Source organism: Eulemur rufifrons, chromosome 15 (assembly GCF_041146395.1).
Source record: "Eulemur rufifrons isolate Redbay chromosome 15, OSU_ERuf_1, whole genome shotgun sequence".
Lineage (NCBI taxonomy): Eukaryota > Metazoa > Chordata > Mammalia > Primates > Lemuridae > Eulemur > Eulemur rufifrons.
In genome coordinates, this window is record NC_090997.1 from 3,954,230 (window position 1) to 4,076,125 (window position 121,896).

Consider the following 121,896-nt stretch of genomic DNA (forward strand, 5'->3'; position numbering starts at 1 on the left):
CTCCTAGTTAGCTCATTGTTCGGGCCACCCAGAATGAAATTCCAAAGTCGCGTTAAGGCAATCTTGCCCATCATGCTGGGCATCACAGCCAGGGGAATCCCCCACCCCCTTACTAGGATAGCACCTGGCTTTAACCTGCCCACAGCCATTCTCACACGCAGCCTGGGAGTAGTGTTGCTTAGGTTTCTGGAAATCTCACTCTTTTTCAGCAGACACAGTAACTGATGTCTCTAAGCTCAGCCCAATGTTTCCTTGCATGTCCAAAATTCAGAAATGCTGGACATGCTAAATGCACCCTGCTTTTCCTCCATGTGGCCCACCTGAGACTTTAGTAAGAAAATATTCCCACTCTTGAGGAAGCCTAACCACCTGCTGGGAATGGGAGAAGTTGCCCTCAGTGGGGTCAGAGGTCAGATCACAGCAGGTCAGGTCGGAACATGAAAAGGGTGGTGAGCCCAGCTTCTATGCAGCCAATTATCCATCACAAAAGACTGCCAAGAACTTTACAGAGTTGGTTCATCTTACAATTTGATGGAGCAGACAGCTTTGGAAAACTGTCTTCATGTTGCATCCTTAGCCAAAGCTGTTTGGAAAAAAATCGAGTCACTGGGCACCAGGAATGATTCCAAGATTGCAAAGAAAGAGTTGAGATAAATAGGTAAGAGGTATATTGATTCATACTTCGATTCCAACAATCGATGCCCACTCAAATGTTACTCACCAGATGCCATACACACACTTAGCCACATGTACATTCAAACCCTCACAAGCATCCATTTGGTGCCTGCCCACATCCCTTGCCACATCCTATACTGCAGATGAAGGGCAATTCTGCGGTCTGAATCACTTCAGCTATGAAGTGACTTTTCTTCTAAAAGTCCAATTTTTGCCTGTGTTAGTCCATCACCTGATCTTGTTCATGTGAGGCTGCCCTTTTACTGGATCATTCATACAATTTGCCAGGGATCTGCTTCTAGTTATATAACGTGCTTAATGGGCCAGATTGCTACTCTGTGTTCTTTCTGGTGGGCTGAATCCCCTCTCCCCTACATCTTACTTTTATAACCCAGGAGTCTGGTGTTCACCTTTAACATGTCCAGCAACTAGTGAACACACCCCAGGAGAAGCTGGGTTTTTCTGATTCTGGTCCCTGACTTTTGGACACCTACAGCAATCTTTGGTAACTCTGTTCTCTCTCTCTCTCTCAACACACACACACACACACACACACACGAGATTATAACTATCTATTCTACTCAGATTGAATTAAATCCACATTTTACAAGTGTTTTAAATCAGGGGCCTCTGTATCTGTGTATACAACTGGAGCAGGATATGGTGGTTTCATTAATTTTAATTAATGAATTAATTTAAATTTATTTTAATGCTATTCAGATGACTAGGTCATAAAAACTTGTTCAAACAACTTATTGAGTAGTTTTAGGCAAAGAAACGATTTTTTCGAATCAAAGGGTTTGGATGGGCACCCAGTGACCTAAAACATACTTTCTGCAGAGGAGGTAAAACGACGACACGAAGGTAAAACTGAGGCGGGGAGGGGAAATGGGAGGCTGCTGCGCACAAGCAACGGCAGGTGTTTGCACGGCAACTGCAGAACCCAGCAGGTGACACCTGAACACTGCTCCTTCCCCACGGCTGGACTGACTGCGCCCAGTGGCACCAAGACTGTGAGGAATCCAGACGTATTTGGTGGAAACGAAGCCACAATTTCAGAAGAATCACAAATTTAGAGTAGAAATACGTTCTTTTTATTTAACTTCCTTTAATCCCTGCAGAGCCCATCTGGTCCCCACAGTCCCTGGCTTATTTTGTCCAGCCTGGCTTATTTTCTCACCCCCTGGTTTTAGCAACTCCAGAACGCACTTGGTTTTAGAAACTTCATCTTGGCAGTAGAATAGGGGCGTGGAGGGGGTCAGGCTGGCACGGGCGGAGACCTTTTGCGGCTCCCCATGCCTTTCCGGATAGCGTTCCAACTCCTTAGCGGGGAAGAGAAACCACAGCGCCTGCCACTGCCCACTCGCCCTTCTTCCAGCCATGGAATCATCCGCTCTTCGCGCAGCGCCCCACGCCGTTAGCCTCAAAACCCAGGGCGCGGAGGAGCGACGCGACAGGCGGTGCGCCGAGGCCCCGCCCACGAAAGGGCACGCTTGCGTGTGCGCCACGGCGGCGGCCATCTTGGACTCGGGCAGCCCGCCCACCTCCGGCTGTCGCTGTGGGGGCGGAGAGGCAACCCTGCACCCTCTGTCCCTAGTCAAGCCTATGTCTGGCCTGTGCTCGCGAGACCAACAGCCCCACACTCCCCTCCGGCCTCCACGTAAAACCCCGAGCCAGTATCCTGGTGGCAAATTATAGCTTCCTCGGCGACTCTGGGAAGGCACCTGTTTCTTTACCTGTAAAGTGGGAGTTTGAGCACCATCCCCGCATCACAGTCACCGTCCAATTGTTTGGGCCTTGATGATAAACGCAGCATAAAGCCTGGTACATAATATGTGTTCTATAAATGTTGTCTGAGTTTTTCCTGCACGTTGCGTGGTGCACTGTAGCAGCCACCTTCCAGCCACCACAGCCTGCAGCGCCGCCTTCTCCCTTTTCCATGATTGCTTCTGTGCGGGACTCCGAAGACCACGTGGAGGGGTGAGGGGCTTGGCAAGCCCACCCCAGCGGAGTGAAAGTGAAGCTGGAGTCCTCTTGGAGTTGAATGTGACCATTTTGGAAGAGTGTCAGAAACACAGACCGGGGTGCCCGGGATTGGAAAGACTTTGTGGATTTTGGAACATTGCAACGCCCCCATGCTTGTTATTTTTATCACCCCTGACTGCATCCCGGTAGGGACTCCCATGCAGCATAAAACTCCTAGAATGAAAGCCCTGTGTGTGTGTGCTGGCTGTGGGGACATCGTGTCCCAGGCAGAGCTAAGTGTGGGGGAGAAGGGCCTTTTGGCTCAGCGTGGGTGCTGGCTCCAAGGAGGAAGAGGAATTCAGGCCAGGCCTGAGGTGGCCTGTGCAGGTCCTCTGACATGTGCAGCTGCTCCACCAGCCCTGTAGCCGAGGCCCAGCAGTTCAGGGGCCCCAATTTCCTTCTGTCCTCTGTCCTCTAGAGGAGTCTGGAGGCCCCGTGTGAGATCTTATTCAGCACTAAGCCGCACTTCCCCCCGCCCGCCCCGCCCAGCCAGGTTCCCGCAGTCCAGCCTGAGGGAAAGAGAGGTAGCAGAGGACACGGAAATTACTAAGTGGGGGTGAGGGGATTACACAGTTTATTTCCAAACACACTCAGAGGATGGGGGGTGGCCAGGAGGCTCCATCTGCATCCCCTCCCTGCATTTGGCTTAATCAGGAATTCTCTCCCCTTACCCCCAACCGCCTAGGGCTGTGCAAGATAGAGAAGGCACTCTCACCCCCACCCTGAGGGAGGATCTAGGCAGGTGAGGAGCATGGGATAGAGTTCAAGTATTCACAGTTCCCCCATCCGCAGCCCTGGATTACACTGTGCCCGGGGCATGGGGGAGGAGTGGTGGTGAAAGCCCTTCTCCCACTCAGAACCCCCCAGGTGAACTCCCTGATAACCAAGTCCTAAACCCTGTAGTCTGGATAAGGAGGGGCCTAAACATGCCCTCACCCAAGGCCTCTGGGGATGGGGACGAGGGTCTTCACCTACAGTGAAGTGGTTATAAGGGAGAGGAAGGGAGAGAAATGAGAGGACCCGGGGAGACAGGCTGTTGACCTGACTGATAAGTTCAGAGGGCACCGGCCTGCATCCCCACTCCCCACATGCCGGGCCCAGAATCCCTGAGAGTCCAACTGCAAAGGCAATATGGGGTGGGGGGAGTGGGAACAGGGAGAACTAAGCAGGACCTTGCCCCCCTACTCCCAGCCAGTCCTGCTCCTGGGAGACATGATGCTTAGGGAGGGCCAGGACCATGCTAGAGTCCCAGCTTTCAGGCTCTGAACTTCTGAAAGAAATGCTGAATCCTGGGGAACATAGGGTAGACCCACTCGTCCCCATATCCCAGATGTCCTGACCTTGGGCAGAGTGGTGGGCTTGGAGAGGAGGGGCTCTCCCAAGGGTATTATAAAAAGCTAAAACCATTAAAAACTTCCTGGGAGGCAGTAGCTCCCAGTCTCGTCCCACCCCCCCCAAGTTATCAATCTCCCCAGTGCCCAGCACACAGGGCTAAGGGGGGGGGGGAGTTCCAGAGAGCTGAGGGAGGCTATGGGCCCCCTCTGACAGGATAGGTCCCAGGGGCCCATTAGCACCATGCAATGTTGGGGCACCCCATGACTGACCCATGGGCAGGGGCTCTCCAAAGCTGGAGTGTCCCCTTGCTAAAGCTTCTGTACTCTTGAGGGGGGACCCCTGCAGGGGATGGGGAAGGGAGAAAGCTTGGCTTATGTCCAGGCAGGGTCTCAGCTGGGACCCCAAAGGGCCCCCTCAGGAGTCATGAGTTGAAGAATCTTCGTACCACAAACTGGCCCAACAGAACCACGGCCAGAACCAGCAGCACGTTCCGGATGGGGCCATTGCCCAAGTCCAGGGCTGCCACCTGCCGGGAGAAACAGGGCGGTCATAAAGAGGCAGGATATACAGGCACCCCAGGGACGGGGTAGGGCTGGAAGAGGGGCAGGCAGCCCAGCAGCAGGAAGGCTGTTGCTACCCTTGGGCACTCACCCAGCCGCCCCTCTGCGCGATCCACCGGGCGATGTAGTGATGCAGCATGAAGTCAGCCACGAAGCGGGTCACCTGGCCCAGGAAGCCAGTCAGGCCGCGCTGGTAGACGTGCAGAGCCAGGCGGTAGCCAAAGCCCAGGAGAGCCACCACACGACCCCAGTTTATGCCACTCTCAAACAGGCTGCGGGCAGAGTGTCCATACTGTCAGTGGAGAGCCCCCAGGAGGCCCTTCGGCCTGCCCCCTCGCCCTCTCCGAGCTGGAATGCTAGGTGGCTGAGCTGTGCATCAGGGCTGCGGAGGCTGCCCCAGCCTGGCCTCGATTTGGGAAGAACCTGGGTCTCTGTGAAAGGAGAAAGCTCAGGGCGTATGAGCCGCTGAGCAGGGGTGTGGCCCCGAGGCTGCAGGCGCAAAGGGGCACAGACGGGGCAGAAGGCAGAACGAGTGGATGGAGGCAGCAGGGAGATTACCTGTGGGCGTTGCTGCTGGCCTGGCAGCCCGAGGGACAGCAGAGAGAAAAGGACAGAAGAGGAGATTAGGGCAGGTCCTGGAATCACAGTGGTGTGGGGGCTGGCCTCTAAGGATGGAGACTGGACATTTCAGTTCTGGGCACTAATCTATCACCTATTCCTACCTTTACCTCCGGCTTCACATCTACCCCAGCACTGACCTCTCTAACTTTGGCGGTGACAACACTAACATTTTGTAAGTGTGGACACTGTTCTAAGCATATTTTCCCTATTTTACAAGCAAGGAGACAGAAGGCTAAGAAGTTTTACAAAGGCAGTAAGTGGCAAAGCTGGGATCTGAACCCAGGTATTTGGCATCTTTAACCACTACACCAGATTGCCTCTTGGATGCCAGATTATAGCGACTGGAAGCCACTTCCAGGAGCTGGCAGAGGTTTGCAACCTTGCTATCTCTGGCGTGATATGTGGTTCCAAGTTGGATCTACAAAGGACAGCTGTGCTCCGTCTGGGCTAGGGAGCTCTGGGGGACATCCCCACCGAGGGGCCCCTCTCGAGTCCTGACCTAACACGTCCAGTCCTCGGTATCAGAGGTCAAAAGAGCTGCGAGCTTACGCGCAAGATGAGGAATCTGGGACCCTGGGAGAGAAAGATAGGGGCCCGAGACCACATGTGAGTTAACAGCAGATGTCTCTGACGCTGACAGAGAAACGTGTCTCCCCACACTGGGCAGCTCCCTGTCCCAGCAGGGCATGGCATGGTGGTGACAGGACATCAGAGTGATCAGAGCCCACTGGGGAGATGGCCGAGGTACCTCGTGGCGATCTTGGTGAAATACTGGTAGGCGTTCTCTGCTGTGGGCTGCAGGTGCTGCAGCATGGCCTGGAACTCCGAGTCATAGCGCCGGTTGATGTCGTCCCCGATGATGGCGAGCTGTCGACCCACCTGCCCCGTGGTGCTGTAGGAGCAGGAGGGAGATGGGTGAGCAGACAGCTGGGCAGCCGGGGCTGGGGCCGGGCTCAGAGCAGAGGGGTTCTACCGAGCTGCCCCCGGCCTTGTGCACCCCTCCTTGGAGGTCCCCGACAGTGTGCTCAGACATGAGGGTTGGGCTCAGGAACACGGAGCAGGCGTGTGTTAAAAAGGGTACAGGGTCCTGGACAGGTGTGGCGGCCCAAGATGACAAAGGAGCAACAGTGAGAGAAGCACAAGACCCCCCAGGCCGCCCCAGCTCCCAGGACCTGCAGAGACCCCATGTGAGCCTCTACCTCCCTGAAGATGTCCCTGGGGGCCCAGGGGCTGTAGCTCACCTGCTAGGTTCTAGAGGCAAGGTGTCCATCTCTGGGTCAGCGGGGGCAGCTGCCCCCTCGGCCTCCTGCTCCTGCTGATGGCGGTAAAAAACGTAGCTGCGGAAAACCTCCTCTGTGTCCCGGGCCACCTGCTCCTCTGAGGATCAAAGCTGGGAGTCAGGGAGGGAGGCTGGACCCCGGCAGTCCCATCCTTTTAAGTGGTTTGTTCTGCCTCAAGGGCCACATCAGTCCTTGTTAATGGACAGAAAGGTTCCTACTCCAGCTCCTCAGTTGACACCTAGTGCTTACTCTGTGCAGCGTGACTCCTGGCACTTTGCACTTGGCACTCACAATGGGCCTGTGAAGTGGGTGGTCCCCAGCAGAAGAAACTTCGGCACAGGGTGTCTAAGTGACGTGCACAAGCCAGGAGGTAGTCCCAGGGACTTGGGCTCCGGAGTCTATTTTAGTGTGTCCAAGGTACCCAGCCCTTAGGGTTTAGGGAATGTGGGAACAAAATTCGAAATTGTAGCCTCAGGCCCAGAAGAGTCACGCGGGGAGATAGGGACAGACCTGGGACCTGAACCCCACGTCTAGGGAACAGCCTGTAGCAGGCTGTGCGCTCCAGCTTCCCTGGCGGTCCCCCTGGAGAAGGGGAGGAGGGCAGCCATCTTACTTCCTCCCTGTTCGGCAGACCTGACTGGGTGACAAGCCAGTTTGCTTCCTTATTTCTCCTGCCGCAGGGATACAACAGCCACGCCCACTCTCCTCCCCTCCTCCCTCACCTCTGACCCCGCCCCCCCCGGGGTGGCACGGTGCCACCTCCCGCCCCAGGCCCCTCCCAACCTCCAAGGACCCTCCCCAGCTCAGACTCTGCCCCGTCCCCCTTAACCTTGACCAGAAAGATACTTTTCTCCTTTATCCCAAGGGGCGAACGGAGGCAGGAGAGCCTGCCCCTAGGTCCTGCTTGGCCCTGTGCACTTCTGCTCTCTCCACAGACAGCCCTCCAGGGTAGGGAATGGTGAGGGGCGGGAAGACCCTTACCAGAAGTGGGAGGCGGGGCAGGCTCCCCGCACCCCTGCCCCTGCCCGGGAGGACCTGGGCCTTGCCCGGATGCCATTTTTCAGATCTCAGTGGTGGGCAGCGTCAGCCTGTGGGGATGGGTGGGAAAAAGCAGAGATGGGGACGAGCAGGGGCCCCCGAGAGGTTGCCATGGCCACATAGGACGGGTCCCCCACTCCCAGAAAGACCCGACAGTCCTCTGGGACTTTTTTTCTTACTCTGCCACCTTGGGTCCCTGTGGAGTCTGCTGGGAGGAAGCAGACCTTGAGCATTGCATTGGCAATCCTTCAAGGGAGACGCGTAAGAAAGGCGAGGCCGCCGACAGACTGAGGCATCTGTACCCGTGTCCTCAACAGCAGCCAGGGCCTCCAGCAGGGTGTGGCTGCAGCAGTGCCCTGGTGGCTCTCAAGTGCCGTTTCATGTCACTCCTGGGCAAGTGAGGCTAGTTTCAGAGGCTGGGGGTTCTTTCAGCTGCTCTGGGGGCCTCCTGCACCGCACCCAGCACACGCTTACCGAAAGCTTGTCACCTCCAATGACCCACGAAGGCCCCACTTCCCCTTGGCCGGCCAGAACACACCTGTTTTCCAACTCAGGCCTGTCAGCCACAAACACTTCCTGAGAGCCGGTGGTATATACTATACTCCTACCACTTTTGAGTACTCTCCAGGTGATGAGCACCAAAAACTCAAATTTACTCATACCCATTTCACAGGTGGGAAAAGTGAGGCACAAAGAGGCCAGTGCCTGAGGCCACATAGCTAGTCAGGGAAAGTTAAGTTGTTTGTTTGAATCTTCATGAGTCCACATAGTCAACACTCATTTAAGATTTGTTTTCCAGTGTGTGGACCTCAGAGAGTGTAGTTTTCCAAAGCAACTTTCCCCATTTCCCTCCTGCCTGTGCCCTCCCGACTCCTGCCTTGCAGTGAGCTGAGGGAGCCCTCAGGAGTCAGGGCCTTCTTCCCAGCCCCCCAGCCTGCCTCAGGCCTCAGCCCCTCACCACACATCTGCTCTCCTGTCCTAGCCCCCGCTTTCCTCTGCCCCCTCCTGGCCGCAGCCCCGATCTGCTGTGAATCCTTGACAGAGGGACGGTTTCTTTCCTGGATGTAAGCTGTTTCACTTTCAGTTTGCACGCCTTCCAGAGCCCCATTTCCCCCAAAGCTGCCTCCATCACCCTGGGGGGAAGCGTGCCTGCTCCTATCCCTGGGAAGGGTACAGCCCCCCCCCAGGCCCCCTCCCCCCCCTCCGGGCCCGGGTACCCTCGCCTATGCTCCTCCCACTTAGGCTTGGGGCTACTTTTGAAAGTGCCCCAAGAGCTCTCTAAGAATGGGTGGGGAAGGGGTGGACCACCTGTGTAGTCAGCTCTCCACCCTTCCACCCTCTTAGGGACAGGGACAGAGTGAAGGCAGATCTTCCTCTCCACCTCTGGGAGCCAGGCCTTGTTCAAAGGCAGACCTTGCCCAGCACCCCGGCAGCTCCTTCCTAAATAAGATGCCCTTCCTTCTCCTCCAGTCTGCAAAACCCAGCACTCCTAGAGAGCAGGGCCAGGGGATGCTGACTGCATCCCCAACTCCCTCTACCACCACCCAAGGCTCCCCAGGGGAGCAGGTAGGGACTCAGAACAGCCCCCAACACCAGCGGCCTATGCCGACCTGGGCCTACCCCCTCCCACCCCCACCCCCCCATTCAAGTGGCCTAACTTCCAGTAAGGGGAATCCACTCCATCCCTACCTCCTGGGCCCGTTCCCGAGAGAAACTTGCCTGGCTGGGCTTTAGACCCAGTCTAGGGATCCTGGGGCAGCAGGAAGAGGTGTAAAAGTTCTGTCCCTGCCCTTGACCTTGGCTCTGACCTCCACTCCCATCCCACAGACTGCTAAAGAACCCAGTTATGGTTCTCTGGCATCCAAGGCCAGAGCGAGAGGGGAAGCTGTCCGGGGAACAGCCAGAGAGAGATCAAGCCCCCAGCAGGGGATGGCGGACCTGCCCGGACAAGCCTTGAGGCTGCCCCCTCCCCCCAGCTGCCGGCGGGCTCCCTGGCGCACCTGGGGCTGGGGCTGCTCTGCGAGGATGGGCAGGACGCTCCCAGCTTACCTGCCGGGATCCTGGCGCAACCTGGGATGGCTCAGCAGGGCCGAGGCCGGAGATCCCGAGGGGCTGGGTCTGCTCCCAGGGCCAGGGTACGAGCCCAGCTTCTGGAAATGGGCGTCAGTGCATTCCTGGTGTCTGGATACAGCCTCTGCTGGTCCCAGCTCGGCCTGGGGGACCCGCGAGGCTCCAGCGATCATAGAGGTGCCGGCGGCACCCAGCTCCAATCAGCTCCCTCTAGAGGAAGTCGCGCTGCGGCGGCCGGATGCGGATGCACAGGCCCGCAGCCTGGAGGGGCGGTCTGGGCAGGGCAGGCCCAGGGAGCAGCTCCCGCCCCTTCCCCCGCCCCACTCCCAGCCAGGCGGAGGGCTCTCCGCCGCCCACCGCTTTTCCCATCCCTGATTCCCAGTCCTCATCTTTGTTCTTTCTTCCCTTCCATCAATCAATGCCAGTACAACCTTAGGGTAAGGAAGTTTCTCGCAGGATGCCATGCCCTTTAGCAGTCTCACCAGATCTTCTCAACAACCCCTGGAAGGAGGGGCTGTTAAACTATCCCTATTTTACAGATGAGCAAACTGAAGCTCCAGTGGTTTAAAATACTGTCCTGTGGTCACTGACCTGGGTTCATAATCAGTTCTGTAGGCGCCTTGGGGAATAATACTAATAAACTGAGATTCAACCTGCATCCCAGACCTGTGTGATTCAAAATCCTGAAGGTGATTGGCCCGTAAACATTATATAAGCCGGGCGGTGGCTCACGCCTGTAATCCCAGCACTCTGGGAGGCCGAGGCGGGAGGATACCTTGAGCTCAGTAGTCCAAGGCCCCTTTTGTTACGAAGGGGTCTGTTCGTCATTCTGTGGTGAACATATCGTGCTCTTGCTCTGTAAACCTATCTTGTCCTTCCTCAATAAACTTCCCTTACGCTTGCCTTGCTTTTCGTGTGTCTGGTCACTCTTCCGCCAAGAGCACACCAAGAACCAAGAACAGACAAGATTACCAGCGCCAGGCCAGGCGCGGTGGCTCACACCTGTAATCCTAGCACTCTGGGAACCCTAGGTGGGTGGATCGTTTGAGCTCAGGAGTTGGAGACCAGCCTGAGGAAGATCGAGACCCCCATCTCTACTAAAAAAATAGAAAGAAATTAGCTGGACAACTACAAATATACATATATAAAAAAAAAATTAGCCGGGCATGGTGGCACATGCCTGTAGTCCCAGCTACTCGGGAGGTTGAGGCAGGAGGATTGCTTGAGTCCAGGAGTTTGAGGTTTTTGTGAGCTAGGCTGACGCCACGGCACTCTAGCCCGGGCAACAGAGTGAGACTCTGACTCAAAAAAAAAAAAAAAAAAAAGACTACTGGCCCCAAACCTGACAAGGGAGCTAAGGAACAGGAAGACAAGATAGACTTTTTTTTTTTGAGACAAAGTCTCACTCTGTTGCCTGGGCTAGAATGCTGTGGCATCAGCCTAGCTCACTGCAACTTCAGACTCCTGGGCTCAAGCGATCCTCCTGCCTCAGCCTCCCGAGTAGCTGGGACTACAGGCGTGCACCACTACACCCAGCTAATTTTTTCTATTTTTTGTAGAGACAGGTCTTGCTCTTGCTCAGGCTGGTCTCAAACTCCTGAGCTCAAGGGATCCTTCCGCCTCAGCCTCCCAGAGTGCTAGGATTACAGGTGTGAGCCACTGCGCCCAGCGACTTTTTTGAATATAATCTGGAACACTGTACATATATTACATAATTTGAAACGAAATTAATAAATGAATTAATAAAACAATTCCTAATATCCAAAAGTCAAATTAAACTTCTGGGCTGGGTGCCGTGGCGCACACCAGTAATCCTAGCACCCTGGGAGGCCGAGGTGGAAGGATCGCTTGAGGCCAGGAATTCAAGACTAGCCTGAGCAAGAGCGAGACCTGTCTCTACAAAAAATAGAAAAAATTAGCCGGGCGTAGTGGTGCACACCTGTAGTCCCAGCTACTTGGGAGACTGAGGCAGAAGGATTGCTTGAGCCCAGAAGTTTGAGGTTGCAGTGAGCTAGGCTGACATCACAGCACTCCAGGCCAGGTAACAGAGTGAGATGCATTCTCAAAACAAAAACAAAATCAGTGGGTGCTGTTTTACTTCATGAGTTTTAAAAAAAGGACAAAAAAAAAACCAGAAAAAAAAAATAACTCAGTGGGGTCTGGCTACCCCCTAGACTCGTGCACGCCCTGCAAGCCGGAGGCTAACAGGGGGGACGAGGGGGGACAGAGACTTGTGTCAGGCTGGGAATGTGCTAGAGGACAGAACAGCGCCCTCAACAGCCCCGGCCATTCTCAGGGTCCAGTTCCCTCCCAGCCTCCCCTTGCCCATCCCTGTCAGGCCTCTTGGGGCTCTCACAACCTCTCCTCCTCCTAGGCGCCCCCTGCCCCCAGCTGCCCCCAGGACCCTCCCTCCCCTGCTTCACCACCTCTGGCCTCTCTGCCTCCAACCAACTCCCCTCCCACCCCCATCTTTGCTTTCTAGAACTCCTGGAAGTTTCCAACTGCAGGTTTCAATTTGAAAACTCTTCCTGTTCTTAAGCAGTTGGTCCTGAGGTAGCTGCTATGGGATCCGAGTCAGGTCCCTCTCAGGATGGAGGCCCCAGCTCCAACCCCTCAGTCACGAATTTGGGGCCGCTCCTCCATGTTCCGCGTTTTGCGTTTTCTGTGGCCTGGTGGGGAGCAAGGGCAGCCGGAAGAGCTCTGACAAGCCCCTGGCGGGGGGTTTTGCACGGCCCTGGCAAGACCAGGATGCCCTCTCCCTGGTGAGGAGCCACCAGGCAGGCGTGGGGAGTGGGGAGCTGGGGCCATCTGCCAAGCTGCCCTGTGCCACCTCCGTGGCCATGCCCAGAGCTCCTTCCCCCGGCCATGGCACCATCCCTTGGGGCTGGGCGTGGGAGACATGGGGGCCTCTACCCCCAGCCCCGAGGTCTTGAGCATCCTGGTCCAGCGTGTACAGGTGAAGCCGGTCCTGCCCATAGGAAGCCAGGAGGTGCTGGGCACCCTGTCTGAGAAAGAAGAGGAGGAGACAGTAGGGGAGGTTACATGGGTTACAGGTGCCCCAGACAGGTGAGGGGCTGGGCTGTGGATGGGGGCCTGGGTGGGGCAGAGGCCTGGGAAAAGGTCTGGACCTAAGATGGGGGGATGCAAGTTGAAGGGCCTGGGAAAGGGAGAGCTTGGATTGGTGAAGGGCTGGAACAGGGCCTGGGTGGGGAGGGGCAGGGATGCAGGTGGGGAGGAGTCTGGAGATGGGGTGGGGGTGGGGAAGTTGAGGGGTGGGGGAGTTGAGGGGTGGGGCAGCGGACACAGGGGAGTCCTCCCACATGTCAGGGGCTGTAGATGGAGGCAGGAAAGCTGAGAAGGGGTGGGGCTGGGGGTGGAGAGGGAATGTGCGGGCGTGGGCGGGGCTCCTACTGCTCCCAGCTCCTTCTGCAGGCCCACAGCCCTGCCTTCCCCGCCTCTCCCTCCTCGGTCCCCTCCCATTTGGGCCTGGCGGCCACCCCCTGTGAGAAAGGCAGACACAGCCCTCTATCTGCTCCCCAGCCCTCTCATCACCCTATTTGAGGGGAGGGCTAGCCCCCCTCTTTGATGAAGACCCCAGGGGGCATCTTTGATGTTGGGAGAGGAAGGCTGGAGGGGACCCAGCAGGCCCGTGGGAAAGCCTTGGGGAGGTTTTGGGGGTCTCTGGCACATCTCTGGGCCCCACCTGCCTGTCCCACCTGACCGTGCTTCGGGATTAGGGGCCAGTTTACCCAGGCCCTGGAGGTGGAGCAAGAATACCAGCAGAGGGCCCGAGGCCAGAGGTCTGCCCGAGGCCTGCCACGGGGAGGAGGAGGAGTGTCTGCTGGATGGTGAGTGGTGGCCACAGGCATAGGGGAGGCATCAGAAATGGACCCTCTTCTTCTAGGACTTCTCAGGGGTGGAGGGCCTGGCAGGACACAGGACACAGTCAGAGGGACTGCTAGAGTCAGACTGCCTGGGTTCAAATCCCGACTCCACCATGCCAAGCTGTGCGCCTGTGGTAAGTAGCTCAACCTCCCTGAGTCTCAGTTTGCTCATCTATAAAATCGGAATATAATAGTACCTATCTTTGGGTAGTTGCATAGATTAGCCGAGATGCTCTTTGTAAGAGCCTAGAACTGTGCCTGGCACACAGTAGGCGTTTGCTGAAGAAAACAAGGCAACCCCACCCTCAGCTCAGCACCCGTGTCCCTGCCCTCCGAGGCCTGGCCCGTCCCCTTTGCCGCCAGTCTGTCCGTGACCACCACCCCTCCCCAGGAGACCTCTGGTCGGCCTCTTCCAAGGTGGGGGCAACTCCCTGGAACCGCCCCCTCAATCTGCACAAGCAGCTTCAGGAGTCGGCCATGGCCAAGGTCTGTGGGTGTGGGAGGGTGAGGCCTGGGGGGCCCTTCCCACATCTGGCTGTGCCCCAGGCTACCTGGTCTGGGCCCAGGGACAGCAGTCCCCTTTCTTAACCTTTCAGCAGCTGTTGTCCTCTTCCTGTCTTATCTGGGGTGGCAGTGGGCTGCAGGCTGGTGTCCGGCCCTCCTCACCTGCTCAGCGGCCGTGCGCCCTCAGCTTCCTCTCAGGGAGGGCTTGCCCACGAGGAGGAGAAAGGGAGGGATGAGGAAATGGAGGAAGCTCTGTGTCCCAGGCATTGTCACCCTCCAGTCACCGCTGCATAAGACTTTTGGGTCCACAGATGCAGTGGGTAAGTGCTGCCACCTCCCCTCCCCTCCCAAGCGGCCCCCAGGGCCAGGAAGCCCCCCAAATAACTTGTCTAAGGTCGCGCAGGTAGTAATGGCAAGTGGCCGAGGGTGCAATACCAGCACTCACCACCAGGTGGTACCAGAGGACCTAAGATGACCACCCGAGCTGGGGGACCAGCGTGTGGCTGAGCTGGAGGCCATGCTAGGTCTAGGTAGGGCCTTCCTCCCTCAGGGTTTGGGAAGCAGCAGGGTGCGGGTTGTGCTACTCAAGCACCACCCTTTTCCCAGACCTGAAGCTTCTAACTCCTTGGGTGGCCACCTCCATCCCTGCTTTTCCCATCATGCACTGCTTTGGCAGTGCCCCTGAGGGTCCCCTCTCTAAGAGGAGCCTTCGTGCAGCCCCAGATGTGGACACCAGTTGGTGCAGTGATAGTAACATAATGCGATAAAAATCACTGCCGATATTTACATAGCCATTACTGTGGGCCAGACCCTCTTCTATGGACCTTTTATAAGATAGCTCATTGTGACACTGAGGTAGGTCCTATTATTATCCCCACTTCACAGTGAGAAAACTGAGGCACAGAGAGGTTAAATAACTTGTCTAAGGTCACACAGCTAGTAATGATCAGAGGTGGGACTTGAATGGAGGCAGTTTGGGTTCCAGATCCAGGCTCTAGGCTCTTGGGTTGATGGCTGGAGGCAGGGCATCTGCTTGCCCCTTGCATGCTCTCCCCTGAAGGTGAAGACGCGCTTTGCAGGAGAGAGCCTGTGGAAAGTGAGTTTCCTCGGAAAGGCAGGGCGATGGAGAGACGGTGCCTGGCTGGCTCCAGGTAATCAAACAAGAAAGGGCGATGGCTGGGGGTGACCTGGGTCACAAGTTGCACAGAGCTCGGATGAGGTTTGCAGAGGTGGCCGCCCCCTCTTCCTTGGGTCCGCAGCAGTTTGCTCCACCCTACTCCCGCCTGGCCCCTTCTCATCCCTCTGGCTCTCAGGTTTCATGGAGTCAGAATTGAAGAAGCTTCTGGCAGTACAAGGAGAGTCGTGCTTCTGGAGGACGGGCAGCCGAGAGGGCCGAGAGCTGCTGACCCAGCCAGAGATCACCCTGGAGGGGGCGAGCCTTGCGGACGGCCAGGTGCACCTGCCCCAGGGCCTGCAGGAAGTGGGGCCCTGGCCCCTGGCTCCAGCCCCACTGCCTGGGTAGGGAAGGCACAGTCCCCTCCTGGTCGTCACATTTGTGAGTTCAGGCCCCTGGCCACCTGTGTGTGCGCACACGCACTCACACACGCACTCTTCACCCTTCACCATCAGTTTCTGTTTCTCACTTGACTCAGAGTCACAACGTCCATTTTTAAGTCTTAACTCTGCCATTCACTTGCTGTGTGGCTTTGGGCGAGTCCCTCTCCTTCTCTGGGCCTCAGTTTCCTCATCTAGAAAATGAGGGGCTTTGTCTAGACGGGCTGTAAGGCTTTCTTGTGCATCTGCAATTCACACCATGTTGCCGTTTTCTACCCTCTCACCCACCACCCACCACCACGAACACACAGGTTCAGGGCAGTGACCCTGCTTGGTGGGACTAGGGACCACCGCCCTGCTCCTCCTCCTTGACATCAGCCTTTAAAGGCTAGGCCTGTATCAGCTTCTGGTGCATTGTGATGGATCTGTTGTTGAAAAATGTGTCAATGCCGTTTTTGCGTTAATTTCCATTCATTCATCCCATTCTCGTATTCAGTGGCCGTCTGCCCTGACAGTCTAGTTTACAGAAGGGAAAAGCGTAGGGTTCGGAGGCCAGGGGCTTTAGTCAAAGTCCCTATTCCAGCATGAACTTGCTCAGTGACTGGACTAGAAGCCTCAGTTTACCCACACAAGGGGACTGTGGTAGGATCTAGTGCCGTGAAGCAGGTGTCGCCGGGAACGGTGAAGCGCTGCAGTGTCGGGGAGTGTGGCACTATGACTCAGCTTTGGCGTAGTGACGACCAGAGAGATGTGCCTGCTGGCGCTGAGGGGCTTCTTCCTCGTTGCCCCGGGCTGCCTGCACACCCGTGTCACAGGGAGCCGCTCTGTGTCACTCAGCCACATCCACGCAGGTTGTCAGCACCTGGCAGAGCCCCTCGCTTTGCTTTTTCACGCTGAAGGGTTCTAATCTTCGGATCTGCCCTAATCTGTCCCTCCCTCTTCAACCCTTCTGGTCCCCTCCCCACCAAGCCACCCACCGAGCCAGGCTGCCCCATCCCAGGGCTCACGGTCCTGGGGCAGCCCGAGCAGCACTGTGGGCCCTAGGGACTTTCTGGGTGGTGGCAGGTGGGGGCTCAGCCCAGTCCTCACTTTGAGGACAGAGCTGCCCTCAGGAATCTTTCGCCTGTGGGTGCTCCAAAGGCCCTGTCCTCATCACTCCCCCATTTCTCCTTATCTGCCCTCAGGGACACCAAGCCGAGGGGGAAGGAAGCTGCCCCCCAGCATGTGGGGAATGCTGGAGACCTGGGGGGGGGTGCAGAGGCCCTTCAGTGTGGTGTCCAGGACGGAGGTGAGGGAGGGGAGGCGTTGGCTGGGGTGCCCGACTCCTCGGGCTTCCAAAGAACCCCGAGTTGGAGGGAGAAGGGAGCTTCCAGAGTGTGGGAGGGAGGAGGCCCAGGGTTGGTGGGGCCATGCCAGCTGTAGGGGGGAGCTCATCTTGTGGGGGTAGGTGGAAGGTTCTGGGGTGCAGAGCAGGGGGCCTGAAGATGCCTAGGCTCCACCCGATAGCTGCCTGCCGGCACCTGCTTCTTGAGCAGATGGACGAGATGGGAAAATGGCTGCCAGAGTGAAGTTGGTGCTGGCCCGAGCTGCCCTGGAGCCCATAGACAGGGACCTATCTCTGTCTTCTTAGGGCACATCCAAGGAGCCCCTAGGGCCGGGGGTCTTGAGACGACCCGTGCCCACGTGTCAGTAGGGTTGGCCTGCCCAGCATACTGTTCCCACCCATCAGACTCAGGCCTGTGATGTCATCAGTAAAAACCTGCTTTGACTTTGACCTCCATTCTGGCTGTCTTGGACCCGGCCCCTCATTCTCAACCCCAGGGCAAGCCCAGTTTATCAGAGTGGGGGGTGTTTTCAATCTAGTCCCCAGTCTGTGCCGATGGGGCCACTGGGGCTGCCCCGGCTGCAGAGTGGAGGGGCCGCAGCGGGGCACCTGGGCAGGAGGACAGGCAGTTTGGTGAGCTTGACCTGGGGGTGCAGAAGGACCCACGGGCCAGAGTGCCAGGGGAGCCCCTGCGGCCCACAAGCCCTGCCCCTATTAGGAGGAGCGTCCCTGACTTCCCTCCCTCCCCACGTTCCCAGGCCATGCTGCAGCCTCCCGAGGAGGATCCGGGAATTCTCCAGCAGGAAGTTCCTGCCCAGCCAGCCCAGGGATAAAGCCAGGAAAGAGGCCCTGGGACTGGGGACCTGCCTCAGGAAGGCTGGGCTGGGGGCGGGGGAAAGTGAGGGGTCCCTGGGGTTGATGCAGGAGTGGGGGCTCCCCAGGCTGGGACACCATCTTCTGTGGGCCTGTGCTACAGAGGTGGGGGGCAAGGCCCCTCACATGCTTAGGGCTGGGCACTTTTGGGATCCTGGGCAGGGGACGTTAAAGGGCTGCTATGTGGCCTCAGGAGGCATCCAGACATCTGGAGGGCCCAGTGCTGCCTAATCTCAGAAGTAGGGCGGGCTTGGGATGGGGACACGCAATGAGGTGCCCTCACGGGCCATGGGAGGTACCCACACGCCTGGCTCCCAGGGATCAGATGGGCAGAAGGGCCAGGCTTATGTGGACACCAGAGGTGCTGTTTGCCGGGAGGTCCTGTTGGCTTCCCTGTGGGGTCCCCCATTCTTTCCAGGCTCTGAGCCCCCCAGCAGCACATGGATGAGAAAAAGAGCTCACACTGTCCTCAGCTTTTCTCCATATGACTGCTATCTATGGACACTCGTCTGATGTTCCCCATGGGGTCCCCACTGTGTCCAGCCTGAGGCCTGTTGCAGGCCGGGCGCAGTGGCTCACGCTTGTAATCCTAGCACTCTGGGAGGCCGAGGCGGGAGGATCACTTGAGCTCAGGAGTTTGAGACCAGCCTGAGCAAGAGTGAGCCCGCATCTCTACTAAAAATAGAAAGAAATCAGCTGGACAACTAAAATAGAAAAATTAGCCGGGCATGGTGGCGCATGCCTGTAGTCCTAGCTACTTGGGAGGCTGAGGCAGTAGGATTGCTTGAGCCCAGGAGTTTGAGGTTGCTGTGAGCTAGGCTGACGCCACAGCACTCCCCCGGGTGACAGAGCAAGATTCTGTCTCAATAAAAAAGAAAAAAAAAAGGCCTGTTGCAGAGTTGAAGTTCAATATCAGAACATGGTGGCTGTTAATAATCACTGTCTTTTTTTTTTTTTTTTTTTTGAGACAGAGTCTCACTCTGTTGCCCGGGCTAGAGTGAGTGCCGTGGCGTCAGCCTAGCTCACAGCAACCTCAGACTCCTGGGCTCAAGGGATCCTACTGCCTCAGCCTCCCGAGTAGCTGGGACTACAGGCATGCGCCACCATGCCCGGCTAATTTTTTGTATATATATATATTTTAGTTGTCCATATAATTTCTTTCTATTTTTAGTAGAGACGGGGTCTCACTCTTGCTCAGGCTGGTCTCGAACTCCTGACCTCGAGCGATCCACCCGCCTCAGCCTCCCAGAGTGCTAGGATTACAGGCGTGAGCCACCGCGCCCGGCCTTTTTTTTTTTTTTTTTTTTTTTGAGACAGAGTCTCACTCTGTTACCCTGAGTGCCATAGCATCTGTCTAGCTCACAGCAACCTCTGATTCCTGGGTTCAAGCGATCCTCCTGCCTCAGCCTCCCGAGTACCTGGGACTACAGGCATGCGCCACCATGCCCAGCTAATTTTTTTCTATTTTTAGTAGAGACGTGTTCTCGCTCTTGCTCAGGCTGGTCTCAGACTCCTGACCTCAAGTGATCCTCCCGCCTCTGCACTCCTAGGGTGCTAGGATTACAGGCGTGAGCCACCGTGACCAGCCTAATCACTGTGATTGGCAACAACTATTTGCTGGATGGCTGGCCCTGCGACCACATGCCAGGAATGGAGAAGGGAAATGGCAGCAGCCTGCTACCTGCCCCAGCCCAGCCCAGCTCAGTGAAGGTGGACGTCCCCACCTCCCATCGCCCAGCCCGCAGGGTGCAGGAAGCTTGGAGAGGGTTGGTGGTTCTGGGCTGGGCTACAGGCTTTCTGCTGGGCTTCCCGGCCAGGGCCCGTGCCGTCTTTGACTCAGACCCCAAGCTGGGGCTGGTGGAAGGGCCCATCTGGACTGTCTCCCTGAGTCAGCCAGGAGGCTGCCTTGTGACCATATGACTCACCTGTGCCCTAATTGCCCTGTTAATCATTTCCTCCCAGAGTGCTGGCTGTTGGGAAGGGTGTGGGCATTGGAGGGCAGCCCGTGGGCTCCCTGGGAGCACCTGGGCCCGGGGGCAGAAACCTTGGTTCAGCGTGTGGGACCCTAGGTTGGTGACTTTCTCCCTCTGCTTATTTTCCCTGTCTGTGCAGTGAGGCTCGTGGCATCTCCTCGGGCACTCCCGGGATTGCTATGAACTGCTGAAGTCTGTGAGGCTGGGAAGGGTGGTGTGCTGGTGCTGTCCCTGCAGCAGGAAGAGATCTGTCTGCTGGCACAGGCCTGGGGTCCTCTTCCCGGCCTGGCAGGGTCCTGGGCTGGTTTCTGTCTATGTGCCTGGCTTGACGCTCATGGCCAAGGACCCGCTGTGGGGGGAGGCCTGTGGGTGTGTGCAGAGGGCCGGGCTCTGGTTAAGGCCAACATGGAAAGGGCCTGGGCATTTCTGAAAGGCCTCGAAGGGATGCTGCAGGCATGCCTACGGGTCAGACCTGAGCATGGGGCGGCATTTCAAAGTTGCCTTTTCTTCCTGAGCGTGAGACCTCTGGGGGATGCAGGCCAGAGGGTCTGAAACCCAGTGCACGAGCTCAGCTCGCCAAGCTGTGCTCCTTGCCACAGGGTAGTGTCCACCCCACCCCACCCGCCCAAGGGGTGCCTGTTCTAATTTGCTCAAAACAGCCAATTGGGCTGGCAGGGGCCCTGGTCATGCCCACGGGGGTTGGGCCATTATGACAGGGATTGCCAAGTCTCTGTCACTCTCCTGGTTTCTCTCTTCTCCCCCATCTTCCTCTGTCTCTCTCTGTTGGTATCTACATGTGTCTCTGTGTGTGTCTCTGTCTCTTCCTTGCTGTTTCTCAGGTGGGATGAAGGCAAAAAAGCAGCCCCCAGGTCCATTCTGAGGGTATTTTAGGGACTCATTGGTGGCTGAAAGGAAGATAATAGATTAGGTCATTTGGGATTTGAGGGACAGGGTGGGTGGTCCTAGGAAAATAGGACCACCTGGGAGGCTGTATGTTCCTCTTCCTGAGGAACAGAAAGGCAGGGAGGGGAGTTAGCAGGGTTGGAACTCGGCTCTGATTGCGACAACCTCATGTGATCGCAGACAAGTCTCATACTTCTCTGACTCTGTTTTCACATCTGTGAAATGGGTGAATTACAGGTGTCTCACATGGGCTGAATGAAGAACTGCTTGGCTCATAGACAGTTCTCAAAGAATCCATGGAACGAATATTTATTAAGCATCTACAACATCCCAGTCCTGTTCTAGGCCCTGGGGAATGAGCAGTGAACAAGACACAAAACCTCCACGTTTGGGGGCTTGCATTATCGCTAGGGAGACACAGGGGTGACAAGTGCTATGAAGAAAGATGAGGCTAGGTAATGGGATAGGGACCTCGGAGATGCTGTTTCAGACAGAGTGCTGGGACAGGAAGGCTCTGAGGAGGTGTGTAGGCAGGGCCTGCAGGAAGTGAGGGAGGGAGCCGGGGGAGCATCTGGGGGAAGGGCAGCACAGGCCCGGGCCAGGGAACAGCCAGTGCAGATGCCCAGAGGCGCAGCAGCCAGGTGTGCTGGGGAACCTGAAGGCGACCTGTGTGGCGGTGGCTGGAAGGGAGTGAGTGGAGGGAATCGGGGTGAGGTCAGAAAGGAAGTGTGGAGATGACCTCCATCAAGGGTTTTGGAGTTTCTTTTATCACAGTGCGGAGTGATGTGGTTTACATTTTTTAAGGCTGCTTTGGGTATCTTTGGGACTCAGTGGTGGCATTCAGCGGGGACGACGGTAGGGGGCGGGGCCTGGAGCGCGGGGGGCGGGGCCTGGAGCGCGGAGGCCGGTGAGGAGGTCGCCTCACCGTGGCCGCTATTGCTGCGAAGAGGCATGGGGCGTCATTACCACTGGGGTGCCCCCCTTGGCCTGCGCCTCGGAGCAGCGGTGCCCGGTGCCCCAGTGGGACCTCCCACCCCCGCTCCAGAGGGCGGAGTCCCGGCAGTGGCGAAGGCCTGGGTCACGCGTGGGCGCCCGCGGCGGGAGGGTGGGACCAGCCAGTGGCACTGGCCGGGCGTGTGCGCACCCAGGCGCAGCCGGTGAGTCCTGGCCGCGCCAGCCGCGCCATCCGACGCTTCCGCGGGGCGCGCCAGAGCGAGAGCGCGCGGCTGGGGACCCAACCCGGCGATGTTTCCGCTCCCGGCTTCACCTGGCGGCTCGGGGCCTCCTCTGCTGAAGGCAGTTTAAGTTAATCTGTCAGTAGACCGAGGATAAAAGGCACCTCTCTGTCCTCCTGAAACTCAGTGGTGGGAGGGCCCGGACAGACCCCTGCGATAAGAACCAGACGGTGCTGTTGCCATGGCGTGGGTTTGGAGAGCCAGAGGAGGGAGCAAGTCCAGCAGGGGAATCCAGGAGGCTTCCAGGAGGAGGCGCCATTTGTGATTTGGCCTTGCAGGAGGAGGAGGAGGAAGTTGACAGGTGAAGGAAGGGGAGGGAGGGATGTGCCTGCCAGGGAACAGTATGTGATGGTGAAGTGTCCAGTCTGCATCGTGACCTGACTTCCACCTTCCTGACCCAGGCAGAACCATCCTGGACTCCTCTCTTGTCCTGGCCTCCTTGTTTAGCCCACCTGTTAATGTTTAGCCCCTGGCTCCCACCATCCATCCCCCTCCGCACTCCCATGCTCAAAGCCTTTGCTGGGACCCTAAATCACCTCACAGACCCCCCCATCCTCTCAAAGTATCTGTCCCGTGAGCGCCTGGATGCTGCTTGCCCCTCTGTAACCCCTACCCATCCTGTGCCGCTCGGCTCCGGTGCCCACTGCACCCCTGGTGTCCTCACAGCTCCCTGGGTATGGGGCTGATGGCGCGTGTTCACTCCCTCTGCCAGCGTGGGCACACAGCATGAAGGCAGGCCCCAGGGGTGGGCGCAGAGGGGAGCTCAAGGATAGGGTCGGGTGGGAGCCGAAAGGTAGTCAGGCCTGGCGTGGTGGCTCAGGCCTGTAATCCTAGCACTCTGGGGGGCCGAGGCGGGAGGATTGTTTGAGCTCAGGAGGTCGAGACCAGCCTGAGCAAGAGCGAGACCCCCGTCTCTACTAAAAATAGAAAAATTAGCCGGGCATGGTGGCGCATGCCTGTAGTCCCAGCTACTTGGGAGGCTGAGGCAGGAGGATCGCTTGAGCCCAGGAGTTTGAGGTTGCTGTGAGCTGAGCTGATGCCACAGCACTCTAGCCTGGGAAACAGAATGAGACTCTGTCAAGAAAGAAAGAAGAAAGGAAAGGAAGAGGAAGGGAAAGGGAAAGGGAAAGGAAAGGAAAAAGGGAGGAAGGAAGGAAAGGAAAGAAAAGAAGACAGGTAGGCCAGGCGCGGTGGCTCACGCCTGTAATCCTAGCACTCTGGGAGGCCGAGGTGGGCGGATCGTTTGAGCTCAGGAGTTCGAGACCAGCCTGAGCAAGAGCGAGACCCCATCTCTACTAAAAATAGAAAGAAATTATATGGACAGCTAAAAATATATATAGAAAAAATTAGCCGGGCATGGTGGTGCATGCCTGTAGTCCCAGCTACTCGGGAGGCTGAGACTGGAGGATCGCTTGAGCCCAGGAGTTTGAGGTTGCTGTGAGCTAGGCTGACGCCACGGCACTCACTCTAGCCTGGGCAACAGAGTGAGACTCTGTCTCAAAAAAAAAAAAAAAAAAAAACATAAATCCTCTGTTCAAAGCCCTGCACTGACTCCCCATCACCAACGTCCTTCAAGGGCCAACAAGGCCCCAGGATGTCTGGCTCTTCCCGTGTCTTTGGCCCCATCTCCTGTTGCTCTCCTTGCCCTGCGTGTTCTGACCACGCTGGGTCCGCTGCTGTTGTGCAGGCACTTGGCCGCCTGCCACAGGGCCTTTGCCCTTGCTGTTCCCTCTGCCGGGAGGCTCTGCCTCTAGGAATCTATGGGACTCACTACCTCACCTCCTGAGGTTTCTGCTCAGCTGCCACCTTCTCGGGGAGTATTTTTTAACCACCCTATATTAAAAAAAAAAAAAAGCATCTGTTACCCCTGTTTCATTTTTATTTTTATATCTTTTTCCCTTTTTTTTTTTATATTTTTTTGAGACAGAGTCTCCCTTTGTTGCCCAGGCTAGAGTGAGTGCTGTGGTGTCAGCCTAGCTCACAGCAACCTCAAACTCCTGGGCTCCAACGAGCCTTCTGCCTCAGCCTCCCAAGTAGCTGGGACTACAGGCACGAGCCACCATGCCTGGCTAATTTTTCTATTTTTTGTAGAGATGGGGTCTCGCTCTTGCTCAGGCTGGTCTCGAACTCCTGACTTCAAGCGATCCTCCTGCCTCGGCCTCCCAGAGTGCTAGGATTACAGGCGTGAGCCACCGTGCCCGGCCTATATATTTTTCATTCTTAAAAAATTTCATTAAATTTTTTACTTCATTCTTGTTATTTATTTATTTTTGAGACAAGAGTCTCACTCTCTTGCCTGGGCTAGAGTGCCGTGACATCAGCTTAGCTTACAGCAACCTCAAACTCCTGGGCTCAAGTGATCCTCCTGCCTCAGCCTCCCGGGTAGCTGGGACTACAGGCACTCGCCACCATGCCCAGCTAATTTTTTCTATTTTTAGTTGTTTGGCTAATTTCTTTCCATTTTTAGTAGAGCCGGGATCTTGCTCTTGCTCAGGCTGGTCTCAAACTCCTGACCTTGAGCAATCCTCCTGCCTTGGCCTCCCAGAGTGCTAGGATGACAGGCGTGAGCCACGGCACCCGGCCTTGTTTGTTATTTTTTTATTGTATTTTTTACATAGGCAATGTTCAATGACCTATTTTTATATTTTGTTTTGCCCTGATTTACTTTGTCTCAGATCCCTTTCATCATCTAACATATCGTATATTTCATTCATTATGTGCTCATTGTCCGTCTTTCTCAACCAGAACATAAGTTCCATGAGGGCAGGCATTGTGGCCTGTTTTGTTTGCTGTGGGGAGCCCAGAGCCGAGAACCTTGCCTGGCACACACAAAGTATTCCTTAAATATTGCTTGAATGAATGAATGGAGTCAGTGAAAAACTCCACCAGGAGTTAGAGCGGTAGGAAGGGAATGGAGAGAAGGTGGAATTGTGGAAAGGAGAGGAGGGCGTGAGTTGAGCCCTGGGAGAGGCCTGGGTCCGGACATGGCCTGGGGCACAGAGCCTGGCTCATCTGCCCTCCCCAGACCCTTCCCCTCCATCTGCTCCCTGGAACCTCCTGCAGGCGGGGCTCTGCTCTGCTCACGAGAGCCTGGACATGGTGCCTCCAGCCCAGGTGGAAGGCCAGGCCTGTACAAAGTGTCCCTTCCCTTCTGATAAGCTGCTCCTTTCGGGGGCATCAAGGGCAGGATGTGTTCTGCTGCTCCGGAAGTGCCCAAGGGCCTGGGCGGGCCCCCCGAGTAGGCAGGGGGCTGGCATCTGCCAACCCTGCCTGGAGGCCAAGCAGAGAGGGGTGAGGGGCAGGAGCCGGGGCTGATCCCCACCGACCCCCTCCCCAACACGCCCCATGCCTCATTCAGTCAGCCAGTCTGTTGAGAGCCTGCTGGGAGCACACCTGTGGACAAGTCCCTGCCCTTGTTCCCATTCCAGCAGGCACTGATGCTTGAGGAAGGGATGAGGGAGACTGGCTGCCACACCCTGGGACACCGGCCTGCCTTGGGTTACATTGCCCTGGGCTACTGTAGTATGAGGCTGGGCTGGAGGGCTAGGGCAGCTTCAGAGGTGCTGTGAAGGGGCACGTCAGATGCCGTGGAGCCTTGAGGAGGGGACTGAGGACCATGGGCTTACCAGGCTTTCCTTATCCCCCAGGTCCCCACCTTCCTCTCTCTGAAGGTGTTTCCGTGGTTGACCACTGCTGGGAAGCTGTCAATGGTTTCTCATGATCGGCTGCAGCTCAGCCTCTCTTGGACCTGAGACCCCAGGAGCAGAGTTAGCCTCTCCCACCCTGACAGGCCCCCCACTTGTTCAGCACACACTCTTATCTCGGCCCCTCCCTCCGGAAGCTCTTTCCTCTTTGCGGCCTTCACTGTCACTGACAGGCTGAGTGGGCCTGGCTGTGTGCTCTCTGGTCCCATCTTTGAATCTGCACCAGGGGTGCTGGCCCAGGGTATCTTGGTGCCCTCCAGGGCCTGTAACCTGTGACCTCCCAGTTAGCACAAAAAGAGAGACCTGTTCTGAGATGTCACCTGAGATGGTTTTAAAGCATGGCCCCAACATTCTTTGGTATTCTTTCCATTAGGAAATGAGATCTATGTCCCTCTCCCTATGAATCTGGGAGAGTCATGACTGCTTCCGTCAATAAAGTTTGGTGGAAGTGATGCTATGTGAGGCTAAGTCATGAAAGTCCATGCAGTTTCCACCTGCTTCTCTTAGGACACCTGCCAGCCCCCACGACTGCAAGCTGGAGAGGCCAGGTGGAGTTGCTGGGGTCCACAGGCCCCGCCGAGCTCCCAGGTGACAGCCAGCACCACCTGGCAACCGTGGGAGGGAGCCGCCTTGCATGTCCTGCCCCTGAGCCTTTCGGATGAGCCCAGGCCCAGTGGACATCTGACTACAACCACATGGGAGACCCCAAGTGAGAACTGCCTAGCCAGCCCCCCCAAACTCCTGACCCACAAAACTTTGAGCAAAATAAAATGGTTGTCATGTCACATCACTAACTTTGTATAATTTCTTATGTACCAGTACAGTCACTCGTGGGGACCTGGGGGAATTGGTTCCAGGAACCCCCTCAGATCCTTGGAGGATCCCCTCCGAGGATACCCAAGTTCCTTATATAAAATGCTGTAGTATTAGTGTATTACCTACACACATCCTCTCATGTACTTTTTTTTTTAATTTTTAGAGACAGGGTCTTGCTGTGTCATCCAGGCTGGAGTGCAGTGGCGTCATCATAGCTCACTGCAGCCTCGAACTCAAGGGACCCTCCCGAGTAGCCAAGCACCTGACAGATGAGTGGCCGGGCAGCACCTCTATCCCAGTGTCTACTGTTTGGCCAGGACCAAGGTGTCCCTGGTGTCTGCCTCTGTGCCCATGCTGGCCCTCAGCCAGGCCTTGCCCTCAGTCCCTGGGGTCCCAGGTCTCCAAGGCCTGAACTCCTGTCCCCAGTTTACTGGCTGAGCAGGGCTGGACCTGGAGGAGGACAGGGTGAGCCATCACCAGGGCCCTGGAGCCTCAGGAGCTGAGGCCTTGGACATGCTGGGGTAGGAGTAGGTCGGTAATAGAGAGACGGAGCAGTCCAGCAGAGGGAGGCTGGTAACGGGCGTGGCTCGGGCTGCTGGAGGGAGATGTCTCCCTGTCTGCCTTTTGTATCACTTGAGTGTGTTCTGTGACTGTGCAACCGGTTCCAAATACATGCACGTGTGCTTACATTAACACACGGGTGGACAGCGGCGAAAACAGTGTTCTCTGTGTGAGGGCACTGCCTCGTCCCAGCACTGGCCCGTGGCAGGGAAGGCTGCGGGGATGGGAGGCAGGGGCAGCAGGCGCCCTGGGCGCAGGGCCTCCAGGCCCACGGCTCTCCTCCCCACCCCTGAAGGCTGTTTACGGAGGTCTTTGGCCTGAAGGCCTTTCTCCTGACTGTGGGAAGGTAGCTGGCCGTGGCCACGGGGCAGGCTGGAGGAGCCAGCGAGTTAAAGGCCCAGAAGCACAGCAGCCCTCACGCAACGGCAGGCCGATCCGGCGTTGATGAAGAAACACCTGGCTGCCCTCCGGCTCACTTGGGTCAACACTGAGGCTCTTCCAACTGCTGGCTGAGGGACAGGGCTCTAACGGCCCTCAGTGGTAACTGGTTAGACGACACCTCCGTGCCTCGCGTCTTCCCCTCCTCCTGTGCTCTACTGGTGTTTGGCTGGCCACCTCCATTAGCGTACGTGTCCTCTAACCTTCGCCTCGGGGGCTGCATCCTGGGGACCCCAAACCAAGACACAGGCACCAACAAGAGTCTTCAACAAACTCCTAATCCGGCCGGGAAGTGGAACCAACAGTTTCTACGATGAAGTATGAACAGGAGGGTGTGTGTAATAAACTTAGCAACGATAAGCTGCCTCTACTAAGCACCGGCTCCGTGCCAGGCAGTGGCCGTGGGGCTCATGTCTGCTGCCTTGCTGAGTACTCACCGTGGTCCTGTACGGATGCGACTTCATTATCCCCATTCGATGGATGAGAAAGCTGAGGTTTAGGGAAGTCTTTCATTCAAGGTTAAGACCCAGGAAGTGGCGGGTTGGCTTGGAGAGCCAGGGCTCCAAACAGGGGTGGTCCCTGGGGGCTGACTGCCCTGTGGGGAGCAGGGCAGAGGGAGGCCAGAGGTCCTTGTGTGACCTCTCAGGAAGGGGGACATTTAAGCTGAGCCTTGAAGGCTGAACGGACCTTGGGGAAATGGACAGTCCTGGGGAGGGCCTCGGGCCTCGGTTTCTCATTGCCAAGTGGGCATAGTAGTGGTGTCCCTCCCGTCAGCTGATACAGATGTGAAGAGCTGCGTAAGTGTTCGATGCATGCTAATTATGGGCCATGAATAGGAACAGTGTGAGCTGTCAGGTGTGGTCCTGGCTGGAGGCCCGAACAGGTTCCAGAGGCAACCTTCCAGCTCCCACTCCCAGCGCCCAGGCCCTGAAGGGAGAGAGCTGGAACAGCAAAAAAAAAAAAAAAAAAAAAGTTAATTAGTCTTGAGCCCCTGCATTTGGGATTTCAATCAGCCAGCCTGGCATATTCCTCTTTTCAATAACCCCACAACCTCTGTCACCCAATCTCCACATCCATCCTCCACAATCTGGAAGTCCTCCCTGCTGTCTAACCTCTTTTCCTCCTGCTGTGCATTCTGTCTGTGGGGACAAAGGGAGAGCTAGTGAATCCCACTGACTGGCGCTGGAGTCTGCTGGAATCAGGGTAGGTGGAGCCTGCCTGTGGCCCACAGACTGTGGTGCCCAGAGAGAACCCACCCTGGACGCAGAGGCCTGCCTGGCTCCGGGTGGAGGGAGTGGGCCAGGGGCCCCTGCCTGAAGGTGGAGTCAGAGGGGCTCAAGGTGGCAGCTGTAGGTAGAGGCTGAAGACACGGGCCTTGGTGAGGTCCCTGTCCTTACTTCGGGGCTTCTCCCAGCCCCTGCCAAGGAAGTGTTGGGGGCAGGGTCTGTGAGGGCACAGGAAGCTGCTGGGCTGTCCCGCCTCTGTCTGGGCACGACTGCTGAGTGAACGGATTCTCCCAGATTCCCTGTCTGTGACCCTTTTGCAGCGTGGAGGTGATGCCTACAGGCCCCGGGGTCAGGCAGACCTGATGTCAAGCCCCACTTACTGCCTGTGACATTGGGCAAGGCCCTTCACCTCCCTGAGCTTTCCTTACATGAAAGAGGAGGATGACTTACTGGCTGGACGACCCTCACCAATCTGTTAAATAGCTGAGTTTCCGTTCCCCATCTGCAGCATGGGAATGACCCATTCGCTGTTTGATTGCTGGCAAGCCCCAGCAGCTCTGCAAGCCTCGGTTTTCTCATCTGTAAAATGGGGATGGGGATGCGTTAGGACTGTGCACCAATCCAGCCACAGCGCCACCTAGGTGTGGGCGATGGTTAACTATTATCAGTTCCCTTTCTGAATCCTCCAAGTGCCTTGGGCAGCCTTCCTCCCTGCACCCCTAGCCAACACAGAGGGCTGACCAAGGTGCCAGGGCCAACCCTGGGAGTGGCTATGCTTAGAAATAAAGTGTAGGATGGCAGCAATGCCAGCCAAAGGAAGGCGCTGAGGACGTTCAGCTTGGCCCTGCCCATGTTCGTCTGCAGGGGACAGGAGCTGGGTCACAACTGGGGCCATGGCAGCCAGAGCGCTTAGACCCTTGGGGAGTCCTTGCCCTCGTGCCCCTGCTTTAGCTTGGAGGGGGAGGGGATACCGTTGGCAAGACGGTCCCAGTGTTCTTTGGGATTTGTTCATTCTTGGACTCAGGCTGAGTAGGAACAGTACTTGGCAGGAATCCACCTCTGTCCTCCTGTAGCACACCCTTTGGGTCTCGAAGAGACTGACCACAGGGCCCTCCATCCCCAGGGACCCCTTCCAGGGACCCCGAGATTCTACATTCTACTGTTTCCTGCAGCAAAGTGACAGGGACCCAATGTTACCTGTGAAACGGGCCCAGCATAGGGCTGGCACATAGCAGGTGCCCACTGAGGGTTTGTGGGATGAACGAGAGTGATCAGAGTCACCTAGAGTTGGCCCTCAGCCCGCCCCCAAGTCCCTCCTCAGGACCCTCAGGAACCCTCCCCTGCCTTAGGGCTCCTCTGCGTGCACAGGGAGATGGAAATGCTGGGATTAAAGTCCCAGGACTACCCTCGGCCTCGGAGGGCAGGAGTGGGCGCATGAAGACCCTGCCCCCACGGGGCCGCCCTGCCCCTTGGTGGGACAACCTGAAGCTGTAGTGTGCACCCCTGAGAATGCTGCCTGCGGGCTGGGGCCCAGCTGCCGGCTGGGCTTGTGCTTCCTGGGATCTTCTCCCACACAAACTGCTATCCCAAAGCCAGGGCTGCTTTACGGGAACTCAAATGAAGCCAGGGGCCCTGCCTTGCTACTAACCCGCATGTGACCGTGAGCGAGTTAAATAGTTAACCTTCCAGAACCTTGATTTCCTCACCCATCCAGGGTCTCCACGGTGGCTGCTCTCCATTGGTGGTGAGGGAGGATTCCCCCAAATTCCCCCCAAACTCTCCACTGGAGGGCGGGAAGCAGTGTGTGGGCTGGAAAGCACCTGGCTGGAACTTCCTTTGGAGTTGCTCTGCCAGGTTGGTGACGCTATTCTGTATGATACTGTGATGGTGGGTACATGACGTCATGCATTTGTCAAAACCCATGGAGCTATATGACACACAAAGAGTGAGCCCTAATGTAAACTGCGGCCTTAGTTAATAATCACGCATCCATACGGTTCATCGGGTACAGCAAGCAGCGCACCCATGCAACATGGTGATAATGGGAACTGAGACGCCGCGAGGGGGTATATGGCAACCCTATGTTAGCTGCTCAATTCTTCTGCAAACCCGAAACTATTCTACAAAAATCGAGTCTATTAATCAAAAAGAAAAAGAGCAATCTGTGGGCTGGACAGCATCGTGCTGGAGCTTTCCTTGGAATTGCACCCCCCCCCCACTATTGGACGAGGGTCAGAACCAAGAGGATATTAGCCTGCCTGCCACACTCGTCAGCCAAGCAGCCGGACAACGATCGAGCCACTGGACTCCCTCCCTGGCCCAGGATTCCAGAAGGAACTAGTCCAGTCACAACGGGACCCAGGAGGTTGGACACGCTGCACGGTCCCAGCCCTGGGAGGCTGGAGAGGGGAGGCAGAGGCAACAGAGGATGAAAGCCACCTCCCCAGTCTTGACAGCCTGTCTGGTTCTGTCAGCTCGGACATTGTGATGTGTCACAATGTCCTATCACCCCCTCAGGCGTGTTCCTTCCTGCCATGGGGTCTTTGTACATCGCATTCCCTCTGCCTGGAGTGTCAGTGCAAGTGGCACTTCCCCAGGGAAGCCCTTTGCCTCCCGACACCCACCCCCCACTGCCCCAGCCTGGGCGGGGGCTCCAGTCTCGTATCACCACACCCCATTCTTGCACAGCACGTGGCAAAGTGGCAATATAATTTAGGCAGGTGATTCAGATCTGCACCTGAACTTGAATTCCGAGAGGGCAGGGGTGTGTTAACTTTGGATCACTACTGTACCCTAGCTTTACAGTGGCCGGCACACAGCACAGACTCAATAAATATTTGTCAGGTGGTTGAATGCAGCCTTCCCACCAGACTGCTTGCTCAAAAGACCAGAGCTGAGTTTGGTCATCACAGACTGGAGTGCCCCTTCCAGAGAAAACCTGCCCAACTTTGAAGGCCCAGACCCTAGGATTTTTGTAGCAGCTGGGCCGTCGGAAGGCAGCACTCACTCAGTGTGCTGGGATGCTTCTGAGCATGCTGGTTGCCTGGGCGGTCCTGGTATCTGGTTGGGGATGGGGGCTCTGCTTCACCAGGCCCCAGTAAGGCCTCCTGTGTTCCAGGAGCCGGTGGGGGTGTGGTAGGAAGAGGCCAATTGCACAGTCCAGGCCGGCTGCTCTCCATCTGGCCAGCAGCCTCCCCCGCTGCACCAGGACAAGGGCCCCAGTGTCTGCTGGCTCCTGGGCAAACAGCAGGCCTTTCTGTCCCTCCCCACTCCCGAGAGCCTCAGCTGTGACCCCTCCCTGCCCCTCAGAAGGCACACCCCTCGATGCATGACCCTTCCTTCTGAATGATCCAGAAACAGAGGCTGACAAACCCTGTGCGGGAGCACGTCCTGTTTGGTGGGTGAACCCCTTTATTTCAGCCATTCCCAGGTTTGGCCGGGCAGCCTGGGCAAGGACTGGCTGGAGGGGCCTCAGTCCTGCCAAGGTGGGTGAGGGGCATGGCTGGAGGCCAGGACCCAGCCCAGGTGGACTTGACGTCATGCTCTTCATCTCCGACTCCTGTCAGACAAAGCCTGCTCCTGCCTGGCCCTGCCCCCAGGGAAGATTTCCACGCTGTTCTCTTTCCCAACAGGATCACGGGGTTGTCGCTCCCTGCTTCTAACCTTTATTGTTGGCAGGTGAGGTGCCAAGGCCTGGGCACACTCACAGAGGCCTGTGTCACTTCCCCTCAGGGTGCAGGGCCCTCCAGGGTCGAGAGAGAAAGAATGGCCAGGGGCGCTCTTTGGGGGCGGCCGCCAAGACACCAGGCATCAGCATGGGGTGACCTCAGAGGGCAATTGGGAGCTGTAATCACCCTCCACTGTGATCCCCACCCCCCACCCAGATTCAGAACTGGGGGCAGGTTGGCAGCTCAGCCCAGCCCCCCGAACTTCCTCCTCCTCACCAGTGGGTGTGACAGGCACTTATGATTGTTCAGCTGAGGCGGGACTTGGAGGCCTGACTTGCAGAGACCTTGATAAAATCTCCTGCCTTATGCACGTCAGGTCCTTGGCCGTCCATCTAAAAACAAAATTCCCCCAAAACAACAAACAAACAAACACCCAAAATTCCACCATTAGATTGTCATTTCTTTAAATCTACAGTATAAGAATTTCCCTTTTTGATAATCCTGAGAACAAGGCAAATAATGATGATTGCAGAGAACACTTGCCGACTAAGTGCTTTACCAAGTATTACTAGTTATTCATGGGGGTGTCTCCTGCACCCCTCCAGGTCTACCGCCCCCTCTTCTGCACTTGCTCTGTGCCCCAGGAGGCTGATCTTTATGGCCTGAATCGCCCAGCGTCCTTACCCTCTGGTTTCCCGTTAGGTTGTGCCAATGGGAGGCACCAGTAAGAGACTAGAGGGCAGAGGGGAGGGAGGGGCGTGTTTGTTCCATCAGCTCCCCACTGGCGAGCCCTGGCTGGGCCTTGCGCCCCCGTGGGCTGCACTCCCCTCCGCGGCATTTGCAGGCCCGAATGGTAACAGCTCCCGCAGTTGCTGGCTCCAGGCACTGCACACCCTTGGTGGTTCCTTAACACTGCCCACACCTCTGTAAGTCCGTCCATTTATTAACCACTCTTTAGTCACCCGCTGTGGATGTGTTGCCAGTTACCTGCCAGGACCTTACTGACGAGGCTCTACATTCTCGTGTCACATGCTAGGGTCTGCAAGGACACTGAGGCCCAGAGACAGTGGGAGCCTCTCTACCCAGTTAGTGAGCAGCTGGCGCTGGGATTCCAGTGGTCTTGCTCCAGGGCTTGCTTTTCACTTTGCCTGGGAAGGTGCCCTGGGCGACGTCATAGATTACCTGCCCCAGCACCTCGGGGGAGGGGGGCACCTGGTGATGGGGCATCAGCCTAGGGAAGACTGGGGTGGAGGCCCCTTGGTTTCAGGCTCCAGAGCCAGGGGCTTCTTTCCCAGAAGGCTGAACTTAGAAGGGGCGGGCATCAGGCTTGCTTCTGTGACCAGCGGGAGTCCTTGGAGCAGACTGCTGCCATCTCCTGCTTCGCCAGACCAGGGCCACATGCTAGAGTCAGCTGGCTGCATCCCCCAGTCGTTTCCTCTTCAGTCCTTGCACTAGTAGGTGGTCAGCAAACGTCTGAACTGCATCGCTATGGCTGATGACTGGGGCGCGGGGTGGAGGTGGAGGAAAACTTGTTCTGTCTCCTTCCCAACCTTCCCAAGAAGCTGAGTGTGTGTGACTGAGTGTGTGGGCGAGAGTACATGAGTGAAAGTGTTGGTGTGAGTGTGAGAGTGTGTGTGTGTGAAGACTCCCGGGGCAGGCAGCCCTGCACACTCTCCCTGGCTGTGGCTAAGCGGTTGTTGTGGGCTGAGGTGCCCGCCCAGGGCAGCTTATGGCATGGGGAAGGAATTCTCTGGGAACCCCAGCAGGGCTGGGCTGGCACCCCACCCACGGCGGGTGACCCAGCTGGGTGGCTGCTCACTGAGTCAGCCCTCCTGGCCCGCCTTTGCCCCACCCCTCTTGGCCCTGCTGCCATACCAGGAGTGGGGGGCAGAGGAAGCCCTTGACAATGCCCTGTTATCTGCCCCAAACCACGAGACTGCCCATCTGCGTGGGGGTTCCTGCCCCTCCCGATCACAGTTAGGGAGGGCCCGTAAGAGCTTAAAGAACACTCAGAGCCAATGGCGAAATCTGGGAAGGTGATGTGAACCCTATTTACAAGGAGGACCCTGAGACCCAGCGATGTCTGTGTCTTGTGCAAAGTCACACAGCAGAGCTGGGAGCGTCTCCAGAAGGTGGTTGCCGCAGTGGGGGAAGAGGGGACACTGGTGGAGGAAGCCTAGGGCTCAGAGCTGGCAGCCTCTCCCCACTGCCCCCCAATTAGGGGGAAGGTCTGAGTGCAGCCCCCTTTCCGCCCTTGCCTCCTCAGGATGGAGAGTGCAGGAGGTGGGTTTCCTGGAGGTCTTCCTGCTGGCACTTGGAGCTTGGGGATGATGCTTTGAACATCTTTATTTTTATTTATTTTTGGTCATAGGCTATACGTCCACATAGTCTGAAATGCCAATGTTTAAAAAAGAGATATGGTGAAAAATAATTTCCCCACCCAGCCCCTGCCCCTCAGTTCCTCCCTAGAGGCCCTGCAATCACTGGCTTCCTGGGAATCCTGAGTTTGGGATTTCTTCCCATCCTCTCTGTTTTCCCTCTGGGAGAGGCTCCCTTGGGAGGTGGGGCTGGTGGGTGCCGGGAGACACCCAGCCATTGAGGTTGGGGCCTGGGCCAGGCAGACCAGTTGTCAGGGCGATGGTGGTGAACTCCTTCCTGATCCTGAACTTGGCCCCAGCTTAACAGTGTCCCACTCAAGCCACTCAGGAGAGGTAGGGCTCATCAGTTCTCCTTCCCAACTCCTTGGAGCACCCCTGGGAGCTCCCCACCCTCCCACCCAGGGGACCCAGGTCCCTGACCCTGACCTGGGCTCCCACAGTCTCCCTGTGTATTTATCTCCTGGTGTAATTTATATACTTTCCACACCCTCTTTCTCTTTGACAATTCAGTTCTGCACAGATTTATTAAGCACTTACTATGTGCTTGGCTTGGCCTGGCCTGGAGACATAAAGTGAAGTGCACACAGTTTCCTCCATCCGGTTTCTCACAGTCTGCTGGGGGAGGCCAATGAGGAGACTGAGAGTTTCAATATAAGACGGCCCATGATATGTTCTCTGATAGTGGGGAATAAAAAAATTGCATGTTAAAAAAGTCTGACTGTACTCGGTGTTGGTGAGGACATCGTTCAGTGGGCACACTGCCATGCGGCTGGCAAGAGGGTAACGTTAGAACAGCCAAATTGGTGAACAATTCAGAAACTTCTGGGAAGTTGAATGCACCTTATGTGCACTCCAGTAATTCTACTTTCTAAGTTTCTACTCTAGGGTAGGGGTTTTCAAACTTTTTGACAGGCATCCTCAACAAGAAATACACTGTGGGCTGGGCCCAGTGGCTCACGCCTGTTATCTCAGCACTTTGGGAGGCCAAAGAGGGAGGATCACTTGAGGCCAGGAGTTTGAGACCAGCCTGGGCAATATAATGAGACCTGTCTTTAAAAAAAATTTAAAAATTAGGCCGGGCGCAGTGGCTCACGCCTGTAATCCTAGCACTCTGGGAAGCCGAGGCGAGAGGATTGCTTGAGGTCAGGAGTTTGAGACCAGCCTGAGCAAGAGCGAGACCCCATCTCTACTAAAAATAGAAAGAAATTAGCTGGACAACTAAAAATATATATAGCAAAAATTAGCCGGGCATGGTGGCGCATGCCTGTAGTCCCAGCTACTTGAGAGGCTGAGGCAGGAGGATTGCTTAAGCCCAGGAGTTTGAGGTTGCTGTGAGCTAGGCCGATGCCATGGCACTCTAGCCTGGGCAACAGAGTGAGACTCTATCTCAAAAAAAAAAGAAAAAAAAAAAAATTAGCTGTGTGTGGTCGCCCACCTGTAGTCTTAACAACTCAAGAGGCTGAGGTGGGAAGATTGTTTAAGCCCAGGAGTTCACTGCATTCCAGCCTGAGTGACAGAGTGATACTCTATCACTAAAAAAAAAAAAAAAAAGAAAGAAAGAAAGAAAAGAAAAAAAAAGAAAAAGAAAAAAGAAAAAAAAGAAAAAGAAAAAAAGTAAGAAAGCAAGAATGAAAAAAAACGCACCACAACCCAGAACACGCACATCACACACCCACCACAAACTTTCACCCTGGTAGTTGCCCTGACGATGTATAACACATTGATATTTTCTAATCAGTTTTGAATTTTAAAAATGCTGATCTTCACCCACTAAGTTGATTTCTAACCCATTAATGGGCCTCAATGCATAGTTTGAACAATACTGCCCTCAATACATTGATGCATGTGCACAAAGAGACAAGAATATTTGCCGTAACATTGTTGTAATAGCAAAACTTCGGTCTTTATCTAAGCCCTATCACCAACAAAATGGATAAACAAATTGTGAGTGGTCAGGAAGTGGACTATCACACAGCAGCTGTATGTATCAAAGGGTGCACACAGGGTGATACCATTTATGCAAAATGTAAGACCCTGCAAAGTGGTATCATAGGTTGTTTATGGAGACATCGGTAGGTGTTACAAGCATAAAAACCTGCATGAAATGATACCCACCCAAATCAGGACAGTGGCTGTCTGTGGAGGGAGAGGAAGGGGAATATAGTCGGGGAAGTGTGCATAAGGAACTCTAACTGAACTTTTAAGTTTCCTTCTTAAAAAATTAGAACAAAATTTTGCAAAATACATAGATTTGACAAAGCTGGAAGAAGAGTATAGGGCATTCACTATATTTTTATCTATTATTTCTTAAAATATTTTATAACTATATTTAAAAGATTGAGCCCCAGTACTTTAGGGAGGGAGACTTTATTCTGACCATAGGAAATGGAAAAGGGGAAGCTGTAGAGGGAGCCACAGGAGCCGGGCACAGGGGTGGGAGCAGATGGGGTCCTGGGAAATGAGAATGACATTCATTCTCCTGCCTGGGGATGCTGTGCTGAGGGCTTACACTCTTGCACACGGACACTCTCCCCATTTAACAGATGAGGAAACAGAGGTTGGGAGAACTGCCACGGGAGAGCGCAAGGCTGGGACTCAAACCCAGGCCTAAGGGCCAGAGCCTGAGCTCCTGACCCATCCATAGCACGGTTCCTGCTTGAGGAGCAATCCTGGTGTCCACAGAGGGTGCAGGGGTTGGGAGAAGAGGGCACAGCCAGGCAGGCTGTGAGGGTCTGGTGCGCTGCATTAGGGCATGCAGATCTGTTCTGTGGGCAATGAGGGGTGCAGGAAGTGAACTCACTGGAGCCATACCATCTGTTTCTTAAACTTTTTTTTTTTTTTTTTTTTTGTTGACACAGAGTCTCACTTTGTTGCCCAGGCTAGGGTGAGTGCCGTGGCGTCAGCTTAGCTCACAGCAACCTCAGACTCCTCGGCTTAAGCGATCCTACTGCCTCAGCCTCCCGAGTAGCTGGGACTACAGGCATGCGCCACTATGCCCGGCTAATTTTTTCTATATAGATTTTTAGTTGTTCATATAATGTTTCTATTTTTAGTAGAGACGGGGTCTCGCTCTTGCTCAGGCTGGTCTCGAACTCCTGACCTCGAGCGATCCACCCGCCTCGGCCTCCCAGAGTGCTAGGATTACAGGCGTGAGCCACCGCGCCCGGCCAGTTTCTTAAACTTTTTTTTAATCAGCTGAACCTTTCTTTAACAATCTCTTAACTCAGAAGCCAGACCTTACGGTGGAGCCGACTTGGCAGAAGCAGGTGATGGGAGACTGGAACCCAGGGGTAGCTCCTGTGGAAACAGCACGGACTTCATGTTCCACAAAAATTCCTAGAAGCAGTGTGTGTGGCAGGAGGCTGGGAACAGCCTCCCCGGCAGGACTTCAGTCAGGTATAGAGGCATGCTCCCCGCCTCTGCACCTCCTGCCTGGTGGACAGAGAGGCTCAGAGCTCCCCCAGGCTGGGGGAGGGGTGGGCAAGCCCAGGGCATGTGCTTTGGGTCAGACAGGCCCGAAGTGGAGTGACCTCCCCTGCTGGCTGTGAGACATGGGCTGAGTTATGGAACCTTCGATTTGCATCTCAGCAGAGGAAGGAGATGGACCCCTGGCTGCGGCTGGGGCAAGGAAGGCACAAGTCTTGAAGGTGCTTCCAGTTCATCCTTCTCCATCCGCCCTGTCCGGAGGAGAAAAGGCAACTGGGCCCAGGCTGGCAGCCTGACCAGAGCCTGGTGCCCAGCAGAGGCTGGACACATTGTAGGCCTTCAATGGAATGAATGCTGTTTTTCCCTCCTGACTCCTGGGAGCAAGTGAAACTGTCTGGGGAGCTGGTCCTTCTTAGCCAGGCTCCAGGGATGGGCAGCTGCAGCCCAGTCAGCGTGGGGGAGTAGGGGGTGCTGGGCTAAACTTCTGCCTCCAGTTGCCAGGAACCTGCTGTGTGGCCTTGATGTTGGCCACTTCTTCTCTGGGTTTTGGTCATCTCTTTTAGGCACAATGGCCTGGATGAAATTTTTTCTTTTTCTTTCTTTTTTTTTTTTTTTTGAGACAGTCTCACTCTGTTACCCGGGCTAGAGTGCCGTGGCGTCAGCCTAGCTCACAGCAACCTCAAACTCCTGGGCTCAAGCGATCCTCCTGCCTCAGCCTCCCGAGTAGCTGGGACTATAGCCCTGCGCCACCATGCCCGGCTAATTTTTTCTATATGTTTTTAGTTGTCCAGCTAATTTCTTTCTATTTTTAGTAGAGATGGGGTCTCGCTCTTGCTCAGGCTGGTATCGAGCTCCTGAACTCAAACGATCCGCCCGCCTCAGCCTCCCAAGTGCTAGGATTACAGGTGTGAGCCACCGCGCCCGGCCAGGATGAAATTTTTTGAAGTGAAGTTTGCAACCCATTTGGTTCACTTTTAAAGCAATTTAGTGGGTTACAACCAGTATTAAAGCAGCAACAACACAACTGAAACAGAATAGAAAATATCAGGCTGGGTGCCGTGGCTCACGCCTGTAATCCTAGAGCTCTGGGAGGCCGAGGCGGGAGGATCCCTTGAGCTCAGGAGTTCAAGACCAGCCTGAGCAAGAGCGAGACCCTTCTCTACTAAAAACAGGAAAATTAGCTGGGCTTGGTGGCACTGGCCTGTAGTCCCAGCAGGATGGCTTGAACCCAGGAGTTTGAAGTTGCTATAAGCTAGGTTCACGTCACAGCACTCTTGAGACTCTGTCTCAAAAAATAAACAAAATAAAATAAAGAATAGAAAATATCAGAATGCATCACAGGTCAAAAGGGTAAGTATTGTTTTGTGAAACTATTGTTTCACTTATATACAGATGAAGATGTGGACTAGGCTGATGTAAAACTTATTTTTTTACAGTGGGCTCTGGTGAAAAACTGTAGAACACGCAACTCAGCGATCCCAGAGCTGTCCTCCCCTCCCAGGTTCTGGGGGTCTTTGTACAAACAGGCACAGCCAGGGGCTCTCCTGCCCTCCGGGGTTGGCAGCTCTTTGCTCTGAACTGTCTCCACCCCTCCCCGGGTCTCTCTTCCTGCTTCAGTCACCGAGTCCCCTCCTCCCTTTCTCCCAGGAACAAACGCCCCCCGCCCCCACCCCTCAGGAAGTAGAGGGTGGGGGGTCGGAAGGGAGCAAATGTGATCGAATGGGGGTGGCAGCGGGTACCCCATCCAGGAGTTCAAATAAAAGGACTAGGAAGCAAGCACCCAAGCGCCCGGGGAACAGAACAGAAAGTAAGCGAGCCTGGGATGTGAGTTTGAGGGCAGGACTTTGGGAGCCGCAGCCCGCCGGCGGCGCCGCAGCGGGTCACTCCCAGAGGGTCGGCACCCGGACTTGTCATTGTTGGCGCTTGGGTGCGCTACTAACTAGCGAAGGTAACTCCTCCTCACCCCCACTTTTTTTTTTTTTTTTTAAAGGAAAGAAGGAGCCAAGTTTTGCAGCCAACTCCTGGAGAGGGAGCGGCTGAATTGATTCGGAAGTTGGATCTCTTTGTACACAGGAATGCGGACAGAAAAAAACAAAACCCACCCATTGCTTCATTTCCCCTCCAAGACCCAGCACTTTCTATTGTGCAATGAAAAGGCTTTTCACGTTGAGAAAAATGAATCCTGAGCAAAGGGATGAGCGCGCCTTTGGGCGCCAGACGGCTCTCAGCTGGGTGCGGAGACCGCGCGGTGGCCGCAGGGCGGCGGTGACCAGGACGCTCTGGGGCGCGTCCTCAGCGCGCGGCTCACCGCAGTGCCTGCGGGGCGCTGGACTCCCCCATCTGCGGGCGCCCGCGCTGGTTTTCAGCGACCCGAGGGCGGGAAAGTGAACAGTCCGGGGAACCCCGAGGGCGGAGAGCCCCCGGCTACCGCCGGGCCTCCCAGGGATGGCAGTTCCGCGAGCCTGCGGGAGCCCCGGGACTGTCCGGACGCAGGGTGTCCGGGGAGTCAGGAGGGCTGGCGGCGCGCTGGGTGTCCGGGAGGCCGGACCCCGGACGTGCTAGGCGCGCTGGGAGGCGGGCCGGTGCACATGGGTGCCGGCGGGCGGGCCTCGGCGGCGAGCGGCGGGGTTGGGGTGTGGCCTCCCCGCCTCCCGGGCGGAATTTGCATGTGTCTGGCGGCCCCAGACTTCCTGCTCCTTCTACGCTGCAGGTACGCGCGGGCCGGGCCGGGCTGGCGGGCGGCGGGTGCGCCAAGACGTGGGCACCGCCTCACCCAGACCCCGCGCCGCGCCGCGCCGCGCCGCCTCCTGCTCGGTGGCCGCCAGCCCGCCCGGGCCACACCGAGCGCCGGGCTCCGACGTGGGGGCGCGCCCCTCCCCGCCCCCCGGAACCCCAGTCCTCCGCACTGAGCCTGGCCACGCGCCCCTGGGCGCCCCTGCCACCCTGAGCCCCGGAGGGACGCAGCCATGAGCGAAATGTCCAGCTTTCTCCACATCGGGGACATCGTTTCCCTGTACGCCGAGGGCTCCGTCAATGGCTTCATCAGCACTTTGGGGTGAGTGAAACGAGCTGGAGGGGGACACGGGCGGGGAGGGGGTGCCGTGGGCCCTGGTGCCAGCTGCGTGCGTCCTGCCACCGCGGCTCCCCGACAGAGGACCTGGACGTCCCCAGCCCCAAGGAGCTGGGGGACGGCTCTCCTTCTTCTTTCAGAGAAAGGAAGTGAAGTGTTTGCTCAGGTAGGAGTCAGGCGCCCGGCCGGAGCTGGCAGGAGGCGCCCCCGTCGGCGAAGCCTCCACTCTCCCGCGCGCGCCTTTCTTCAGAGGGGGCGGAGGGGACAAGACTTCCTCTGCAGGTGGTCGCGGGGGCGGGCCGGTGGGTGGCTGGAGCTTGAGCTGGGGAAGGGCATCCGGGCCTGGACGTGCTCGGCTCTGGGGGTGGGGCGGAGCTGTGGGGGTGGCAGGCTCAGCTCCGAGCCCGAATCCTCTGTTACCGACGCTGTGGCGCTTTTGAGGGTCGCCTCTTCTCCTCCCAGCTGTCTCCCTGTACCGCCCCCTTCAGTAGGAGTGTCTTCTCAGTCCTCTCCTTCCAGGCGTCCCGGGTCCTGGCCAGCTGCCTCCCTTCTCCCCGCTCTCGCCGTCAATTTCCTGCGCAGGTCATCTGGCGCCCCTGGGTACCTGGTCCCAAGTTGTCTCCAGCACTTTACAAACATTAATTAATTCTGGCCGCCACCCCCCAGGGTCTGGGCTGGATAAACAGGGGATCAATTCATGTCTCTTGCCTGTAGCAAGAATGGGCAGGGGACAAATTCTGCGAGAGAATGGGTTTATCTTCAGAAAAGCAGTTGGGTGAGTCGCTGAGGATGGGGAGTAGAGTGGGCTGTCATCTGGTTCTCCTGGTCTCTTGCGGGGTTGTTGACAGTTAAGCTTTAGTCTTGCCGGATAGGGACTGGGTTGTGGGTTTGGACGGCTGGCTCTGCCAGAAGGGGGTTCCCACTGGGAATCCCAGCGTGCCCTGCTTGCCATATTGCAGCACCCTCCAGGGCTCTTTTATTCCCTTCCCCATTCAGATGTGGAGTCTCTGGCCACTGATCTGTCCACTCCCACTAGATCTAACTTCTGGCTAGTTCCCCGAGAGGATGGGGATGGAGCCGCATCTGGGCCAGCATCTGTGCAGGCCTCTTGCAGAGAGCAATGACCAGGCCCTGGCTGCCCTGAGGCCAAGACCTGCACACAGTAGGCACATAGTGAACACTTACGATGCTGAGAGAAGGAGGAGAGGGTATGGCGGTCGTGAGAGACATGGGGGCCAATGGTGGCAGTCCCTTCCTAGTATCTGAACAGCACTGGGGACTTTTGGGAAATGACCGTCTCCTCTGTTGCTTAGTGCCTGGCTCAGGGCTGAACACATAGTGTGCGGTTTTGAAGCACCTGCGAGATTGAACAGAACCAGGCAAAACATCTCGTTCTTCCTTCCCCTGCCCTCACACAGGCCTCATTCCCTCACAAGGGATTCCCTCTGTTGCCCCCTAAGATAACTTGCACCTTGGCCCTTCCTGCCCCAGGAACTGCTTGATCCAGTCCTTGTTGATCCTGGGGCAGGTCCTAGTGACCTCTGAGAGCCCCTCTACCCCAGGGTGCACCTTCCCTGGGCAAACACCTCCAACATCTCCTGACTTTCCACCCACCCTTCCAGCCCGACATGTGCAGGCCCCATCTTAATTTTCTGGGTTTTTCTCACCACCTTCTTCATACACTGAAGCTCCAGGTGCGCCACACTACTCTGTTCCCGGCCCAGCCCAGGCTCTGTCTCTTTACCTTTGTTCCTGTGTTGCTCCTGCCCTTTAGTCAGTCTCCACCTGCGTAAATCTGTCCCACCCTCTAAGACCTAGTGCAAAGTGGCCTCTTTTGAGAGATACAACTTCCCCCACGCCCTGGGGCAGAATTAACTCTTTCTCCTCTGTGCTTTCAGACTGCTTTGGACAGACTGCTCTCTGGTGTCAATCGGGTCGTTGGAGGTTTCCCTGTAGGCCTGTCTGATGCTGGCCACTTTACCAGGATTAACTAATTAATTACACCATTCATATATTCGGCACAAACACAGGCACTGCACTGGGTGCTGGGGACTGGGTGGTGAGGGGGCTGTGCTTCTCGCCTCTTAGAGTCAGGGAAAGAAGGATTTGTAAGTGATGTACGTTATTGATACTCAAAGTATAGTCATCAGTCCAGCAGTTTCAGCGTCACTTAGAAGCTTGTTAGAAGTACAGACTCTTAGACCCCACGCCCAGTTCTACTGAATCAGAATCTGCATTTCAATTAGACCCCCAGGGCATTGGTGTACTAAGGTGTGTAGGTGCTCTAAGTGATTCTCTGTCTGTCCCATCCTCCTTAGAATCTTTCTGCCTCCATTCTCAACTCTGGGTCTCCGCAGCCTTTCTGGAGGCTGTTGGTGCCCACATCTGAACCCGGAGGCTGATTTGACTGAGTTCCCCGGGCTAGGTCAGTGCACGGTGCCCAGCAAGGGCTGGTGAATGAATTTGTGGCCTTGGTGGGCAGGTGGGCCAGGTCAGCGAGGGAGATGGGAAGGGGGCAGTGGCGGGGGAGGGAGGCTGGGGCAGCCTTCTGATTGTGGCCAGAGCTCTGCAGGTTGAAGTAGAGGAGGCCAATTAGAGCCTCCTGGATAATTAGAGCTCCCGGTGAAGATTGTACATTAACTCTGGCTTGGGAGGACGGGAGGGGTCTGGGGAGTGGATCCTGGAGTGGTTGAGACTGCTGGCCGGCACGGGAAAGCAGGCCCATGCCTGTTCTTGGCAGGAAAGCTTGGCCAGTGCCACTGCCTTGCCCCTCACCCCAGGTGGGAACAACAGAGGCCAGGGCTGGAGCTGCTGATCAGGGCCAGCAAAAGGTGGCGGATTTAATGTGGCTTCAGGCCACAGTTCTGGGAAGAACTGGCCTCAAGAACACAAGGCGGACCCTTCAAGATCTTCCAGTTCCATGAAGATCTCTTTTGAGTGCCCAGAGGGGTAGCCCACACCCACAGGGAGTAAGCTCGGGAAGAGCAGGTGAACCAGGTCTTGAAGTTGAGCTCCTAACATTTATCAAAGTGTTTCTGCCCACCATGGCTGGGCCACGGAACACCATTTGGGGGCTCTCAGGGCCTCTGTATCTGGATCACCCCGGGGTTGGTGATCGCAGTGAGTAGGGTCAGAAGGGACCCCTGCCTCTTCCTCATGGAGTTCCCTGTCCACCTTCCAGCCTGACCTGCTTCCCTTGGAGGCCCAGGAAGTGTGGGGAGAAATGTAGAGGAAGGCCCAGGAGCCCAGGGTAGGGAGCCTTAGGAGCATGGCTCTCAGGAAGGGTGTCTGTCTTACCACTGACCTACAGGTGTTTTTGACAAGGGAGTGTGTTCCTGTCAGCCTGCATGGATCTGAGGTGCTCTGGCTGTACCTGAGAATCTCCCGGGGGTCTTTAAAAAAATCCCAGCTCCCAAGTCCCAGGCCAGGCCAGCTATATCAATGCCTCCAGCAGGAGATCTGGATGTGGGATTTTTAGAAGCTGCCTGGGTGATTTTAATGTGTACCCAGGGTCTGGACTGAGGGCCCGCCCAAGCTGGTGGGCTGTGGGGAAGCCTGTCTGCTGCGTCTGCATGTCCCTCAGCCTGGAGATCCTATCTTTTTGCCCTCATCAGACTTCATTAAATCATTCAACAAACATTTATGTGCCTACTATGTGCCAGGCACTGTTTTAGGCCCTGGGCAATCAGTAATCAAGACTGTTCCAGCTTGTTCCATTCTGTGCAGTGGGGAGTTGGTAGAGATGGTCTGCAAGGGCCCTTTGAACGTTAAGTCTTCAAGACACATGTAATTCCAGGAGGGGGACTGCCCCTCCCATGCCGACCGCATTCCCTGGGCAGATTTCAGACCTGCCTTGGCCTTCACTTAATTGTGATTTCACCGGAATGAGATGTTACACTTCTGTTCTGTACCCCAAGGCAGGGTCTCAGCCTCAGCTAGCCTGATCCATGCAACTCATTTTTTTAAAATATATTTTTTTCTGATAAAATGTGAAAAACTCAAATAAAAATGTTATCTGTAATACCACTGCAACTTATATAAACATTCTGTATTGACTTTTTAGCCTTTTGTATGGAAATGAACATTTACAGATGATATCAAACTGTACATATGGCTTTACATCCTGTCTTTTTTCAGATACAGTAAGCTGTATTTTCTCATGCCAGCACACTATTGTTATGGCTGCGCAGCATCCCGTAATATGCTGTGCCTTAATTTATTTAAGCATTAAATAAGCATTAATTCTAGTATTCAGCATTCAGGCTGCTTCTGAATTTTTGCTGTTACAAACCATTTGCCCTGAACATCCTAGTCCATACATGCCTGAACTCTTGTCCGGTTATCCTCTCGGATAAATTCCCAGAATGGAGATCAAAGAGAACGTACATCTTTCACCTCATAGGCTCTCTCTAACTTTGCGTGTCTCTCTGGTTGTGGAGGGGGGTGGAAACGAAACTCTCTGCCACAGAAGGTCTGACCCGTGTCACATCTGTGAGTGTGGCCTGGGGGCTGGGGAGCAAGAGCAGCCTCTGCCCTGGAGGTTGGCCAGGTCCCAGGCAGCACCAGGATGTGATGGGTGGGGGAGAAGTGGAGAGAGGGGAGGCGAGGGGGTTGGCTGAGGATAGAGCCCCAGCGTCTGCCTTGGGACTCCAGGGTCTCGGGCTGCTTCCAGCTCCGTGGCCTGAAAGAATCCTGCTGTAGTCACTTGCTCACACTCTGCCCTGCCCTACATTCCTGACCCCATGTCCCCTCCCTGGCTTGGCTCAGTGGGGCGGTGGCTTGGGTTGGGGGTGGGGAGATTTGCTGAATTTTAGGGTGGGGCCACATCAGCTTTCTGCTCTCAGCTTGGGGGGAGGTTTCTGGGTTTTTCTGCACACATGTCTAGAGTCCCTGCGTGTTCACCTCCAGCCTTGCTCTCTAGACTTCACCCGTGTGAGCTGGGGGACCACAGTGAGGGCTGCTTGAGTGGAGGGGAGGAAACCTGAGCGGGAAGGGAGGAGAGCAGAGCGCACATCTCCACCAAGTTCATCACAGGCCTCTGAACGTGAGCTCTGAGCCCCCTGGGTATTTCAGGCCGGTCACACCAGGGTGCAAGTGGTACCCAGCATTCGAACCTGTAGTCACAAGTCCCTACAGTCAGCACCCTGGGCTAGAGAGCCTGGATCACATAGCAGGGGAGAGAAGGTCACAGAGCCTTTCAGACCAGGGACTGAGAGAGAGATCGTGGGGGCAGAAATGAGGCTGGGCGTTCACAACACAGTGAGCCAGAGTGTGGGCTGGGGATGGAGCCGGGTGGGGCCACATTAACAGAGGGATTTCCACTTGGGGAGACAGGCAGGAGGGACTCATTGCAGGGGCTTCGGTGGGCAGTAAATCATCACAGTGGTGTGTTTTTTGGCGGCAGGTGGGCAGAGCCAGAAAGGGCAACAAACACAAATCTCAGCCCAGGGGCAGCTGCAGGTGCTTGAGGCAGACACCTGCGCAGATTTGGTTAGCAAATGCCTCTCCCATCTCTCATTCAGGCAGCCATGGCTCCTCCCCGCAGCCTGCTGGAGAGCCTGCTTGGCTCGGGTCTGAGTTAGAAACTGATGACTGCGGGGGTGGGGGTGATACAGGTCACGGGAGGGAGAATTAAGCCTGAGAGATGATGATGATGATGATGGCAACAGGTAGACTTTACACATCATTTACAGTGGGAGACTCTGGCCTTCATCTGTGCTGTCACTTTGACCCTCTACCACCAATCTGACGTATAAATATAATTCAAGAAAAGTAAAGAGAACCATTTAGAACACCAGTCTGCCCGCCATCTAGACTGAATAATTGCCCACATTTTGTCATATTTGCTACATCTATTTTTTGCTGAAGCATTTTATGGCAAATCACATACATTGCATCTTTTCACCTCTAAATACTTCATTCTATGTCCCTAAGGAATAAGGGTGTGCTCCTATGTAACTACAGTGCTGTGATCACATCAACTAATAATTCCCTAATAGCATCCAATGTCCAATCCATGGTCAGATATGCCCATCGTCCTCAGTCTTTGACCACTGGTTTCTTTAAATCAGGAGGCTGTCAGGGCCACATGTTACATTGGTTCTTATGCCTCTTAAGTCTCCTTTAAGCTAAAACAGCGCCCTGCTGCCACCTCCTTTCCCACGGGGACAGTGGTTCCTGACAAGGTGGGGTTATGCTGTACATGGCCTCACTTTCTGGGCTGATTTGGCCGGGCTGCTTTTCTTTGGCAGTGGGCAGGCCTGGCCTGCCGGTCTGCCCTGCTGAGGCTCCTACAGCCCCGCTGACTGTCTAGCAGTGGGACAGCCTGACAGTCCAGTTGGGGTTATGGGGAGCGGGAGAGGCCTGGGCAGGCTGGGGCCCTGGTTGCGCCTCTTGTCTGTCTCTTCTCAGCTTTCCCTCTTGTCTCCTGCTGCTCTTTGGCCTTACAGACGTGTCTTCCCCGGTACCCAGCAGCGATGGAGACAGACCCCAGGACTTGTCAGCCCACTCATTCCTGAGAGCTAGAAACCCAGGCCAGAGGCAGACAGAAGCAGGTGCCCGGAAGGCTGGCACACTAGGAGGGAACTTTATTTCTGTTGGGCCAAGTTCAGCTGTTTTTGCTATCTCCATTGCTCCTGGAGAGACCCTTGGGGCTCTCTGAGTGTGTGGCTTACTGCACTTTCTAGACTTCAAGTTCTCTGAAGGCTTTAGCAGTGCTCATTTTTAAATTCTGTGTATTCCATATACTGCCTGGTCCCTTGAGTGGCACAGGCTGGATCCTTGGTAAAGATATGTAGAGGTAAAGGAAATGGATGCTTTTGCAGGGACGTGAAAATTAATTTCTTTTTTCCAATGAGCCAGGGACCCGAGCCAGTGAATCTGGGTTCTTCTCCCACATTCCTACCTCACTCCCACCTACTGGGTGTGACTTTGGGTTTCTGGAGTAGAGGGTCCCCCGGTGCCCTCATCCACCACCAGTCCATCCCACTGTTCTGACAGTGCCTGCTGTTGGGAGTGGACTCTGGACTCCTAGGACTGGCCTGGATCTGTGGAGTGGTGGCCAGTGCCCAGGGCTGGAAGTCAGGGGACCTGGGGTCTGGAACTTGCTGCTCTATTAACTGTGTGACCTGGATTGGTTCATTCCCGCCCCCCCCCCCCCCCCACATAACCGAGTTTCCACAGGTGGTGGTGGGGGGGGGTGTTTGGGGTCCCAGGGAATTCCGCTAGTCTGTGATTCCCCCTCCCATGGCTGCTCTGAGGGTGGTGCTGGTTTTGATTCAGGCACCTTGACAGTCACCTGCCCCACTTCTATCTAGCTCCCTTCCTCCTCCTCCTTATCTAATCTTTCCAGACTGCACTGACCCGCCCTGCTGCCTTTCCCATGGCCCCCACCTGGATCTCAAAGTCCACCTTGGGCTGAATGGGGCCACCCAGGTCCTGGGATGCAGCTATCTTTCCTTGCTCCCTCAGACCAAAGTCTTGGGGTGCAGACCCCATGGGCATTTCACAGACAGCACCCTGTTCTGTATCCTTCTAGAGTAAACTGTAAGCCAGCTCCTCTCTGGAGTGTCCGGGACGGCCCTGCCCACAGGCCTCCCGCCAGGACCCTTTTCCCCTGAGCCCCATCCTCCCTGCCCCTCTGCTGTTCACATTGGTCTTGTGCCTCCCGTGGATGGAAGGCTCACAGAAGGGACTGTCCTCAGGACTCCTGAGCCTCTGCTGGGCTGGCCCTGAATGGGGGGAGGGGATGTGTGATGCACAGGTATAGACTTGGCTCCTGTCCTCAGGGCCCTCAGGATGGTGGGCATGAGATTCTGGAGGCTGGGGACCACACCCAGCACACAGTAGGCCGGCAGTAGGGTCTTGTGGAATAGACATGGGTTGTGTGCGTGCCCTCATCTGACCTGCTGTGGCTCAGGGCGTTCCTTCCACTCTGTGGGCCTCATGGTGTATTGGGGTGAGAATGAAAGGAGATATTGGATGTAAAACGATTTGTACACCTTAAAGGGTTCTCACATTGGAGGGAGGTTTTTCTAATGTGATCTTGGCCGGGGTCCCAGCCCTTAGATGGGGGCGACGCCCGTGCTGGGAATGGGCAGGAGCCCTGCAGGAACCCGAGCAGGGCCTGGAGGACGGCAGCAGAGATGGGGCTCCGTGGTGTGAAGGCTCGGAGGCGGGACGGTGACATCAGTGGGCTGCCTGCGGGGCAGGAGTAGGCCCTTTCCAGACCGTGGGCTGAGGAGACCTGCGGAGCCAGGGTGTGTGAAGCGCGCAGCCACTTTCCCCTGGAGAGCTCGGCTCTGGGTCCAGCCCCAGGTGTGCACCCAGGTGGGCACCTGCGGCTGCGCTAGTTTAATAAACACAGTTGCCCCCCATGAGGGAGAGTTGGGGGTGACTAAGACCAGGCAGGCTGATGCTGCCAGGTGGGAGGGGTGCCCCGGGGTCGCCCTCTGCGGACAGCCGAGCCGGGACAGGAGGAACGGGCGGGCGCAGGCGGGTCACCTCCCGCCCCGCCCCGGGCGGCCCGGCGTCCTGGAAGCCGCTGGCAGTCGGGGACAGGCCGGGGCTGGCCTCGCCCTCCCTAGGCGACGGCTGCACGTGGGGCGGCGAGTTTCGCTTCGCCGCGGGGGCGGGCCGGGCGGGCTCACGGGGCGCTGGGCGACCTCTGGACCCTACTGTCCGGGCCGCGGGGCTCAGAACCACTGCGACCACACAGCGGCTGGGGGATCCCCGCCTCGCCTGGGCGCCTCCTCCATCAAAACTTACCTGTCTGGCGCCCTGGCTCTTGGGCCTCCCTCTGGCCCCAGGCCTCCCCGCGGCCCATCTGAGAAGGGCTTTCTGCTTATCTGTAAATGCTTCTACCGACTCCCCTCCCGCCAGCACCTTCTTGGGACGCCTGAGGCCTTATGAGTATGCACAGAGGAATGGAGGGAAGGGCTTGGGGGCACCATGGGACCCTGCAAACAGGCTTGGGGGCACCATGGGACTCTGCAAACATCCTGCCGGAGGCCACCCTCTTTGCCTACACACACCAGATGGGGGCTGTGCTGAACACCAGGGGGAGAACAGAAAGAGGAAGGCAACGTGTCACCCCTTGGAGGGGGGTACAGAATGGAGCCCAGTTCCCAGGCGACGCAGGCTCCCTGTTATGCTGGTCTGGGACCCAGGAGGACACTAGGAAGGTCCCATCTGCTGCCTCTCAAGTCCTCACTGCTGACCGACCTCCCTGCCTCGCGGAGCCCTGCCCTGGGTGTTTGGCCCTCCTACAGGGCTTGCTTCTCTGCTGGGCCCCTCATGCCCACCATTCCCAGCCCCCTGCCACTGAAGATCTGGGATGTTTTCCTTCCCAGCCTTGTTTAGGATTCTTCTCCTGGACGCCATGCTCCCCTCCTGACCTGTCCTTTCTAGAACTGAGTGGCTTCAGTTTGCACTCCCACTTTGTAGGCCACTGGGCCTGGGGATGGGCTGAGTTGGAGACCGCAGGGCTTCGGGAGCTGTGCAGGCGTGGGCAGGGACAGATGGACATCTGCCTAATGACCAGGTGGGTTTGTGCCAGGGTGACTAGGAAATGCACTTTGGCATCCAAACTTGCATGTCTTCCTGGCATGTGTGACCCAGACCAGGAGTTCCCAGGTCTGGGATGAGGATGGGTGTTTCCTCAGACCCAGTCTCTGAGGAAGGGGACTCTGTAGCCTCTTCCTCCTTCCTCTGACACAGGCCTTGTGCACTGGCCAAGATGGGGAAGGGGGGTTCCCCCATCCTCTCTTCAGCCTTACAACCTCCCTGCTGCCCTGTGCTCCAGCACCCCTGGCAGTGCCAGGTCCCAGGCCCTGCCCAATGCTTTCTCCCCACCCTGCCCCCAATCAACATGCAGGCATCCTGGGTCTCCTCCCCTCAGGGTTTAACTAAGAGACCGCCAGCTAATCTGATTCACTGTCTCACAGGACATCCTAGGAATTATTCAGGGCTCTGAGCAGCTCCTCCTGCTGCTTTCACACCTCCTCTGATTGGCCAAGCTCTGCTCCCTCCCTTCTCTGAATTTGGACAAAACCCACAGCTGGTACCACCGCTTGGCACCGATGCACGTTCTTTATATTACTACTCTTCTGAGTATGTGATTTGTCTTCCCAACGAGATTTTAAACTCCCTGGGCCAGGGACCTTATCTTTTGCTTCTTGTGTACTTCACTCCACAGATAGTAAAGTGAATTAATTCACTTGATGTGTATTTTCTGTGTCCCTGCTCTCCGCCAGGCAGTGGTCTGGTGCTGGGGACAAAGCAGGGACACAAACAGACACATCCCTGTCCTGTGGAACTTACATGGTGCAGGGATGAGGGATAGTAAACAAAATGAGTGAAATATATAGCCAGACGGGGTGATAAGTGCTAGGAGAACAGTCAGAGGGGGCGTCAGAGGGGGCGCAAGGAGTTCGGGAGGAAGCAGTTTACAATTTCAAAAGTACTGGGGAGGGAGGGTCTCCATGGGAATGCCTCACTTGAGCTGAGATCTGAAGGAGATGAGGGTGTCTGGAGGTGGAGGGTTCCAGGCAGGGGAAAGAGCCAGTGCCCAGTCACCTGGGGGGCAGGAGCCGACTGGGCAAGGGGTGGGGGTGGATCACGGGGGTCTTTCAGGCCATGTGAGTTCTTCTTTGCTTTCACTCTGAGATGGGTGGTTCTAGAGGGTTCTAAGCAGAGTGCTGGCCTGATTTGACTTACCTTTTAAAGGGATCCCTCTGCTGCTGTGTGGGGAACAGGCCATAAGGGGGCGAGGGGGGAACCTGGGAGACCAATGAGAGGAGGCAGTTACTGAAATCCGGGTGAGAACAGGTGGGGACAGGGTGCGGTGGAAGTGACTGACAAGATGTCAGATTTGCATCTGTTTTGAAGATAGAGCCCACGGGATCTCCTGACAGGGTAGGTGTGAGGTGTGAGGCGTGAGCAAGAGAGGAGCTGAGGATTGGTCAAGTTTCGGCTGGTGCTGCTGTTGGAGGGGAGGAGTTGCCATCGCTGGGGACGGAGGGCTCTGAGAGGAGCACATTCCAGTGGAGCCCCCAGCTCAGTTTGCACCTGCTGAGTCTGAGATGCCCGTGGACATCCCAGTGCAGAGCAGGCAGTGGGGTCTCTGAGCCTGGGGTTTGGCAGGAAGAGTGGGAGGTAGGAGTTCTCAGGGAGCGTCCGAGTGCTGCCTTTGCGCCCATGGGTGTGGCCGCGACCCCCAGGGTTGGGAGTGCAGGCGGAGAAGGTGGGGGGGGGCCAGGACTGAGCAATGGGGAGGCTGAGAGAGGAGGACAGACTGAGGCCCTCTCCCCTGCTGTCGCCATGACTGAGGCCCTCTCCCCTGCTGTCGCCATGAGGTGCTGCCAGCTCCCGCTGTGACGCCGGTGCAGCATCCGGCTCTGCAGATTGTTAACCTCCCACACTCTGGTTTCCCTGCCTGCAAGATGGAAATAATAACGAAGTAGAATTAGAAAATCAAATAACAGTACAGGAAAGCATGAAGCAGTTAGTTGTCCAGTTCTCTGTGGACACCAACTGGCTGTCCCACAGTTTGCTTCAGTGCTGACACTATCTGCCTGGAGCTAGCGTCAGAGCCCACAGGTTGAGGGCTCAGTCCCCAAGGCTGCCGCCGCTTCAGACACCAGCCGCAAGTCTGGGCCTATGGTGCTTCCGCCCGACCAGCTATAAATTAGGGGTTCCCACAGCCCCCTCTTCATGTTGATAATTTTCTGGAATGGCTCACAGAACTCAGAAAAACATCTGAGGAAAACATTTACTTACTAAATTACCGGTTTATTGTAAAAGCTCCAGCTCAGGAACAGGCAGACAGAAGGAGTGAGTAGGGTGAGGTATGTGGGAAGGGGCTGGGGGCTTCCAGGCCCCCTTCGGGTGCACCCCTGGCCCAGCACCTCCGCATGTTCACCAGCCCAGAAACTCTCCCAGCCCGGCCCTTCTGGTTTTTATGGAGGCCTCGTCACGTAGGCGGGATTGATTAAACCATTGGCCACTGGTGACCAACTTAACCTTCAGCGGCTCTCCCCTCTGCTGCTGAGGGGAAGTCGTGATGGGGGTGTTGGGGCTGACGATTTCAACCCCCCAACCACATGGTGAGGTCCCAGCCTCCCTCCCCATCCTTAGGGACTTTCCAATTGTTACCCCATTAACATAAATGCAGGTGTGGTTGAAGGGTGCTTGGTATGAACAAACTCATACCTTTTAATCTTTATTATTCCTGAGCTATTTCAGAACTTGGAAACAAAAATCCAAATACTATAACAAAAGATACTCTTATCACTCTTATCCTTATCGCTTAGGAAGTTACAAGGGCTTAGGAACTCTGGCCAGCAGCCAGGACAAAGGAAGACCAAATATGTATTTCTTATTATATCTTAATACTTTGCATTGTGCAGAGTGCTGGTGATTCCAAAGAAAAAAACACAGGGGTCCCATCCCCAGGGGACTCACAGTGTGGACACAGCAGGTGTAGAAGTAGAAAGAGACACAGCTACAGGAGAGGCCAAGACCAGGAGCTGTAACATGGGGGAGGGAGGCCCACAGAGAGGGACGTGCTGGCCGAGGATGGCCTTGCAGAGTAGGAGAGAGGCGCCTCTGGAGAGATGAGAGCTCTGTGGACCTTGGGGGTCAACTGGAGGCTTCATACAGTTGGGGGAAGGAAATTGTGCTAGGGAGTGGGTAGAGGTCAGACCACAGAAGACCTTGTTAGCCAAGGAGGGGGCGTGCAGAAGGATCACGGGCTTTGAAATCAGCTCTGTGACTTCAGGCAAGTTATTTAATCTTCAGACTCAGTTTTCTGCTATGTAAAATGGCACTAACGACTATCCCCTTGTTGGGAAGTTGGCGAGAATTCAGAGGCAACAGAGGTGAGGGTGCTGAAATAGAGTTGGCCTTTGAAATGTGGGTGATCGTCACCACTTTATCCTAGAGGCTGGGGGGCACTGAAAAGTTTTAGATGCAGGGATGGGTGGTGGCTGGGTGGCTGGGTGGCTGGAGAGTACGGCAGGGGGCCTGGCTGAGAGTGAGAAGGCATGAGACTCACTGTCATGCCATTGAGACCTGAAGACTCAGGCCCCTACTTTAGCATCTCATAAGCTTGTCTCATCTGTCTCTCTCTAATCTCTTGCTGTGTCTGTTTCTCTTCCTTGTTATCTTTTATTCCTCTCTGTGTCTCCCCCTCCTCTCTCGGCCTTTGTCTCTGGGTCCCTTTCCCTTTCCCTCCCCGATCTGCCCACTGGCCTTTTGGTGGGGGCAGCAGGTCTCAGGGCTGTGACAGGAGTTACATCTGCAGTGCGCAACAGCCCCGACTGCGGCAGAGTCCCCAGGGGGTCGGGGTGGGTGTCTCTGTGTTCTTCCTGGGGTCCTCCCATCCCCACCCAAGAGAGCTTGCCTGGTGAAAAGAGATGCACTTGATGGTGGGGGCTTGTCCTGATGGAGGCAGTCTCTTAGGGGGCTTGGGGAAGTGTCACTGGTGCCCTGGAATCCCCTCCTCCAAGGGAGGGATGCTGTGGGGACATGGGTCTCTTCTGTCCCACTGATCGAGCTGCCTTGTCCCCCAGGCTGGTGGATGACCGCTGTGTGGTGGAGCCGGCGGCTGGGGACCTGGACAACCCCCCTAAGAAGTTCCGAGGTAAGGGCCCCCCACCCCAGGCTGCCTGTCCCGGGCCTGGGACTGAATTTCCCCAACCGCCTTCAGCCCCAGTGGCCGGGTGGGTGAGGCGCTGCCTGCAGCCTCGCTCTGCTGGCAGCGCGAGCCCCCTTGGCTCGCACTGCCAGCACCTTGGCACAGACACACCTCTCCCTTCATGTTCTGGGGCCACACCCCACTTCTCAGGGGCGGAGCCACTCCTGGCGGGGAAGTTCTCCCCCAACTCCGCCCAGCCACAGGGCTGTCTGTATCTGCAGGACTGGGCGTTTTCTGAGGGAACAGGGGTGGGAAATAGAATCGCCTCCTCGGGCTTTAGGAGGCCAAGGTGAGAGCCCCTCTCTGTGCCTCAGTCTCTCATCTGGGCGGAAGGGGATTGGACTCATGGTTTCCAGGACTGTGTGACTCTGGTTGTGGGGCCTCTGGAGCCCAGCCCTGGCTCTACTTGTGACATTGGGCCAGTGGTCCCTGGGCTCCTCAGCCCCGGCCAACACCCCTGAGGGCCTCTGTGAGGGTTGAGTGATACCCTGGCTGTCACGGTGCCAAGCCAGGGTAAGGTGCTATTGTTGTGATTACCTGCGCGGGAGAGGGACTGACAGTCAGGCAGACAGGTCCTGGGTGTGGCGGGCAGGGCGGGGCAGGCAGGAACACGCCAAGCCTGCCCCCACCACATCTGTCTGTCGTGCGGCTGCTCAGCTCAGGAGGGATTAGCTGAGATCGTCCTTGAGAGGGATGCTGGAAGGCGGGGGGATCTAAGACAACCTTGAAGCTCTTACTCCTAACGTCCATGGGACTCGCGCTCGGCAGCCTCAGGCTTCAGGGAGGCCTTTCCTGACCATGCAGTATGACATTGCGCCGCCGCGCCGTGTCCCTGTCTCCCTTCCTGCTTTACTTTTCCCCATGGCATGAATCTGACGTGCTCCACGTATTTTAATTATTTTTCTTTGTCACTTGCCTCCCTCACCGGAACGTCAGCTCCTCCAGGGCAGGGCAGGCAGGGATTTCTGTTGGTTTTTCTTGCTTACTGTCCTACCTGCAGTGTCTGCCACATAGTGGGTGCCGGCACACAGGTGAGGGATAAACGCATGCACTGGGCCCCTCCCGCTCCCTCCTGCCCCTGCCCCGCTCTCAGGCCTGGCCACGTCCCACTGATGTGACCCACCCACAAGTCCCCTGGCTGAGCTCAGCCTCGAAGCCTCCGGGCCCAGGCTCTGTGGGTTTTAGGGTGCTCGTGTGGGGCCCCTGCTTGGAGGCGCAGGTCTGATCGCACCTGCCCTGGCTCCCTGAAGGCGGAGGGCGGGTAGGGACCGGTGGCCTGGCCTCTCCCGCAGCCAGAAGGAGGACAGCTTTGACGAAGCTGTTAGCGGGGCGGATTGCGCTCCAGAGGAGGGTTTAGGCGAGTTCCTGGGAGGAACTTAGTGAGAGAGAGACTGGTGAGGGGCTGAAGGGTGGGCTCTGCCAGGGCAGGGAGGGGCTAGGGCTGGAAGGGGAAGGCTTGTGTGGAGGTGTGTGCACGCAGCTTTGTGGTGTGACAGGCTGGTGACAGGGAGGTGGGTGTGGCTGAGGAACACTCTGTCTAAGCTGCCAGTGGGCAGAATTTGGGGCCAATTTTTGACAACAAAAAAGCCACTTAGCAGAACAAATGCTCCTTTGACTTCCTGCCCTCCTCCCCCCTCACTCCTTCCCACTCCCCCTTCTCTTCCTCTCCATTTCCCCAAAGCCTGTGGGCTGGGCCCACCCCAGGATTCCTGGGCCACCCTGGGGTCCCCATGGCCTCCCTGGGCCCAGCAGCAGAGTGAGGTGGAAGAGAGGGATTCCGACTCCATCCTCCCACCCCTCCTCTGCCCCAGGGCCCTTTCTCTTTCTCTTCCTCCTCCTGCTGGGCACGGGGAGACCGAAATGTAGGACTGGTCTCCACGTCTCCCTCTGGGAAGCTCAGAGCTCGCACCCCCCAGCCACGGTGACCCCAGGACAAGTGTGTGGCAGTCACTTAGGGGCTCAGACCGGTGGGGACAGGTGCCAGGGAGTGCTGAGTAGCCTCCCTCTGTGGGCCCCCAGCCGATACCCCCTCTCTGCCCCTCCATGCTCCAAGCCCAGTTTATTGCCCTTGTTATTAAGACATATTTCAACTCTACACAGAAGTAAAGAAAAAATAACACACCCCCACGTACCCGCTGCTGAGCTTTGTCAGATCCTTTTTGCCATGTTTATTTTAGAGCTTTTTGCTTTTAAAGAAATAACATAGCTGTAACCAAAGCCCCTGCATATTCCTCCCTTCTCCTCTCCAGAGGTAAGCGCTGATCAGAAATGGGTGTGTTGGCCGGGCACGGTGGCTCACACCTGTAATCCTAGCACTCTGGGAGGCCGAGGCGGGTGGATTGCTCAAGGTCAGGAGTTCGAGACCAGCCTGAGCAAGCGTGAGACCCCCGTCTCTACTAAAAAATAGAAAGAAATTATCTAGACAACTAAAAATATATAGAAAAATTTAGCCGGGCATGGTGGTGCATGCCTGTAGTCCCAGCTACTTGGGAGGCTGAGACAGGAGGATCGCTTGAGCTCAGGAGTCTGAGGTTGCTGTGAGCTAGGCTGACGCCACGGCACTCTAGCCTGGGCAACAGAGTGAGACTCTGTCTCAAAAAAAAAAAAAAAAAAAAGAAATGGGTGTGTCATTCAGGGTCTGTTTGAATGCTTTCACTGTTAGTCCATAAAGATATATCCACGGATATAGTATATTTCCTAGTTTTTGAACCCCACATATTAAAGATGGCCTTCTGTACAAATCTTTCTGCACTTTTCTTCATTCTAAACTGTTTTTGAGATTTATTTGTGGCTCTAGTTCATCTGTTTAATTGCTACGTAACATTCCACTGGGTGATAAACGGTGAACCATTCATCGGTGTTCTCGATGGTGGACATTTAGTCCGTTTCCAGTTTTGGCCATTGCCCCCGATGCTGCGCTGGGCCTCCTTGGCTCCGGGGCATGGGATCCTTTGGTAGGTGCCGAGGAGGGGATGGCTGGGTGGGACGGAAGCTGTTGCCTTCCACAGGGGCTGTCACCTTGACACGCCCAGGCCGGGGGCAGCTCCCCTGGCTCTGCCACATCCTTGCCAGGCCGGGGTTTGTGCCCTGCACATTTCCTCCAGCCTGCTGGGTGGGAAATGGCGTCTTGCTGTGCTCTCCGCTTGCATTTCTCTGCCTGCTGGTGATGCTGGGCCTCTTTTCGTGTTTAGTGTCCACTTGAAATTCTGTTATTCTTGTTTTTTCTTTTTATAAAAGTAACATAAATACATGCTCTAGGACCTAGAGGAAAGCCTGGCTCCTCCACCCCACCCTCACTCACCTCCTGTCCCCCTCCCCAGGGGTAACCCTATTAGAAAATCTGACCAGGTAATTTATCATTAAAGCATGGAAATTTTGTACAAATACACACTGAGAGTCTGCCCCGGGCTGTCCCCACCCCGCCTCCCCTCCTCCACGGCTGCCCCTTCAGGTGATCACTGTCCTTAGTCTCTGTGTCCCCTCCAGTGTTCCTCTGGGCTGATACAAACATATATTCAGATTTCCCCCTTTTCTTACACAAACATAGCATTCTACATACACTGTTCTGTTCTTTGCTGGTTTTGCTCTATAAATCTGAGTATGGGCAGCTCCTACTGGAGATCTTTCTATATTAACATATAGAAGTTCGAACTCTCTTTTGTTAAATATATTCATTTTAATTCCATATCCTGGACAACCATGTGAAAATAGCATTCCTACAAATTACATAGTTTTATGCATTTAATAAAAGTTATTTATTTTTAATTGTGGTAAAATATACATAATGAAGTTTACCATCTTAACCATTTTAACTCTATTTTTTTTTTTTTTTTTTTGAGACAGAGTCTCACTCTGTTGCCCTGGCTAGAGTGAGTGCCATGGCGTCAGCCTAGCTCACAGCAACCTCAAACTCCTGGGCTCAAGCGATCCTCCTGCCGCAGCCTCCCGAGTAGTTGGGACTACAGGCATGCGCCACCATGTCCAGCTAATTTTTTTTTCTATTTTTAGTACAGATGGGGTCTCACTCTTGCTCAGGCTGGTCTCGAACTCCTGAGCTCAAGCGATCCTCCTGCCTCGGCCTCCCAGCGTGCTAGGGTTACAGGCGTGAGCCACCACGCCCCGCTCATTTTCATTGCTGTGCAGCCATCACCACCGTCCATCCACAGAACTCTTGTCAACTTGCAAAACTAAAACCCTGTACCCATGAAGCACTAACTCCCCATTCATGCCTCTTCCCCGCTGGCCCCTGACAACCATTCTGCTTTCTGTCTCTGGGAATTTGACTGCTTTAGGGACCTCATATAGTAGGATCATGTAGCCTCTGTCTTTCTGTGGCTGGCTTATTTCACTAGCATCATGTCCTCAAGGTTCACACGTGTCGTAGCATGTGTTAGAATTTCTCTTTCTTATGGCTACACAGAATTGCATTATGAGGCTCCACTGTAATTTGTTTCACCAGTCCCCTCCAGATGGACTCTCGGGCTGTTCCCCGTCTTTATTATTCCTGACAGTGCTGTGGTGAAGACCCTGGTCCAGGGTCATTTTGCGTAAGTGCAGGCGTGTTCCTCGAGCGCATGCCGGGCAGTGAGGCTGCCGAGGCAGGGGCGAGGCATCTGCCATTCTGCTCAGCACAGCCACTTGCCCCCATTGCACTTGTACCGTCTTGCACCCCCACCAGCAATGTAGTAAGAGAAAGCAATGCCTTTTAACTCTTTTCTTAGTTTCTTCTCCAAATGTTATGCTTATTCCACCGTTCCTTGACTAACCGATTTTAAATAGCAGCTATTTGTGCCTTCTAAGGTAGATAAGAATTTAGCTCCGCGGCCCATTCCTGCACTCCACCCCATCCTCCCAACAGTCTCCTGTTGCAGCTGGAGAGTCTCCAAGGTCACCTTTATAAAGCCCGGTATCCCGGTTACCCCTTTTCCTTGTTCTGCCTACGCCTCCGGTGCCCGGCCTGCGTCTCCCTCCCGTGCCGCTGCCACGCCCACGTCTGTTCTCACGTCCTCGAGCTGAGTGACCGCTCCATCCTCTCCTCTTCATGATGTCTTTGGTGTTTTGTTCTATTGGTTCAGTCTAAACATTGACTACAACTGGAAACAGATTATGACATTGTTTCATACAGAGCTCGTAAGATCCTCTGCACTGCTGCTTGGTTGAGCAGCAGAACCATCTGGGTAAAGATGGTGGGGGAAGTGCCTTTAGAAATGCCCGTTCCTAGGCCCACACCAGGCCTGCCAAGATCTGTGGGAGGCCTGGGAATTTGGATCTTTTGAAGCTCCCCCTACCCCGACATGATTCAATGCAATGTCAGTGGGCATTTGTTTGTTTGTTTATTTTTTGAGATGGAGTCTCCTCCATTGCCCAGGCTGGACTGCGTGAGGGTCTCACTCTTGCTCAGGCTGGTCTCAAACGCCTGGCCTCAAGCAGTCCTCCTGCTTCGGCCTCCCAGAGTGCTAGGATTACAGGCATGAGCCACTGCACCCAGCTGGCAGTGGGCTTTTGGAGTGTTAGACACCTTAGTCAGTTTCAGGTGAATGTCCATTGACTTTTTTTTTTTTTTTTTTAGAGACAAGGTCTTATTCTTGCTCAGGCTGGTCTCAAACTCCTGAGCTCAAGTGATCCTCCTGCCTGGGCCTCCCAGAGTGAGGGATTATAGGCATGAGCCACTGCACCTGGCCTGACATTTTCTTTTTTTAAAGAGATGGGTCTTGCTCTGTCTCCCAGGCTGGAGTGCAGTGGTGGAGTCGTAGCTCACTGCAGCCTCAAACTCTTAGTGTCCAGCAGTCTTCCCATTTCAGCCTCCCAAGTAGCTAGGACTACAGGCGCATGCCGCCACACCTGGCTAATTTAAAATTTTTTCTGTAGAGACAGGGTCTTGATATGTTGTCCAGGCTGGTCTTGAACTCTTGGCCTCAAGCGATTCTGTCACCTCGGCTTCCCAAAGTTCTGGGATTACAGCTATGAGCCATCATGTCTGGCCCCACTGACTTTATTTAGTTAATGAATAGCCTTTTGTCTGCAGCCTCACCAGCCCTGTGCCCCCTCGCCCACAGGCACACGCCCCCGGGACACACAGCCCTTACTGGGGGAAACCTGGACCCTCCGCCTTTCCTCTATGCCTTTGATGCTGCTGCTCCTGCGTGGGCCCGTCTCCCAGCATCCCACCCACCTTTCCTCCTCTCTGTCCTTCTCCTGTGGTTTGGTGAGAGGAAGGCTCTGGGCCCTTCTGGAGTCCCGACGCGGCTGCCTCTGGGCAAAGAGCACAGCACAGCACAAGCATAGAGATGTGCATGGGGCCGGGGCCCGGGTCATGCACTCATTTGCTTATGTGTTCAAGTAAGCACCTTCTGACGTGTGTCATGTGTCGTGTGGGGTGAGGCTCTAAGGGGGGATCTGTGTGAGAGAGAAAGATGAATCTGACAAGTTCCAGGCAGCGTTTCCAAGAAAGACACAGAGGCGTCAGGAGCAGGGAGGGCTCATGTCCGGCTTCCCTGCTCTCCTGTGGATGCTCCGGGGCGGCGGCGTCAGCAAACACAGGCTCCGACCCGGCCGTGGGTGGCAGTCACGCAGACGGGCGCAAGCATCATTTGAAGGATCAGAAGGAATAGAATTAGAATGCCTCAACCATAGGAAGGGGGTCGCTGTTTCATTTTCTTCCGCTCTGGCCATTCTCCTGTTAAATTTGTCCAGTGAGTTTTAAATTTTGGTTATTGAAGCTTTTTTATTTCTAGAAATTCCATTTGGTTCTTTTTCAGTCTGCTCTGTTACTTTTTATAGTTTCCTGTTCTCTGCAGGGATCATCAGGCTTTTCTTTTATTTACTGAAGCAGAGAAGGCGTGTCTGTTTTATAGGTGATGTCTGTGTCTGAAGTCTCCGCACGTCTGTTTCTAGCGTCTGTTTTGTGGGCTTGTTCTCCCTCGTGGTGTCTGGTTCCCAAGGGTCCCTGTCAGCTTTGACTATATACTGGTTACTGCATTTGAAAAATTCAGAATGAGTCTACGATGAAGGTACCTTCCTCCAGAGGGGGCCTGCCTCTTCCACTGCCAGAGTCTTGGGGGCATCACCAAGTCAAGACCACCTAAAGCCCAGCTTGAGTTTGGGGGTTCTCCAGTTGCCGGTAGGAGTGTTCTACTCTGGGCTCGGCCCTTGCCTGAGTATGTCCCTTCAGGGTCCAGGGCTCCTGACCCGCCACCTTCTGTGGGTCTGGGCTTGGGTCTCTGACCCTTCCACCGGGCAAAGCTGTCAAAATAAAAGTTCATGTTTTCTGGAATCAGCAAATAGCCTCAGGGCAAAAGCAGCTTGAGTGTTTCAGTAATATACTACCTCCTTTCCCCTTTGACCTTCTCTTCCAGCAGGGTGATTCCTCAGTATCTTGTCAGTTCTTTAAGATGTCTGAAAATAACATATCTTAAAAATCCAGTTGTTTTAGTTGTTTTATGGTTTGGTTAGTCCAGAATAGATTCTAACCTATTAGTTCTCAGGCCTTTTGGACCCAGAGCCTGCCCGCCATGCTCGTGGACGGGAGTCCCCATGTCGTTTCGTGAAATGGTGATCTAAGATGTATTTCTTAGGTGGCCAAGGTCAGGTGAGATCCCTGCTCTAGGGCAACCTGGGGCAGCACCTGTCCCTCTCGTCCTTTTCTCCTTTCTGGATTAGGGGTGGGGTCTTGGGCCACATGGAGACCAAGTAGCTCCCGGTCCTACCGCCCTCAGTGCCCTGTCCAGGCCGCTCAGCCAGGGCCTGGGCCTCTCACGCCCGCCAGTCCCAGCTCCCCAGGCCCCTGCCTGGCCCCTCTTCCCATACGCGCTCCCTGTCCCTGCCAGGGGGGCCTCGGCCTGTCCCCAGACTTGCCGTATCCTTTCCCCGCTCCTGCCTTCCCCCCAGCTGCGGGGCCTCGCCCCTGTTCCTCCGCTCAGCGCTAAGTCAGACCCCTCCTCATACGTGAAGGAGTCCTTTCTGGATCTGTGCGCTCATCTGGCGGACATTCAGCAGACATTCGCGGAGCCCCAGGTCAGGGCGGGGAAGCAGTGGCCAGTGCCACCGGGCTGGGCCACCTGCCTGCCCCGGGTCTGGGGAGGGCAGCGAAAAACACGAAGTAGAATTCATAAATAAAACAGTTTATCCACATCCATATTTATATAATACAAAATGGTGGCGGTCCAGAGCCAGGGGCTGAGCGGGCCTGGAGCCAGGGGGAGGGAATACGGCCAGTATAATGTCCTGGGTGTGACAAAAAAGAGGAAAAAAAGAAAGTGATTTTTAATGAAATAGTATATATTTTAGAAGTAAATGTTGGGCACCACTAGAAGACCCAGTGAAGCAAATGCTTCCTTTAAATCACGAGTATGGCAGCCACAAGTGTACCCCGTTGGAGTGACCGTGAGTGATGTATTTTCAGCAAAAACCTCCCGGTTACATTTGAACAGCACAGATCTTCCCTTGGTTTATACTGGAGTCGCATTTGTAGAAGACTCAGTGCTTGCTAAATGCCAAGAGTGTCTGTGTTTGTGTGTCTGACTGTGGGCCCAGCGAGGAGTGCGCGAGGCAGGACGTTTGCAGTCAGGCGTCACGCAGGGCAGCCTTTGCGGTGCAGGCAGCCGTCCGGCACCCCTGTCCTGCCCACTAAGTGCCTGCTGTGACAATCGTTGGTACAACTAAAATCCCACCCGCTGCCCCCGCCAATTTCCAGAACCCCCCCCCGGGGGGCCCCTCTCCCCACCACTCTGCTGGGCACCACCCGCCTCTAGCAAGGCAGTGAGATCCACATGGTGACAGGGCACCGGGGGGACTCCAGGAGCCGGTGCCAGCGGGTCTTGAGGGCAGAGCAGAACCTGTAAAGACGCACTCTCTCCAACAGATGAATGCTCATTTCCGGAAGTGACGCCCACTCATGCCGGTGGTGCCAAGGTGGGCAGCCCTTGCTGGCTCCATCTGCTTATGGAATCGCCATATTTTCCTGTCCCTGCAAGGAAGTTCTGCCTTTCCTGACCTTTGGCTCTCCCAGTTTCTACTCCCGATGGCCCCAGAGGGCCTCTGTATCCTCGTGGGCGAGATGGGAAATCCAGTTTTGCTTTGGTTCCCCAGGCGCAGATGGCCAGCTTTGACCAGAGGAGAGACACAGCCTTCTTCTTAGAGGGGACAGGAAAGGGCCTGAAGAAGGGGGCTCTGTCTCTGGGACCCCCCAGTCCCCCTCCAGCCTCCCGGCACAGTGTCCTGTGTTCCGAGCTACTGGAGCACGGTGCCATCAGGGACCCGCACAGTAGCACGTCAAAGGGATCTCAGGGTCACTGAGGCCAACCCCCTGCCCAGGCACCCGTGCCAGCACCCAGAGTCCTGCCCCACACTTCAGAATCAGATTGTCCAACTCGTGCCTCCTTTGGATGAGCAGAGCAGTCGGACACCCTTTCTGGAGTTTGGACTCAGGGAAATGATAGTTGTTTTGTCCACCTGCCAAAATAAAAACCGTAATACTGAACATGTTGCAGGAATTTTGCTTTGCCCTGTCTTAGGTCGGGTTCCCTAGAGCAGAGTCCAAGATGAGGAGGGGTTTCAGGAGAGGAGAGAGAGGGAGCGCGTCCTCCCTTGGCAGGCAGGGGCGGAAGCCCGCGGAGGATGAGGATGTGGCTCTGGGGGAAGATGCGCCTCAGCCTGGCCCCCAGGGGCCTGGGAGTCTGAGCTGCCCCTCGGGCAGTCCCCTCCAGAGGCTGGGCGGTTCTATGCCTGTGTCACCACTGGATGGGGGCTGCCCTTGGGAGGGGGGCTGTGTAATTGCCCAGGCAGCTGTGGGCAGGATGGTTTCTTTCTGCCAAAGAAGGGTGCAGATGTGAGCTATTAGCTGCTGGTACCCACGGAAGCCGGCTGCAGACATAGGGGTGAGGCTCTACGAGCCTCTAGCAAATCCCCCATGGGGAAGGGGTACAATGCCCACCCCAGGTGAGATCCGATGCTCTCAAGCCTGCTCTGGGACTCCCCCCTACTCAGCATAATCCAGGATGCTCCAAATTCCATGGGCTTCTCCCAGCCACTTCCTCTCTACCCACAGAGAGGCAGCAGGGTGGGGAGGGGCTGGGAGAGCAGAGCTGCAGGCTGGGGCTTTTCCAAGGAAGGCCTTGAGCCCCAGCGGACGGCTCCCCCCGCCTGCCCCACCACAGACTGCCTCTTCAAGGTGTGCCCCATGAACCGCTACTCGGCCCAGAAGCAGTACTGGAAGGCCAAGCAGACCAAGCAGGACAAGGAGAAGATCGCGGACGTGGTGCTGCTGCAGAAGCTGCAGGTGTGTGTGTGCGCAGGCGTGCATCTGTCTCTGTGGAGCTGGGCACGCCCGCAGGGCCACTGCTTGTCAGAGCCAGCAGGGGCCCTGTGGCTGAGCCCAATGGTTTTTATTTATTGATTTATTTTTAATTTTTTTTTTTTTTTTTTTGAGAAAGTCTGGCTCTGTTGCCCGGGCTAGAGTGCCGTGGCATCAGCCTAGCTCACAGCAACCTCAAACTCCTGGGCTCAAGCGATCCTCCTGCTTCAGCCTCCCGAGTAGCTGGGACTACAGGCATGTGCCACCATGCCTGGCTAAATTTTTTTTCTATATATGGTTTTAGCTGTCCAGATCATTTCTTTCTATTTTTAGTAGAGACGGGGTCTCGCTCTGGCTCAGGCTGGTCTCGAACTCTCGATCTCGAGTGACCCTCCCGCCTCGGCCACCCAGAGTGCTAGTCGAATGGTTTCTAAAACCCCAATATGCAAGAGACTGGTGTGAGCTGCTGTGAATGAGGGGAGGTGGGGAAGTAGGGTGTCCTCCCAGTGACCCACTAGTCTGTGTAGCTTCTTTGTGCTAATTAGAAGAAGGTACCCCTTCCTCCAGGCTGGCATAGCCCTGTGCCAGGGCATACAGCTAAATGAGTGAAATATTGACACCATAGTGCAGCAAACAACCTGCACAACTGTACATGGAGTTCCCACTGGCTCCAGAGAACCCCATTTGAGATCCCTGCATCTAGTCTTAACCTCTCCCCTTGTTTTATAGAGTTGGAGCCTGGGGCCCTTGGATGGGACTGGGCTGTCCGCGGTCATCCTGTGAATTTGCAGTAGAGCCTGGATGGCTGCTAGGTCTCTGACTCACCCTGGCTTGCTCAGACACATGGGTCGTGTCATGGTGCTAGGGCCTGGCGGTTGTTCATGGCTCCTTGTGGGCAGTGGTTCAGTTCACATCTGGGCAATCTCCTCTGGACAGGGCTCAGGGTCCTAATCCCAGTCCCAGAGAGTGGGAGGCTGTGGCTGTCGTCAGCAACTTTGCAGCCTGCTTCTGAGACCCTCCCTCGGCTCTGGTGCCCACCCCTTGCCATGCAGACCTTGCTTCCCTCTGTCCCCTTCTCCTGAGCCCCCCGCCCTGAGGAGCGGGGTCTAGATGGGGGCAGGCGGGCCCCACCCTGTAGCTGTGAACTGGGCTGGAAAGAGGGGGCTGAGGCAGGCGGCCTGAGCTCTGCGGCAAACAACCCTGCCTCTCCCTGGGGCGGGGGCTGCTCCAGGCCTCCCTCCTGCTGCTGACAGGCCGAGTCCGGGCTGGGCACCCGGCCCGGGTCTAGGGCATTCCCACGTGCAGAGCCACATACTCAGAACCACATGCGCACACAGCCACACAGAAGGTCCATGTGGAATGTCACATGGTCCATGACAAGGCTCCCCAGCGGCCACCCTCACTCCGGTCTCAGTAACAGGACTGAGGCGGAGGAAAGGGCAGAGGGGCCGCTGCCCTCAGAGAGTGCCAGTCTGAGTGGGGAGACAGGGCCCTTGCATTCCAGGAGCCCCTAGTCTGATGGAGGAGACACAGCCTCTGTCCTCAGAGAACCCCCCAACCTGATGGAGGAGACAGAGCACCTACCCCCAGGCAGCTTCCAGTCCAACAGGAGACAGAGTGTCTAAAAACATGTCGCTGATGGGCTGCAGACCAAATCCCTGAGGCCACCAGAGATGGATCCATCAGAGTTGGATATGGCAGTCAGGGAAGGCTCCCTGGAGGCAGTGGGCTGGAAGTGCACACAGTTTGGGGAGGGAGGGTCACAGAGGAGTGGGGGTGAAGGAGGGAGCCAGTCAATGTCACCAAGCCACCCCCCTGGCAGGGCGCCAGGTGGGGGGTGGTGAGGCGCAGCTTTAGGTTGCTGGGGTGTCAGGGGCAGAGGGGCTTCAGGTCCTGCTGGCACTCCCCTCCAGGGGAGGCAGGGTGAGGGGTGAGGGGTTTGGCTCCCTGGGCTGCGTGTGCTGTCCCTCTGCACGCCGAGCCTCAGGCCCTCACTGGTAGTGGGAGGCCATGGCTAGATGGCCTCCGAGAGTCGCTCTGGGGGCAGCTCCAGGAGCTGGGTGGGGTCCCAAGAGGTCCCGGAGTCCAGGGCGACTGTGTGTGCGTTTGTGGACACGTGTGCGTGCACAGAGATGGGGGCTGTCTCCCTCCAGGAGAGCTCCCAAGCCCACCCCTCACTTCCATGTGTGTCTGCCCAGCACGCGGCCCAGATGGAACAGAAGCAAAATGACACAGAGAACAAGAAGGTGCACGGGGACGTCGTCAAGTACGGCAGCGTGATCCAGGTGAGCCCGGCCCGCTTCCCTCCCACCGGCCTCCCCGACAGGCCGGGCTGGCGCTGGGGAAGGGTGTCACACACACTGCCCTCTGCTCAGTGTCCCCGGTGAACGGGTGGCCCTCGAGGACTGTGCGTCTGGGCCCGTGTGTGTCCGCTGCGTGTGGCCTGAGTAGCTGTGCCAGTGGTCACCAGCACTCAGTCTGGGGCCACACTGTCTGGGTTCAAATCCGGGCCGGGCTGCTCCTCAGTAGTGTGACTTCAGGCAAGTCACTTAACTTCCTGGAGCCTCAGCTTCTCCAGCGGCAGAATCAGGCGAGTGGCAGTATTTCCCTCTTGGGATTAGTGTAGGATTACGTGAGCTAATGCAGGCAAAGTATCCAAAACAGCTTCTTTTTTTGTGGTTACCTGGCTGCCCAGCAGGGTGCGCCCATTTGAGAGCATGTTTGTGTGTTACTGTGTGTGTCTGTGTGTGTCTCAGTCTGTGTGTTCGTGACAGTGTGTCTGATACTGTATGTGCAGCAGGGGTGTGGCCAAGGGCCCTCCCGTGGCCCCCCCATGGGCTGTCCCCTGGGCCTGGTGACCTCACCCCTGCCCACCTGCCCCCAGCTCCTGCACATGAAGAGCAACAAGTACCTGACAGTGAACAAGCGGCTGCCGGCCTTGCTGGAGAAGAATGCCATGCGGGTCACGCTGGATGCCACGGGCAACGAGGGCTCCTGGCTCTTCATCCAGCCCTTCTGGAAGCTGCGGAGCAACGGGGACAATGTGAGGACAGGGCCGGGGCTGGAGGGGCCTGGTGGAAGGGGCAGGTCACAACTCCAGCGGGGCTGCCATAGTGTCTGTGACGTGGAGGCTGCATGAGGATCGCCCGTTTCTCAGAAGGGCAGACTGAGACCACAGAGAGGCTGAAGGCCTGGCAAGAGGCGGTGCCCTGCCCTTCCCACCCTCACTGCTCCGCCTGTGTGCCGTAGGTGGTCGTGGGGGACAAGGTGATCCTGAATCCTGTCAACGCAGGGCAGCCTCTGCATGCCAGCAGTTACGAGCTCAGTGACAACGCTGGCTGCAAGGAGGTGAGTGGGTGGGCGGGGCTGGCCCTGCAGCGGAGGGGCGTCCACACACCCCGTGGTGTAGACACCCCTCCCTGCCACGGGCTCTGCCTCTAGCGCCGTCAGGCCTGCTGGATGCGCTGGGCCTCCCTGCCCCTGCACCCGTCTCCCAGCGCGGCCCCCTCCCTCCCCCCACCGGCTGGCAGCCCCAGGGAAGCGGGGCTGCGGGGGGCCTGGCTGGGAGAAGACCCCGTGTCCTCGTGCTGTGGTGGTGGCTGGGCTGGTTCCTCCCTCCGTCTCTCCCGGCCCGGACACTGGCCCCTCCTCAGCAGCTGGGGTCTGCCCGGCATCATGGGTCTCCCCGCCCTTCCCCAGGTCAACTCTGTGAACTGCAACACCAGCTGGAAGATCAACCTGTTCATGCAGTTCCGGGACCACCTGGAGGAGGTGTTGAAAGGGGTAAGGACTGGGAACCACTACCCTGTCCCTCCTCCACTTCCTGCCGTCTCCCAGCCCCCAGGCCCCCAGGCCCCCAGGCCCCTGCCCCGACCTGGCTCTGCAGCCCGGAGGGCTCCACCGCATGGCCCCAGCTGGCGGCCTCTTTTCTTGTCTCTGGCCAGAAACCCCCCTCCAGCCTCTCCAGCCTGTTTTCTGTCTTGCTAAAGGGGTGTCAGTGGACGGGGGTTCCCATCGCCCCACCTTGGGTGGGTGCAGAGCCTTAGAGCACCTGGTCCTGCCCCTACTCCTGCTGCCTGGACCCAGGTCAGGCCCCTTACCCTTTGCCCTGTGGCCTCTTTGGCGAGGAAGTGAGGCTGCCCATTTGCTGAGTCTGGGGTCATCGCCTGTGCCCTGGTCCCAGACATGCTGGCGGGCGCTGGCAGAGGAGGGGCCGGGGAGGGTCGGGACCTGCGGGTGGAGGGAGCTGTCCTGGGCTGCCAGGAAGATGATTTGAGAAACCCTGAAAACCAGATGTGGGGGAATGGGAGAGTTCAGAGGTGTCTTGAGTGGGGCTCCAGAGGATGGAACCAGCCTACGGGGTACAGGGGGTCTGTGGGAGGGGTGGGCTTGGGGAGCTCCTTGGCCAGGGGAACGGGCAGTACGCCTGGCAGGGGTACTGTTAGAGGGGCAGGCCACAGGCCTGAGAGCAGCCACCTGAGGAGACGTCCTGGCCTCCTCCGCAGCCAAGCTGCTGGTACACTCTCCTGCCCCGCCGCTGCTCAGTCCCGCCCTCCTCCTCCCTCCCTCCTCCCAGGCCGTTTCCACCCCTGCTCTGCCCAGGTGCCTTCTCCCCCCTCCCTTAAAGCCATTCACACATCAGTCAAGGCCCAGCCCATGCACAACCCCTCCCAGGAGCCTTCCCTGCTGACACGCTCCAGCCCTGGGCCTGGCAGCACTTGGAATGTGAAGGTCACTTGGGCCTCACCCTGTGGTGCTACCCAGAGTGGTTTCTGGTGCGTCTGTCATGGCTCCGAGGTTAGATTACAGGCGACTCAGAAGCAAGACCTTCTTGCGCAAAGTCCACCCCTATTGTCACCTCACCCTGCACGGAAGCCACTAGGTTCTTCCATGGTGACTGGCCCCAACTCTGCGCAGTCAGGCACCCACGCATTCCTGCCTTCCCGCCTGCGCTTGCTCCGCTGATGCTCGCTGCGCCCTGCGTCTAGGGCTGTGCTCAGTGGAGGGACGATGGAGGATGCCGTGGTGACAATAGTAGGAGCAGCAGCCGTGCCCTGAGAGCCCGAGGGGCCAGGCTCAGTGGGAGGCAGTGTGGCGGAGAGATGAGGGTGTGGACCCAGGCGAGACTCATGTCCCATTTGGCACTGGACGCGTGACCCTTGACAGGAGGCTTCCTTCCCTGGCCTGAGCTCCTCCACCATTAAACGGGGATAGTGACGTGTCTGCCCAGAGGGTGGGTGTGAGGATCTCGTGAAGCGGGAAGATTCTTGTGAAGTTTGTGCACAGTGGCCGGCACGCAAGTGTGCCATGTCACTCCATCATACGTGTCACAGTCCTCCCAATTTCTGCAGGGAGGTCATAGTGTTCCCATTTTACAGAAGAGGTAACTGAGGCGCAGAGATGTTAAGGAGCTTGTTCAAGGTCACACAGCTTTTAAGAGCAGAGCCAGGATCCAAACTTGGTCTCTGTGTCCAAAGCCACGGAGGCACCCTCTGTGCCGCTCAGTTTAGCAGGGGAGCAAAGACACGGCGAGAACCACCGGCATTCAGGCAGAAAGGGCCCCAGGAGAGGTGAGGTCCCTCCTCCTTCATGGAGAGGGTGACTGGAGATGGGCCACTCGAGGCTAGGCAGGGTGTCCAGAGGTACAGATGGGGGACGGAGGCTGTCAAGGGAGGGCTCGGACAAGGGAAGGCCGGGAGGGCTCTGGATTCAGGGTCTGGGACTAGGGCTGTGGGCAGAGTGCCTGGCCTGGCTGCCCTCTGGTGCGGCTCAGCTCTGGAAGGAGCAAGGGGGGCCTGCCAGCGCCGCCTGAGTCTGAGGCAGGGAGGGTCCTGGAGCCAGGGGCGCCTTGTCTGTCCTGAGCCCACACCCCGCCGCCCGCAGGGAGACGTGGTCCGGCTGTTCCACGCAGAGCAGGAGAAGTTCCTGACGTGTGACGAATACAGGGGCAAGCTGCAGGTGTTCCTGCGCACCACGCTGCGCCAGTCTGCCACCTCGGCCACCAGCTCCAATGCCCTCTGGGAGGTGGAGGTCAGAGCCCTGCTTGTGGCACCCTGGGCTGCACCCTTCCCTCTTCCCCAGCACCCTGGAGGTGGTGGTGGGGGGGCCTCCACCTCTCCTCCGAGCCCTTTGGGAGCCAAGAGGCCAGGGAGGGTCCAGGCACCCACCTACCCGGAGACCTCCAGGCCTCCTCTGGATCTCGGTCCCCTCCCTGGCCAGTCTCTCCTCCCCGCCTCACTCCTGCACGCCCCCAGGTGGTCCACCACGACCCCTGCCGCGGAGGCGCTGGCCACTGGAATGGCCTGTACCGCTTCAAGCACCTGGCCACCGGCAACTACCTGGCTGCTGAGGTGAGCGGGAGGCAGAGGGCATTCTGGGAGGTCAGGCTGTGCGTGTGCACACGTGGGCAGGCGGGAGCGCGTGCACACATCTGCGTACATAGACACATGTGACTATGGACCCGGGTTTATCTGCACTCAGGCATTCATTTATCCAATATTACCAAATAAGTGCATGCTTGTAAATAAGCCTAATAAATAAATACTACTGTGCACCTACTATGTGCCAGGCACTAGTCCAGGTACTGAGGACAGAGCAGTGGGCAGAATCCCCAGTCTGTCCACACTGCACAGCTGTGCGTGTCGGGGCCTTGGTGTGTGTTGGGGGGGTGTGTGTTCGTTTGTGGATCTATGGAGAAGGGCCACGAAGGGTTCCCCTGGGAGTGACCTGGGCTTTGGAGCTGGAGTGGCACCCCTGGGAGAGTGGGGGCTGCCTGCCTGGACCCAGGGCCCCGTGCGGGTGACCTTGTTTTAGGGTGGAGTTACATTGGTGCAGCTTGGCATCCAGTAGCTCCCCATCTTGTATCTCTGTCCAGGAGAACCCCAGCTACAAAGGTGACGCCTCAGATCCTAAGGGAGCAGGAATGGTAAGGACCAAAGAGTGACCAGGGGCCCCTTTGGGGGTGGACAGGGACAGGGAAGGCCCTGAAACCCTGGGAGGGGGGCTGGAGGGACAAGGTCCCTCAGGTGGGATCCTAGGCGGTTTCAGGGGCCTGAGAGGAGGGAGGGGCACCTCCCTGATTTGGGGTCCTCACCCCAGGGTGCCCAGGGCCGTGCAGGCCGCAGGAATGCTGGAGAGAAGATCAAGTACCGCCTGGTGGCTGTGCCCCATGGCAACGACATTGCCTCCCTCTTTGAGTTGGACCCCACCACGTTGCAGAAAACCGACTCCTTCGTGCCCCGGTGTGTATGTGCCATGTGCCTGGGGGCTGGCCGGGGTGCCCAGGCTGGGCCACTCTGTCTCTGGGACTCTCCCAATCTGCCACTCCTCTGACCTCCTGAGGTCCTTTGGCCTCTGGGGTCCTTGCGGGTCCTGCCCCTCTGGGGATCCAGCTCTGCAGTCCATCGGCAGCTGACACCACTGCGTGCTCGCCACGTGCCCGGCACCAGGTCCTGCACACACCGGGTGCTGCCTCGCACCCACCGCGTCGGCAAACGCCTTGGCTCTGGTGTTGCTCATCAGTCGCCTGCCCCAGTCCGTCCGGGTGCTCAAGCGCAGGCTGCACAACAGTTTGTCCACGGCACGGGAGCCTGCGGAACCCAGACACTGGGTGGGGAGGCCTGGCTCCCCGACCGTGTCCCACCAACCCTGAGGTTCTAGGACGTAACATCCACAAACTTCCAGAGTGTCAATCCAGGCTTTAGCCGCTTACTCAGTCACTCTGCCTCAGTCTTCTCATCTGTAAAGTGGGAATATCAAGTTTACCTATGAACAGGGCTGATGGGAGAATTAACTGAGTCACTATGTGGACCCACAATCCCTTCCCCAAAACTCTTGGGCTCAGATGCATTTTGATATTCAGATTGTTTTCTTTTCTGAAAGGTAACTTATATTTCTTAATCAAAGACATGAGTCTTCCTGTGAAATGCACGTGTTTCTGTGAAATGCGTGCATCTTGACCTTAAATGGGATAAATGATCTAAAAAGCCTCACTTACCAGATGAATTTTGGTTCCAAGTTACAAACAAGCTTTGGTTTGGGGAGTGTGGACGAGGCCGGGGGCCTGTGCGAGGGCAGCAGTTACAGGGGGCGGGGGGCTTCCTGTGGCATCCCGCTCTGGCCTCCGGCTGCCCCCCTGGAGGGGCACCAGTGGCCCCTGCCCCGCGGCTATTGAGGGCGTGGGGTAAGGCGGAGCAGTGACAGGGCCAGGGAGGCAGACTGGCTGGCAGCGGGTGGCACTGCAGGGTGCACTCCTGCAGCCCTGCCCTCCCACCCTGCAGGAACTCGTATGTCCGGCTGCGGCACCTCTGCACCAACACGTGGATCCAGAGCACCAACGTGCCCATCGACGTGGAGGAGGAGCGGCCCATCCGGCTCATGGTGCGGGCCGCCTGGGGCGGGGGCGGGGGCGGGGGCAGCTTTTCCCCAGATGCCCTCTGACCCCTGTCCCCGCAGCTGGGCACCTGCCCCACCAAGGAGGACAAGGAGGCCTTTGCCATCGTGTCGGTGCCCGTGTCCGAGATCCGAGACCTGGACTTTGCCAACGACGCCAGCTCCATGCTGGCCAGCGCCGTGGAGAAACTCAGCGAGGGCTTCATCAGCCAGAACGATCGCAGGTGCGTGGCAGGGCCGGGGCCCCGAGGCGTTCTGAGTGATCTTGCCCTCCCGGGGCCTGCGTTTCATGAAGAAAGGGGCCACCGTGCAGAGGCCAGGCAGACGGCACAGGGCCAGGGTGGGGGCGGTGGAGGTGGGCATGGTCCTGTGGGCCGGCGGGGCCTGGGTCCTGAGTCTGGGTCCCTGCCTCTCTGCTCACGCAGTCCCGGTCCACCCCACGGTGGAGCCACAGTTACCCTGGCTCTACTGACGATGGCACTGAGGCTCAGGGAGCTGAAGAGACTTGCCCAGGGTCACACAGCTAGCAAGTAGCAGAGTCAGGACGTAAATGCAGACCCCACGCACGCCAGACACCCTACCTCGTGCCCTGCGGTTCCTTTCCCGATCGGAGTATTCTGAGATTCTGTCTTGGGGACACTTCAGAATCCAGGGTGTGTGGGGCCGGAGTGTCATGAGCCGTTCAGGGCAAAGCCGGGGAGAGAAGCTGTAGACTGACCGTGGGCTTTGTGCTTTGGGGCCAGTGAGGACCTCAGGAAAGCCCTGCTTTGGGAAGGGCATTGCCCGTGGGGCGTGTCCGTGTGGGCGCCTCCCACTCATCACCCACGGTGTCCCCTCGGCCAGGTTCGTCATCCAGCTGCTGGAGGACCTGGTGTTCTTTGTCAGCGACGTGCCCAACAACGGGCAGAACGTTCTGGACATCATGGTCAGCAAGCCCAACCGGGAGCGGCAGAAGCTGATGCGGGAGCAGAACATCCTCAGACAGGTGCTCGTGCGCGCGTGGGGCGGCCGCTGCAGTCTCCCTGCGGCTTCTGTCACCCCTTGCAAAACGGGTGTTTGTGGGCACGGCTACGTGCCAGGCACTTCCCAAGCACCCCACCTGTATCGACTCAGGTGACCCCCACCACCCGGAGGAGGTGCCATTATTATCATCCCTGTCTTACTGAGGGGACAGGATCTGAACTCACAATGCCAGGTCCAGAACTTGGCTTTTGGCAAAAATATTTTTTTCTAAGTTATGAGAATTTTCAAATATTGGGAAGGTGTTGAAAGAATAGTCCAGGGAACATGGGGCATCTGCCATCTGAGTTCAGCGGCGACTGTTGTGCCGGTTGGCTCCCAGGAATACGGACATGGTCCTACACAGCCACAGTACCGCTGCCACGCCTAGAAAGCTAGTGATAATGCCCGGTGCCTATCAGAGTTCCCTAACTTTCCCAAAATGCTTTTTTAAAGCTTGATTTTTAAGCCAGGATCCAACTACGGTTTTTTCATTACTTTCAGTTGTTTTCTCTCTTTGGTCTCTGTTCCAGAAGAGTTTTTCACCTCCCCAAGCCCCATCTTTTTAATTTTGGTGATTATATTAACTTTGTTGGTGAGGCAGGCCTGAGTCTTACCGCTTAAGCTCTGGCCACGGCGGCCTGGCCGCCTTTTCTCTGGGCCCCAGACCGCTGAGCTGCAGCGACCCTCTGCTCTTCCCCCGCCGCTGAGCCAGGCCGGATCCGAGCTGCGGTTAGAATCCACGTCAGGGAGCGATGGGCTGAGGTCGGAGTCGTGGTTCTGGCCAGGAGTAGGGAGAGCTGGGGCTGGAATTGGCGCTGATGTGGTCCGGCTTAGAATCAGCTTGGCGTTGATGTCAGGGGCGGCTTTAGGGCAGGGGCGGCTGGGACAACTAGGGGTGCAGGCGGGTGTAGGGCATCCCTCCTCACCCTCTGCGATCCCCCAGATCTTTGGCATTCTGAAGGCCCCATTCCGCGACAAGGGGGGTGAGGGTCCGCTGGTGCGGCTGGAGGAGCTGTCGGACCAGAAGAACGCGCCCTACCAGCACATGTTCCGCCTGTGCTACCGCGTGCTGCGGCACTCCCAGGAGGACTACCGCAAGAACCAGGTGGGCCGCGGCTGCGCGTGGCTCGCGCCTCAGTGTGAACTTGCGCAGGGCGCGCCCTGGGGCACCGGGCAGCGGGGCCAGCCTCTGGGTGCGCGGCCTGGCTCAGTGCTCACGAGGGCCTCGTGCTGGGTTCGGTGCTCTGCTGGTGTTGAACAGGGCTCTGCTGCTGACTTTAGTACTGGGCTCCACAGCTTATGTAGCTGGTCCTGCCGGAGGGACAAGGCCCCTGCCCTCGTGGAGGTGTCACTCTATAGGGCAGACAGATCACGAGCTAAATGCTCTAATATAAAGCCACTCTTCCGCTCGGTGCTGGCTTCCTCTCCTGGACCCCCGCCTTTCTAGGGTGGGGACCTCTGCCTGTGTGGGTCCCTGTCAGGGTTTGGGGCACTGTTCTGGAGCAGAGCTGGGTCCCCATGCCCCACCTGTGGCTCTCCGTGACCCTCGGCCCGTCCGTCCCCCAGGAGCACATTGCCAAGCAGTTTGGGATGATGCAGTCCCAGATTGGCTATGACATCCTGGCCGAGGACACCATCACCGCCCTGCTGCACAACAACCGCAAGCTCCTGGAGAAGCACATCACCAAGACTGAGGTGGAGACCTTCGTCAGCCTTGTGCGGAAGAACCGGGAGCCCAGGTGCGCCCAACCCCCTCCCTCCCCTGCCCAGGGCAGAAAGTCTGCCGGGGCTGGTTGTTAAAATACCAAAATGCTTCTGTACCTGTTGGTAAACTGCCACCTGAGGCCGTGAGGCCCTGGTCTTCCCAGCCGCTCGCTGGGACCCTCCCAAATTTGGTCCACTCTAGCAACAAGAGGAGTGACTCCTGGTATAGGAGGAGGCCCCCAAGACCCCTTTCCAGTGGCAAAGTCAGTGCCTGTACTGAACAAGTTGTTAAACATTTTGAATGTCACCCTGCCCTTGTGTCTCCTTCCCCTGACCCCTGGTCCCCGGCTAGTCTCCCCTCTGCCCCAGGGTGATGCCCTTGGGTTGTTCCTCCCTGGGCAGCTGGGAGCCCATCCCAGCCACCTGCAAGCCTTGGAGGGAGCAGGAGCAGTAAGCTGGTTCCAGGGCACTAGCGCTGCCAGGTGGGGAAGGGGAGGGTGGGCTTCGTCTCTACAGAGCCAGCCTCTGAGCCCCTCCCGCACCCTGCTGTCACCACCCTAGGTTCCTGGACTACCTCTCTGACCTGTGTGTCTCCAACCACATCGCCATCCCTGTCACCCAGGAGCTTATCTGCAAGTGTGTGCTGGACCCCAAGAACAGCGACATTCTCATCCAGACCGAGTGAGCACTGCGCCACCCCTGCCCACAGCCCAGCGGCCCACGGCGCAGCAGCCCACACCTGGGCCCCAACCTACCCCGTGCCCTCGCTGCCTTAGAGCTTGGGCCCCGTCTGGGTTCAGGCTGGCACTGGCACCCTTGCTGTCTGCAGATACGAACCCAGTGTCTGCCACGCCCAGTTCTGTGCCCAGCACCGTGGGGGAGGCGGAAGGGGCATGGAGGTGAATGGGCTGAGGACCCCATATTTGAGATGCTCGTGGTCCGTCTGAGTCCCAGGGTGGAAACACGTTCCCCGTGGGAGGCAGAGCCCTGTGTGGCTGGGCATGTGCAGGGAGGCCTGGGCATGGGGCCTGGCCCTGGCCCTGGTGACCTGTGATGGGTGCTGTTGGCCTGTAGGCTTCGGCCTGTGAAGGAGATGGCCCAGTCCCATGAGTACCTGAGCATCGAGTACTCAGAGGAGGAGGTGTGGCTCACGTGGACGGACAAGAATAACGAGCATCATGAGAAGAGCGTGCGGCAGCTGGCCCAGGAGGCTCGGGCTGGCAACGCCCACGACGAGAACGTGCTCAGCTACTACAGGTGCCCGGCCCAGCCCCTTCCCCCTTCCGGGGCCCTTTGGGCCTTCTGAGTGGGCCTCGGCCTGTTCCTGCTGATGGGTGAGCTCTGCTGGCTTCCAGGGGGTCTTCCGCCTCCTGGGGAAGAGGCGTCCCTGCCTTCCCCCCTCTCGCTGCATGCCTCATGCCGGGAAGGTGACTGTGTGGCCCAAACAGCACTGGTGGCCTTGGGGCCAGGCTCAGCACAGTAACCAGGCTTCCGGGAAACCCAGCCTGTCTCCAGACACACATACCTTTATTAATAACATTAGACCTGCAGCGCTTGCCACGTGCCAGGCACGGTTCTACGCACGTCACCTGGTCACCCATTTGAGCCCCACAGCAACCCTATGAAGTAGGTACTATCACCCCCCTTGTAAAGTTGGGGAAATGAGGGCACAGAGAGGTAAAGGAACTTGCCCAAGGCTGCACAGCCCTAAGTGGGGAGCCACGGTTCACACCCAGGTGTCTGGCTACAGAGCCCTCGGGAGGTAAAGTGGTCTCTGAGGCGGGAAAGGGCATGGCGTGGCTGGGCACGGCAGAGCTCCCTGCACCCTTGCTTTTTGTATCTCTGCCCCTCCCGCCCCCTCTCTCCCGGCTGGCCCTCAGCCTCCCTCCCTGAAGCTGGCTCTTCTCACCTCACTCTCCTCCCCCCTGCCGCCTCCCCCTCATCTCTCAGACATCCCTCCTCCCGCAAAGACCCTTCCGGGCTGAGCTAGAAAGTGTTTTTCCTCCTTAGCGTGGAGGGAGAGAATCGATGGGTTTTCCGTTTACCTAACTCAGAACTGTGCCCTTGCTGTTACGGTGGCTGTTCGTGCTCTCACCCAACCCCTCCCGGCCCACCTGCCGTGTTCTCACTGGCCTCCCTGCCCGCAGGTACCAGCTGAAGCTCTTTGCCCGCATGTGCCTGGACCGGCAGTACCTGGCCATTGATGAGATCTCCCAGCAGCTGGGCGTGGACCTGATCTTCCTGTGCATGGCGGACGAGATGCTGCCCTTTGACCTGCGCGCCTCCTTCTGCCACCTGATGCTGCACGTCCACGTGGACCGTGACCCCCAGGAGCTGGTCACACCTGTCAAGTTCGCCCGCCTCTGGACGGAGATCCCCACAGCCATCACCATCAAGGAGTGAGAGGGCTGGAGGGTGGGCGGGCAGGGGGCAGGGCTGGGCAGAGGCTGGGGCAGGCAGGGGGCAGGGCTGGGCAGGCAGGGGGCAGGGCTGGGGCAGGGCTGGGCAGAGGCTGGGGCAGGCAGGGGGCAGGCAGGGGGCAAGGCTGGGGCAGGCAGGGGGCAGGCAGGGGGCAGGCAGGGGGCAGGGCTGGGGCAGGCAGGGGGCAGGGCTGGGCAGAGGCTGGGGCAGGCAGGGGGCAGGCAGGGGGCAGGGCTGGGGCAGGGGGCAGGCAGGGGGCAGGCAGGGGGCCGGGGCCCTCATGCCTCTCCGCCTCCACCCCAGCTATGATTCCAACCTCAACGCTTCCCGAGATGACAAGAAGAACAAGTTTGCCAGCACCATGGAGTTCGTGGAGGACTACCTTAACAATGTGGTCAGCGAGGCCGTGCCCTTTGCCAACGAGGAGAAGAACAAGCTCACCTTCGAGGTGGCTGGGGGAAGCCCAGGGGCTGGGGTCCGAGGGCCCTGGCTTGCCCCCCACAGGCCTCAGGCTGCACCCAGCGCGGGGGGTTGTGGTATCCATGACCCCACTTCCTTCGTGCCCCCAGCCAGTACAGGGGACTGCACAGACGGCTCTCCCAATGGTGGGCCTCTTTTGTGGCCCCGCGGCTGCCCCTCCCTGGCCACTCACCCTATCAGACCAGGGCCCCGCCTTTCTTGAGGCCCCACCCTCCCGGGAACCCCGCCCTCGTGGCGTTCCCCAGCCCAGGCCCGCCCTCCATGAAGCCACGCCCCTATATGCATTGGCCCCGCCCACCCTCACGGCCCCGCCCCATCTCCGCAGGTGGTCAGCCTGGCGCACAATCTCATCTACTTCGGCTTCTACAGCTTCAGCGAGCTGCTGCGGCTCACTCGCACGCTGCTGGGCATCATCGACTGCGTGCAGGGGCCCCCGGCCATGCTGCAGGCCTACGAGGACCCAGGCGGTGAGGCCTCTGCCCGGCCTGGGCCTCCCACTGCCCTGCTCGTCCTCAGCGACCTTTCTGATCAGCCCCCTGTGCAACCTACCTGCCTCCGGGCTCCGCCGCAAGGGGGCGTCTTGAACCCCTATGCCCTGCAACCTTGGCTGGACCAGGCACTGTGGAGACCCGGCGTCTGGCAGACTTGCTTTCCGGCACTGCTTGGTCTTGAGGGGAGGTGATGAGGGAGGAGGGGAGGAGACACAGCCCTGGCATCCCGTGTGTGAGGAGGAAGGGAGGCACAGCCTGTCTGAGGGTGAGCCGCAGCCCTGCCCTCACAGACACCCCAGGCCACATAAACTGGTCGAAACAAGAATGTCTAGGCCGGGCTCCGCGGCTCACACCTGTAATCCTAGCACTCTGGGAGGCTGAGGCGGGAGGATCGCCCGAGATCAGGAGTTCAAGATCAGCCTGAGCAAGAGCAAGACCCCGTCTCTACTAAAAATAGAAAGAAATTAGCTGGACAACTAAAAATATGTAGAAAAAATTAGCCGGGCATGGTGGTGCATGCCTCCCAGCTACTCGGGAGGCTGAGGCAGAAGGATTGCTTAAGTCCAGGAGTTTGAGGTTGCTGTGAGCTAGGCTGATGTCACGGCACTCTAGCCCAGGCAACAGAGCGAGACTTTGTCTCCAAAAAAAAAAAAAAAAGAAGAATGTCTAGAGCTGGCACTTGCTTTTTAGGGCTCCTCCCACAGCGTCCCTCAGTTCCCCATACTCTGTAGCAGCTCTCAGGGTTTCCCACAGAGAATTCTCACTCATCTCCCCACAGAACTCACCTTTGTCCTGGCCCGCCTTCCTTTTCCCAGGTTTGGCTTAAAGCTCACCTCCCCCAGGAAGCCTTCCTGGGTTAGTCCTGTCCCTTCCTTGGCAAGGCTGTGTCCTGCACGCACTGCCTCCCCCATCAGACCAGGCAGCCCTGCTGTGCGCCCTCAGTAACCCCCTCCTCCCTGCTCCACAGGCAAGAACGTGCGGCGGTCCATCCAGGGCGTGGGGCACATGATGTCCACCATGGTGCTGAGCCGCAAGCAGTCTGTCTTCGGTGCCCCCAGCCTGCCTGCTGGTGCCGGCGCCGCGGAGCCGCTGGATAGGAGCAAGTTTGAGGAGAACGAAGACATCGTGGTGATGGAGACCAAGCTGAAGATCCTGGAGATCCTGCAGGTGTGTGCAGGGCCGTGGGGGGCTGGGAGCAGGTGGTGCCGGGGGGCCGCAGGGCGAGCCCCTCAGATCTCAGTGTGTGGTGCTGGAAGACTCGCAGTGGTCTCTGTCAAGCCCAGCAGTTCTCAAAGTGTGGTCCTTGGGCCAGCAGCGTCAGCCCCACCCGGGAAGGTGTTAGAAATGCCCGTGCTCGGGCCCGCCCCGGACCTGCTGAGCCAGGAACACTGCAGCTGGGGCCCACAGTCTGTTGTGACAAGTCCTCCAGGCGATTCTGATGTGCTCTAAAGTCTAGCTCAGCCTCCCATTTTACAGATGAGGAAAATGAAGGGGGGGCTTTCCCACGGTCGCGGGGATGTTGAAGCAGAGCTAGAGATTTGAGGACCTATTTTGTGCAAGGGGGTCACCCTGTTCTGGTCTCGTCCGGGACTCTCCCCAGCACGCGAGGAGGGGCGTGTAGGGTCCCAAGGAGGGTCGAGGACTCCTGCGTTGCCTCGCTGTCAGGGAGGGCAGGAGGGGTGATGCAGTGTGGCCTCTGCAAGGGACCACTCTGGCCGGGGGGTCAGGGGCGGGGTCTTCCATGTCTGCGTCCTGGGGTGTGGCCAGGGGCTCTGTGCCTCAAGGACAGAGGCCAGTCAAGGGTGTCTGCAGACCCTGTGTCCTCACCCCCACCCCTCAATGGCTTCTCCTGCTTCCTCAGTTTCCCCTCCCTCTGAGAGCCCCAGGGACTGTTTGAGCAGAATAGGACAAGAGGTGGCCTGGACCTGGGAGTGTCGTTCCCTTTCCTGTCAGCGTCCAGCCTGGGAGAGAGGGACTGAGCGGGCTGGGCCGGGCTCGCTGCCTCATGCTGAGCAGAGGCACCATCCCCCACGGCTGCGGCAGGAGCTGGGGAGACGGTCCTGGGGCCTCCCTGGACATCTGTGCTGAGGACCCCCGCCAAGTGCTAGAGCCCCTCTGGGGTCCCCCTCGCCCCTCCCGGACCAGGAAGGGCCTCTGACCGCAGTCCTCACCGCACCCTCCCTCCTCTCCAGTTCATCCTCAACGTCCGCCTGGATTACCGCATCTCCTACCTGCTGTCTGTCTTCAAGAAGGAGTTTGTGGAGGTGTTCCCCATGCAGGACAGCGGGGCTGACGGCACGGCCCCCGCCTTCGACTCCACCAGTGAGCCCCGGCCCTGCCTCCCCCTGGCCAGGGGTACACGGCGGTGGGTGCTGGGCGGTGGCAGTGGGGGACAGCCAGCTCCCCTGCTCCCCTGTTCTCCAGTCTGCAGAGGCCTTTTCCCTCCACTGTCTCATTTAATTGCCACGGTGATGGGGAAGGGCAGGGACCCGTCACTCCATTTCCTAAATGGGGAAGCCGAGGCCCGCAGAGGAGCAGGGCCTTGCCCAAGGTCACGGCCAGTCAGAGGCCGAGTCAGACTCGGGCCCGGTCTCCTGACGGCCAGCTGGTAGCTCTGTCCGTCCTGGTCCTGCCCCACAGGGCAGCGGGGCTGCCGTGGCTCTGGCCCCGCTTGTGCCGTCCCAGCAACCCTGCTCCTCCTCCAGGGAGGGGCAGGCAGAGGGGCTGCCACCCAGCCGCTGCTGGGGTGGGGGTCGGAGCTCTCCCCGTGCTCCCCATCTTTCCTGGGCATGGACCGACCACCCTCTGCCCTGTTGTTCCCACAGCTGCCAACATGAACCTGGACCGCATCGGGGAGCAGGCGGAGGCCATGTTTGGAGTGGGGTGAGGCCAGGGTGGAGCTGGGGGCTGTGTGTGGGGTTGGGCCGGCCCTGCCCCCTCGGTCGCCCACCGCAGACCTTCATCCGGCTTCGCGCGCTGACCCTCCCTGCCTGCCCAGGCCCGGTGCTCCAGGGCTACTTGCGTCCGGCCCCCTCGGCCGTCCCCTGCCTCCCCTCGGGGCGGCTGTGCCTCTAGCCGCGCAGTAGGACGTGAGTCAGGAGCTGCGTGGGTGTCCCCGGTCCCACAGTGAGAGGAGGTGTGGGGACACTCGGCTGACAGAGTGGGGAGGGCTCACCAGGAGCTCTGTCATTTTGGTGTCATGCTCGTCCCTGGCGTCTAGCAGAGCCCATGGACCCCTTCTCAGAATAGCAATTTCAAATGCATAAAATAAAGCGCATACAATTACAAAGGAAACTAATGGCTTTGAGCTACAGTTATCAAAATATTGAGGAAAACAAATTTGAAGTGACAGTTATATATGTGCCTCTCTATTAACACATTAAATAACAAGCTGTCCTGGCGGGTGTAATTAGTACGTTACTTCAAAGCAGTGATGAACGCGAACGGCATTTTGTGATTTCTGTTAACAACTCTGAGGTGCTGTGAAAACATCTGTGATTTTTATTGGTGACAAACTCACAGTTACCGCTAGTATTTCCTTACTGAAGGAAATGCTACGTTTTGGTTCGAGGTTGGTGAAAATAAGGATGTGACAGTTTCTCCATCTCTGGTCGTGCACGCAGGGGCCTGCGGGGCCTGTCCTGAGAGTCCCTGCGTCAGCTGCTTACGCAAGGGGAGCCCCGAGGGGTCCCAGGAGACTCGGGGTCACTGGGTGGGGGGGCTCAGCAGCGGCTGTTTACAAACCGGTGAGAAAGCGCCAGGATTATTAACAAATTTGGAAGCTGGCGTTGCATGTGCTGACCGGGTGGCGGGGCGTGTGCTTGTGCCCGGGCGCCCGCGCCCCTCGCAGCGGAGGGTGGGCCAGGCGTGCACACGTGCTGTGCCCCCAGGAAGACGAGCAGCATGCTGGAGGTGGACGACGAGGGCGGCCGCATGTTCCTGCGCGTGCTCATCCACCTGACCATGCACGACTACGCGCCGCTGGTCTCGGGTGCCCTGCAGCTACTCTTCAAGCACTTCAGCCAGCGCCAGGAGGCCATGCACACCTTCAAGCAGGTGACCGGACCACCTGGCACTGGCGCTGAGCGTGAGGCCCGTGCTGGGCGCTGGGATGATTCACGAGCTCCCAGCTCAGGGGGGAACTTGGGCTACACATTTGGGGTTTGCAGCCTTGCTGAGCTCCTTAAAGGTGAGGACCGAGCCTTGGCCACCTTCGTCTCCTTCCTGCTTGGCTGAGTGCCTGCCATTTCTTACGATGTGGACAGCACTTTATAGTTTGCAGACTCTATTACACGCACCTATGTTTAGAGCTTTGAGTCGTGCCTGGCACGCAGGCGGCCTTCACTAAGGTGCTTGTTACTGTGATGTCGCGTGGTCCCGACAGCTCCCCGTGAAATGTCTATACGCTTTGGCGCCGGCCTTTAAAAGTAAGTGCTTGCTGTGTACCAGGCACTCAGCGCTGGACTTGGGCCATCTCACAGGATTCCCACAGCCCTGGCGGCGCGGTTAGGACACCCTCCCGTGTGACGGGGGAGAAGTCGAGGCCCAGGGAGCTTTCCCTCCCGTGCCACCGACCCAGAGTGAGGGCGGTGGCAGTCAGACGCGGGCCCAGGCCTTTGGAGCTCAGGTTCCTTTTCAGCCAGTATTCAGTGAGGTCAGTGTGCTTTGCCCTGCCCGTTTGGGGTCTGCGTGAACAAGTGACAGGCCACAGAAGCATGTGACAATAGTCAGTGAGTAACTGAAGACAGGTGATGTGGCAGCTCAGGGCAGAGAGTGCAGGCACACCTGCAGCCATCAGGGAAGGCTTCCTGGAGGTGGTGAGCTTATGGTGGGGCCATAGACACCGAGTGGGATTTGGCTCGGTGGAGAGGGACAGGTGGCGGTGGGGTGACACTGGGGTGGATGAGAGTCCTGGACTAGGGAAGTTCTCCAGGCAGACCTGGGGGCCGTCTCACCAGCCAGGCGCACCCTCCGCCCGCAGGTGCAGCTGCTGATCTCAGCCCAGGACGTGGAGAACTACAAGGTGATCAAGTCGGAGCTGGACCGGCTGCGGACCATGGTGGAGAAGTCAGAGCTGTGGGTGGACAAGAAGGGCAGCGGCAAGGGCGAGGAGGTGGAGGTGGGCACCGCCAAGGACAAGAAGGAGGTGAGCGGGCTGCAGGGAGCCGGGGCAGGACTCCCGTGAGGGCTGGGCCTGGCTCACCTCCACCTGCTCTGTGCTCCCAGCGGCCCACGGACGAGGAGGGCTTTCCGCACCCACCTGGGGAGAAGAGCAGCGAGAACTACCAGATCGTCAAGGGCGTGAGTGACCAAGGGTCCCTGGGCCAGGGCTCTGCACACCCGCCTGCCCTGGAGGCTCCCGCTGGTGCGGCCTCCCGCACCTCCTCCTCTGCCGGCCACTGGCCCTCAAAATAGACATCCTCCAGCCTTCCCTGCATGTCAAAAACAGCCCTGCCAAGGTCCAGATGGAATTATTTTAAAGCTGAAGGAATTTCTTGAAATTCCATTTCACAGTCATGTTGTTCTATTTACTTTCGTGGATGGAATTGGGTTTTTAGTGCTTCCCTGGCTTGTGAGTCTGATTCAGCGGCTGTGACCTCCTTCCCCTTCCTGTCCTGGGTGCACGCGAGAACTTGGCTATGGGGCCGGAGAGGGCAGGGGGCAGCCTAGTGGGGAGAGCAAGGGCTCTGGGCTCGCCCGTCTCCCCAGATCCTGGAGCGGCTGAACAAGATGTGTGGGGTCGGGGAGCAGATGAGGAAGAAGCAGCAACGGCTGCTCAAGAACATGGACGCCCACAAGGTCATGCTGGACCTGCTACAGATCCCCTACGACAAGGTGCCCTGACCTCTGACCTCTGCCTCCGGGACCCTGACCCCACCTGAGCCATATACCGGTCCCTAATGCTGACCGCACCAGCCTCACTCTGACCTTTTACACTGACGTTTCCCAGACATACCCTGACCCTTGACTCTGACCTTCCTATCATTTCAGCCTTTGACCCTCTACCCCTCATCCTGCTCCACTTTGACCTTGATGTGTCCCCACCTCTCCCTGATTCTTGACCCTGACCCCAGCTTCTTCCCCGCCCTCTATCCTATCGCTGATAATCCCAGCTGCTTCTCCACTTTGAGCCTCGGCTTCCTTGCCGTGACCCACGTTGACCCTAATCTGGCCCGTCCTCTCCTTGACCCATGATACCAACGCTGGCCTCATCCTGAGCCCCGACTGTGATCCTCACCCGGCCCTGTCCCCAGGCCCAGCCTGCTCCTGACTCCAGTCTTAGTCTCGTCTTAGCCCTGGCTGGTCCTCTTGACCTGCCCCCTCCTCCCCCAACTCTGACCCCTTGCCTCGCTCCCTCTCCCGCCTCATCCCCACCTTGTAGCCTCCGCCCGCCCCCCCCCCACGTCCCCATGTACTCTAGGGGCCCGGCTTTCGCCTTGCACTGGCCTCTGCGTGGTCCCATCCCAAGCCCAGCCCACCCCTGTGCCTGTCGAGCTCCGGCTGCGGACCCGGCCTCGCCTCTGTGCATGGTGGGCCCAGCAGCCTCCCCCTGCCTTCTGCGCCCAGGGCGATGCCAAGATGATGGAGATCCTGCGCTACACGCACCAGTTCCTGCAGAAGTTCTGCGCGGGGAACCCCGGCAACCAGGCCCTGCTGCACAAGCAGCTGCACCTCTTCCTCACGCCGGGGGTGAGGGCGCAGTGCTGGGGGCCCCTGGGCGGTGGGGCGGGGCCCGGACTCCCTTTCTGACGGTTGCCCCCCGACCGCAGCTCCTGGAGGCAGAGACCATGCAGCACATCTTCCTGAACAACTACCAGCTGTGCTCCGAGATCGGCGAGCCCGTGTTGCAGCACTTCGTGCACCTGCTGGCCACCCACGGGCGCCACGTGCAGTACCTGGACTTCCTGCACACCGTCATCAAGGCCGAGGGCAAGTACGTCAAGAAGTGCCAGGACATGATCATGACCGAGGTGAGGGCAGGGCCCAGGGGTGCAGGGAGATTGGGTGGCGGGTCACAAAAGGAACACTCGGCTGCCGTGCCGGGGAGGGGACACAGAAGAACTGAGGCTTCGGGTCCAGTAGGACTCGGGCCGCGGGCCTGACGGAACTCCGCAGGGGCCCAGAGGCATTAGGCACCTAGCAGAGGTCAGACAACAGGCCTGAGAAAATGAAGGAGGCACCTGCCATGTGCCAAGGACTACATGTGCCTGGGGGCAGCCAGCTGAGGGCAGCTCCTGGGTGGGGCAGGGACCACGTCTGGCACATGGTAGGGGCTCAGAGAACACCTGTTAGCTGAAGGAAGGCACAAAAGACAATGGGTCGAATCTAAACCCGGACCTGATGTGGTCTCTGCCCTCGAGCATCTCGCGCTGTGGGCGGGCGGGGGGCGGCGCAGGGGTGCGGTGGGGGGGGGCGCGGGGGTGCGGCAGGGACGTGGTGAACGGGAGGGCATGTGCAGCGAGCGCTGTGCAGTGTTAGTTAGTAACGGCCATTATTACATCGCTGCGCATAGTCTGGCCTCTGATAGGAGAGGGGCGCGGTGTGTGCTCACTCAGGGGCGGGAGGGGTGCGGTGGGCCTGGAGAGGGCTTCCCGGAGGAAGCTGCCTCCGAGATGAGCCCAAGTGGGGCTTCTTTCCAATGAGGAGAAGGGGGACTTTCTGGGTTGAGGGGTCAGCAGCTCTGATGGCAGAGGGCCTGAGACATCAGCCGGGGGACCTTAAAAACTCAGGCAGGGGAGGGTTTTCCTGAGAGCGGGCGAGGGCTGGTGTCAGAGCCCGGCCTCTCCCTGGTGAGCGCGGGAGAGGGTCTGAGCACGCCCCTGCCACCCACCCGCAGCTGACCAATGCCGGTGACGACGTGGTGGTGTTCTACAATGACAAGGCCTCGCTGGCCCACCTGCTGGACATGATGAAGGCTGCTCGGGACGGCGTGGAGGACCACAGCCCCCTCATGTACCACATCTCCCTGGTGGACCTGCTGGCCGCCTGCGCCGAGGGCAAGAACGTCTACACTGAAATCAAGTGCACGTCCCTGCTGCCGCTGGAGGACGTGGTGTCTGTGGTGACGCACGAGGACTGCATCACTGAGGTGGGGGTCCACGGGGACTGGGAGACACGGCTGGAGGCGCGGAGGGGGTGAAAGCCGGGCCAAGGCAGCTGTTCAATCCTGCCATGGTGGGACAGGGCGAGGGAGGTGAAGAGACGCTGGGGGAGTGGACAGGAACGGGGACGCCGGGGGATGGGCGCCGTGCGGTGGGGAGAGCCTGGCCGCGTGGCCCTGCTCATGCCCCGGCCCCGGCCCGGCCCCGGCCTGCCGCTTAGGTGAAAATGGCCTATGTGAACTTCGTGAACCACTGCTACGTGGACACGGAGGTGGAGATGAAGGAGATCTACACCAGCAACCACATCTGGACGCTCTTTGAGAACTTCACCCTGGACATGGCCCGGGTCTGTCCCTGTGGGGCTGTGGGGGCGGGGGCATGGTTGAGGGTCTGGGCAGCCCCCCAGGAGGGGTGGGAGTGCAGGGGCCCCATGTGTGGACCCCCAGGCATCTCCCTCTCCCACCTCAGGTCTGTAGTAAGCGTGAAAAGCGCCTGGCCGACCCCACCCTGGAGAAGTACGTGCTGACCGTGGTGTTGGACACCATCGGCGCCTTCTTCAGCTCCCCGTTCTCGGAGAACAGCACCTCCCTGCAGGTGAGCTTGCTTGGCTAGCTCTGCGTGGGGAAGGGCGAGAGTAAGAATTTGTATTCGTACTTGCTTGTGCATAAAAAAATAGCAGAAGGATATACAAGTGTATTAGCTATCTATGCTGTGTAACAAAGTACCCCAAAATGTAGCAGTTTAAAACAGCAGCATTTATTATCTCACCGTTTCTGTGGGTCAGGATTCCAATGGGAACGGTACCATCGAACCGGAATCCCTAAGTTCTGTGGGTCCGGTGCGTCCCGGGGTGGCGGTGCTTACTCACCAAGGACGGGTGTGGTTACTGCATGGGACAGCAGAGCCAGCACAGTGGCCGTGACACTCTGACACGCAGAGATCCGTCACGCTGGCCAGTGGATCTTGGCGTCCCCAGAAATGAAATAGGTAGACAGCCTTCTGAAGTCCTGCTTGGTCTGTGTAAGCAGAAAAGCTCTAGGCCAGTGCCCAGAAGTCTGGTTTGAATCACTGAGTCACCCCCCGATTCCCAGATGTGAGCCAGTTCTCAGCCCCAGAGCCCCATGAATGAAAGAGAGCCGGGCTCCCTTGAGGAAGACCCCGCTACACTCCCTACGTCGTAGAGAAACACTGGAAAGATACATGAGAAGCTGATAGAACGAGCTGCTCAGAGGGGCTGGGGTGGGGATATGCTACGAGAGTGGTAAAAAAACAATTCTGGGTGCTGCCCCCGCAGCAAGGGTGGGTTTATTGTGATGCACATTTGTTTGGATTCTGGGATGCCTTCGTGTCAGTAAACTGTGTCAGCCTTCCCCACCTCTGACCAGCCCCAGGCAGCAGGATGCAGGGGTATGAGGGTGACGGGGACAAGGGTGGGGGAGAGAGGTCTCAAAGTATGCCCTTTGATAACCTTTTGGTTTTTGAACCATGTAAATGTATCATCTTTTCACAACATTATTTACAAAAATTTTTAAACGGTCAGCAAAATGGCTGGTGAGCCCCAGGCTTGGACCTTGGGGAGTTACTCACAGGACTGCCGTGTATGGTTGGGCAAGTTGTGCACTGCTGAAGAATGGGGATGCCTCTTCCCATCTGGCACTAAGCACATGGTAGCTAGCGAAGGCCTTGTCCTTCCACCCACGCCTGTTCTGGCGAGCCCTGGCACTGGCCGGGGTGTCCGGGCGTGGTCCAGGCTGCAGCGGTGGGTGCCGCGTGCTCTTGCAGACACACCAGACGATCGTGGTGCAGCTGCTGCAGTCCACCGCCCGGCTCCTCGACTGCCCCTGGCTGCAGCAGCAGCACAAGGGCTCCGTGGAGGCCTGCATCCGGACCCTCGCCATGGTGGGTGAGTGTGCCGGGCACTTGCCAGCTCCAGCTGCCGCCCCGCCCTCCGCCACGGTAAACACCCAGCCCCGAGCTCGCCGTCGCCTGCTCCGGCCCTCAGCGAGTCCTGCGTGGTGTCCGCCTGGCATCTGGGCAGTTGAGAGAAGCTATTTTCTCCTCTGAGTCAGTCCCCAGAGGGGAATGCTGGGTGACATTCCCCAGCTAGAGTTTTTTGTTTGTTTGTTTTAGTTTTTTGTGTTTACAAAGGGTCTCAGGCAGGAGTGGGGGGTCTGTGGGTTGTTCGGAGGAGCTGGGGAGAGGAGAAGGAAGGAGGGAGAGAGGAGTGAGGGGTCCGAGTAGAGCCGGGTAGAGTCAAAGGGCAGAAACTCTCTGCTTTTGCCCAGCAAGGGGAAGAGAGCACCCCGGTCCCTGTAGTGGGGGCCAGGGTGGGCCCCCTGCAGCCCAGACCCTTGGTCTAGTTCGCCCCGACTCCCAGTGTGGCAGCTGGTCAAAACCTCCTCCCCGACACACGCAGCAGCCCTCCAGCACCCCTTCTCCCCCCCAGCCAAGGGCCGGGCCATCTCGCTGCCCATGGACCTGGACGCCCACATCAGCGCGCTGCTCAGCAGTGGTGCCAGCTGCGCAGCCGCCGCCCAGCGGAACGCCTCCAGCTACAAGGCGGCCACGCGGGCCTTCCCCCGCGTCACCCCCACCGCCAACCAGTGGGACTACAAGAACATCATCGAGAAGCTGCAGGTGGGTGCGGGGCTGCCCGGCACCCGCCGCGGGAGCTCTTGGTTGACTCGGCAGCTGTTCCCTTTGGAAGGGCTGGTTCTCGGGTGTTCCTTCCCGCACTGCCCACGCTTCCAGGGACGGGCTGCTTAGCTGGCCCCTCCTCTGGGGCTGCAGCAGGGGCCTGAAGGGCCTCATTCCCGAAGGCCCCAGCCAACCCGGGCGCCTGCTCGCGGGGTTGGAGCTCACCCCCGCAGCGCCTTCCTGGCTGTGCAGCACATTTCTGCCCACTGTTGGCCTGTGGAGGCTGTGCTGGGTTACCCACATGTGGCAGGAGACCGAGACTCAGAGAGGGCAGGGGCTTGCCCAAAGTCACACAGCTAGAGGAGCGGCTGGGAGAAAAGCCAGTTCTGCAGCTCCCAGCCAGGGGCTCTGTGCAGACAGATGTCACGCTTCGTTCAGGGTGTCTCTGTGGGTCCAGGGTCCCTCAGACAGGCACGGTAATCTGTGGGGCTGTCAGGTGTTCGGGTGGGGGAAGGGTGGTTAAGCCCTGGTCGTCTCCTGGGCCTGGCGGTGACGCGGCCCTGCCCACCCAGGACATCATCACTGCCCTGGAAGAGCGGCTGAAGCCCCTGGTGCAGGCCGAGCTGTCCGTGCTGGTGGACGTCCTGCACTGGCCGGAGCTGCTCTTCCTGGAGGGCAGCGATGCCTTCCAGCGCTGCGAGAGCGGCGGCTTCCTGTCCAAGTGAGTGGGATGCCGGCCGGGGCGTGGGGGCAGTGGGGGCTCAGCGGCCTGGTCAGAGAAGGCTCACGGGGCCAGAGGGCCTGGGGGCTGCTCCTACCTGGGGCAGGGTGGGGAAGTGGCCAGAGGGAGGCAGCGTGGGACGGCCCTGGGCCTCCCTCTCGCCCGGCCCAGGCTGATCCAGCACACCAAGGACCTCATGGAGTCGGAGGAGAAGCTGTGCATCAAGGTGCTGCGGACCCTGCAGCAGATGCTGCTCAAGAAGGCCAAGTACGGGGAGCGGGTGAGTGCCGGCGGGGACAGCACCGCGGGGACAGCACCTCGGGGACAGCACCGCGGGGACAGGCAGGAGGGCCCAGGGGCTCCGGGCTGTGTGCGCACTTTGGGGCCTCACTCCCCTCCTCCCCCAGGGCAACCAGCTGCGCAAGATGCTGCTGCAGAACTACCTCCAGAACCGGAAGTCCAGCTCAAGAGGGGACCTTCCCGACCCCATGGGCACCGGTCAGTACCGCCTTCCCCTGCCCTGCCTGCAGGTGCCCATTCACCCGGGCCGTGGGCCCTCCCCTCCCTCCCCTGCCCCACCCGTGCCCCTCAAGCAGTGTCCCCTCCAGGCCTGGACCAAGACTGGTCAGCAATCGCAGCCACTCAGTGCCGGCTGGACAAGGAGGGGGCCACCAAGCTGGTATGTGACCTCATCACCAGCACCAAGAACGAGAAGATCTTCCAGGAGAGCATCGGCCTGGCCATCCGGCTGCTGGACGGCGGCAACACTGAGATCCAGGTGGAGTGGGCCCGGGGCAGACTCTCGCCGCCGTTGGGTGGGCGCTTCCCACCCGGGGCTGGGGCAGGTGTGCCAAGTCACCACGGCCGTGGGGGCCTGGCTGCAGGCCTGGGTGCTGGCGGCCAGCACAAGGCTTGGCCAGCCCTGCGCAGCTCAGCTCCAACCCCACATCTGCCCCTGTGTCACGTGGCCCCTTCACCGTCCCCACACATCCCTCTGCCGCAGCCCGGCCTGAGCCTGTCCCCTCGCCGTCCTGCCCCATCACGTCCATGCGCTCCTGCCTCTCGGCCGCTTCCACACCCCGCTCCGCCTTTGTCCCCAACTCGGCCTCTCTACCTCCTCCAAACCCCTCTCTCATCGCGTTGTCGTCATTGGTTCATTCATTTGATAAACCAACGCTGAGCGCCGTCCGTGTGCCTGGCGGTGTTCTGGCCACTGAGGATCAGCAGTGAACAAAACAATCCACGTTGCCTTGGTGCTTGCACCTCAGTGGCGACGATAGTGGCGAAGCGCGGGCCACACGTGACGCGGAGGGCGTGTCGGGATGAGCCGGGCAAGGGGCTCGCGGAGTGCAGGGCAGGTTGCTGTAAGCGGACGATCGGGGAAGGCCCCTGCGACGGGGAAGTGGAGGGGAGCACAGGGCCACACACGGGCAGAGCAGGCAGCCGGCACCAAGGCCATGATGTAGCCGTGGCTGGCGTGGCTGGCGTGGGGCAGAGGTGGCGTCATGCGGTCTCGTGGACACTGGGAGGCTGTGGGAGTGGGGTCACCGCAGGGTTTCCAGCAGAGGAAGGACATGACTTGGACTTCAAGGGATCCCCCTGGCCGCTGTGTGGGGGACAGACATCGCACCACGGGCAGCTGCGGGGGCTGGTGAGGGGCCGGGGCAGGCCTCCAGCATCGCGGCCACAGCAGTTTGGCCCGACAGGCCCCTCCCCTTCCGCCTCTGATGGTCCTGACCCCCTCGCCCCGCACCAGCCTCAGCCACAGGGCACAGAGGTGCTTCTGTCTCCCACCTACCTCAGTCTGCTTTGGACACGTCTGGGGACCCACCTGCCCCATCCTTGTCCCTGCAGCAGAGAGTGGGGCCCTCGTGGCCTCACCAAGGGCTGCGTCGAGCCAGGCCCAGTGCTGAGGCTGCTCCCCGCCCCCGTCCGTCTCCAGAAATCCTTCTACAACCTGATGACGAGCGACAAGAAGTCAGAGCGCTTCTTCAAGGTGCTGCATGACCGCATGAAGCGGGCCCAGCAGGAGACCAAGTCCACGGTGGCAGTCAACATGAATGACCTAGGCAGCCAGCCGCGTGAGGACCGCGAGCCAGCAGACGCCACCGCCAAAGGTCGGGGGTGCAGGGCAGGGGCACAGGGTGCAGGGTGAGGTGGGGTCGCAGGAGGAGCTGTGCACGGCCCAGGGAGGGACGCAGGGTGAGGGCGAGGGGCTGGCGCTCCCAGCAGCCCCAGCCTCACCGGGTCTCGCCCGCAGGCCGCGTGGCCTCCTTCTCGATGCCTGGCTCCTCGTCCCGCTACTCACTGGGCCCCAGCCTGCGCCGGGGGCACGAGGTGGGCGAGCGCGTGCAGAGCAATGAGATGGGCACGTCCGTGCTCATCATGCAGCCCATCCTGCGCTTCCTGCAGCTGCTGTGCGAGAACCACAACCGGGACCTGCAGGTGAGCGCCTCGCCACGCACTGCCCCTTCCCTTGCCCCCGGCCTTGGCACCCCAGTCCCGCAGCACGCAGGATCGCGCTCCCTGGGCCCCCTCTCCCTCCCTGCTGCAGCCGCTCTGTGCCCTCCCTCCTGTGCTCTGCAGAACTTCCTGCGCTGTCAGAACAACAAGACCAACTACAACCTGGTGTGCGAGACCCTGCAGTTCCTGGACATCATGTGCGGCAGCACCACGGGGGGCCTGGGGCTGCTGGGGCTCTACATCAACGAGGACAACGTGGGCCTCGTCATCCAGACCCTGGAGACCCTCACTGAGTACTGCCAGGGCCCTTGCCATGAGAACCAGGTGAGCGGCAGCCGGGGTGGCAGTGTGGGCGTGCAGGCGGATGGAGCCGGCTGGGGCAGGGCGGGAGGCTGAGGGGCCTGGGCCCCATGTGCCCCCGCTGCCTCCTGCCAGACCTGCATCGTGACGCACGAGTCCAACGGCATAGACATCATCACTGCGCTGATCCTCAATGACATCAGCCCCTTGTGCAAGTACCGTATGGACCTGGTGCTGCAGCTCAAGGTGGGGCCCTGTGGTCGGCCCGTGTGAGCGTGCACGGGACGTGTGTGCACATGTGTGTACGCCTGTGTCGAGTGTGCAGAGTGTGGTGTGTGCTGATGCGTGCAGGCTGCGTGTGTGTTACATATGCATGTTTGTATGTACACAAGAGTGCATGTGTGAGCAAACACGCTAGGACATGGAGTTGCTCTAGAAGCAGGTATGTTCCAGGTTTATCTGAGGCCTTCCTGCTGTCTGGGTGGTGGAGTGTGTTTGCCACAGGGTGGGGTGAAGGCAGGCCCCAGGTGGGGTGGTCATGGGGACAGTTCCCAGCAATGGGAAGGTCGTGGCACGTCTTGGGGGTGGAGGGGCTGTTATGGAGTAGCCTGAGAGGGAGGTCATGTGGGGTGTGGTGGGGGCCCTCAGACTGTGGCCTGCCCCCTCCCGGCCACCAGGACAACGCGTCCAAGCTGCTCCTGGCGCTGATGGAGAGCCGGCACGACAGCGAGAACGCCGAGCGCATCCTCATCAGCCTGCGGCCGCAGGAGCTGGTGAGGCCGGGCTGCGGGTGGGGGCCGGGACTGGCCAGGTGTGCCATGGGGATTGGGGCCCAGCCAGCCCTGCCCCCCAGGAAGAGGGCATTCGAGCAGGTGCTGCCCCGCCAGGTGGACGTCATCAAGAAGGCCTACCTGCAGGAGGAGGAGCGCGAGAACTCGGAGGTGAGCCCACGTGAAGTGGGCCACAACATCTACATCCTGGCGCTGCAGGTACCAGTTCCACCTGGGGCCCCACCCCTGGTGGCCATGCCCCCAGCCACCACACCTGGTGACTTCTGCCTTCTCACTCAGCTCTCCAGGCACAACAAACAGCTGCAGCACCTGCTCAAGCCGGTGAGGCGCATCCAAGAGGAGGAGGCCGAGGGCATCTCTTCCATGGTGAGGCAGAGGCTGGGCGGGGCTTGGATCCAGGGGCGTGGTGGGGCGGAGACTGGCTGGGCTCGTGTCTGGGGGCCAGGCTGGGGTTTGAGGGCTGAGGGCGGGGTATGACGGAGTTGGGGAGAAGGACAGAGCCGAGGACTGAGGGTCAGGCTGGACTCTGGGATGGTGGGGGCAGAGCCAGGAGCTCTGGAGGAGCCGTGATGGGGACCCGAGTGAGGCCCTAGCACCGGAGAGCCAGGCTAGGATTTGGGGGCGAGGCAGGGCCGACGGGTGGCAGGGAGTGGGCCTGGCAGCCCGGGCTGAAAGCCAGACTTCGAAGGGGAAGCAAGGCCCGGTGGGTCTGGGCGGGTCCGGGAGCCTCGTGCAGGGCCCAGGCTGCACTTGGGCAGGACTGAGGAGGGCACCGACTGTCCAGTGGGAGTCTCTGGCCATGGCTCGCCCGCTCCCCTCCCTTTGGCACCAGACCCTTGGAGCTGGGTCCTGGTTGGGCTGGGCTTGGCCTGGGGGGACACTCGCCAGGGTGTAGTTCAGAGCTGGGCTCAGGCCTGGGAAGTGGGGGTCGGGTGCCAGGCCTGGCTGTGGGGTCTGGGGCATGACCTCGGCACCCTCCCTACCTCAGCTCAGCCTCAACAACAAGCAGCTGTCCCAGATGCTCAAGTCCTCGGTGCCGGCGCAGGAGGAGGAGGAGGACCCGCTGGCCTACTATGAGAACCACACGTCCCAGATCGAGGTGGGGCCTGCGGGCAGCGGGGTGGGTGCGTGCGTGCCTCGGCCAGGCGTGACCAGGTGCTGTGTGCCCAGATCGTGCGGCAGGACCGCAGCATGGAGCAGATCGTGTTCCCCGTGCCCGGCATCTGCCAGTTCCTGACGGAGGAGACCAAGCACCGGCTCTTCACCACCACGGAGCAGGACGAGCAGGGCAGCAAAGTGAGCGACTTCTTCGACCAGTCCTCCTTCCTGCACAACGAGATGGAGTGGCAGCGGAAGCTCCGCAGTGAGCACCCGGCGGGGCGGGGCGGGAGGGCCGGGCGGCGTCCCGAGGCTGCTCACTGCTGCCCCCTAGCCCCCCCCCCACCAGGGGCTCTTCCCATCAACCAGTCCCCCTCCTGCCTGGGGCCTGCAGCTTGGGCTGGCAGCGGGGCCCTGCGTGGGGCGGGCAGAGGGTGACCGTCAGGACCCCACAGCAGCTCGCTGCCACGCTCCCCCAGGCATGCCGCTGATCTACTGGTTCTCCCGCCGCATGACCCTGTGGGGCAGCATCTCCTTCAACCTGGCAGTGTTTATCAACATCATCATTGCCTTCTTCTACCCGTACGTGGAGGGCGCATCCACAGGTGAGGAGCGGGGCTGGGCAGAGCCTCGGCCGGCCGGCCTCTGAGGGGCCAGGCGCAGAGAGCGAGAAGCACCCCGTCGCGGAGACACACAGGTGTGGTCCCAGGGGACAGGCGATGGCGCGTGCGTAGGCGTGTGAGAAACCAGACACAGTCGCCTCCCGTGGGTCGGCCCCCTCAGGCGCAGCGGTGCGGGGTGGGGGGGGGAATGGAGGAGGCTAAAACAGGCACCAGGAACTCAGCGGGAAGGCTTCCCGGAGGGTGGCATCTCGGAGGGTGGCGTCTCGGTGCCTCTTGGACCGCGCCGGGGCGTGGTGGCTGACGGAGCCCGCTCACCCGCCCCGCCCCAGGTGTGCTGGGCTCCCCGCTCATCTCCCTGCTGTTCTGGATCCTCATCTGCTTCTCCATCGCGGCTCTGTTCACCAAGCGCTACAGCGTCCGGCCCCTCATCGTGGCGCTCATCCTGCGCTCCATCTACTACCTGGGCATCGGGCCCACGCTCAACATCCTGGGCGCCCTCAACGTGAGTGCCGGGGGGGGGGGGGGGACACGCCCCTAGGCCAGCCCGGCTCACCCTGCAGTGCCCGGAAGCTGGCCTGCTGTCCCAGCAGCCGCTGCTCTGTCCCATCCCCTCCTCTCTGTTGGGACCCCAAGCTCGTCAGAGATCAGCAGTTGGGGCCACTCTGCCTCCTCCCTCTCCCTTGACAGCTGGGGTCACCTGTGCTCAGAGACAAACAGGAGTCACTTTAGAGCGCCGGCTCAGGGCTGCGTGTACACTGCGCCACCCAACGGCGCTGTTCAAGCTGTAGACAGCAAAGATTTGCATATTCTGACAGTTTCCTAACAGATGCAAATTAAGTGCCTTTCCTAATTTTCCCGGGCACTGTAAAGGCCAGAGCCTGCCCCACCCTCCTTTACCTGTGCCTCACTTTCTCTCTGGAGCTGAGGACCCAAGGGGCTTCTCTGTTCTGAGTCCCAGGAGCCCGGATGCGTTCCCGGGTGCCGTCCCATCAGTGGTGGGCCCGCCGGGCTGATTCATGCCGCCGGAGCGCCGGCCTCTGAGCTGGGCATCCGCTGGGCGCGGTGGCAGGGGTGAGGATTCAGGGTGGCCGGTGAGGCACTGACGCTCGTGCCTGCGCTCGCCTCCAGCTGACCAACAAGATCGTGTTTGTGGTGAGCTTCGTGGGCAACCGTGGCACCTTCATCCGGGGCTATAAAGCCATGGTCATGGACATGGAATTCCTCTACCACGTGGGCTACATCCTGACCAGTGTCCTGGGCCTCTTCGCCCACGAGCTCTTCTACAGCATCCTGGTGAGGCCCGCTGGCTGGCTGGCTGGCTGGCTGGGGCACGGGCGGGTGGGCGTCCCACGAGTGGCTGGCGGTTTCCCAGTGCCAGTCTGCCCATCCTTTTGCTGCTTGGCTAGGAGGAGTGGATTTTCAGAGTCTTCCTCGCCTGACCCTGGCCTGGGCCCCGCCGACCCTCTCTCCTATAGAGTGGCGGTTCAAGCCTGGACTCTGGGGCTGGACCAGGGGTTTGCATCCAGCTTGGCCACTGTTAGCTGTGTAACTTTCAACAAGTTTCTTAATTGCCTCATGCCTCAGTTTCCCCATCTGTAAAATGGGACAATAACAGCCCCTACCATCTAGAATGACTGAGGACGAAATGAGCTGATGCATGAAGAGCGCTGAGCATGTTTCCTGGCACATGGCAAGTGCGCTGTAAGAGCCGGCCAGTCCCTCCTCTGTGTCTGGTGTTCGCACACCCATGTCACCCCTCACGCCGTCCCCTGGGCACTCCCTTTCTGTGGCCTTTGAGCTCCAGGCTCCTCCAAGAAGGTCCCGACAGGCCCGCCCAGCTCGGTTACTCCGCCTCAGCGGAGGCCCGACTGGAGTAGCCTGGGGACCCCATCATGGCATCCCCAGCGAGATGGGCTGGCCGGCGCCTCAAGGCCGCCTCCCTGTCCTGTAGCTCTTTGACCTCATCTACCGAGAGGAGACACTGTTCAACGTCATCAAGAGCGTGACCCGCAACGGCCGCTCCATCCTGCTGACCGCCCTGCTGGCCCTCATCCTGGTCTACCTCTTCTCCATCGTCGGCTTCCTCTTCCTCAAGGACGACTTTATCCTCGAGGTCGACCGGCTCCCCGACAACCGCACCAGAGGTCTTGGGGGCTTCCTCTCCTGGCGGGGGTGTGTGGGACGGGGTTGGGCCTCACAGGTGACTGGCATCAGGACCACAACCTACATGCAGTGCTTGTCCCCCAGGCTCCCTGCTTCTCTCGCGGCTGGGCAGGTGTGGCCCACGCCAGGCGGCCTCCCTCTTTCCCGGGGCAGATCGGGGGCGTGGGTGGGCCTTGAGTCTCTGGCCCAGAGCTGTTCGCTTGGGAGCTGGAGTCCCTCGCAGGCAGACGCCGTCATTTGCGTTAAACTCGGTATTTGCAGGGGCTGCCGTGTGCCACGGCTTGGGATATGGGGACCCCGCCCTGCCCTTAGTCTGCAGCCCAGGGGGCCCAGAGGCATGAAGGACCTTCACTGTAGCCAGACAGTGGAGAGCTGGCAGCATTCAGAAGGTTTCCTGGAAGATGTGGGCGGGGGACAGAGCGGGGGGGATGATAAGGCCAGACATTTGGGCCTCTTGGTGACCTCGTCCATATCCCCTCCAGCCAGCCCCCTGGGGATGCCACATGGAGCCACTACATTTGTGGGCACGTGCAGCGGGGACAAGATGGACTGTGTCTCGGGGGTCTCGGTGCCCGAGGTCCTGGAAGGTGAGAGCAGTGTGTCTGCGGGAGTCTGGATGGGGGAAGGTGGCCCGAGTCTGAGCGCACTGTCTGCTTGCAGAGGAGGGGGAGCTGGATAGCACAGAGCGGGCCTGTGACACTCTGCTGATGTGCATCGTCACTGTCATGAACCACGGGCTGCGCAACGGTGGCGGTGTGGGTGACATTCTCCGCAAGCCCTCCAAAGATGTGAGCACCCCGCCCCAGCCCAAATCCACGGGCCCAAGCCCCTGTCTGGATCAGCAGATCAGCTGTCCTTGGCCTCCCCCAGACATTCCGTGTTGAGCCTGTCTCATCTGTGCCCCTCTCCCTGCTCTCCACACCCAGCCGCGTGCGTGTCCCTGTTGCTGAGCTAGCCCCCTGCCCCCCAGCTCACTCTGGGTGCCATGAGGCAGCCAAACCTTACCCCAGGGCTCGGGAAGGTGTGAGTCAGGCGGCGGAGGGCTCTGCCGGGGCCACTGGCTTGGTACGGCGCACGGCAGGGGTGGGGGGGCCGAGTCGGCCTCACAAGGAGGCCTCAGGATTTGGCCTGGGCAGCCGGCATTCCCTGAAGGGCAGTCCTCCCTAGCTGCTTGGGGGTGAGAAGCCGCCTCCGTGGCCAGAGAGAGGGTTTCTAGAATGTGTGAGGCCAGGCGTCCCGAGGGTGGAGCAGAGGAGTCCAGAGCTGGCTCTTCCCCTAGTCAAAAGTCAGGGCCAGAGACAAGGTGAGACTTGTAGCCCTACCTCCCCACGCCAAACTGCTTCGCCAGGGCTTCCTCCCGGCAGGTCCCGTCCGAGTCTGCTCTGTCCTCCTCCAGACTCAGGGCTCTGATTGCAGTTCTTGCTCCATGGAGCCAGGGTGGGTCCCCTCCGCCATCTTTGTGGCCCCCGGAGCCAGAGGCCCTCACTTCCTTCTGCTGGGGTCTGGGTCCCTTCACCACAGCCCTGATCCCCTGCCCGAGTCCTGTCCTGCCAGTGAGCTTGGGGACCACGGGGTCTAGCCTCCCTGTCTCACCCCTGTAGGAGTCTCTCTTCCCGGCTCGAGTGGTCTACGACCTCCTGTTCTTCTTCATCGTCATCATCATTGTGCTGAACCTCATCTTTGGGGTGATCATCGACACCTTTGCCGACCTGCGGAGCGAGAAGCAGAAGAAGGAGGAGATTCTCAAGACGACGTGCTTCATCTGCGGTGAGGGCCTAGTTCCCGCACGGCAGGGGCCCGGGCACCGGGGCGCCCTGCCCTGGGACTGGGGGATGGAAGGCTGTTGCTCATCCCAGGACCGAGAACATGACCCTGCCTGAACTTGGCGTAATGCAACAGAGTGGGAAATCCTCTCGGTTTACAGCTGAGGAAGCTGAAGCCAGGCAGTGGCCTCAGGCTTCTGGGACTCAGTCCAGTGCTTTTCCCGCCCCTGCTACGACGCGCTGGTCCCCTCACCAGCCACCTCAGACTAAGGGGCAGGTGGCACCGGCAGGACCTCCCTTTTCCAGCCTTTCCTGCTTCCCCTGGTTTGGGGCGCTCGGAGTTTGGGAATTCTGGCGTTTGCTCCCAGAGCCCTTGGCTGCCACCGCAGGAGTCTGCAGCTGCAGCTGCGGCAGGGCAGGACCTCCAGGCTAAGTGGCTGGTACTCTAAATAGAAGTGACCCAAATAGCCCAGAGCGTGTCGGAAGCATTCATCACGAGAACAGATGCCCTCAGGGCATCCAGACTGCATCCCCTCCCGCAGGCGGCCCCACAGTGGCTCCTGGAGGCTGACGGCTTCATCCCTGCCCTCTGCATCCTCAGGTCTGGAGAGGGACAAGTTTGACAACAAGACGGTGTCATTTGAGGAGCACATCAAGTTGGAGCACAACATGTGGAACTACCTATACTTCATCGTGCTGGTCCGCGTGAAAAACAAGACGGACTACACGGGCCCCGAGAGCTACGTGGCCCAGATGATTAAGGTGTGAGCGGGGCCCAGACCGGGTGTTCCGCAGTCAAAGCTGCTGTGCACCAGAGGCCCTCGTGGCCTCGGTTTCTGAGTCCCCTGGGCCCTGGAGAAGAGTGGCCACAGCTGCCCTGGGACAGCTGCAGACACTTGCTGAAGGGTCAGCAGGGGAACGGGAGCAGCTGGAGGCAGCCTCAGCGGCGTGGGAGCCCTGCCGGCTGTCCACTGTTGCTGCGGGGCCCTCGCTCTTTTGGTGTCAGGAAAAAGCCCGCGACAAGGCCGTCATCCCCGAAGGACAAGCGTGGTGTCTCCGGGCCTGTGGGCACGGTGACAATGAGATGTGGGCGGGGGAGACCCTGCCCGTGGGCCATGATCTGTGGGTCACTCCAAGGGAGCTGTCTAGCTTGGCAAGGAACCCAGCTTCCCAAAGTCGGGACGGTCCCGGGCCAGGAGGGAGCCTGGAAAATCTTAAAATGATCGGACTTAGAGGAGTCGCAGGTAACCTGTCCGATATGTGCAGCAGTGGAGGGGTGCAGGCAGCGGACCGTAAAGGAAGGGGAGTTCCCTTTGTCTTCTGTGCGTCGAACCCGTCTTTGAGTATAGGTTTATCCGTTGGTCTGAGAATTCGCATCTTGCAACCAGGAACCAGAAAACTGCATGGTGCCCTCTCCCTCCCCACCCCTCCTCTGTCCTGGGAGATGTGGCTTTGGCCCCCAGACACGTGTCACTTGCCTGCCCTTCTCAGCAGAGCCTCCCGCTCCCTCAATTTGCCGTCTGACTCGCATCTTCCCGGGCGTGGGGCGTTTGTTGGGCGGGAGGAAGGAAGGAAGGAAGGAAGGAGATTCAGGGTCTGGGTGCTGAGAGTAAACAGATGGTGCTGACACCACTGAAGGATCAAACTCAGCCGACAAGGCCATCTAACGGAAGTCAGCCCGTCACAGTGGCAGAGGGTTCACTGCCAGCTCACTCTGGCCCTGGGGAGGACGCAGGTCAATTCAGATTTTCCCATGACACATCCCTGGCGAGTAATTTTGTCAAGCGTGTGGCAGAAACCTCCCCACACATTACTGTTTTTCTAGAAGCCTTCCTAGGCCTGGCCCAAGCCTGCTCACCCCACTGGTGATGTTTTTCAGAACAAGAACCTGGACTGGTTCCCCCGGATGCGGGCCATGTCCCTCGTGAGCAACGAGGGCGAGGGGGAACAGAACGAGATCCGGATTCTCCAGGACAAGCTCAACTCCACCATGAAGCTGGTGTCCCACCTCACGGCCCAGCTCAACGAGCTCAAGGAGCAGGTGTGCAGCCCTATCCTCCCGACCTTGGGGCTCCCCGAGGGGCGGCCTCAGCCTGCCATCCCTGCTTCCCTGTGGGCCTCCCTTCTGGCCTGGGGTGTGAAGGCAGGTTCCAAACACACTCTCCCCTCCATGGCGAGCCAGACTGGGGTGAGTAATCCTGCTCCGTGCTCCTGAAAGACCAGCCCAAGTGGAACTTTGGTGAGGGACATAGGGCCCTCCCTGTCTCCTGTCCCCGTCCTCCTGCAGCTGCAGGGAGTCCCTGTGAGCGGTTCACTGGAGATGGGGGAGTTTAAGGCACCCTCTGCTTCTCAAGCTCCCTTCTCGTCTGCACCATCCTCCCCTGCATCTGGCGGCGATTACATGAGGATTAGGCAGCGCCTGTTGGGTGGGGTGGTTTCCCAGCTGCACCAAATCAGAGGTGTGTGACATGCTGATTGAGAACGAGGGTTTGCAGCCGACATCTCTGCAGCACCCTGAGGGCCCCTGGCCTGCTGCCAGTGCCGCACAGCAGCTGGGTCCCCCAGGGCAGGGTAGGCACCAGCCCTCCCGCAGCACCCACAGAAAGAAGGGTGTTGGACACCCACACCGGACCTCCTGGTGTCTGTTTAACCCTAGATGACGGAGCAGCGGAAACGCAGGCAACGCCTGGGCTTTGTGGATGTCCAGAACTGCATGAGCCGCTGAGGACAGCCGCTGAAGGCCCCGGCGGGGTGCCCCTCACCGGAGACTGTGACGGGGAACAATACCGCGCCTTCTCTTGGGTTGCGTGGGCTGGCCAGTCTGCCAGGCACCCCCACCAACCCAGCCTCTGTCCAGCACGGAGGGGGAGCCTCAGGGCTGACAGTCCTGCCTAGAGACCTTGCAGAAAGACTCAAGAAAGTTCAGCGGGACTCACTTTACCTTAATGCCTTAGAGGAAGAAAAGTCCTGGAGACCTTTGTCCCTTAAAGCAGTAACTGACATCCCTGTGGGCAGTTAGGAGTGGGCTCATCTCTTTATCTCCAAGCACTACATTGGGCTGCTGCCTGCCGCTAGGGGAGGCGGCAGTGATGCCGTTACTAGTGATTTTAGGGCTTTGTTATTTAACTTATTCCATGGGCGCTGTGCTCAGCCCTGCCCACGGCTGCACAGCTCCCCCTGTGCCTCAGATCTGCTGTGACAGTACGCAGACCTCACTGTCCACGTCCAGGCCACCCCCTGGCACCGCTTCAGGCGGCCTGATGACTCAAGGGGGGACAGCCTTGCTCCTGGGACCTGCCTCTTCCCGGGCTTCCTGGGGAAGAGCTGCACGCCCACGTGACAGGGCTGAGCTGTGTTAGAGTGGCTGTTTTTTGACTGCTTGTTTTTTCTCCTTTTGGTGTAATGTTTTACAGATTCTTTGGCCTGAGAACTAATACGTTAATTGCCTTAAATAAATTAATAAAAATCTAGTCCATTAAAAAGGGATGTGGTCCCTGTACTGCCCCCGGGGCTGTGGGGATCAATGAGCAGGGCACACTGGCAGGGGACAGCCACACGGCCCTTCCCCGCTGGCCTGGCCTCTCCTGTCTCGCAGCGCTGCTTAGCCGGGGCTCTGGGCAGACCCGCATTTCAGTGTGGTGGGTTTCCACCGTAACCCTACTGTATCTGTTTCACGCATTTCAGAACATGCTGAGGAATCTAGGTACAAATAAGGAGTTAAGGACTCACTTCCACTTTGTACAAGTGGGTGCTGTGGGCCCCAGACTTGTCCCTTCTCCCAGCAGTATTCTTAACAGGAGGAGGATCAAGGAAGGAAGTGAACATCTACTGGTAAGAGCCAAGGTTCACTGGAATAATAAGGTGACCCCGTGTGTGTCCCCAGCCAGCAAGGCCTGTCCTGTGGCCTCCCCCAGAACCTGCCCACAGTGCAACCTGAGGCCCTGCCTGACTGAGGCCTGTCTAGAGCTTCGCTGTCCCGTAAGCCAACTTAGCACACAGGTTTTTTGCAAGGTCACGGGCAGAGGCCTGAGCTCCATCCTCTGAGTCAGTGAGGACAAGTGCCAAGCAGGTTTTTTGCAGCTCTCAGCCTCGTCACCTCCCTGCTGCCTTCTGTTTGCAACAGGATGGCCCTTTAGATATTTACTGCTATTTCTGGCGTCCTCCCAAGAGCTCCTACAACAAACGGGAGCCTGAGAATCCTGCCAGGAGCCAGCCAGAGCCCTGGAGAGGTGGGGGCTCCTGTGGCCGCAGGAAGCACCTTGTGCAGAGGTCCTGTTCCCCTCCCTCGTTGGGCCCAGAGGGAAACCTGTTTCCTCTCCCCACGAGACTTCCCCACCCTGACCAGTGGTCACGGCAGACATCTCAAACAGCATCTCTTCTGGGGCCGAAACTTCCTTTAGAGCAACAAGGGCTTCCTTTTTGTGAAGGCTACATGCGATTCCCAAACCACGAGGTCAGGGGGAAATTGGGGCAGTTTTATTGACGATGGCAACATGCGAGACGAGACTCCACGCTTAGGTATGTGGGCGAGATAAGGACCGAGCCCAGGCCTTATGCTTCTCCTCAGGATCCTTGGGGGCAAACTTCTCCTGCAGTTTCTTCCACATGCCTTTATTCATCTCCTTAAACTCTTCCAAGGTGTCTGCAAAAGGGGAACCGAAGAGAGAGAGAAACGCAAGTCTAAAACGTGATGGTTGGTCTGAGTGCAGTGGTGTTTATAACTAACTGATCACAACCCGTTACAGATTCCTTGTTCCTTCTCCACGCCCACTGCTTCACTTGACCAGCCTTAAAATAAAATAAAATAAACTAAACCTTGATAGCGTGGATTGGCCCCACAGGGCTTTCCCGACACAAGCATGCCTTGCCTTTCAGTGTTCCTGAAAAACAGAAGTGCAGACCCAGCTTCTGAAGAGCAGATCTAACAGGGTGACAGCAACGACCACGTATGGTGACTGAGCACTGCGTGCCAGGCCCCATTCCCCGCACACTGCATAGCTGTGCGACCTGAGCAAGTTACTTAACCTCCCTCTGCTTCAGTTTCCACATCTGAAAATTGGAGTTAGGGAGGTCCGTGTGGAGCAGGCCAAGTTTTTCGATGAAGCATCTGGGCCAGTGGGCTGCATGGCGGACACTGCAGGGCCATCTCTGTGCCCTCGTGTGGAGCAGGGCAGCAGGCAGCAAGCCCCCGATAGATGCCAAGGGTCAGTGGGGCAGGAGACTGCATTCACACGAAGCAGGCCTGCGGCTAGCACTGGCTTCTCCCCTCGGTGGGAAGCACACCTGGCCTACACCTCTGCTATTAGAAACCACCTTTTTGGAAGAATGGCTCCACCTCATCACCTTCCCCAACCTGCAGAAAAACCCGATCAACCATCCAGCAAACAAACATTTGTTGAGCATCCATGACTCGCGACCTGCAATGCCAGCTGTAGTGAGAGATGCCTCACTAGAAATGCAGGATTGGCAGGGTGTGCCTAACAGGGAGCACTGGGCAGTGTGGGCTATGAGGGTGCAGAAGTGGTGGAGCTGGGATTTGAACTGTGGCAGTATGGGGCATGAAAAGGTAGCCATCTTCACCACTCTGAATGCAAGAGGGTGAGTACTAGCCGGCAGGACCCTTGTTTAAGAACATACCCCCTACTCGCAGCGCTCCTCGGCCTTGGCACTATTGACATGTGGAGCCAGATCATTCTTTGCTGGGGGTTGACTGGTGCATCACTGTAGGATGTTTAGCAGCATCTTGGCCTCTACACACTTAGATGCCAGTAGCATCTCTGGTCCCTCCCACCAGTTGTGACAACTAAAAATGTCTCCAGACATTGCCACATGTCCCCTGGGGGGCCAAATCACCCCAGTAGAGAACCATTGGTCTAAAGCCTTTCCAGGGCTAAAGTTCCATGATATCTAATCTTACCTGTACTTTAAATTTAGATATTCTCATGATATTGTTTAGCTTTCATAGACTGAACTTTCATCTGTTAATAAAACTTCTGGAGAAAAAGAATAGCTTTTCTGAACAAAAAAGATATCCCATTATTAACGATTGTTAGTGGGCTCTTGCCTAAATTAGGACACGCGCTGTATTTCAGCCACAAGCCCAGCATCCTGACCTGGGGCGTTTCCTGAAGTCCAGGCTGCCCCATGGAGCACCAAGTGTGACACTAAGGTATCCCTGTCCACCCACAAGCCATGGGGCCTCCTTTAGCGCCTCCCACGACTCCAGCCCCAGGCAGACGCACACGGACCCCAGCCATGGCCGCAACTCGGACCCGTCAGGCCCCACAGCCTCTCACTGCAAGGTGCTGCAGGCCTTTTCTTGCCCCGCCAGAGCAAAGATTTGGTAAGTTTACTCCACACGGTTGTAACAAAACCATGAGGCTTGCTTTGAAAACAAATGATCAGCAAACTTCTTGGAACTGAACTCGCAGCCAGAACAAGAGACTCCTACGCCGCCATCCTTCGTTGCTGCTTGTCTCCCCCTCACAGAGGCTTCCCTGAGGGTGAACAAGGAGAGGGCAGAGGCAGGGCCTCTGGAACTCACTCCCATTCTAATTTCAGATTCAAACTTTGCTCAGACTCTCCAGGGCCTTCGCAGTGACGTGGTGCATCTATGCTGGCAGTCACATGGACCAGGGACATGGGAGTAAATCCATACATTAGAGAAAGATTTGTCCTGGGGGAAGGAGCAAATAATTAAAAAAAAAGAAAAGAAAAGATTGCCTGGTTACAGGGACATGCTGCTTAAAAATATTTTTTAAATTAAAAAAAAAAAATTGTCAATAAAGTGAATCTGGCCAAAATATCTTCACGCCAGTTTTCCAGAGAGTACTATAATAAAAATAGAGTCAGAGTCAACACACAACAGCAAGTAATGCTACCAGGTTTTAATCTGCTCAGAAGGTAAGCGTTTTCTAGAAGGCCAAATCCTTAAAACTGAGTTGCTAAAGGCTGCCAGAAGAAAAGGAAGGAGAAATTTCCAAAGTACCAGAAGGCAAATGTTTCAGGGCTGTGCCCTGTCAGAAAAGGTTAGCCTATTTTTGTATACAATATCCTTGGCAATAAAAATAGTAGTTTTCCAGTACCTGCCTCCCTCAACCCTGGCTCCCCCGCCCCCTTTGGTAACAATGGAGACAGGCAAGGACGGAGGGGATGGGCTGGCAGGCTGTTTCCTTTCTTGTTAATCAGGGTCTATCAATGGCTCTAAAACACACCTTGTTAAACTCGTATCTAACCCACAGACCACGTCCCCTGGGTCAGATAACTCTTAGGCGGATATCCCCATACACGTTTATTGAATGGCTTTTTGTTTTAATTAAAATCCTCATTGTTTATAAAGCCCCCTCAGGACCATAAAAATAAAATTATTTTCCTTCCATCCTGATTTCAACTACTTCCATTTGGCAAATATGTATTCCCCTATTCCCTGCTGCCCAGCCTTGAATTTAAAAGCACTAAAGATAGATTTTCTTTTTAAAATAATGCCTTTGACCTTCTCCACATTCTATGGCCAAAAGGCATGAGCCCTGTAGCTTCAGAATTTCCTCTGGGCTATTCCATGAGACTTTCCATCAAGCAAAGCTGTCTTATTAGACGACTCCCCCTGGCTGCTCAAACTCAAAGAATCATTTGCAAACCAGCCAGAAAAGGCAGCTGTGCTTTCAATACCTGTGGACAGGATCAACTTGTACTCTTCCACGGACAGGCCACTGAAGGTGGTGTCTCTGGGGCGAGGGTACTGGTCACAGTGGCAGAAAGGAAGAGAGAGGGAGGGGAGAAAAGATTAGTTCTGCAGCCTTGCTCTCTAACCACAGCTCGCCGGGGCCCTGGGCATCGAGAGGCCAGGCCAGAAGAGCAGCGCCACCTTGAGGTCAAGGCTTGGCATTGCAAGAACCGGTACCGCCTGGAGGAGTCGGGCCCAACTTTACTGCACACAGGAATCCTCTCTGGAAAACGCAGGCTCTGATTTCAGAAGGTCTGGGAGAGGCCCACGAGCCTGCATGTCTAAGCGGCTCCCAGGTGATGGCCGTGCTGCTGCTCTCGGACCACACTTTCAGTAGGGAGGATTTAGAAGAAATCCCTTCTGTGGGCTTTTCCATCTGGCCATTTGAATTTGTGGAGTTATTGAACATATTTTCCAAGCCTGGGAAAAACCACTCTACGTGGAATTTGACAGTAACCATGTCAGGGCCCAGCTTTGGAAAAGGACAGGACTTTCCCAATCATCCCATCTTTACCACCGGAGCGTGGGGACAGATCGGTTCCATCAAAGTGGATAGGAAAACACGTGTAAGAGCCAAAGGTTGTCAAGATACTCCCAGAAGCATACACTGGCACATCAAATATATGGCTTTTATTCATAATTCTGAATAGCTTTTCTTTAGACCCAAAAGCCTCTACCAGGCACTTTTATTGATTTGGTTGAAATTACTGGCTCCATTTGAAAGTAGCATACCCACACCTCTTTACAAACAATGCATTAACATAATCAGATTTTCACTCATTCTTACTGGTCGTCCTGCCAGAGGGCTGGGAATATAAAAGACTGGCCCACTCACCTTGTGTTTGTAGTAGTTTGAATGGAGTCTCGCTAAGCTCTCATACATTTGATCACAGGCTTCAGGCTCTGCAATCTGAAAAACAAGCCCCAAGGAAGTGAGCATACTGCCTCCCATACTGCGTCTGTACCTCGAGGAAGGACACACTTAATAACGCATTCACACGAAGCAGGCCTGCGGCTAGCACTGGCTTCTCCCCTCGGTGGGAAGCACACCTGGCCTACACCTCTGCTATTAGAAACCACCTTTTTGGAAGAATGGCTCCACCTCATCACCTTCCCCAACCTGCAGAAAAACCCGATCAACCATCCAGCAAACAAACATTTGTTGAGCATCCATGACTCGCGACCTGCAATGCCAGCTGTAGTGAGAGATGCCTCACTAGAAATGCAGGATTGGCAGGGTGTGCCTAACAGGGAGCACTGGGCAGTGTGGGCTATGAGGGTGCAGAAGTGGCGTCCCCACACGCTCAAGTGGTCAGTGCATGACGCGAGTGAGACTATGCTGGGCTCCAAAGGATGCACGGGAGTTGGGGGCAGACAGGAGAAGGGTGGGGCCTTGCTGGGGGAGGGGATGGCCTGAGCAGAGGAGGCAGGAATGCCAGGGGATCCTTTCGGCCAGACCAGTCTGGCTGAGGGCCCGAACACAAAGGTAAACGGGCCTGGGTGGGAGAAAAAGAGCAAGCTTTTTGACTTAAACCTTCAATATGATATGTCCTTTTGCACTAAATAAAGATTCTTTTATGAAAGGCCAAAAAAAAAATTATCTGAGTTTTCATCTGTGTTCAGTGGAGAGCTGCTCAAATTCTATTATCTAAGGAAAGAAACACAAAGAAGGCAGTGTTGAAGATGAGAGAGGTTAAGTGAGGAGAACCAGAGGACCTAGATGGGGACCCCAGTTAGATCCTGCTAGAAAGGAGAAGGCCCAGAACACTGAGGCCCGGTGAGAGAAGGGAAAATAAATCAATCCTCTGGGTGCCCCAGACAGAGGCGCCCCTGCTGGAGATTCCTGGAAAGACAGGCAACACACAGATGAGAAGTGAGTTTTCCCCCCCTTCACACCTCTTTTCCATTTTCCCTTCCTTTGCCCGTGCTATTACTAATCTATAATTCTTTACACTTTTCTGCCAAGAATTCTGAAGAGCTCCGTAGACTAAAACTTTCTATTTTATGTTTTTTCCCAGAATTCAAATGTTGGATTTTTTTCTAACTTAAATCCTTTCTCGAAGGCAGAGCATAAATAAGTCAGTTGTAAAGCATTTTAATAAGCAGCTCCACTTCTGCCTCCGTGTGTGTCAAATGAGGTCCCCATTTTACAGCAAACAATAAAGAGGATCCGTCCTTAGTTCTACCTGATCCATTCCCGTGTTCGGGCTACTCATCATGAGCATGCCTGGGAGCCACATCGGAAGAGAAGGATTATGGGCTGAGAAGGTGGCCAGTTATCATTGCTGAATAAAAAAGCATTGTCTGAGTGGACAGAATGAATAGACAAGTGTGAGGCTGGTGCCTCTCTGCCAGCCAGCTCTTCCAGGGAAGGTCCAGTGGAACAGAATTCTGCACACATGCTCTGGACTAACGCATTTGGAACATTATTTCTTCACCAGGACAATACAACCAAGACCTAACATAGAAGACAGAAGAACAGAAGGTACAAGACACAGAAGGAAAAAGAGAATAACACTGGCACAGTTTTTTGTGCACAAGATTATTACTTAGATTATAAAAAATAATCGTGTATTTCATGTGTTGCTTGCTCTCATCATACCTGTGCAGCCTTGCTCACTTACAAACTTAACAGGCATTCACTGAGAGCCTGCAGTGTGCTTGGCTCATGCGTGAGCAGGCGACACTCAGGTGAATCCGTGTCTCCAAGGCTGCAGGGAGCAGTGGAGTCAAAATGCCTGGGTTGAATCCTGGCACCATCACTTACCAGCTATGGGATGTCGGGCAAACCACTCAATCTTCAACCAAGAAAGAACACTTTTAAAAAATTGCCACATTTTCTTTATCATTCTCTGTATCTGTATGTACACATTTTCCTTCTGATCCATTTGAGTGAGGAGGAGCATGACATCCCTTCGCTCCATAATATATCCTAAGGAGGAGGACATTCTCTTATATAACCACAGTTCAGTGATCAAATTTGGGCCACCTCAATATTGATACAACACTATTATCTAACCCAGCGTCTGCACTCCAGCTCTGTCAATTGTCTTAGTAATAATCACAGGAAGAAAGGATCTCCTACTGCATTCCACTGCCATGTATCTTTAGTTTCCTTTAATCTGGGACGGTTCCTCGGCCTTTGTCTTTCATGCACTGACATTTTTGAAGCACACTGGCCGACTTAACCTTTCTTTTAAAAGAAAAGATAATAATAGCCCCCCACTTCCGAGGGTGCTGTGAGGACAGATGAGGTAATGCCTGGGCTGCTCTGAATTCTAGGCCTGGAACGCTGATAAATGCGAACCATTAGTTTTGTTGCGGTTATTAGTAGTAAATAGTTTTAGTAAACACAGGCGCCTGAACGGGAAATGACAAAGCAGTTCAAGACAACCCTGGAATGAAACGGTGTGCACCGGGTACGTGGGCCCACGGAGGAGGCACGGGCACTGCCCGGCACTGCCGGGATCCAGGCAGGAAGTGCTGGAGAAGGACCCACGGAGGACGAGCGCACATAACCAAGAAGGAAGTGGCGGTGTTCCAAGCACAGGACCGGCTGACGCCAGCGCCCAGGGAATGGCAGTGGGTCAGCCAGCGTGGCTGGTGTGTACTGCCAGAGTGTGGCGCTAGAGGTGGAAGTGAAGATGCATGGGAGATATCAAGGCTTCACTCCAGACCTGATCCTAAAGGCTCTCAGCGGTCACTGAGCACTCCATGGTCCACGGCCAGGACGCTAAGTGAGCAGCCGTCTGCCGCGCCCAGTCTTCACCTGATGGCGCTCACCTGGACCTTCCCCTCCTGCCACCATCCCCACCACCTTCTCAGCCAAAGCTCCTCGGAAAGTTCACACACAGACTTGCCTTCCTCCCAGAGCCTCTCTCCTGGGCTCCCACCATTGCTGCCTGATCAAACCCACATTTCAACGAGACCCTCACCCGAAGAAACCCAGCCAACCGAAGGTCCCCTCCTGCTTCTCCACACCAGAGAGCGGCTCGGTGACCTCCTACACGCCCTCAAGGGAGTGAAGAGGTGTCCTCCTTCCCCTGTCTTTCCATCTCTGACAGGCAGCAGTGCAGCCAGGAAGGACACGGGACAGGGGCCACTCTCGCAGAGCGTTGCTCCTGTGACAGCAAACTGTACAAGGCCCGAGTGCAAGGTACAAAGTGACCCTCGGAGCTCCCTCACCTCTTAAACTTCCCTCAGTGTTAAAGAGACAGTCTCTAGATAATTTACACAATCCTGGGAGCTCGATCATAATCTGAGAAGGAACTAAACACGAGATCTGAAAACGGACTTGCCATCCAATTTCCTGTTTGAGGTTGGGAAGTGTTAAAATCAGGCTGTGAAAGTAGCTCAGTGGAGGTGATGGGAGTTGGAGATGTGCCAATTCCTAGCCAAGTTCTTACTGTCTAAGGAGAGACGAGCCTAGGGCAATCTGGGCTCCTAGTCAAACCCAATCCAAGCTCAGCCATTAAAAAAGTCTTGCTTACTACTTAAAAGGATATCAATGAAGATATCTAATTCCAGAAGCCTCGCTCACCACACACCTACATCTCATACTTTATTCAGAGTTTAGCACACACATTCCTTAATTTTGAAATATATAGTTTTTCTCATGAAATGGATTGTGCATTTTGAGAAATATTGTTAATACGAGCTTTAAATTACCTGACTTTGCATTCACACCTAATGAGATTACGGACATTTTAGGACCAATAGCAGTGCTGGGTTTGAAAAAGGCAGCAGTAGGGACATTATGAAAAATTCAGCACTGCTCCCTAAATGTGAATAAAATAGATGTTCGACTGACAAAGTGTCCTTTATGGCTCTATTTTTGCTCCTTTTGCATTTCCCCTGCTCAGTCGTCAGTAAATTTCTCTTTACCATATTAAACTTTTATACATACAAATCTACATCAGGGCCTGCGGCACTGATTTCGATTTTCAAAATTGAATTTTGGGTGGTGACAGCAATTGGTACAGCAGTCCCTATTCTAGTCACACAAAGGGACGCATAAGCACTTTTGGGAAAGGGTGTTGAAAATTGCTTTGCTAATTAAGGTAGAGCTGGATTCGGTCCAGGAGGATCTACGAAAAAAGGTTTTCATGACTTGGTAATGAACTTCTGAAATGAGTTCATTCCATTATGGGAGCCTATTCCCTTCAATTCAACTGAAAATCTATTTCTTGAGCACCTACTATGTAGAAAGTGCTCTGCTGGGGAACTGTGGGGGGACGTAAAGAAGAAGACCCCGCCTGGCACTGGAGAAGCTGGCAGCCAAGCTGAGGAGACACGATCCACTTGCATTAAAAATCACCCGCACCCTGAGGCAGCGTGTAACCGAGCCCAGAGTTGTGGAACCCCAGGTGGGAGCTGGGCGCAGGCTGAGCCGAAGGGCAGGTGTGGCGGGGAAGGGTTGAGTTTCACTGCAATGACAGTGCACAGGGTGAGTGAAGCCAGAGTCCCCAACTCTGAGGAGCGTCCACCTGGGCATGAGTGTAACGGAGATCAGAGGAGTGGCAGGGAGGATGGACATGAAAAGGCACAGGACAAGGGTGTTTCAGGCAGAGAGGGCTTCACGGGCCTGGGAAGCCACCAAATTCTTGGCAAACCCTGTATTTGGGTTTGGGTGGGCAGGGGGCAGTGGTCCACAGTGCACTAGAGTCTCAGAGGTTCAGAACCACTTCTTCTTCTTCTTTTTTTTTTTTTTTGGAAACAGAGTTTCGCTTTGTTGCCCGGGCTAGAGTGAGTGCCGTGGCGTCAGCCTAGCTCACAGCAACCTCAAACTCCTGGGCTTAAGCGATCCTACCGCCTCAGCCTCCCGAGTAGCTGGGACTACAGGCATGTGCCACCATGCCCGGCTAATTTTTTCTATATAGATTTTAGTTGGCCAGATAATTTCTTTCTATTTTTAGTAGAGACGGGGGTCTCGCTCTTGCTCAGGCTGGTCTCGAACTCCTGACCTTGAGCGATCCACCCGCCTCGGCCTCCCAGAGTGCTAGGATTACAGGCATGAGCCATCACGCCCGGCCTCAGAACCACTTCTTTATGGCCAATGTGGGAGGCAGTGAGAAGACACCCTTGCTGAGGCTGTGGCTTGTGCTGGGTAGAGGTGGGAAGAGGCCAGGTTGGAATCATAGGCTGGACCAAGGACCAGAGGGCACTGAAGGTCTCACAGAGCTGCCTGCAACTTACCCAGGAGGCAACGGGCAGACCTCAAAGATCTTCGCATAAAGTAGTATCCCACTGGAAGTGGCTATCCTTTTAGGAGGAGCCCCTGCATCTTTAAACATGCCCAGACAAGTGCCACCCCTTGGTCTGGACGTTACCTTAACTCACGCTAGCTCCATTCAGAATTGGGAGAGAAAAAAACATGGAGATGTTTGGACTCCCCCTTAGATATGATTCTCCTCACAACTCCTGTTTTGCAGTGGGTTCAATATTATAACTAAGAATAGTATAATCTGTTCTTAACCTACTGCTTAAAAATGTGACTTCAAGGGGCCCACGTATGGGGGTGAGCAATGCTGAGATGGCTTCGCCATGGCCAGCATGTTCCAGGCAGCTGGGAAGCTGGCTCCCTGCCACGCCAAGGAATGCCAAAGACCACGCCTCAACTGGGTGACCCATAAAACAGAATTATATAAAACCTCTGAATTCTCCTTTGAGAAGGTGGAAAAATCATTTACATTACCAGAAACCCAAGACAACAGTTAACTTCCTTCAAACTGGGCCAATATTATTTAAACCTGGCTACAATACAATCATAAGAGCTCGCTGGTGGGTGAGCCCCTTCCTGGGCAGCATTTCAGGCGGTCCCTTAGGGGTGTGCCCTGTGCTAGATAAGTGGGTGCTGGTGTGCAGTCAGAGATCTTTTAGGAAGCTGCTTGTGCACCTAATGAACTCATTAGAAAGATTTGCTCCTTTCTCTGTAGTTAACAATTACAGTTGTTTTGCCACCTTCCCTCATGTTGTGATTCTTTTATTAAGCTCTCAGAGTTCCAGGAACATGTGTTCTTAAAGAAACTGTATTCAAAGGGGGCAAAACCCATCAACATTGACTTTTAAAAACTGCACAATAGGATATAGAGTGTAAGAGGTGTTACATGTGTTCCTGCTTCCCACCATCACCTCCCTCTGGGTGGGTTTAGGGTGGACGAGACTCCCCAGTGGGCAATTTGAAGTGGAATAAACAGAGGCAGCGCTGCTTGTACTCTAGTTTTGAGTATGAATTATTAACTTGCCTTCTAGTGAGCCTGGCTGTTCTGCACGGGGGCCCCACTGAGGAACGTCTTTCTTCCCATATGCACTGGGGAGGCAGTGGCCGGAGCAAGGAAAAGCAGGTGGGCAAACACAGGGAGGTGTTTAATTCATTGCCCAAATTCTCTATGGTCCAAAAAGGTTTGAGTGGGGAACAAGGTGAAGGGAGTGGCTTGATGTTCACAGAACAAGAGATTGTTCTAACAAGACATAACTTGGGAGGAACAGCAGCTGAGGAAAGGCCAGGCACCGAGGAGACAATGTCACACCGGGATCAGGCAGGCTGCATCTGTTTACCTGGCTTTTACCACCAGAGGGAACCCCCTGCCCCCACCGTAAGTTCTTTCCTCGTCTGTAAAATGGGACTAGTAATGGCCACCACTCAGCTGCACTAGGGATTAAATTAAATGAGGTCACGCATGCGGAGGTGTGATGTGCACCTTTCAGGGTTATCATTAGGACACAGGAAGCCAAAAGGTAGAGGAGGACTGCCCGCCTCTCTCCTCTACAGGAATAAAAAGAATGCGTGAGCAGAGCTAGTAACTGGCATAACCAAGCGGGAGCTCCACACCAATCAGCCAACCGGGTCTAACCCCTACCTCCTGCTGCCAGTTTAATGAAGAGTCTACCAGAACCACCTCTCTTTCTCAAGCTCTTTACAAATGATCTGGGGCTGCCAGTGGGAGTGACTCACAGTACTGTTCTCAATTCCAGCAAGGGGTTGCTCCCTCCAGAAATTATCACTAAGATTTATTAAGCTCAGGTGCATCCTCTGGTGACATTAGGATGAGGTACCACAACAGTGGTCCTGAGTAATATGCCTGCTGCCATCATGATGCACTGGTTCACTCTACCAGGAAGGCATTCATCAGCTGCCGTGGAACCATCAACCAAGCCATGACTTGAATTTACAGCTATGACTCAAACCTGTGTAGGTCTTCGAGCAGAAACTATTTCCCTAGGTGATGACAAAGGATGACAAAAGAGAAAGCTCTACCCTCCTGTGCTAGCTCCTCTTACACTAACAATCCAGTAGGTGAATGTCACTCTCTTGCCTCCTCAAGGATGTAGCCTCTGACTGCCCACCTGTAAGCTCCCTGGTGGTGAGGACCAGGTTATGGCCCTCTTCTGTAGTTCCCGCAGTTCTCCAAACACAGTACGCTCTCACGTCAATTCTTACCACTCAGGAGCTATTTCCTTCTCACTCTTCACTACTTCTCTTCATCTAGTTCTGCCACATCTGCAACTATATTCAAATGAACTTCGTCTCATGAGCCGTAACCAATCACTTATTTATCTATTCAGTCAGACATTAACTGAGTGTTTTTTATGTGCCAAGAACTACGATAAACACTGGGTTGGATCCTAGCACTCTGGGAGGCCGAGGCGGGAGGATCCCTCCAGGTCAGGAGTTTGAGACTAGCCTGAGCAAGAGCAAGACCCCGTCTCTACTAAAAATGGAGAGAAATGATCTGAACAGCTAAAAATATACACAGAAAAAAAAAAAAATTAGCCAGGCATGGTGGCACATGCCTATAGTCCCAGCTACTCGGGAGGCTGAGGCAGGAGGATTGCTTGAGCCCAGGAGTTTGAGGTTGCTGTGAGCTAGGCTGACGCCATGGCACTCTAGCCTGGGCAACAGAGCGAGAATCTGTCTCAAAAAAAGCAAACAAACAAACAAACAAACCACTGGGTTGGAGGGAGATAAAAATGGCATCATCTCAATTCTCAGGAAGCTCACCCTAAAAATATGCAGGGAGCAGAGCTCCAGAAAGTCTATGGGGTTTATAGAGTTGGGACTAGATACAAGATACAAAGATCTTTCAAGATCTTTGCACTTTGGGGCAGTGAAGACCACCATAAATGATGTGAGGGCCCTGAATGTAGCATAACCTGCACTTTCCCCCCAGAAGTCCTGGGCCAGATACTTCATGCCACCACCACCCAATCAGTGGCACTACAATGATGCCACTGGACATGCTCTTCCTCCATTAGGTGGGTTGCCTTGACTGTATTGGGCTAAGCTGCAAACAAAAAACACGTTCCTGCTTTGACAGGTCTTGGTCAAGTTTCACAAAAGTCATTTCTTCAGATTGTGTGTGTATGTATCTCATTTCATCTCTCTGACCTCTTGCCTGAGCCCAGGCTCAAATATGCAACTGCCTACTTGACATTTCCACTTGGAAGTCAGTCCACTTGGCATCTGAAGCTTAACCTGTCTAACACCAAACTCAAGATGTTCTTCCCACACCCAACCTGTTCCTCATCTACTATTTCCCTTCTCAGTAAATGGCACCATCTTATACCCAGTTGCTCAAGCCAAAAAAAAAAAAAACCCAAAAACCAAAAACCAAAAAAAAATCTAGGTGCTATCCTTGGTTCCTCTCTTTCTCTTTATCCCACATCCAATGTATCAGCAAGTCCTGCTGACTTGACCTGCACATAACCTGCATCCAGACACTTCCATCTCCTGTGCTGCCATCCTCATCCAACCCACCACTGTCTCTTGCCTGGGGCACCATAGCCGGCTTCTCTCCAGCCTCCTTGTTTCTATTCTTGTCCCCTTTAACCCATTCACCACCTACAAGCAGAACGATCTTTTTTAAAAAGTAAATTAGGGCACATCAGTCCCTGATAAACATCTCTGGTGGCTTCTCACTGGCCTTATAAGATCTAACTCCTAGGCCGGGCACGGTGGCTCACGCCTGTAATCCTAGCACTCTGGGAGGCTGAGGCGGGTGGATAGCTCGAGGTCAGGAGTTCGAGACCAGCCTGAGCAAGAGTGAGACCCCGTCTCTACTAAAAATAGAAAGACATTATATGGACAACTAAAAATCTATATAGAAAAAATTAGCCAGGCATAGTGGCGCATGCCTGTAGTCCCAGCTACTCGGGAGGCTGAGGCAGTAGGATCGCTTAAGCTGAGGAGTCTGAGGTTGCTGTGAGCTAAGCTGACGCCACGGCACTCACTCTAGCCTGGGCAACAAAGTGAGACTCTGTCTCAAAAAAAAAAAAAAAAAAAAAGATCTAACTCCTAATTAGAGCCTTTAAGACCCTACTGTGTCTGGCTCCTGACTTCCTCTGACCTCAACTCTCAGCAAACTCCACCTTACTCACGGCCACCCTCCCGCCATTCTGGCTTTCCTTCTGTTCTCTAACACTGCAATCTGCTTCCTGCCTCAGGGCCTTGCAGTGCCTGGAGTTCCTTTCCCGCCACTGTACATTGTTGGGTCATCCTCTTCCCTGGGGTCTTACCTATGTGCCAGCTCCTCAGAAAGGTCTACTATACTGATAGTACCCTTCTATCATGCTACCCTAGTTTATATCCATGACAGTACTTGTCTGTTCTTAGGTATGTCTACTTGTTTATTGTGTCCTGAACTAGAATATAAAACTTCATACGGGCAGGACCTCACCTGTCTAATTCACTGCTCTCTCTCTGGCACCCAGCACAGTTCCTGGCACATGGTAGGTGATCAATAAACATGTGCTCTATGAATGAATGAATCCCAGAGCTCCAAACCTGCTGCACAGGCTTACCGGGGCCCAGGGAAAACGCAAAAGCTCGGTGGGGGCCCTGCGGAGGTCCCTGGGGATCAGCTCGGTCAACACACAACACTACGACGTAATGGTACCGTGTCATGGGAGCAAAAAGCATGAGGCTGTCACCGCCTGCGACTGGTGTTGGGGGTCTCTACTCTGCTTGCACCTGAATCACTTGGAGAGCTTTTAAAAACGCTGAGGCCAAGACCTCACCCCGAGAGATTTTGATTGAATAAGCATCTTAATTTTTAAAAAGCTTCTTCGGTAATTCCAAGGTGCAGCCGGGTGAGAGCAGTGAGCAGCAGGAAAGGACGTCGTGCTCTGTAGCTCCTGGAGGGCTAAGGGGGTCCACGCGCACGTGCCGCCTAAGAGGAAAGGCGCGCGCATGCGCAGGGCCCCGCCGCGAGCCCGCTCATGGGCCCCGCCCCTGCCTCGTTTCCACCCCTCACCCCAACCGCCTCCCCGCCGGTCACCTGGGTGTTCTCTCCCTCCCGAAAGGCCTGTGCTACCCGCTGCCGCAGGTAAGCGCCCAAGTCCCGGCCCCGTTTGGTCTCGTCCACTGGCCATTCCTCACAGAGCTTAAGAAAGCGCCGGTAGCGGCTCGCCGCCATTTTGGGCCCCGCTAGTTCCTCCCCCTGGGGGAGGAGTCTGCGCCGACCGATGGCGCTTGCGCACTAAGGCTCTAGCCTTCCTGAGGAGGCGGGGCGGGAGGCAGGAGTGGGCATGCGCATCCTCGCGGGCGCCTCGCTGCTCTCCGGGTAGGGGCGCTGCTCTCCAGTCTTTGCGAGCTGAGCCAATTCAGCTTTCGTCTTCCTGGAACCGGCCAAGCTCCCAGGGGAAAGGCAGACGTGTAGTACCCCAGGGACAGCTTTGCTTCCCTTTTTCAATGACTATACAAGCTCCAGACTAAAAAACCCTCCTCCGAGACCTCTGCTATTTTGCATAAGCCAGTACATTTGCATGTAAATACAGGTTATTGCATCAAGATGTGTTTGAACTTAATCACGTAGCACGCAGGCGGTGTTGTTCCCGCTCCCCGTTTCTCTTCGCAGCCCCCTGTACCTGTCACTGCTGCTTGGTACTCTGCCACAGTTCCTTCTTAGTGCTCCCCGGTTCTTGTCCCTGTCTCCCAGCCCCTATTAGTATCCCTTCTGTCCTCCCATCCCCCCAGCAAGCCAGGCACTATTTTCTAGAAGGCACAGGTTTCCTAGTCTGGCCAATGTCACCTGGGTTGATTCAGCCTAGAAAAACTTCTTTTTTATGGTTTTTGTAATTTATTGTTTTTTTATTGTGTAATACACGCAAGATAAAATTTACCATCTTAACCGTTTTCAAGTGTACAGTACAGTGCTATTAAATAACACTGAATAATGTTGTGCAGTCATCACACCATCCATCTCCATAACCGTTTGATCTTGTAAAACTGAAACTCTATACCCATTAAACGGTAACTCCCCATTCCCTGTCCGCCCCCCACCCCAGTCCCTGAAAGCCACTAGTCTATGTTCTGTCTCTATGACAGAGGTGGGGAACCTGTGGCCTTTAGGCCACATGTGGCCTTCTAGGTCCTTAAGTGCGGCCTTTTGACTAAATCCAAATTTTACAGAACAAATCCTTTTATTTTTATTAATACATTTTTGTTTGCCTTTTATATTTTTGTTTTATTTTTTAAAGGAACGTATTTAAAATACCAAAGCATAAAGTAAGTTTCAATGAAATAATCCTCCCAGGTTGATTGGCACAGTTAGAACATTAGTAAGCCATTAGGGCAAAATTGATGGCTGCTATGCTAATTATTTAGTTCTAATTTCCTCTGCCTGACTGGTGCCACGACTGCACCAGGCTGGTTGGCTAGAGTCTATTATCAGCTTCTGACAACAGTGCACTCTCTTTCTGTTTGAAGTGGAATTTGTGAATAGTTGCACAGCTCAACAGTATTTCTTAATTCTGTCTGCTTAACAGCCCGTCATGTCAAAGAAGACCAAGAGAATGCTGAAGGAAGAAAACAGATTTTTTTTTTTTTTTTGAGACAGAGTCTTACTCTGTTGCCCAGGCTAGAGTGAGTGCCGTGGCGTCAGCCTAGCTCACAGCAACCTCAAACTCCTGGGCTCAAGCGATCCTCCTGTCTCAGCCTCCCGAGTAGCTGGGACTATAGGCATGCGCCACCATGCCCGGCTAATTTTTTCTATATATATTTTTAGCTGTCCATATAATTTCTTTCTATTTTTAGTAGAGGTGGGGTCTCGCTCTTGCTCAGGCTGGTCTCGAACTCCTGAGCTCAAACGATCCGCCCACCTCGGCCTCCCAGAGTGCTAGGATTACAGGCGTGAGCCACCGCGCCCGGCCGAAAACAGATTTTTTTTAATGAGGATTGGGAATTGCAATATCAACTTGTTTCTGCTAAAGATAAGATGATTTGCTTGCTTTGTGATACTGTAAAATCAACATTAAAGAAATTCAGGCCAGGCGTGGTGGCTCACACCTGTGATCCTAGCACTCTGGGAGGCCGAGGCGGGCGGATCGTTTGAGCTCAGGAGTCCGAGACAAACCTGAGCAAGAGCGAGACCCCGTCTCTACTAAAAATAGAAAGAAATTATATGGACAGCTAAAAATATATATAGAAAAATTAGCCGGGCATGGTGGCGCATGCCTGTAGTCTCAGCTACTTGGGAGGCTGAGGCAGGAGGATTGCTCGAACCCAGGAATTTGAGGTTGCTGTGAGCTAGGCTGACGCCACGGCACTCTAGCCCGGGCAACAGAGTGAGACTCTGTCTCAAAAAAAAAAAAAAAAAAAAAAAAACATTCATGCTCATAAGGACCACAAATATTTTAAATTAGAGAGAGAGGCACAAAAGTTTGCATCACAGAAATTAAAAGATGAAAGACGAATGCAAAGACAATTCTTTCTAACAGCAATCCACATTTGCTGATTCTGTTCTTCATAAAATTTAACTACCTGTTCTCACAGAGATAAAATTTTGCAATCAAATGCTCTACCCACGAGCTATACCCCCAGAGGTAAAATTTTGGCTAACATCTGTCCTGGTGATAGCCAACGCACTTTAGAATGATATGGCAAATCCACACTGAAT

General features: G+C 56.8%; 3 protein-coding genes across 3 annotated transcripts; 1 reads left to right on the forward strand and 2 right to left on the reverse strand.

Moving 5' to 3' along the window:
• Nucleotides 1–3,274: 3,274 nt before the first annotated feature.
• BAK1 (BCL2 antagonist/killer 1) lies at nucleotides 3,275–9,813 on the reverse strand. The gene is made up of 6 exons (XM_069488073.1): nucleotides 9,584–9,813; nucleotides 7,478–7,584; nucleotides 6,458–6,593; nucleotides 5,965–6,108; nucleotides 4,687–4,867; nucleotides 3,275–4,561 (listed from the first exon to the last, which is right to left on the reverse strand). The coding sequence occupies exons 2-6, from the start codon at nucleotides 7,551–7,553 to the stop codon at nucleotides 4,457–4,459; spliced, it is 642 nt and encodes a 213-aa protein (XP_069344174.1). The 5' UTR covers nucleotides 7,554–7,584; nucleotides 9,584–9,813; the 3' UTR covers nucleotides 3,275–4,456.
• Nucleotides 9,814–40,754: 30,941 nt separating this feature from the next.
• Nucleotides 40,755–103,748, forward strand: ITPR3 (inositol 1,4,5-trisphosphate receptor type 3). The gene is made up of 58 exons (XM_069488900.1): nucleotides 40,755–41,126; nucleotides 54,713–54,783; nucleotides 64,992–65,113; nucleotides 67,327–67,413; nucleotides 68,013–68,171; nucleotides 68,378–68,476; nucleotides 68,828–68,911; nucleotides 71,012–71,158; nucleotides 71,383–71,478; nucleotides 72,003–72,053; nucleotides 72,227–72,369; nucleotides 73,408–73,507; nucleotides 73,583–73,743; nucleotides 74,363–74,504; nucleotides 75,465–75,626; nucleotides 76,088–76,260; nucleotides 76,787–76,906; nucleotides 77,300–77,482; nucleotides 78,373–78,624; nucleotides 78,950–79,094; nucleotides 79,452–79,593; nucleotides 80,585–80,784; nucleotides 81,810–81,939; nucleotides 82,443–82,500; nucleotides 83,508–83,673; nucleotides 84,599–84,763; nucleotides 84,844–84,918; nucleotides 85,327–85,452; nucleotides 86,185–86,307; nucleotides 86,388–86,588; nucleotides 87,455–87,706; nucleotides 87,940–88,065; nucleotides 88,188–88,313; nucleotides 89,502–89,622; nucleotides 90,166–90,356; nucleotides 90,929–91,077; nucleotides 91,249–91,357; nucleotides 91,485–91,575; nucleotides 91,686–91,855; nucleotides 93,020–93,194; nucleotides 93,338–93,522; nucleotides 93,664–93,864; nucleotides 93,976–94,086; nucleotides 94,518–94,613; nucleotides 94,728–94,829; nucleotides 94,911–94,997; nucleotides 95,620–95,730; nucleotides 95,802–95,994; nucleotides 96,209–96,334; nucleotides 96,682–96,854; nucleotides 97,481–97,645; nucleotides 98,304–98,496; nucleotides 98,998–99,102; nucleotides 99,176–99,303; nucleotides 100,117–100,282; nucleotides 100,880–101,040; nucleotides 102,158–102,319; nucleotides 102,935–103,748. The coding sequence occupies exons 1-58, from the start codon at nucleotides 41,038–41,040 to the stop codon at nucleotides 103,001–103,003; spliced, it is 8,016 nt and encodes a 2,671-aa protein (XP_069345001.1). The 5' UTR covers nucleotides 40,755–41,037; the 3' UTR covers nucleotides 103,004–103,748.
• Nucleotides 103,749–104,668: 920 nt separating this feature from the next.
• UQCC2 (ubiquinol-cytochrome c reductase complex assembly factor 2) lies at nucleotides 104,669–119,421 on the reverse strand. The gene is made up of 4 exons (XM_069487764.1): nucleotides 119,278–119,421; nucleotides 108,837–108,911; nucleotides 107,947–108,016; nucleotides 104,669–104,920 (listed from the first exon to the last, which is right to left on the reverse strand). The coding sequence occupies exons 1-4, from the start codon at nucleotides 119,413–119,415 to the stop codon at nucleotides 104,793–104,795; spliced, it is 411 nt and encodes a 136-aa protein (XP_069343865.1). The 5' UTR covers nucleotides 119,416–119,421; the 3' UTR covers nucleotides 104,669–104,792.
• Nucleotides 119,422–121,896: the final 2,475 nt, after the last annotated feature.

What these genes read in the sequence shown, in the direction of transcription:
- BAK1 (XM_069488073.1), bottom strand. Translation starts at nt 7,553, where the DNA reads ATGGCATCCGGGCAAGGCCCAGGTCCTCCCGGGCAGGGGCAGGGGTGC. An exon ending in TTGCCTCTAGAACCTAGCAG is followed by an intron (nt 6,109 to 6,457) that starts GTGAGCTACAGC and finishes CTGCTCCTACAG; the next exon opens with CACCACGGGGCAGGTGGGTC. An exon ending in TTCACCAAGATCGCCACGAG is followed by an intron (nt 4,868 to 5,964) that starts GTACCTCGGCCA and finishes CTCTGCCCGCAG; the next exon opens with CCTGTTTGAGAGTGGCATAA.
- ITPR3 (XM_069488900.1), top strand. Translation starts at nt 41,038, where the DNA reads ATGAGCGAAATGTCCAGCTTTCTCCACATCGGGGACATCGTTTCCCTG. An exon ending in ATCCTAAGGGAGCAGGAATG is followed by an intron (nt 72,054 to 72,226) that starts GTAAGGACCAAA and finishes TCCTCACCCCAG; the next exon opens with GGTGCCCAGGGCCGTGCAGG. An exon ending in TCCGCAAGCCCTCCAAAGAT is followed by an intron (nt 99,304 to 100,116) that starts GTGAGCACCCCG and finishes TCACCCCTGTAG; the next exon opens with GAGTCTCTCTTCCCGGCTCG.
- UQCC2 (XM_069487764.1), bottom strand. Translation starts at nt 119,415, where the DNA reads ATGGCGGCGAGCCGCTACCGGCGCTTTCTTAAGCTCTGTGAGGAATGG. An exon ending in GGGAGGGAGAGAACACCCAG is followed by an intron (nt 108,912 to 119,277) that starts GTGACCGGCGGG and finishes CTTGTTTTTCAG; the next exon opens with ATTGCAGAGCCTGAAGCCTG. An exon ending in CAAGTTGATCCTGTCCACAG is followed by an intron (nt 104,921 to 107,946) that starts GTATTGAAAGCA and finishes CCCCTTTTGCAG; the next exon opens with ACACCTTGGAAGAGTTTAAG.